The 144,179-nt window shown below is 42.7% G+C and overlaps 2 protein-coding genes across 6 annotated transcripts in view; both read right to left on the bottom strand.

Annotated features, from left to right (window-relative positions):
• The window catches only part of gsk3ba (glycogen synthase kinase 3 beta, genome duplicate a), a 190,243-nt gene extending 174,053 nt beyond the window's left edge, over positions 1 to 16,190 (bottom strand). For both annotated transcript variants that reach the window (XM_060928891.1, XM_060928893.1), the window contains exon 1: positions 16,089 to 16,190. In XM_060928891.1, coding sequence (XP_060784874.1) covers positions 16,089 to 16,176 — 88 coding nt within the window. In that variant the 5' untranslated portion in view covers positions 16,177 to 16,190. The remainder of the gene's footprint in view (positions 1 to 16,088) is intronic.
• Positions 16,191 to 23,565: 7,375 nt separating this feature from the next.
• Positions 23,566 to 139,106, bottom strand: gpr156 (G protein-coupled receptor 156). Of its 4 annotated transcripts, XR_009655393.1 has the most exons (11): positions 103,591 to 103,788; positions 68,568 to 68,690; positions 65,532 to 65,659; positions 64,456 to 64,591; positions 61,164 to 61,274; positions 55,526 to 55,651; positions 51,289 to 51,384; positions 43,414 to 43,650; positions 40,013 to 40,162; positions 30,487 to 32,019; positions 23,566 to 23,590 (listed from the first exon to the last, which is right to left on the bottom strand). XR_009655393.1 is itself a non-coding variant. In XM_060930414.1 (10 exons), exons 2-10 carry the CDS (start codon positions 68,682 to 68,684, stop codon positions 30,733 to 30,735), a joined length of 2,388 nt encoding a protein of 795 aa, XP_060786397.1. In that variant the 5' UTR covers positions 68,685 to 68,732; positions 138,865 to 139,106; the 3' UTR covers positions 29,111 to 30,732. The 4 variants fall into 4 exon arrangements, 3 of the variants coding, with proteins under 3 accessions (XP_060786397.1, XP_060786396.1, XP_060786395.1); XM_060930414.1 differs by lacking the exons at positions 23,566 to 23,590; positions 103,591 to 103,788 and adding an exon at positions 138,865 to 139,106 and having other exon boundaries at positions 29,111 to 32,019; positions 68,568 to 68,732; XM_060930413.1 differs by lacking the exon at positions 23,566 to 23,590 and having other exon boundaries at positions 29,111 to 32,019; positions 68,568 to 68,732.
• Between the last annotated feature and the right edge of the window lie 5,073 nt (positions 139,107 to 144,179).

The raw sequence follows: 144,179 nt of genomic DNA, 5'->3' as shown, positions 1-144,179 counted from the left end.
AACAGAGAGTGACACTGATGAACATATGCTGAATGTTTTCTCATAGAAATGAACTTTCTTTCAGAAACTAGTACTTTTCTGAGGTCTTCAGTTTTCCATTCCTGAACCGGTCTCTTCCATCGACGTCAAGGTCAGCTTCGAAAAGGCTTACTGGAACCTCGAGCCGAAACTGATCAGGGTGGCCCTAAATTCATTAACTGTTCCATTTAAAATATATATAAAAAATAAATTATTACTGGGTGTCGGGAATTTTTTCTTTTTTGACCTACATTTGAAAAATCTGAAAGGCAGTCCATCTTTAAAACCTGAATTAGTGTACTCTGTTGAAAAGGTGATGGTGGCATCAAGCAGAGTCAGATTAGATCCGGTTCTTCTCCCAGGCTACTTCTGGAGACGTCACCTTCATCAGAGGCTCAAAATCAGATCCGGGAGAGCGAGTGAGTGCGATACGACGCTCGGACTGATTACCAGCAGCGGCGTGTTAGTCTGCATTACGACGTCCGACAGCATCGTTTCAGAAACGCATCCCAACGCAAATCCAACCCTCTTTGAGCCACAGGATCGATCAGGTCAAATGTGATCGATAAGATCACGACAACAAGAGCTCGACCTCGCCCTGGAGATGAGACCCTCATTTAAAAAAAAAAGCTTCAGATTGGATACAGGCTTGAAGGTCCTTTTAAGCGCAGAGTAGACGCTATAATCCGATTACCATGCCAAGCGACCTCCGATAAAGCCTGTCCTTTGTAAAGATCACTGCTCCTGATCCAATCCCACAGCCTGAATCAAACGTGATTTAATTAAAACTGGACGTGAGCTGCTCAGAAATAAATACAAGAAAAGCCAGATGCGATACAAGCAGCGTCATCATCGGAGTCACATGATCAGCGGCGTGACGAGGTCCTGCTGGATCTCCAGGAACTGTTTAACATCGACCGGGCTGCTGATCAAATGCTTAGTCTTTTTTTTTTTTTTTAAGTTTGCACAATTCAGGGCAGTCAGGACGTCCTTTAGTGTGGTGCTTGAAAGTTTGTGAACCCTTTAGAAGTTTCTATTGCTGTGTCCGAAATCACTCACTCACTAGTGGACTATATAGAGTGAGTTCCCCATTTTGTAATGATGTCCGAGTGTACAGCAGGGTTTCTCAAACTTTATCCATTTTAAAAAGAGAAATAAATAAATAAAATCTTGCAGACCACCCGACCCCCCTAAATATCCCAAACAAAAAACAAACAACTTCAACAGTATATTACAAGATAATGAAATGACATTTTTATAAATCGTATCACCAGTTCACTCATCGCTGTCCTTCTCTTACTGGGAAGACTGGTGCTGCTGACTCTGATACATCACTGAAGCAATGTCTGGCTCCAAACTGGACAGTTTTAATCTCATACTGGGGGCCACAGTGATCCAGCTGCGCTGCTGTTTTCTCAATCAAAGAATCGCCACGTCTTTGCGCTTTGTCCTTGCGAGTGTCGGATGCTTCTCGTGCTTTTCTTTTGACCAACCCCGTCTCCAGCCACCAATCTGTTATCTTTGACAGTTTGATGCCGAGTCTGATTTGGTTACTAGTTTCTCCACATTCCCTCCCAGTCCTCAAAAAAAAAATAAAAAATCTCCCAGCCTTACTTGCCCAACGGGCGAGCAGCACCCAAAACATACTCGCCTGAAAAACCATTCCACTCGCCCAGAGCTTTATTTTATTTTGGAGAGGACAGAATGCAGTTCTTTTTTTTTTAAATAGGTGAAGCAGCAGCATCATTATGATAAATCCACAAACCCATAACACCAATATATGCAGAAACATTCAGAAAGAAAAGTTCTAGTAGCAGAGGAATGAATAATTTAGGGTATATTAAGCTGTGGAGAGTTTTGAATGAGTATAACAAGGATCGAAACGGGAATTTGGGAGCACTGGTCCATTTGGCCTCTCAGAGGTACTGGTCCGAATGGAGTAGCACTGGTCCGTATTTATAATTACAAATTTCAAGCTGATTTTATATATTTATTCATATAATACAACCATATTATACATGAGTGATCAATTTAAACTGTCTATAAACTTCTTCCTCAGTCATCTCATTAGGCCATTATTAAAAAATGTTCTGTTTCTGGTCCACCGGCCGGGTGAGTGCCGTTTGTGCGGTTGAAAATTTTTTTTTTAACGCCGTTTTTTTTTACATTTTTTTCGGGTTCGTAAATCTAAACTCGAACTTGACATTTGCGCATTCCCAGGGCTTTCCACTAAGGCTCATACTAGCCAGCCATGACAAATAAGCAGCCAGCCAGGGGGAGGAAACACAAAAACTCCTGTGCACGCAGTTCCCAGGATTAAATGTATTTTCCACAGACCATTTATTTATTCACTTTACTCAAATACAAAGTAAAATGGCAGTAAATCTTCTTTCTTTTCTTGCGTATTGCATCATGAGGCGTTCCTGGCGTGTAAATCTCTTATTTTCGGTGCATGACACATTCACGCAGCTGAGCATGCTATGAATTAACAACGACAACGGTCTGCAGTGGGGCGACACAATTACACACTCAGCCAACATTTCTCCATTTGTGTATGAAAATACACTCCAACCACTCAGTTTGGGTTCATTTACAACCAACGGTGTCTTTTGATGCCAGCACGTAATTGAACGAGAGAAGGCTGGTTTACCGGAGACAAAATAAGCATCATCTCTGCTTCTGTTCCCTCCGACACACTACTGCCTCCGCCGAGTGCACGCGCACTCTGAACTGAATCAGCTCTGCGCATGCGCCGTGCGGCACAAAAAAACGTCCGCCACCATGAAGGAAGGAGATCCGGAGTTTTCAAACATTTGCTTAAGTGCGAAATCGCAAAATGGTATTCTAGCGAACAACAAAATAGTAAAGATTCAGAAAAACAAATCATTCAGTGATCATTTTAATAGTGTAATTTCATCCAAACTCGGCCTAACGCTCGATTTAGAACTACAAAAAGCCCGTGTGTCCGACATTTTAAGTACCTTTGTAAAAGTTTTGCAAATGTTGCAGTCAGCGTTTAAAACGCTAACAAAGTTTTTGTACAAGTTTCAGTTGATTAAACTGTCATTTTATTAAATGTGTCTGCTTTTGGAATAAAAAAGTACTGAAAGAAAAAGCAAAACACAGCATTGCGATTTCTTATCCATCCATATATTTAAAAAAAATAATTAAAAAATAAATCCCTCCCTCCCGACTGAAAATTTTTTTGCTCACCCGGTGGACAGGAAACGGATTTTTTTTTAAGGATGGCCTTATCATCACAATCTTCGAAACCCTCATCCAGATCATCATCATCATCATCTATCGGGTCATACGCCACATCATGCTGCGCCTCCTCGTCATCTTCCACCTCCTCATTCTGTCTCTCCTGGGGCTCGACATCTCCTGCCACATACTCCCTCTCATCACCCGCAGGCTGCTCTGGCTCATCATACTTGTTGAGCGATATCCGTTTGTTTTGATGGCTGTCAGAAATGTCAAGCCAAGGACTTTTAAAATCTATCTGACCAATAGCAGTTCAAGTTACATTTGTCTTCACGGGCAGCAACGAAAATGAACGTGAAGAAACGAAACTTCGCGCAGCCATGCTGCATGTAGCGGTGTATACTGCGCACGTAAACAATATGACGGCGCCCGCGTCTATGCCAGCTTGACAAATGTCTCACAAAATCTATTGAAATTATTGTAAAAACGGTAAAAAAATACACCAAGTTCTGCTTAAAATGGGCGAGAATCGTTGATAGAAACCATCGAGGCAGTGAATAGTTTGATATATATAGCGTGGCGAGCCAGTCGCCCACTCGGTCGAGTACATGTCACTAGTCGCCCGTACCCTTTCCAATTCGCACTGGCAAGTGGGCGACTGCCCGTTTCGATCCCTGGTATTATAATAATAATAATAATAATAATAATAATAATAATAATAATAATTAATAATTAAATAAAATACTGGAGCTTTGTTTCCGTTATCAAAGGAACACAGATAAATCGCGCGTGCCTATTGGCTGTTCGGTGTCCGAGCCGAGTGTCCGAGCCAATAGCTTCGCCATGCCGAAGTGAACAAAGATGGTGACCGGACCAGCATTTAAACGCGTGAAGTGATCAGCGCCTGTACTGACAGTAAACACATCATCATGACGGAGTGACTCAATTTTCTGATGAACGATATGAAGACAACGGCAGTTTATTTTGCAAATACTGTCAACATCTGATAAAGGACCACTTGAACAACAATCCAAAGAATCCAAGTTCAAGTCGAGGCCTAACACTAGCAGTGGTACGGATTCCGGCGATGGACCAAGACAGGTGACGCTTAAAACGTTGCGTGTTCAGGGAACTGAATCCAACGAACTACAGGAACAACCTGTGCTCGATTTTGTAAAAATGTGTGTCCAGTTGCAGATGTTCGTCTGCAGAAGCTGAAAGCGTTTATTTAGGGCTGCACAATTAATTGAATTTAATCGAAAATCGCGATTTTGGCTGCCACGATTAAATTAAATGAAAATCGCGATTTATTTCCATTTAAAATGCGAGCTCTGCTGCGTATCTGATCAAGCACTTTTTGACCAGTACTCCGCCAAACCATTAGGGGGCGAACCGACGCATGTAAGGTTTCATTACTCCGCCTAAATAAGCAAGCAAGCCAGCCAAGTGCGCAGAGCTTCAGTGCAGCGGTATCTTCTTCAAGGGGTGATAGCGTGAGAGTAGGTAACAGATTGAGGTGAGAGAGAAAAGCTATCTATGTCGGAACAACAGAGTCCATCTGTGTCTGAAGAAGCAGGCGGAGGTGAGGAGGAGTTCGTTCCTCGAAAGGGCTCAAGTTCTGTTATTTGGACGTATTTTGGATTCCGCCTCAGTATAACGCTATGGAATTGTTGCAATTGAGTTTTCAGTTCCTTCATCCTTCGGTTAGCCTAGTAAACTAGACCCACCCGCCTAGCGGCCAAAAATATTTTTGCCTAGCGAGTGGGTCTAGCCTCGCACCATATAAACAAAAACACCCCGCCCGGGCATCAAATCGTGCCCGCCAATCACAACGCAAGGTTTTTGTTTGGATTCTTTGGGCGGGCTTTTGCAGGAGTGACGACAAAGCTGCGTGACGCTGGAGAAAGCGCAGCAGGAAAGATGGCTACGGCTAGTGAACAGCGCGCGTTTGACTCCGCTTTGGAATCAGTTTTAGAAGAATTAGACTTGGAGTTTTCGTTGAAACATGAGCAGGAAGAGGCTCTCCGCTCATTCCTTTTCAAGAAGGACGTTTTCGCTGTTTTGCCGACCGGCTATGGCAAAAGTCTGATCTACCAGCTGGCTCCGCTCGTAGCCAAAAGGATGGGGCTAGTTTGTGCAGTACGAAGAATTAATAAACAGCTTTGAAACATTACTTTTTGATTGTTTCTTATTTTCCCGTTATTTTAAATTTAAGGGAAATTATTTCACCAAACACCACTAAATAAAAACTCTCAAAAACAGTTTAAGCAAACCCTTGAAAAACACTTGGAAAAAAAAAATGTGTATGTGGTACAGACTCCAAACTTGTGGTCATTATCTCCAAACTTCTTAATATCTAGAACCTGTTTATTAATTAATACGCATTTTGAAAAATTATTTATTTCAAGGTCTCCCCCACTGCTTTCTGTCGCTCTGACTACGTCACAGTCACTGTTGCGCTGATTGGTCAGAGCGTTGGCCTATACGCACAGAGACAGTTTGAAAGACAGCGGTTTGTTCCTCCTACCCCCGTCGGAAATGTCTACGGATCGAGGCCAGACTAAATATTCACATTTAGTCTGGCTTGCCAGGCTATCCTTCGGTAATTTCTTTTATTTGTCATTTGGAAATCAGAATTTCTCTTTTAAATTTCATTCTGCACTGAAAGCTGTTCATATTGTTTGTTTGAATATAGTGAAATAAAATTTAAGTGATTTCCCTAACATCAAGAATAATCGTGATTACAATTTTGATCAAGATAATCGTGATTATCATTTTTCCATAATCGTGCAGCCCTACGTTTATTGTGAAACTTCACCACAGGTCCAGAGACTGCAGGAGATATACACGCTACATCTGCCTGAGGAACAGCTCACTGCTCTGAAATCAATCATCAGCAACAAGAAGGTCTGCGTAACATCCACTGAAAGAACAGATATCAGGGATAAAGAGTCTCATCTCATTATCTCTAGCCGCTTTATCCTGTTCTACAGGGTCGCAGGCGAGCTGGATCCTATCCCAGCTGACTACGGGCGAAAGGCGGGGTACACCCTGGACAAGTCGCCAGGTCATCACAGGGCTGACACATAGACACAGACAACCATTCACACTCACATTCACACCTACGCTCAATTTAGAGTCACCAGTTAACCTAACCTGCATGTCTTTGGACTGTGGGGGAAACCGGAGCACCCGGAGGAAACCCACGCGGACACGGGGAGAACATGCAAACTCCGCACAGAAAGGCCCTCGCCGGCCACGGGGCTCGAACCCGGACCTTCTTGCTGTGAGGCAACAGCGCTAACCACTACACCACCGTGCCGCCCGGGGATAAAGAGTGTCCTGAATATTCCACGTGACTGATGTGCAGTTTTTAGATTTATATTTTTATTTATTTCCTGTAACATTACTCTAAACCTCTAAAAGTTGAGTGACCTCAGTGAAGCTGAATCGAACACAGTTGGTGGCATCTCTAAAGGCGGATAACAGACAAGATGTTTTATAACTGTTAAAGTTTTAAAACTAACAAAAAACGCACAAATTTCCATATCGTGAAAAGTTCACTAAAATGACTGAAAATCAATAATTTTACAAAAATCTTTGTATTAAAAGCAGAAAATAAGTTCCGTTTGTTGAATTTCTGAACGTGCCAAATTAAGAATTGATCATTTTTATGAATTCAGCATTTATTAAACTTTACAAATATAAATCAAAATGCAATTTTCAAGTGTATTTCTGTTTTATGTCCACCAGTGTTTTTAAAGCAGTCCCAAGTCCTTAAAGGAGAACTGAAGGTAATTTTTTTTTATCATCATAATTCTATTTCTCTCATTTTATTAAATATCGGAATGCAGTTCTGATCGCTATTTTGTCGCTGCTATAGCAAATTATGTGTTTGAAATACAACCCCGATTCCAAAAAAGTTGGGACAAAGTACAAATTGTAAATAAAAACGGAATGCAATGATGTGGAAGTTTCAAAATTCCATATTTTATTCAGAATAGAACATAGATGACATATCAAATGTTTAAACTGAGAAAATGTATCATTTAAAGAGAAAAATTAGGTGATTTTAAATTTCATGACAACAACACATCTCAAAAAAGTTGGGACAAGGCCATGTTTCCCACTGTGAGACATCCCCTTTTCTCTTTACAACAGTCTGTAAACGTCTGGGGACTGAGGAGACAAGTTGCTCAAGTTTAGGGATAGGAATGTTAACCCATTCTTGTCTAATGTAGGATTCTAGTTGCTCAACTGTCTTAGGTCTTTTTTGTCGTATCTTCCGTTTTATGATGCACCAAATGTTTTCTATGGGTGAAAGATCTGGACTGCAGGCTGGCCAGTTCAGTACCCGGACCCTTCTTCTACGCAGCCATGATGCTGTAATTGATGCAGTATGTGGTTTGGCATTGTCATGTTGGAAAATGCAAGGTCTTCCCTGAAAGAGACGTCGTCTGGATGGGAGCATATGTTGCTCTAGAACCTGGATATACCTTTCAGCATTGATGGTGTCTTTCCAGATGTGTAAGCTGCCCATGCCACACGCACTAATGCAACCCCATACCATCAGAGATGCAGGCTTCTGAACTGAGCGCTGATAACAACTCGGGTCGTCCTTCTCCTCTTTAGTCCGAATGACACGGCGTCCCTGATTTCCATAAAGAACTTCAAATTTTGATTCGTCTGACCACAGAACAGTTTTCCACTTTGCCACAGTCCATTTTAAATGAGCCTTGGCCCAGAGAAGACGTCTGCGCTTCTGGATCGTGTTTAGATGCGGCTTCTTCTTTGAACTATAGAGTTTTAGCTGGCAACGGCGGATGGCACGGTGAATTGTGTTCACAGATAATGTTCTCTGGAAATATTCCTGAGCCCATTTTGTGATTTCCAATACAGAAGCATGCCTGTATGTGATGCAGTGCCGTCTAAGGGCCCGAAGATCACGGGCACCCAGTATGGTTTTCCGGCCTTGACCCTTACGCACAGAGATTCTTCCAGATTCTCTGAATCTTTTGATGATATTATGCACTGTAGATGATGATATGTTCAAACTCTTTGCAATTTTACACTGTCGAACTCCTTTCTGATATTGCTCCACTATTTGTCGGCGCAGAATTAGGGGGATTGGTGATCCTCTTCCCATCTTTACTTCTGAGAGCCGCTGCCACTCCAAGATGCTCTTTTTATACCCAGTCATGTTAATGACCTATTGCCAACTGACCTAATGAGTTGCAATTTGGTCCTCCAGCTGTTCCTTTTTTCTACCTTTAACTTTTCCAGCCTCTTATTGCCCCTGTCCCAACTTTTTGGAGATGTGTTGCTGTCATGAAATTTCAAATGAGCCAATATTTGGCATGAAATTTCAAAATGTCTCACTTTCGACATCTGATATGTTGTCTATGTTCTATTATGAATACAATATCAGTTTTTGAGATTTGTAAATTATTGCATTCCATTTTTATTTACAATTTGTACTTTGTCCCAACTTTTTTGGAATCAGGGTTGTATGCTCTGTAATATATCAGTCCATATGTCAAAGCAATGGCCGTAAACGAGATTCGTTGAGACCTGTGCGAGACATCGTAGGACAGAAGTAAAACGTACAGCGGAAATCAAAGTGACCGACGTCTGCCAACGTTGTCAAAAGCCGCGCGCCCTCTTTCGAACACTGACATAATCAAGCCGGAAGTTTTGTTTGTTTTGATAGCAATCAGGAAAGTTTGAAAAAAGTAGGCAGTAATCGTCATTTAAACTCGTTTTTGTGCAATACTTCGTTTGGAAAACAGTTTTCAAAATGGCGGCACTGACACCTGGCTGACGCTTCACGTTTCGAAGTCTCGCACAAGTCTCGTGAAGATCGCGCGGATAAGCGACGCCTGCCGTGGACCAAACGAACTAAATTCAACACGGCTAAAAACCGAACAGGCCGATAAGTATAATATTTAATTGCAGTTAGTTGCCAATACGAGTCACGATATAAGGTTACTAAAACCGAAAATGTAACTGAATAACACGTTAATTAAGAAATGAAGCAAGTTTAAAAATGACTTCAGTTCCTCTTTAAAATGTGCATCAAACAGGAAAACCTAAGACCGGTGTTGAAATGGAATTTAGTAAAACTGAAAGATCCTGAATTACAAAACAGAACATCATTGTCTCTGTCAGACAAATTCAAACAGGCTGCGATATGAACTTTATACGAATAGGACTTTATTCTTCAATACAGAAAACACCTCATCCGTGTGACTCAGAACTTCGCTTTTGGAGTCACAGGCGATTTGAGAAACACTGAAACTGTGATATTTTACGACATCAACTCTGAGACCACACTTTGAGAAACAGTGGTATAGTGAGGATTATTACACCCTATATAGTGCACTCATAGTATCCCACAATGCACTGTGAAAGGTAGTGTACAACCGATGGGCGCTAACCAAGCATCATGCGTTGCGGTCGCGCTGAAAGAAAAATAGCAGATGGACATAAACATTCAAATACAATTTTTAAAAATAGTAAGAGAATAAAAGATAAGCTAAAAAAGAATAAAATACAAGAATTAGAGTGCAGAGCGAGGAATTAATCAAAAGCCTCAAACGTGATTTAATAAAATTCAGCGGCAAAAAAGAAAGGATTCAGCCTTGATTTAAAAGAGCTGAAAGATGCAGCAGACACAAAGTGCTTTGTACTGATTAATGTAGGAAATACGCTCAGTAGCCTATAATATGGATTCATCACAAAAATACATGCACATGTTTATTATTCTGAATGAAAACCCACCAGCCGACTGATCCGGCACGTTTTAATCGTGCGACAGTAATGACATAAATAACGGCGTGGCAGAGTAGTGACTGAAAGGGTTTTGGAGGGTTTTTTTTGCCAGTGAGCTCACTATATAATCCTCTATATATATATAGAATTCCCTCGATAGGGAGTAGTGAACAAGTGAGTGAGCGATTTCAGACACGGCGTATATTTTTGCAGGAATGATCGAAACATCAGATTTTCAAACAAGTCTGAAAAGTAGATAAAGAAAACCCAGTTATATAAACGACAAAATCATCATCCTTGGTCGTTTATTTATTAACGGAACTGATCCAATTAGGGATGGCGAAAACTAAAAAAAAAATCTTGACCGACCACCGAGCCTCATTAGCCAGTTAAAGTCGGTTAACCTAGGAGTTTAAAATTCTAGAATTGGAATTATTACAGGGATGCAAACGGCGCGCCTTTTGGCAGATGCCGCCCTCTCCACGGCTGAATCGCGCAGATCCGACCTTCCTTTCCCAAGGGGGGGCGTTGGAGCGTCCGACCACAACTTCATCAAAGCAAATTCTGCATATAAGCAAATGCCACCACAGTCCACAAAATACAGGAAGTACAAGCATGAGAAGAAAACAGCAAATCAGAAAGCCGCGCACACCCGCGCCGAAGCCACGCAAATGTGCGCAGCTTTCTGATCTACTGATTGCGCAGCTTCCGCGCAAACGCGCGCAGCCCCCCGATCCACTGCCCTCCTCCCACACCCCCCACGCCTCACGGACTGCAACGGCACCCACCTATTTAGTAATTTTAATACAGAATCCACCTTGAAATTACAATCAGACACTCCAACGCCCCCCCCCCCAAAAAAAAAAAACCGGATCTGCGCGATTCAGCCGTGAAAAAGTTGGCATCTGCGCCTTTAGTTTGTGTGGAGAGATCTGATCTGCAATAACATGCATTCTTGGCTACAGACCGAAACATACTTTCAGAATGCACTGGCCAAGGCAGGACTAAACTCCATGTGCCTTCTAATAATAATTTAAAAAAAAAACCACAATAGTAACTTGTAAGCTAAAAAGCCTGTGTCTACACTTTTCTTTTGCCGAGTGGCAGCTGGGCCGGGACATGACTGAATGGGTGTTTCTGATTTGTCAGCTGTCGTCCTTACACCGCATGGCATGCCCCAAGCGTTTACAACACAGAATTCCAGGTTCTCCGCTCCAAAATCGGCAGCTTCAAAACGATTGTTCTTTTTTTTTTTAACCGACAACCAAAAAAAAAAAAATTAACCGGTTGACGTTGATTCGGTCAACCATCGGTCAAACGGTCATCGGTTAACATCCCTAGATCCAATATGACAGATCAGCGAGTGGGAACCTGTGTATGTAAACATTTGCTTTCAGTATCTGACGTGACCCCCCCCCCCTTTCCCCTTTGTGTAGCAATAACTGGAACTAAAGTTTCCTGTAACTGTTGATCGGATGGATCCTGTATGTCGGCTTGGAGGAGTTTTATCCCGTTCCTCGGTCCAGAACCGCTTCAACTCTGGGCTGTTGGTTGGTTTACTCTCCTGAACTGCTCTCACATTTCTATTCAATTACGGTCAGGAGTAAGGCTGTGACCATCCCAAAAACCATCGACTTCATTCTTCTTTAACCATTCTTTGGTAGAACGACTTGTGTGCTTGCGGCTGTCTTGCGGCATGACCGACTGAATCTTAAAGATTCAGTTCACGGAGGTCAGATGACATTCCAGCGAATTTAAAATTAAAATTCAGAACCGATCGTTCCATCAATGGTGGTAAGCCATCCTGGCCCAGCAAAACAGGTCTAAACCATGATACTACCACCACCATGTTTCACCTAAGGGTTCTTATGCTGGAATGCAGTGTTTAACTACTCATTTAACCCAAAAGTTCTAATTCGATCTCATCCATCTACAAATTTGTCAAACAGTCCATGTGATCTTCAGCAATCTACTGTATTGGATTGCAACATTAACCAATCTGAGAGAGGTCTTATGTTGCTTAGAAGTTATTCAAGGTTCCTTTGTGACCTTGCAGACTCCTACACACTCTGTCCTTGGAGTGATCTTTGTTGGTTATCCAGTCCAAGGCAGGGTAAGTGACCTTGAATTTCCTCCACATGTATGACTTTGCAGATGATGTGGTTCTGTTGGTGTCTTCAGTGTGTGACCTTCAGCAACCGCTGGGATGGTTTGCAGCCGGGATGAGAGTCAGCACCTCCAAGTCTGAGGCAACCAGGGTGGTTCTCTGCTGGAAAACGGTGGAGTGCTCCCTCCGGGTTGGGAGCAAGTTGCTGCCCCAAGTGAAGGAGTTCAAGTATCTTGGAGCCTTGTTCACGAGTGATGGTAAAATGGAGTGTGAGATGGACAGTCGGATTGGGGCGGCGTCAGCAGTAATGTGGGCGTTGTACCAGTCCGTCATGGTGAAGAGGGAGCCAAGCCAGAAAGCAAAGCTTTCGATTTACCAGTCAGTCAATCTATGTTCCAACCATGACCTATGATCATGAGCTTTGGGTAGTGACTGAAAGGATGAGATCACAGATACAGGGAGCTGAAATTAGCTTTCTCCGTAGGGTGGCTGGGCTCACCCTTAGAGATAAGGTGAGGAGCTCAGACATCCAGAGGGATCTTGGAGTTGAGCCGCTGCTCCTTCATGTCGAAAGGAGTCAACAGAGATGGGTCAGGCATCTGATTAGGATGCCTCCTGGGAGCCTTCCTTTGGAGGTTTTCTTCCAGGCACGTCCAACTGGGAGGAGACCTCAGGGTAGATCCAGAACATGCTGGAGAGATTATATAGCTCATTTGGCCTGGGAGCACCTTGGGATCCCTCAGGAGGAACTGGAAAGCGTTGCTGGGGAGAGGGATACCGGGAATACCCTGCTGCCACCGCAGCCCGACTTCAGATAAATGGGGGAGATGGGTGGCTGGATGGATGACTGGACCGTTGGAGTCCAAACTCTTTATAGATGTTTTTGTTGCCTTTTCCAGCCTGATGAGCATCAATGACATTTTTTTTTGAGGTCCTCAGAAATCTCCTTTATTAGTGCCATGATCCATTTCCACAATCGTATTGTGAAGATCAGACTTCGATACATCTCTGTTCTTTAAATAAAACAGGGACTAACTCACACCTGAGTGAAAACACCTGACTAATTTCACCTTCAAATTAACTGCTAATCCTCGAGGTTCACATATTTTTGCCACTCACTGATGCCTCATTTCTGGATCATTTTCCACAACAATTAAATGACCAACTATAAATATACGTCTCTTTTGTTTAATTGGGTTCTCTTTACTTTTAGGACTTTCCTTTCCTTTGGACTTAACACAGAACATTCTAAAGGGTTCACAAACTTTCAAGCACCACTGTAAATCAGGTATAATGTACACAGCTGGATTTTCAGAATCAAGTGTGAGCAATAAGATCTCCACAAACAGCGCTGCTCATGAGTGGATCTCTAAAAATGAAGCTATTAACATTGTTTTGTTTACCAGAAACATCACCTTCACATAACCGTGGTGTCTCTCACACACCTGAAGATCTCAGAGCCAAACCTGAATGAAGTGGTTGATCACACAGACCAAACACTTGCCAAAAAGGAACGTAAACTCGAGTGTTTTAAAGTGTCACAGTTGACCAGCATAAACTCTGAAGACGCCATCGTGTCGGCTCTCTACATCTTCACCGAGGAGTATCGGGACAATTTATCACATCATCGATATTAAATCATCATATTGCCCAGCTGTATACCCGACTCCTCTGAAGTGCCACAGCTCCTAATCTGTTTTCAATTACTCAAAAAGTTACAAATTTTAAAACATATCCATGATCTCAGTAAAACATACTGCAACACGATTTATCACAAGATCATGTACATCATCGTACGGCCCAAACTTAGTGTCCCAGAAAACCGTCAAGACATTTTCATGTCAAATGATGTCTCACTTCATTTTACCTTTAGAGAGGAAGACTCATGAAAGGAGTTTAAAGTGGTATATTATCATCAACAAAAACAACTCAACTCTTCTAGAAGAAAGCAAGTTAAAAACAAAAAAATAAATATAGGGAACTGGACCACAAATTATAGGCTCTAGATATGCTGTCGTGTTTTGTTTTTCTCGTCAAGCTTTCAATGATGAAATGAAATTGTTATTTGATGTTTAGGGTGCTGAGGTGATGGGGGGTGATGGGTAGGTAGGGTGCTGAAGTGATGGGTAGGTAGGGTGCTGAGGTGATGGGGGGTGATGGGTAGGTAGGGTGCTGAAGTGATGGGTACGTAGGGTGCTGAAGTGATGGGGGGTGATGGGTAGGTAGGGTGCTGAAGTGATGGGTAGGTAGGGTGCTGAGGTGATGGGGGGTGATGGGTAGGTAGGGTGCTGAAGTGATGGGTAGGTAGGGTGCTGAGGTGATGGGGGGTGATGGGTAGGTAGGGTGCTGAAGTGATGGGTAGGTAGGGTGCTGAGGTGATGGGTAGGTAGGGTGCTGAGGTGATGGGGGGTGATGGGTAGGTAGGGTGCTGAAGTGATGGGTAGGTAGGGTGCTGAGGTGATGGGGGGTGATGGGTAGGTAGGGTGCTGAAGTGATGGGTAGGTAGGGTGCTGAGGTGATGGGGGGTGATGGGTAGGTAGGGTGCTGAAGTGATGGGTAGGTAGGGTGCTGAGGTGATGGGGGGTGATGGGTAGGTAGGGTGCTGAAGTGATGGGTAGGTAGGGTGCTGAGGTGATGGGGGGTGATGGGTAGGTAGGGTGCTGAAGTGATGGGTAGGTAGGGTGCTGAGGTGATGGGGGTGATGGGTAGGTAGGGTGCTGAAGTGATGGGTAGGTAGGGTGCTGAGGTGATGGGGGGTGATGGGTAGGTAGGGTGCTGAAGTGATGGGTAGGTAGGGTGCTGAGGTGATGGGGGGTGATGGGTAGGTAGGGTGCTGAAGTGATGGGTAGGTAGGGTGCTGAGGTGATGGGGGTGATGGGTAGGGTCCTGATGTGATGGGGGGTGATGGGTAGGGTCCTGATGTGATGGTTAGGGTGCTGAGGTGATGTAGGGTGATGGGTAGGGTGCTGAGGGGAGGTGCAGGTGTGCTGAGGGGAGGTGCTGTGTGCAGGTGTGTTGAGGGGAGGTGCTGTGTGCAGGTGTGTTGAGGGGAGGTGGTGGTGTGCTGAGGGGAGGTGCTGTGTGCAGGTGTGCTGAGGGGAGGTGGTGGTGTGTTGAGGGGAGATGCTGGTGTGTTGAGGGGAGGTGCTGTGTACAGGTGTGTTGAGGGGAGGTGCTGTGTGCAGGTGTGCTGAGGGGAGGTGGTGGTGTGCTGAGGGGAGGTGCTGTGTGCAGGTGTGTTGAGGGGAGGTGGTGGTGTGTTGAGGGGAGGTGGTGGTGTGTTGAGGGGAGGTGCTGTGTGCAGGTGTGCTGAGGGGAGGTGGTGGTGTGCTGAGGGGAGGTGCTGTGTGCAGGTGTGCTGAGGGGAGGTGGTGGTGTGCTGAGGGGAGGTGCTGTGTGCAGGTGTGTTGAGGGGAGGTGGTGGTGTGTTGAGGGGAGGTGGTGGTGTGTTGAGGGGAGGTGCTGTGTGCAGGTGTGTTGAGGGGAGGTGCTGTGTGCAGGTGTGTTGAGGGGAGGTGCTGTGTGCAGGTGTGCTGAGGGGAGGTGGTGGTGTGCTGAGGGGAGGTGCTGTGTGCAGGTGTGTTGAGGGGAGGTGCTGTGTGCAGGTGTGCTGAGGGGAGGTGCTGTGTGCAGGTGTGTTGAGGGGAGGTGCTGTGTGCAGGTGTGTTGAGGGGAGGTGGTGGTGTGTTGAGGGGAGGTGGTGGTGTGTTGAGGGGAGGTGCTGTGTGCAGGTGTGCTGAGGGGAGGTGGTGGTGTGCTGAGGGGAGGTGCTGTGTGCAGGTGTGTTGAGGGGAGGTGGTGGTGTGTTGAGGGGAGGTGCTGTGTGCAGGTGTGTTGAGGGGAGGTGCTGTGTGCAGGTGTGCTGAGGGGAGGTGGTGGTGTGTTGAGGGGAGGTGCTGTGTGCAGGTGTGTTGAGGGGAGGTGCTGTGTGCAGGTGTGCTGAGGGGAGGTGGTGGTGTGTTGGTCTCCTCCCCCCTCAGATACTCACTGCTGACTTTCATGCTGCCGAAGGCTGAAGGCTGAGCCACGGGTTTGCAGCTCTCCGCGAACGACGTGGTCCTGGGCCGACCAGACATCCTCCTCCCCCACGCTCAGCCCGGAGAGCAAATACAGAGCCGCCGGGAGCCTCGACTTTTCACCTCCGAGCGGGATTACTGAGGAGGAGAAACAAACAACACAGCCCGGCTTTCCACCGCAAATCACTCCCCTTCCCCCCGCCGCAGGCTGGATTTCCGGTCTCCCCGGTTGTGTGTGTTGTATTTCCGGTCTCCCGGTTGTATTTCCGGTCTCCCCGCTTGTATTTCCGGTCTCCCCGGTTGTGTTGGTTGTATTTCCGGTCTCCCCGGTTGTGTTGGTTGTATTTCCGGTCTCCCCGGTTGTGTTGGCTGTATTTCCGGTCTCCCGGCTGTGTTTGGCGCTGATGGGGAAGCTGTAAGCCGGAGGAATGAATCAGAGCGCAGGCCGCAGCTCCGGCTCTCCTGCTGCCTCGGCGCGCTGGGAGATGAAGGCAGGGCTGTGAAAGCGGTGCTGCCGCTGTGTTTATGTGTGCGCGGTACAGAGCGGCGGAAGCGCGGCAGCTCCGGCCATGGCGGCTCCGCTTCACTCTCAGCCGAGGAGCGCGCGCTCCCCCTCTCTCTCTCCCTCTCTCTCCGCCGCGCTCCCTGCACGCGCAGGATTCTCCCTTAGAAACCTCCCGGCATGCACAGCGCCTCCCAGAGACCCGGACTCCTGCTCTCCTCTTCAGTGCCGTTCCTGCGCGCTGCTCGGGCTTTTCTTCGCTCTCGGGCTTTTTTTTCCCCCCTTTTTTTCGTTACTCCGACCTTACGCACTCAGCGCAGCTCCCAAACCGCCACGACGGGCCGCACGCAAAAAGCGTAGCAGCCGAGAATCGGAAAGGGCACACGCCCCAGCCAATCCGACGCCATTTCCTCGCGCCGCTCTCAACCAATCGGATTGCACGCCTTCTCAGAACACATGGCGCAATCCGCCAATCCTCTTCAGGAGTTTCAAGTGACGTAATGACGTTTCATTTGCAAGGGCTGGCTCCAGCTACCAAAAGAAGTGGTGGGCGGGCGCGGAAAGAAAGATTGACGGCAGAATAACCAATAGAATTCCACTGACGAAAAGACGCAGACCAATGGCACAGCCCCGTTGACAAGATACAAATTAAGTGTGAAAACATAGAACCTTTTTTTTTTAAATCTCTGAACAAATCCTGTGATTTTAATATTTTTTCGATTTTTTTCTCTAATTTTGACTTTTACTTATTTATATACTTTTATTAATTGTTTTTATATATTAATCATCATATTATTTATTTAATTATATTATTTATTTATTAATATGGGGACATTTTAAGGAACAAATTTGTCAAAATAAAAAAAATCATTAAATATATAAATGCGTACTGTACATATTTATTTGAGGATAAATTATTTTTTTAATTATGATGCTCTGTTTCCGTTTTCTATTTCTATTCTATTTCTATACAGACCCAGGATCAGTTTCCATTATTTGCGTGCTGGTGTGTGGTTGGGATTCAGCCAGTGACAGGAGATGAAGTGATATTCGCTCTCCAGCTTAGTGCCCGACTGCTCCAGGATTGAAGTGAATAGAATTACAAATAGAAATACCATTGAAATTACAATTTGACTGTTCAGAACAACAACTAACAGGCGTGTAACACTCGAGTCTGACTTGTGCCGTAATTTTAAGGACTCATGACTTGATTTGAATTTGATCACTGATGACTCGGACTTGGACTCAGACTCGTACATTAACTGCATTCGGACTCGTAAATTGGAGACAAGGACTCTGATTTTTTTTTTTTTTCTTAATTTTTTGTAATATGCCAAAATAATTGGGCATAAGATATCAAGTCAACTTTATTGTCAAATATGCTATACATGCTCGACATACAGCACAGATGAAATTTCAGTCCTCTCTGACCCACGGTGCAAACAGGCAATGCAATAAATAAAAATAGAATAATTGAAATAAACAGTATAAACACTCTAGATAAGAAATAGTCATAGACTAAACACTCACAGGTGTGTGTGTGTATGTGTATATATATATATATATATATATATATATATATATATATATATATATATATATATATATATAAAAATTGGAGCAAAAGGACATAAAATAAACAGTCAAGGGCACTTGAGGTATAGCAGGAAAACATGAAATAAGCAGTATAAACAATAAACTAATAGCTGTTAAGGTGAGGTAGTGCGGAATAGTGCAAATGAGTGAGGTAAAGTGAAATGTGCAGTCCCTGAGTTCAGTGTGTGTGTTGGGGGGGGACTGTGAGGGTGACATGATGTCAGATGCTGAAGGGGGGGCAGGGGTGTGTGTGGGCAGAATCTGTGATGGGGGCAGACGGCGGAGGAGGGGCAGAACAGGGAGGGAGTTGAGCCTCCTGACCGCCTGGTGAAAGAAACTGTCCTTGAGCCTGCTGGTTTTGGCCCGGAGACTACGCAGTCTCCTCCCCGACGGCAGCAGGCTGAAGAGGCTGTGAGATGGGTGGGGTCACCTGCAATCCTGATGGCTTTGCAGGTGAGGTGGGAGTTCTAGATATCCATAAGAGAAGGGAGAGAGACACCAATGATCCTCTCAGCTGCTCTCACGATGCGCTGCAGAGTCTTGTAGCAGGACACGGTGCAGGCGCCGTACCACACGGTGATGCAGCTGGTCAGGATGTTCTTGATGGTGCCTCTGTAGAATGTGTGCATGATGGGGGCCAGGACTCTTGCTCTTCTCAGTTTGCAGAGGAAGTACAGACGCTGTTGGGCTTTTTTGGCCAGTGATGCGGTGTTGTTGCTCCAGGACAGGTCTTCAGAGATGTGCACACCCAGAAACTTGGTGCTGCTCACCCTCTCCACTGCAGTACCGTCGATAGATAGTGGAGCATGCTGGGTGTGCGCTCTCCTGAAGTCCACAACAATCTCCTTCGTCTTCTCCACGTTCAGACGGAGATTGTTGTCCTTGCACCACATGGCCAAGCGGCTCACCTCACTCCTGTAGATTGTCTCATCGCCATTGTTGATGAGACCCACCACAGTCGTGTCGTCCACAAACTTAATGAAGAGGTTGGAGCTGGATGTTGGTGTGCAGTCGTGGGTCAGCAGAGTGAAGAGGAGGGGGCTCAGCACACATCCTTAAGGGGGCCCCGTGTTCAATGTGATGGTGCTGGAGGAGTTGCTGCTGACCCGTACAGCCTGTGGTCTCCCCGTCAGGAAGTCCAGCAGCCAGTTGCACAGGGAGGTGTTGAGTCCCAGCTGGTCCAGTTTATGAATGAGCTGCTGAGGAATGATTGTGTTGAATGCTGAGCTAAAGTCTATGAACAGCATTCTGACGTATGAGTCTTTTGTCTCCAGGTGGGTGAGGGCTAAGTGGAGGGCAGTGGCGATGGCGTCATCGGTCGAACGGTTGGACTGATGTGCAAACTGGAAAGGGTCCAGGGTGGGGAGGAGGGCAGACTTGATATGCCGCATGACTAGCCGCTCGAAGCACTTCATGAGGATGGGAGTGAGTGCGACCGGGCGGTAGTCATTGAAGCAGGAGGGAGACGGCTTCTTCAGGACCGGGATGATGGTGGTGGCTTTGAGGCACGTGGGGACCACAGCCTGGCTCAACAAGATGTTGAAGATGTCTGTAAAGACATCTGTGAGCTCCTCGGCACAGTCTCTCAGGACACGACCAGGAATGTTATCAGGACCCGGGGCTTTCCGTGCATTTGTCATCCTGAGAGCTCTCCTCACGCTATCTGGGGACAGTGTCAACACCTGGTCACATGGGGGTGGTGGGGTCTTCTGTGCTGTGGTGCTGTTGTCTGCCTCGAAGCGAGCGAAGAAATTGTTCAACTGATTCAGCAGAGAGGTGGAGTTATCACAGGTCTGCAGCGAGGGCTTGTAGTCTGTGATGGTCTGAATCCCCCGCCACAGGTTCCTGGTGTCTTTGCTGTTGTTGAAGTAGTCAGCAATGTTCCTGGAATACTGTCTCTTGGCCACCCTGATGCCTCGTGACAGGTTGGCCCTAGCTGTCCTCAGGCCCACCTCGTCCCCAGCTCTGAAGGCAGCGTTCCGAGCCCTCAGGAGCCTGTGGACTTCCCCTGTCAGCCATGGCTTCTGATTTGCCTGAATGGAGATGGTTCTGGTGACTGTAATGTCATCCATGCACTTCATGTAGGCAGTGATGGTCTCCGTGTACTCCTGGAGATCTGTGGTGGTGTTGTAGGTGGCCGCCTGTCTGAACATGCTCTAGTCAGTGGTGGAAAAACAGTCCTGGAGTGCCTCTGAGGACCCCTCTGGCCACACACGTACCTGCTTTGTAGCTGGTTTGGTGACTTTAACCAGTGGCCTGTATGCTGGCATTAGCATAACAGTGGAGTGATCTGAGGCCCCAAGGTGGGGGAGGGGGAGGGCTTTGTAGACGCCTCTATGCATGGTGTAAACATTGTCCAGAGTATTGTTTCCACGTGTGGGAAAGTTGATATGTCCATAGAGTTTTGGAAACACGTTCTTGGGGTTTGCATGGTTGAAATCCCCAGCCAGGATGAGGAAAGCATCTGGGTGGGCTGTCTGCTGCTCACTGATGTGCTGATAGAGTTCATTCAGTGCTTCACTCCTCTTGCTATTGGAGCTGGGAGGGATGTATATTGCTACCAGCAATATGGCTGTAAATTCCCTCGGCAGGTAGAATGGCCGGCACTTAATGATTATAAACTCCACCAGTGGTGAGCAGTGTTTGCAGAGCACAACATATTTATATCTACATTAATTTTATACTAATTTCATGCAAGAGAATGCACATTCACCTGTTCATACATCATGTTCAGGAACAAACTAACGTTAACGGCGCTAAAATGCCTGGAGAGACGCCGCTAGGATTGTCCACTTTGCTTCTACAGACTTCTCGTGCAGTGGGAAAAAATGCACTGCTGTGTGTTCCATATGTAGAAGAACTATCGAGGAGACGACGGGGACGACCTCGAACTTCAATCGTCATTTGGTAAGACTTCACCCAGAGAAGGAAGTGACGCACTATGTTCATTGCTCTGTTGATAGTGGGCGGGGCTTGCTGAGCGATGAACTCGCTAGTGTTGACCCTCTCTTTGTTATTTGCCCTGTTGATAGTGGGCGGGGCTTACTGAGCGATGAACAAGCTTTTTATCTGTAGCCTATTAACTAAAATGGGGCAGTCGAGCAGTAACGTTAGTCCAACACAGTAGCAGAGATGCTTTCACACAAAGGCAGCAACAGCCACCATCAAATGGTGCAGTTGGAGTCTTGTTCTCGGACTCGACTCAGTTTTCTTTCATGACTTGGACTTGAACACTGGGGACTCGAGACTGGACTCGGACTCGAGGTTTAGTGACTCAACTACAACGCAATACTGACGACTAAATATCTGAATTTGCAATCTTTATAATACATAGGACTAAATTACTCAATTCTGATTGGTCAATCAAGGACGGCTTTTTTCCTTAACACGGGGCCGTGTTTCTGAAGTGCTATTGGCTAATTCGTTGCTTGGTTACGGTTACAAAAATTAGCAAATTTTGTCAACAAAATGGCTTTTGTAAAGAAGTTCCAATAAAATTTTGTAAACCACTTTTTCAAAATCCCCGTGTCGTGTCGCCATGTCATCATGAAAGACGCTTTAGAAACTGATTCAAACGTGCAAGATAGTCTCGCGCCCTGATTGGTTCAGAAAACGTGAACGACAAATGTTGTGAACTTGAATGGCTTCCGAAGTATGAATTGAGTCCTATATATTATAAACAAGGGCGGCACGGTGGTGTAGTGGTTAGCGCTGTCGCCTCACAGCAAGAAGGTCCGGGTTCGAGCCCCGGGGCCGGCGAGGGCCTTTCTGTGCGGAGTTTGCATGTTCTCCCTGTGTCCGCGTGGGTTTCCTCCGGGTGCTCCGGTTTCCCCCACAGTCCAAAGACATGCAGGTTAGGTTAACTGGTGACTCTAAATTGACTGTAGGTGTGAATGTGAGTGTGAATGGTTGTCTGTGTCTATGTGTCAGCCCTGTGATGACCTGGCGACTTGTCCAGGGTGTACCCCGCCTTTCGCCCGTAGTCAGCTGGGATGGGCTCCAGCTTGCCTGCGACCCTGTAGAAGGATAAAGTGGCTAGAGATAATGAGATGAGATATTATAAACAAGTAATCGTATGGTTCCTTGTAAAATTAAGGATCAATTTCACCCGTGATTTCAAAGTTTTGAAATTTTCAAAACTTTGAAATCACTCGTGAAATTAATCCTTAATTTTACTCGGCCCCATACGATTACCTACACTAATCTTATTCTTGTAAGAATGACAATTCAAGATATCGACATTAACATTTCGAAAAGTCAAAATATCTTTGAAGACCTCCTCAATAATGTTAGTGGAACATATTTACAGTCAGCTTTAACTGGAATTATGACTCAGAAGATAAGTGGACATCACTCTAATTTGCTTTATGACTCATAATAATGTATAACTTGTGTTTCAGGGACGTCAGTAATTAATGGCAATTACCTTAAACTGGAGATTTGCATACAAACATGACAGTATTATCAATACTCAGTGTAATTAGATGTAATCTTAAATTAGCATTTTGTCTCAATGTAAATGAAATACACACAATAATAATAATAATAATAATAATAATAATACTTTGTATATTATGGCTTAATGGATGACCATTTCTTTTTTTTTTGTATGGAAATATGTATTTGTGGTCAAACAGGGCATAACATCTCTTTTTTTAGTTCAGAGGATATGTCAGTTTATGAAATTGTATAACGTTACAAGTCTGTCATCCCGATTAATTTTATAAATCGGTGCCTATGATTATAAAGCAAATTTTTTTTTTTTTATTAAAGATATTTTTTGGGGCTTTTTGCACCTTTATTGGATAGGACAGTGTAGAGACAGGAAATGAGCGGGAGAGAGAGATGGGGAGGGATCGGGAAATGACCTCGGGCCGGAATCAAACCCGGGTCCCCGGATTTATGGTATGGCGCCTTATCCACCTGAGCCATGACGCCCCCACAAAGCGTCCCTTTTAAATGATAATGAGCCAGTGTTTACCCCACCCCCTGCTTCTGCCGGCCAATCAGGTAGCACTTTTCATGAATATTTCATTCCCAAAAGCCATGAGTAGAGATACATAATTCTAATCTAATGAGCTCCCCTTGTGACATAGAAAGAGGAGCCAAATCTGGATGGCTTATTGTTGTTGTTGAAGCTCATGTTTTCTGAAACAGGAGCCCAAAAAGAACTGACTGGGCGTCTTATTTCAGAGTTTGTGGGTTGGTGGGCTCCATATACCCAAACGTATGTGCACAACAAACAATGAGTGAGTTTTTCATAATACGTTCTCTTTAAAACAAAAAAAAGCAACCAAAAAAGTGTGAAAGCAACAATTTCAGTTTAATGTAAACCAGCACAGCCAAACAGCAGTTGAGACAGTCACTGGTAACAATCTTTAAAAAAAAAAAAAAAGCATGTTAAGTTACATAAATAATAAACAAAAACTGTATCTAGGTATCAACACAAACATCTCCAAAACAATAACCTCAAATATAAATTTGAGGAATAAATAGAAATGCAAAACAAACGTTACAGTTTAAAATTTGACCTTTGTACAAACTGTATGACACGAACAAATATCAGCGAAGTGGTTTCATCGTTTCACCGTCCGCTCGGTCTCTTTTTAAAGACGGATATTCGGACACATCTACAGATTGAGACTTTACTGAGAACATGCGTTAAATCATGAGAATAACAGCTAAAATGGCTGAAAAGAGCTTTTGATTGGACGATTTAACCAAAAGGAAATTCTCTAAGCAGTTCAGAATATGTGCCTTGCTTCAGTCATAGTGCATTTCACCCAGTTTAACGCCACTGTGTGTACAGTACATGGATGTGAATGTTTTAAATATATCATACACGAAGGTGTCAGAATTGACACATGAAAAACTTTTAAGAGGAATAAAATGTAAACACGAGCCCTTCTTCCTGGCCAGTGCTTTACTCTTAGCTCTTTCTCCCTTTACGCAGCAGTGGGTTTCCCAAAAGCCTCAACGCTAAGAGCGTCTTAACTCAGAGAGAGAGAGAGAGCATTGATTGTGCTGCTCGCTCAACCATTTAACAATGATCTTTGTGCTGCGATGCTTTTGGGAAACTCAGGCCAGGCTTGAGGCTAAAACCAGTGTATTATCATTTTCTGTCCCTGTGGGTAATGAGAGTATTCAGGGGAATAGACGTCTTGCAGTCACGTGACCGGAATGTAAACAGCCGCCATCTTGTCGGTAAAAAACACAGCTGAATATTGTTGCACTCGTATACAAAATGGATCAATTTCAACCGACGGACTACACGGCTCATTTTTCTAATGAACAGAACTAGATATATGTCTAAAATAAACGACCTACAGATTAGTGACCCTTATCGATTACCGGACGTAGTTTTCACGACCGTGTCAGTGGATATTGAACTGCCAGAGGTGGAATACCCAGATGTGTATAATTACCTCATTAACTTTCCCTCACTGTTCAGTGGTGAAGCACTGCGTGCTTATAAATCTCTGGATAGTTATCTTTACAGAAATTCAGGATTTGTCAGCCGCCCTCAGATGTGGCATCTTGTAAACAAGAAAATAGCAATCCTCATTGGACGGGTAAGTCACTTAAGTATTGAGATATAAGTATATCCACTATTATGGTTGAATATTTTATATTATCAGTTAGATCAAGTATCAGTAGTCTATCACTATTACTGTATATATGGTATACCTGATAGCAGCAATCCATTTTGCACGCCTGTCAGGGTCCCGTGGCAGCCTACTGTCAAGTGTATGTGAGCATCATGGGTTTCCCACACTTGAAAGGGAAGGACTCCTTGGAACAGCCTTCCAAGTAGTGTTCGGGAATCAGACACAGTCTCAGCATTTAAGTCTAGGCTGAAAACATATCTGTTTAGTCAAGCCTTTTGTTAATGGTGTTTATGAGGTAAAGGAGTAGATCTGGAGGGTCCTCAGACATGGAGTGTTTTGGTAAACTGGGATGTATGGATGCTGTCAGTCCCCACTCGCTTGCTCACTCAAGTTTGTTGACGGTGTAGTGGCTGGCTGCTTTATGTCCCGGGGCTCCCTCATGCCTGTGTTACCTTCTGGCTCTCTCCTTTTAGTTATGCTGTCATAGTTAGTTGCCGGAGTCCCTGCTTGTACTCGGTGCAATATGTATACTGTTCCTACTTATTCAGGTGACATTGGGCATACCTAACAACCTGTGTTTTCTTTCCCTCCCCACCCACCCCAAATCTGTCCCTCTGAGTTACATGGAGTCAACAGGAAATCTTTTGGTGGAGAGGGTGGAGACCTCGACTGGCTATCGTAGCCTGCAGGGAATCGGCCGTCAGACATTCTGTCGCATGTCCCAGACCCGGTGAAATGTAACTGAATTGTCTTGGCCAGCCCTAAGGGTCCCATCTGCATCTCATCATTGCTGAGGAGTGTGCTCCCATCACCCAATCAAGCATCCAGCCAGAGCAGGTCATGATATATTTTACCATATTAACATGCCATTGTTGTGTGTTATGCCTGATGTAAAGACTCTTGTCTCTGCGAGTCTACCACACAGATTTAATACTTGTCATTTTTAGGGCATACCTAACAACCTGTGTTTTCTTTCTCTCTCTCTCCCCCCCCCCCCAATCTGTCCCTCTGAGTTACATGTTGATCCTAGGATTGAGATGCTGGCCTCTTCTGCCCCTCGGACCTGCTTGATCCATCCTGGTGCCCTGTGTCTGGTCGGAGTTTTATCGCCCCACTCCTGTGAAGGACGGCCCCATGAGGACAGTTGAGGGTTATACCTGTTAAAACTGTTAATATTATAGTCAGGCAGTCTGTTGTTGCCCAAATGAGGATGGGTTCCCTTTTGAGTCTGGTTCCTCTCAAGATTTCTTCCTCATGTCGTCTGAGGGAGTTTTTCCTTGCCACCGTCGCCACAGGCTTGCTCATTGGGGATAGATTAGGGATAAAATTAGCTCATGTTTTAAGTCGTTCAAATTCTGTAAAGCTGCTTTGCGACAATGTTTATTGTTAAAAGCGCTATACAAATAAACTTGATTTGATTTGACTCAGACACAGGATTCCACTCGTCTTATGTTTTATCGATTTTCAGTGGAGTTGACGTTGTAGTAGAATTGTATATAGTAGGGTTTTCCAGAAGAAAAGGTAGAAGTAGAAGGCGGAAATATGGCGTTTGACCGACAAGGTGGCGTCTGTTGACAATCTGGATCGGATGTGACGTCACATGCAAGTGCTCCATAGAGCACAAAACAAGAGCTAAATCAAATATAGACCAAATATACTGTATAACCGTATACACTCACTGGCCACTTTAATAGGAACTTGTTCTTGATTCTAAGATCCCTGTTCTTGGCTGCAGGAGTGGAACCCAATGTATTCTTCTGTTTTCTTTGCATGCTGAGGTGCTTTTCTGCTCACCACGGTTGTAAAGAGTGACTATACGAGTTACTATATCCTTCCTGGCAGCTCAGACCAATTTCGGGTGGGTTTCCCAAAAGCCTCTTAACGCTAAGAGCCTCTTAACTAGGAGAAAGAATGTTCATTGTGCTGCTCGCTCAACCATTTAACAATGATCTTTGTGCTACGATGTTTTTGGGAAGCTCGGCTGGCACTGGCCATTTTCCTCTGACCCTCTCTTATCAACAAGGACTTTATTCTTTCCCACCCACAGAACTGTCACTCACTCAATGTTTTTTGCATCTTTCTGTGTAGAGACTGTTGTGTGTGAAAACCCCAGAAGATCAGCAGTTTCTGGAAAACTCAAACCAAAAATATTCATCTGGCTCAAACTCAAACCGACACCCCTGCCACAGTGAAAGAAAGTCACACTTCACTGTGAGATCACAATTTTTCCCATTCTGACGTTTGAACATTGTGAACATTAACCGAAGTTCTTGATTTGTATCTGCGTGATTTGATGCGTCGTGCTGCTGTCGAGGGATCGGCTGATTAGAGAACCGCATCAAACAGAACAGCAGCTGGATGGGTGTTCCTAATAAAGTGGCTGGCGAGTGTATAATCTACTGTATACAGAAATACAATCATGTTACAATAAAGTATGTTGCAGTGAAACCCGGGAATGTACAGTATGAATCCACAGTTCTAAATCTTTCTTACATTTCAACATGCAAACGTGTGGAAATGAAACTCGTCACAAGGAAGACCTAAAGCAGAGCATTAGGGGAGAGAGAGAGGTCGGATTCGTCGGTGAAACTACACCGCAGGCTCGGTCTGAGGAAATTACGGGCAGCAGTCATCTGGTTTTGTTATTCCAATATGTCCTAATTCAGATAAAGTACAACCCCGATTCCAAAAAAGTTGGGACAAAGTACAAATTGTAAATAAAAACGGAATGCAATAATTTACAAATCTCAAAAACTGATATTGTATTCACAGTAGAACATAGACAACATATCAAATGTCGAAAGTGAGACATTTTGAAATTTCATGCCAAATATTGGCTCATTTGAAATTTCATGACAGCAACACATCTCAAAAAAGTTGGGACAGGGGCAATAAGAGGCTGGAAAAGTTAAAGGTACAAAAAAGGAACAGCTGGAGGACCAAATTGCAACTCATTAGGTCAATTGGCAATAGGTCATTAACATGACTGGGTATAAAAAGAGCATCTTGGAGTGGCAGCGGCTCTCAGAAGTAAAGATGGGAAGAGGATCACCAATCCCCCTAATTCTGCACCGACAAATAGTGGAGCAATATCAGAAAGGAGTTCGACAGTGTAAAATTGCAAAGAGTTTGAACATATCATCATCTACAGTGCATAATATCATCAAAAGATTCAGAGAATCTGGAAGAATCTCTGTGCGTAAGGGTCAAGGCCGGAAAACCATACTGGGTGCCCATGATCTTCGGGCCCTTAGATGGCACTGCATCACATACAGGCATGCTTCTGTATTGGAAATCACAAAATGGGCTCAGGAATATTTCCAGAGAACATTATCTGTGAACACAATTCACCGTGCCATCCGCCGTTGCCAGCTAAAACTCTATAGCTCAAAGAAGAAGCCGTATCTAAACACGATCCAGAAGCGCAGACGTCTTCTCTGGGCCAAGGCTCATTTAAAATGGACTGTGGCAAAGTGGAAAACTGTTCTGTGGTCAGACGAATCAAAATTTGAAGTTCTTTATGGAAATCAGGGACGCCGTATCATTCGGACTAAAGAGGAGAAGGACGACCCAAGTTGTTCTCAGCGCTCAGTTCAGAAGCCTGCATCTCTGATGGTATGGGGTTGCATTAGTGCGTGTGGCATGGGCAGCTTACACATCTGGAAAGACACCATCAATGCTGAAAGGTATATCCAGGTTCTAGAGCAACATATGCTCCCATCCAGACGACGTCTCTGTCAGGGAAGACCTTGCATTTTCCAACATGACAATGCCAAACCACATACTGCATCAATTACAGCATCATGGCTGCGTAGAAGAAGGGTCCGGGTACTGAACTGGCCAGCCTGCAGTCCAGATCTTTCACCCATAGAAAACATTTGGCGCATCATAAAACGGAAGATACGACAAAAAAGACCTAAGACAGTTGAGCAACTAGAATCCTACATTAGACAAGAATGGGTTAACATTCCTATCCCTAAACTTGAGCAACTTGTCTCCTCAGTCCCCAGACGTTTACAGACTGTTGTAAAGAGAAAAGGGGATGTCTCACAGTGGGGAAACATGGCCTTGTCCCAACTTTTTTGAGATGTGTTGTTGTCATGAAATTTAAAATCACCTAATTTTTCTCTTTAAATGATACATTTTCTCAGTTTAAACATTTGATATGTCATCTATGTTCTATTCTGAATAAAATATGGAATTTTGAAACTTCCACATCATTGCATTCCGTTTTTATTTACAATTTGTACTTTGTCCCAACTTTTTTGGAATCGGGGTTGTAAAAAAAAAAAAAAAGTTTCAATTCAAATATAGACCTAATAGTGACTTTGGATCGCATCGGAAATGAATACTTGACTGTCACTTTATCACAAGCTAGATTCGATCCTAAGAGTGTTAAATTTGGAGAGTATTTTCAAAAGTGGATCAAGATTCATATGTGCTTTGGTACTAGACAGAGTGATCAGAGTGGTCCTTGGTATACAGTACAAGTCAAAAGTTTGTATACCCCTTCTCTACTCATTCATAGGTTTTTCTGTATTTTGTATTTTCTACATTGTAGAACAATCCTTGGCCGATGGCTCATTTTTCCTCAAAATTTCATCAAAATTTGTTCACTACTTTTGGAGTTACATTGGGAACAAATCAGGCTTGTAGTATTCAAGTCCAGGACTCAAGTCCGACTCGTGCCCTAATTTTAAAGACTCGTGACTTGACTTGGACTTGAGCACTGATAACTCGGACTCGTGCATTAACTGCATTTGGACTCGTAAATTGGAGACGAGGACTTGGATTTTTTGTAACATGCCATAATAATTTGGCATAAGATATTTGTATCTACAATAATTTTTATACTAATTCCATGCAAGAGAATGCACATTCACCTGCTCATACGTCATGGTCAGGAACAAACTAAAGTTAACGGCGCTAAAATGCCTGGAGAGACGCCGCTAGGATTGTCCACTTTGCTTCTCCAGACTTCTCGTGTGGTGGGAAAAAATGCACTGCTGTGTGTTCCATATGTAGAAGAACTATCGAGGAGACGACGGGGACAACCTCGAACTTCAATCGTCATTTGGTAAGACTCCACCCAGAAAAGGAAGTGACGCACTATGTTCATTGCTCTGTTGATAGTGGGCGGGGCTTGCTTGCTGAGCGATGAACTAGCTAGCGTTAACCCTCTCTCATGTTATTTGCCCTCTTGATAGTGGGCGGGGCTTGCTGAGTGATGAACAAGCTATTTATCTGTAGCCTATTAACTAAAATGGAACAGTCGAGCAGTAACATTAGTCCGAGACAGCAGCAGAGACGCTTTCACGTAAAGGCAGCAACAGTCACCATCACATGGTGCGGATGGAGTCTTGTTCTCGGACTCGACTCGAAATTTTCTTTCATGACTTGGACTTGAACACTGGGGACTTGAGACTGAACTCGGACTCGAGGTTTAGTGACTCGAGGTAAAGAATGATGTGTCATTCATTAATACATTTTTAAAAATTGTACTGGCAATTTGTTGTAGTTTAAGATGAATAAAACACTTTGCGGTGTGCCGTTAGTGGAAACTAATCCACTTCAAGGTGGTAACAAACTTCCACTTCGCATCACACCACCACATGGTGGATTATTTTCTTAGAAGAGTGTGTCCTCACATGTTTTATTACTTACATAACTTTGCCACAAGTTGTTGAGATACAGCCTGTAGTTTTCAGGATCTATATTCACCACGTGAAATGTTTTCGCAGGCCATCTGAAGAAAGATTTACATGGACTTGCATTCGAGCATTCCAGCCACAAAATCTGTGCATTTATTTCTGAAATTCACTGCATGTTTGTGTGTGGTCTGTGTGTAGTGCCATGTTTTACTGCAATCTGATCTGTTCAGATCCCCACGTCTCATTCCTCCTTCTCTTTTCAAACAAATGTGGGTTTGAGGTCCTCTTTGAAGTTGACCACAGGATGTGACAAGCGATCCAGTTCTGTGTACTCGCTGTCGGACGTCTCTGAGCTGCTGCTGCTGTCGCTGGAGGCATAAGGACTGTGCATGCAGGTTTCACAGTAGGGCCGGTGGTAGTAGCAGTAATCCTCTGAGCTGCTGGACTCCGAGTCTGAATATCCATAAGAATCAGCAGCTCCGGTCCTCTCAAGTCCTACTAAAGAATCTGAGGGCTGTCTGACAGAAGAACAGTCTCGATGGGTGGGTCTCGATCTCCTCCTCCCTGGTCGTGATTGGGTATTTGAGTCACACCATGTCTTAGAGCTTTCGTCCTCTTTCTTTGCTTCATTTCTTTCACTTTCTCGATTATGGGATTCCTTGTGCGTCAAAGAAGTGCTAGAGCCTGTTTTTTGTTCACGTCCCCTCCTACAGCCAGGGGGTGCTGAGCCTGGGTAGTAGTATGGAGGAGGACCCTTTCTGCACGCGTGAAACGGAGGCCGGCGTTTTCGCATCATGTATGGTGAGATGCTGGGAAGGTACAACTGCAGATTTGATCGGGATGAGAAAATGTCCGGTGCAGGATTCGAGGGTCTTCTCACACCGTCTGGCGATCTGAGCGAGCTGCTTATGGCGTCCACGCTCAAATCGTGTAGAATCTCCTCCAGCTGTTCGCTGCTTACAAAACCCTGGCGACCCACCCCTGAAGGCACAAAGGACTCTAGTGCTGAACCTGCTGCACCTGGAGGTGGATCAGACCAAGCCGGAGATGTAGAATCATGCAACGTAATCAGGTTAGCAGGTGAATCTAAAGGCATGTTCATTACTACAGAAGGTTCGACACTGACAGATGTGCTCTTAAAGTTCAGTTTGGGCTGAGACTCTTTAGTCAAACTTGCATTTTCAAGTTTCAACTGGCTGACTTGGGAGTTCTGTGGAGCCCTGTCTGGACTGTGAGGAGAGAAAGATGGTAAGGACTCTCGGATCTGTGAAGAAGGTGGTGTTTCATAAGCTGAGAGTGTAGGAGGTGGAGGAGGCATATACAGTGAAGGGGAGAGAGCAGCCGTAGCAGTAACTTCTCTCATGGGGAGAGGAGAAGCAGGAGGCTCGGGAGGTACCACTGTAGTCTGGGTAGAGGAGGAATTCAGGTTGGTGGTGGAAGAGTCCATTTCTCTTTCATCCTGCAGGTGGCCCACAGACATCAGCTTCAGCAGTTTGTCCTTGGCGTTCTTCACTTGCTCCTGGAGGCTGTTTATTACTGCGTCTTTCTGGAGAACACATACAACCATAAATCACATTTCAGTTGGGAAAAGAACTTCATCCAAGTACACATATTAGTGCAGTCTTTAAAAAAGCATTCGTTGTGGGCTCTTTGGATTAATAGTTGATGATTGTAGCCTTCAAAAAGCTTTCTAGATGGATTTCTTTCTGAAAGGGAATGCCTCTAAGGTAGGGCTCTATATTAAACCATTAAAGAGGTCCCCCATAGTGACAAACTGAAGAATGCTGAAGTTGCACTCTTTAAAAAAAGGGTTCCTTCAGAGGTTAAGAGAGCTTTGGCTGGTTTTTCTACTTGGAAGCTTTTCTGAAGAAGAAAAAAAGTCTGTTGCTGGATGGCACATGGGACCAGGAGTTTGCATGTTCTCCCCGTGTCTGTGTGGGTTTCCTCTGGGTGCTCTGGTTTCCCCCACAGTCCAAAGACATGCAGGTTAGGTTAACTGGCTACTCTAAATTGCCCATAGGTGAAAGTGTGTGTGAGTGCGCAGAAAGGAACTGGCCACCCTACTGCTGCAATTCTGGCCAAGTCAACCAAACATGGTTCGCCTCAAGCACGGATCGGGTTTGGCAGTGACGACGATGACATGAGACCAACTCAAACTTTAAGAAGAACTTTCACATGTACATACCGGGTATAAGCAGAGTGAAATTCCTCTCTGTATTTAACCCATCTGAAGCAGTGAACACACACACACATACCCAGAGCTGTGGGCAGCCATGCTACAGCACCCCGGGAGTAGTTGGGGGTTAGGTTGGGAGTTAGGTGCCTCGCTCAAGGGCACCTCAGCCCAAGGCCATCCCATGTTAACCTAACCACATGTCTTTGAACTGTGAGGGAAACCAGAGCACCCAGAGGAAACCCACGCAGACACGGGGAGAACATGCAAACTCCACACAGAAAGGCCTCCATCAGTCGCTGGGCTCGAACCTATAACCTTCTTGCTGTGAGGCAACAGTGCTAACCACTGTATGGTTCTAAAGTTAACATTTTCCAGACTTTATTTAGTGTACAGCAATTCTGCTGAGAAAAACTGCTGATCTAACCTGTATATTACTCTCTGAGAAAGGGAGAGTAATATACAGTAACCTGTATATTACCTTCAGATGGGTAATAGTTCTAGCTTTCGAAAAGAGATCAACTTGGAATCTTTCTAAAACGGGAAACCCTCTGTTCTACATAGAACCTTTCCTCAAGAGTGACAAACAGAAGAACTCTGAGAAGAGGTACGCGCACTCTTAAAAAGTTCCTCATGGGTTCTTTGGATAGTAAAGAGTTAACATTTATAGCATTTTAAAGGAGTTCTACGGAAACCCTCTGTTATGGGGTTCTACAAAGAATCTTTGAGAATTCTTCAAGAGTGATAAACTGAAGAATCCTGGAGAGTGCTCGATGCACTCTTAGAAAAAAGGGTTCCTTAAGAGTACTTTGGATGGTTAACAGGTCTAGATTTCTACTTGGAGGCTTTCTCAAAAGAGAAACTGTTGCTAGGTGGTACATTAAACCTTCCCAGGAGGCTAAACCATAAATCCATATAGGGTTCGAAAGTTAACACTTTTTCTAAGAGCATGGAACTTCTTTTTGTTAAGTGTACAGCAATTCTGCTGAGTAACTCTATTGATCTAGCCCATGAATTAAAAAAAAAAGGGTTCATCACTGGTTCTTCAGGTGGTTAATGTTTCCAGTTTTATAAAAGGGATCAACTTGGAGTCTTTTCTAAAAGGGAAACCGTCTGATACAGGGTTCTACACAGAACGTTTGGGAGTTCCTCAAGAGTGGTTAACTGAGGTACTTTGGATGGTTATTGTTTCTAGATTTCTACTTGGAACATTTTCTGAAAGCCATGGCCTAATGGTTAGAGAAGCAGCTTTGGGACCAAAAAGTTGCCAGTTTGATTCCCTGGACCAGCAGGAATGGCTGAAGTGTCCTTGAACAAGGTGCTTAACCCCCAACTGCTCCCCAGGCTGGTCTGGGTGTGTTGCTCTGGATAAGAGCATCTGCTAAATGTCTCATCTCATCTCATCTCATTATCTCTAGCCGCTTTATCCTTCTACAGGGTCGCAGGCAAGCTGGAGCCTATCCTAGCTGACTACGGGTGAAAGGCGGGGTACACCCTGGACAAGTCGCCAGGTCATCACAGGGCTGACACATAGACACAGACAACCATTCACACTCACATTCACACCTACGGTCAATTTAGAGTCACCAGTTAACCTAACCTGCATGTCTTTGGACTGTGGGGGAAACCGGAGCACCCGGAGGAAACCCACGTGGACACGGGGAGAACATGCAAACTCCACACAGAAAGGCCCTCGCCGGCCACGGGGCTCGAACCCGGACCTTCTTGCTGTGAGGCGACAGCGCTAACCACTACACCACCACGCCGCCCCCATCTGCTAAATGTCATTAATGTAATGTAATGAAAGGGGAAACCCTCTGTCGTCGGGTTGTATATCGAACGAAAGGGTGCAAATATAAGAATGCCTTAGGGTTCTTTTTTCGAAAGGGTGTACAGCAACTCTGCGGAGTACAACTGCTGATCTAGCATACTAATTAAAAAAAAGTTTGTTCTTTAAGGGTTTTTTGGCTGCTTATCAGTTCTAGCTTTCTAAACTGATTCTGCAGGGAATCATTTGAAAACAAACCCCTCTGTTTTACCTTACAGGGCTTTCCTAGAGGTCCAAAGTGAACCCTTTGGAGCACTAAGTGGAATCTTTTTCCCCCCCCAAGAGTGTAAAAACTGTGATCTGTATCTCGATCAGTTCAAATTTCTACAGAACGTTTATACATACAATGGTTGGTCTCTGTAATCATGTGGGCCATGACAAACATCAACCGCACTCTGGACTGATAAAGATCTCTGCAAGTGAATGAATGGAGCAGGAAAAGCTTTCACAGGATGTGAGGTCTTAAAGTGGTGCCTTGGGGAAATGTAAAACAAAAGGGCTAGACCTCAGACATGGCTCAGTGACGCATGGCTTACAAGTTCCTCACGCCCAGCTCTGGAATCCTCAACAGGACCCGTCACAAAACCACAAATCTTACAGCTCACAGGATAACTGCCTTACAGTTTGGGCATCACAGAAAGGCCATACCTGTGCATCGACGATCCCAAAGTGCATTCACAAAGTGCAAATTGTGTTCATCTGCTATACAGTGCAGTGTATAAATAACTGGGTGGATTTTTTTTTTTTTTTACACTCTGTACTCCATCACACTGAAATTACAATAAAGTTAATGTTTACACTGGATTTAATTATACAAGACCAAACTGTGTCTAAACAGTCTCTCTAGTTCACAAGTAAGGAATCAGAAGTAATTGCACCAAAAGCTGAGGTGTCAAACTGAACAACGTAGACTCCAGCTGCAAGTAACACATCTGGAATTAACCCCAGAGCTTTTATTTTCTCTTGTGAACGAAGTGGACAGAGCAACACATTCTTGCGTGACTACAGCACGTCTCTCGGAGATCTCTCAAAGATATTATTGCCGCTACTGAGCCGTTTTCAGACACAAGTCCAGAATTAAGTGCTAAGAATGAACTGTGATTCAGAATTTACATGGAAGTTACTCATACAGGGTACTCGAGTCAAACAGAGCGTCTCGTTTATACACGATTCTGTACTTGGACTTAAGCACAACATCAGCTCGTGTGAAGAACAGGATTAAGTCCAGCTTCACTGTCTAATGGTTTGAAAGTGAGAAATTTATATTTTGGATGTAAATTTAAAAAAAAAAATCATACCATAGCAGCCAATATTAAATACATAAATATGACTATTTAATTACTATTAATAAAACCTAATTAAAGTCCATGAAACATTTTCTTTCTCTTCATGGATCACGTTGGAGGAGACACGTCTTAATCAGAGACATTGTTTGTTTTTTCAGTGGATAAAATTATAAGCTGTTCTTTCATGCTTAGCATATTCTTTCTAAGAGTGTATATCAAATTAACAAAAAAAGTAATAAATATGTGAGGTGAAAATGTGAATTTAACCACAATTAATCTAAACCTGAAAGCGATTAATCAGGAAATTTTGAAATTGCGGGGTTCTGAAATGTCATCATTATACATTAATACAAGATGTTCTAAATGAAAAAAATCAAGCGGACTTATCATTGGTCATTGTGATATCTGTTTATTTCTGTAACATCTCACAAAATATCAGGCCATTCTGTGGTTGGGAAGTTATTTAATTTGAGGGGATTAAAGCAAATAATGTGCATGAAATCGCTCGCTTGGCGCAGTCAAGCAGACAGAGGAAGTCCGTGTGTGTGTGTGTGTGTGTGCGTACGCGCCGGTTTCCCTTTGAGCGTGCACTGACAGTTCCATCATTCTGTCGCTAAACGAACAGCTGATCACACCGAGGTGCTCGCTGAGCACCGATATTTATTAGTTTGGTCCTGCGTTTCCTTTCCTTCGTATATAACATAACATCTTTTCAACTCGCTTTCTTTCCGTTACTGTAGTCGCTCTTTCACGTTTCATTCGCACACTCACGTCCTCCATTTTTCTCTCCTGTTTCAAATTTGTATCCCACAATGCCTTGCGTGAACGGGGAAAGCCCACCACGTGATGCATGACGTAGTATCTTGTATTGGGTCATGGTGAAGCAGGAAAAAATAGTGGAGAATTTAGGACCACGTGAAGATAAATTCATTAAATTGTTCTATTTTAAAAAACGAATAAAATTGGAAGTCTGTGATTCGAATTCAGTAGCTTTTGGTCCATTCAACAAAAATAATTGGGTGTCGGGGAAAATTATTTAAATGACCTGCACTTAAAATCTGAAAGGCAGGACAGCTTTAAAAAAGATGTTAAAGTTTAAAAACCATCAGTCCGTTGGGCCATTTCCCTAGGCGCGGTCATACTGGATTAGCCAAATATATTGGATGGATGTATTAGAAGACAAAAACAAGGGGCGATGCTGCGTGACGCAGGATTCCACACAACAGCATATAGTGTCACGCATCAAACAGATGGCAGATTAGCAGGCGAATATATTTTTAAAATAAAAACAGGCAATAAACTAGCCGCTACTTTATTTTGATTCCTTTTCTAATATTGCATTGGCATAATTTTTGTGGAGAAATACAAACAAATTGACCAAGAAGTCTCGCTAGACCATAATATTATACTATAGTCTAGTTGTCACAACAACAGGACTCTCAGGCACGCTCTGGACAACGCTCGCGCCGAACTGACTCACGCTCGCCGTGAATGACACACCCTGTACGGGATTAAGGTGTAATCAAGGCGCCTAAATAAGGACTCAGAATGCAGACTTACTTTGCGAAGTATTGTGTTGTTGTGACACATTCCTGAGCCTTGTTTGCTGACTGATTTCCTGGTTCTTGTTTCCTGTTCCTTGTTTTTGACCCTGCTTCTCTTTATGAAACTCTGTGCCTTGCTTCAACTTTTGTCTGTCTTACCGTTCACGATATCCGCCTGCCGATTTGGACCGTTTGCCTGTTTGTACTTTTCTTTATAATAAAGATCTGCACTTACATCCGTCTCCATCCATCCCTGACAGAATACTTCGCCCCGCTGACACGAGTACAGCATGCACTTGTACACCTCCTCTGTGCTCATGGAAAATGACATCATGCACGATGGAGTTATGGCGGCCTCCCTGACAAAAAATAGTCCCGTCTATTTTCATCACTTTAGTGGTTATATTGTTAAGAAAAAATTCAACATGTAGCTTTTTTATAAAGGACAGACATAAAGACCGAGTTTTAGCTCAGTTTGTTTCTTTGCAAGATATTTCCTTTAAATTTAGTCGTGTATTTAAGTTACCTTTCAGACCAACCCTTAAATTTAGGAGTAATTTTAAGTACCTTCAGTGAACTTTTTTAAATTCATTAAATACAGTGCCTTGCAAAAGTATTCCCCCCCCCCGGGTGTTTGTCCTGTTTTGTCGCATTACAAGCTGGAATTAAAATGGATTTTTGGACGGTTAGCGCCATTTGATTTACGCAACATGCCGACAACTTTAAAGGTGCACATTGTTGTTTTATTGTGACACAAACAATAATTAAGATGAAAAAAAACCCAGAAATCTGGAGTGTGCATAAGTATTCACCCCCTTTCGTGTGAAACCCCTAAGTAAGAGCCGGTCCAACCAATTCACTTCATAAGTCACATAATTAGTTGATTAAGATCCACCTGTGTGCAATCAAAGTGTCACATGATCTGTCACATGATGTCTGTATAAATCACCCTGTTCTGGAAGGACCCTGACTCTGCAACATAACTAAGCAAGCAACATGAAAACCAAGGAGCCTCCAAACAGGTCAGAGACAAAGTTGTGGAGAAGTGTAGATCAGGGTTGGGTTATAAAAAATATCCCAAACTTTGAATATCCCAGAGAGCTCCATTAAATCCATTATAGCAAAATGGAAAGAATATGGCACCACTACAAACCTGACAAGAGAAGGTCCCGCCCACCAAAACTCTCAGACCGGGCAAGGAGGGCATTAATCAGAGATGCAACAAAGACGCCAACAATAACATTGAAAGAGCTGCAAAGATCCACAGTGAAGATGGGCGTATCTGTCCATAGGACCACTTTAAGCTGTACACTCCACAGAGTGGGCGGGGCTTTATGGAAGAGTGGCCAGAAAAAAGCCATTGCTTAAGAAAACATGTTTGGAGTTTGCCCAACAGCATGTGGCAGACTCCCCAAACACATGGAAGAAGATTCTCTGGTCAAATGAGACAAAAATTGAACTTGTTGGCCATCATGTGAAATGCTATGTGTGATGCAAACCCAACACCCTGAGAACACCATTCCTACAGTGAAGCATGGTGGTGGCAGCATCATGCTGTGGGGATGGTTTTCATCTGCAGGGACAGGAAAGCTGGTCAGGACTGAAGGAAAGATGGATGGCACTAAATACAGGGCAATTCTGGAGGAAAACCTGTTTGAGTCAGCTAGAGGTTTGAGACTGGGACGAAGGTTCACGTTCCAGCAGGACAATGACCCTAAACATACTGCTAAAGCTACACTGAAGTGATTTAAAGGGAAACGTTTAAATGTCTTGGAATGGCCTAGTCAAAGCCCAGACCTCAATCCAATTGAGAGTCTGTGGCATAACTTGAAGATTGCTGTACACCAACGCAACCCATCTAACTTGAAGGAGTTGGAGCAGTTTTGCCTTGAGGAATGGGCAAAAATCCCAGTGGCTAGATGTGCTAAGCTAATAGAGACATACCCCAAGAGACTTGCAGCTGGAATTGCAGCAAAAGATGGCTCTACAAAGGATTGACTTTTTTGGGGGTGGGGGGTGGAATACTCCAGATTTCTGTTTTTTCATCTTAATTATTGTTTGTGTCACAATAAAAAAAAGTGCACCTTTAAAGTTGTCGGCATGTTGTGTAAATCAAATGGTGCTAACCGTCCAAAAATCCATTTTAATGTTTTTTTTTTCTTGCTTTTATGTTTCATGGTATTTCATTTAAATGACAGGAAAAAAAATCCACTTTCCTTCTTCAGTGTGCATTTTTAGAGGGGTTTAAAGGCAAGGGCTTTTTATTTTATTTTATTTTTTGAAAGTGATGATTTGGATGCTATTCAAAGCACAAGAGATGCAGGAAAAATCAGGCAACCTTGCAGATAATTTGTGCAATTTGAATGCAAGCCTGAAGCCTCTATTTTAAGCATCCTGTAGTCAGGGGTCCACGGTAAAGGCCTTTCCACACCATGGGTGTCTTTTTTTCTTTTTTCCGCGTGATGAATTCACATGTCGATATGTTTTATCAAACTGTTGTTTTAGTAATGAGTACTTTCACACAGAAGGTGAATAAAACGCAGCGTGAAAGCGGCATGCATTTTTCGCAACAAGGCTGAGTTTTCCGAGATTTCGCACCGTGAATAAACGCATCAACCAATCATGTTGTCTGGAACAAACATCCGCACACGTAGTGACCTCGAAAACAGCCGGCAAAGCAGCCTCGAATGTAGCAGCGAGCTTCGTACCTCACTGATTAACCTCTTCATGGAGTCGTATTCTCCGAGCAGGTAGTAGATGTCGTTCTCGCTGGAGCGCAGGCTCTTGCTGCTGAAGTACTTGGCCATATGGCTGGGGTGAGGGTTCACATCCTCTTCAAACTGCCTCCACTGGGTCAACTGGAGGAGGAAGAACAGACATACAAGATGGTTCTGGTGAATACAAGAGGTTGCATGTCTATTTCTTCCTGCTGTACGGTTTTCTTTATGATCGAAGTTCAGAGTTGGTTGTTTCGTTTTTTTTTTTTTTTAACAGATGTGCATGATTCATCATTCAGCCCTTTCTTTACCATCAATTCCAGTGAATCATGCTTGCATGTTCTCCTTTAAACCTGTCACAAATGTGACCGCTCCCTGGCCTTGAGGTGAAGTGCAGTGTGTGTGTGTGTGTGTGTGTGTGTGTGTGTGTGTGTGTAATTACCACAGAAAAGAATTTTACTCTAGATACTAAAGAGAAAACCATCGCAGGTTGGATGATGGACACGCTGTTAAATACAATGCTTCTGGAATTTGAGGAAGCAATTGAATATTTAGTATTTTGTAAATTTAATTCAAATGTCAGTCATAAATAAACCTACAGCCAACAGGCACTCTGGGAAAGAGCTGACATCCGCAACGTCGTCTCTACACTGATGATGTTCGCTGAGTCACCAAAGCCTGAGCTGACTTTGCTGATTGATGATGTCTCTATTTATTTATTTATAGAGCAAGTAAAAGTTTGACTTTGTGTAATGGGAGTAGAACGATCCCTTTGAGTATCGAACATTTTCTGTCCCCATGTGAAAGCTTGTCAGCCGTTCGATTTCATAAAACTGGTGAAATTTAGTTCCGTCTGAAATGTGGTGATTGTGATATCTGTTTATTTCTGTAATATCTCACAAAATATCAGGCCATTCTGTGGCTGGGAAGTTATTTAATTTGAGGGGATTAAAGCAAATAATGTGCATGAAATCGCTCGCTTGGCGCAGTCAAGCAGACAGAGGAAGTCCGTGTGCGCATGCGCAGGTTTACCTTCTTCTTTTGGGTTTTACGGCAGCTGGCATCCACAGTGTTGCATTACTGCCATCTACAGGTTTACCTTTGAGCGTGCACTGACAGTTCCATCATTCTGTCACTAAACGAACAGCTGATCACACCGAGGTGCTCGCTGAGCGCCCATATTTATTAGTTTGGTCCTGCGTTTCCTTTCCTTCATGCATAACATAACGTCTTTTCTTCTCGCTTTCTTTCCGTTACTGTAGTCAGTCTTTCACATTTCATTCGCACACTCACGTCCTCCATTTTGTTTCAAATTTTGCAAATCCCACAACGCCTTGCGTGAACGGGGAAAGCCCACCATGTGATGGATGACGTAGTATCTTGAATCGGGTCACGATGAAGCAGGAGAATTTAAGGCTACATGGAGATAAATTAATTAATTGTTCTATTTCAGGGGTTTTCAAAGTGTGGGACAGTCCGCCCCCCCTCAGAGAGCAAATAAACAACAGCGCCCCCCACACAATTTTTGTTGTTGCTATAGTTAAAGGTCCCATGGCATGAAACTTTCACTTTCTGAGGTTTTTTAACGTTAAAATGAGTTCCTCTGACCTTCTTAAGTCACCCCAGTGGCTAGAAATTTCATAATGTGTAAACCAAACTATGCCCAACATTTGAGAATGGCGCGTGAAAACGGCGCGTTGATAAACTCTTCCCTTTACTACGTCAGCAAGGGAGATGATCCCCACGCCCCCCCTCTGGATTCCCACCCACTGTATGGATTGCCCCACCCAGTTGTAGTGAGGAGACCATAGAGGACACAACAACATGGCACCACCTAAGCGAGCGAAACATGGAAGTTGCGCTGTACATGGATGTGACAACACAGAAAGGAGTCTGTTTTTACTGCCGACGGGAGAACCCCTGAAGACACAGTGGCTTAATTTTATTTACTTCAATAATACGCCGTCGAGTCTACCTAAGACGGTGTATGTTTGTCGGAAGCATTTTCCTGATGAATGTTTCCACAACTTGGGACAGTACAGGGCAGGTTTTGCACATCAACTGTCACTGAAGCCTGGGTTCATACCAAGCATCCCTGCCGCATCAGCCACAAACACCCAACAAGTAAGTGTATAACTGTTAAGTCGTTTTGCCGTGTTTTAAAATCGGTGCCACGTTAGCCTTGCAATGGCTACATTAGCTGTGCAGCTAACCGCTTCCTGCAGTTAGCCAGGTACTGTGCGCTACAAAACCAAAAAGCATGCAGCATGCTCTGTTATAATAGCCAATCAAAACAGTTTTTACAAAGACACCCACATTCTTTTTTTAAGTCATTCATTCATTTTATTTGTTTGTTTGTTCAGTAAAAACCCAAACATTTGTTGAATTTATTTTATTTCCTCGCGTCGCACCTTAATGACGTCAGCGCGCGGTATTTTTCCCTTCGCGGTTTGTTCCTTCTCTCTCGCCATAGTAAGACACCCACATCCGCTTGTTCTGACCCACTGGAGGTAGCGTCACAGTGCTGTTAGCCAATCAGAGGTAACACGTTTACATGTCATGAATATTAATGATAAGACCCGCCCCCACCCTCTACCCTTCCCCGCCTCCTGCTTCTCATTAGCAAAACGACGCACTGGGAAAAGCGCTGAAATGGGGCTTTCTCCCAGGAGGCTATATCTACGTGCCGAGGGTTCATTTCGAGAAAGGCTGCGGATATAACATCCGGAAACCTCCACGAGCCCGTTTAAAGCATCAACAAACCACCATGCCATGGGACCTTTTAAATGTTCCATTCGTATTTTTAAAAATGGTTGTTGTACACATTTTTATTTTTTTTCTTTTACACATTTTAAACATCTGTGCTTTTTTTTAAACATCTTGTTTTACACATTTTAAACATCTCATAGCATCGTTAGCTAGCACCTCTTGGCAGACAACACACTGTGGCAGTGGAGCATCTTCAGATCCAGTCCATGAAAATCCAAACTTTAAATAATCGTGGTCATACTTCCTTCTTTTTTTGCTTGGCCCAGACTCTGTCTCCTCACTCACTGGAGCTTTAGGTACTAAAAATCGATCCATTTTGTCTCTGGCAAAGGCTAGCTGAAGTTTGCTAAATGTCCGCAATAGTAACTTATTCTGGTTTATTTTTCCTCATGTTGCGCCCCCCCCGAAGAACTCTGGTGCCCCCTAGTGGAGGCATGCCCCACACTTTGAAAAGCCCTGTTCTATTTTAAAAAAATGAATAAAATTGGAAGTCTGGAACTCGAATTCAGTAGCTTTCGGTCCACTAAACAAAAATAACTGGGTGTCGGGGAAAATTCTTTTTATGACCTACACTTGAAAAATCTGAAAGGTGGTCTACCTTTACATGGCTGCTTGTTTCTCACCTGGGGCACAAATATAAGGCAGTTAATGGCAGTGGTGCAGATGAAGATGGTCCCTGAAAGCATGCCGTAGACCAGGTTGGGCCACGAGTGCAGGTAGAGAGAGACAGGGATGGCCAAAGTGGTGGATGCAGCGACCAGGTACACAGCAGTCATGATGGTCAGGGATTGGTTGACTGGAGGCAGGCTAACGCTACAGGTCAGTCCAGCTAGGTACGTGCCGTACACCAGTAGACCAGCCTACAGCACAGAACAGGAGTATCATGTTAAGTAAGGATTAAAACATCATGGTGCTGTTATAGGAAGGTAATCAGCGATCATGCTGGTGTAATGCAGTCTGATGTGAAGAACAGCTACAGTTACCATCCTGAAGCGGAATATTATCCTTATAACAACATATCTGGCATCGCAAGAGTTTTATTCCTCTTATAGCACAGCAACATTTTGAAAATTTAGTAAAGCATATCACATTGTGCTTTTTAACCGTTTATAGTAACATCTGATATTTGATGTTGATGGATCGTCCTCCACACAAGTTCATTCCTGTTATCAGCTACGTCTAGCTGTACAAACAGTTGTTCCCTCACCAGCCTCACTCACTTCTCTCTCGGAGTTAATATACAGAATTAGATTTGTGTCAAAAGTCTCATCTCATCTCATTATCTGTAGCCGCTTTATCCTGTTCTACAGGGTCGCAGGCAAGCTGGAGCCTATCCCAGCTGACTACGGGCGAAAGGCGGGGTACACCCTGGACAAGTCGCCAGGTCATCACAGGGCTGACACATAGACACAGACAACCATTCACACTCACATTCACACCTACGCTCAATTTAGAGTCACCAGTTAACCTAACCTGCATGTCTTTGGACTGTGGGGGAAACCGGAGCACCCGGAGGAAACCCACGCGGACACGGGGAGAACATGCAAACTCCACACAGAAAGGCCCTCGCCGGCCACGGGGCTCGAACCCAGGACCTTCTTGCTGTGAGGCGACAGCGCTAACCACTACACCACCATGCCGCCTGTGTCAAAAGTATCAAAAGAAAAAAAAAATCAGTTTGAAATTCTTCTGAGGAACCGAAACTGTCTTACAGCTTTAAAGCTGTGTTCTAAAGAACTTCTGTCCTGTTGGGTGGAAAACTTAGCGATTCTTACAAAACACTGACACGAAAGAATGTTTCACAAATATCTCCTTATACAAATGGGATATCACACTGTGGTCAGAAGTTTACATACAGTGACATGAACGTCATGGCAATATTTGGGCTTTCAGTAATTTCTTTGAACTGTTCTTTTTCTGTGGCAGAATGATTGTACAGCATACAGCTTTAATTAAAAAAACAAAACACTAGAATTTGGTGCACAAGTTTTAATTTTCTTTGGGTTTTCTGAAATCAACACAGGGTCAAAATTAACATTTTTGTTTACCATGAACAAGCTTCTGGCAGAATTCTGGTTGGATATTTCACGACTAGAATTGGTCGAGTTCAATTAAATTTTTTTTTTTTTTCTTGGCATGGACTTGACTTATAAGCACGGTCCATATATTTTCAATAGGGTTGAAGTCAGGACTTGTTTTAAGCTTAATGTTAGCCTGCTTTATCCTCCATGACCAGCTCTGATGCGTGTTTGGGTTCATTGTCCTGTTGTAACTCCCAAGTCCCAAGTCATGTTCAAGTTTCTGATGGTTTATGCTGAAGAATTCTGAGGTAGTCCTCCTTCTTCATTATTCCATCCACTTTGTGCAATGAACCAGTTCCACTGGCAGCAAAACAGCCCCAGAGCATGATGATCCTACCACCACCACCAGCTGGTACAGTGTTCCTCTGTACATGGTGGTCACTGTGGCCAAGCAACTCAATCTTTGTCTCATCTGACCATACAGCTTTCCTCCAGAAAGCGTTTTCTTTGTTAACTTTAGTTAAGCTTGAAGGTGACAATTTTGGAGCAGGGGGTTATTTCTTGGATAGCAGCCTCTTAGTCCATGGTGATCTGAACTGCAGACAGTGATCCATCAGCTTCCAGTTCATGGCAGGGCTGTGCCATGGTGGTTCCCAGGTTGTTCCTGACCATCCAACCCAATTTCCTTTCAGCTGAGGGTGACAATTTGGGTTTTCTTGAAGCAAAGTGGCTTGGCAAAGTGACTACACCTCACAATGACTTGGATACAATTGTTTAGAAATGGTTCCAAGAGACATTCCGGAGTTGTGTATATCTGCCATCCTCTTTTTCAGATCTGCACTGAGCTCCTTGGACTTTCCCATTTTACTCCGTGTTGGTCAATCCAGTGAGTGCTGTAAACAAACCCTTTTTATGAAGGCACAGAGAAGCTAAAAGCTGTAGTCAATCATGATCACTAACAGGAAGTTAAGAGACCTCGGCCTTGGCAAGATAAGAGACATTTTGGAAGTTTCAGCACCTCCGAATTAATAATCTAAGTGAGTGTATGTAAACTTTTAACCTTGTGTTGATTTCAGAAAACCCAAAGAAAATTAAAACTTGTGCACCAAATTCTAGTGTTTAGTTTTTTAATTAAAGCTGTATGCTGTACAATCATTCTGCCACAGAAAAAGATCAGTTCAAAGAAATTACTGAAAGCCCAAATATTGCCATGACATTCATGTAAACTTCTGACCACAACTGTAACAATAATATTTTGTATTCATTTATTATGAACTGGATTTTACTGTACAACATCTACCATAAAGACCCATATACATTTTACATTGCGGGCATTTAGCAGATGCTCTTATCCAGAGCAACGTACAACACACCCAGAGCAACCTGGGGAGCAGTTAGGGTTGGCTGCCTGGTTCAAGGGCACTTCAGCCATTCCTGCTGGTCCAGGGAATCAAACCAGCAACCTTTTGGTCCCAAAGCTGTTTCTCGAACCATTAGGCCAATGGCTTCCCCCCATTTGAATTACAGCCAGGACCACTGTCAGAGGTGCTGTTATAGAAAATTGATCAACACCTTCTGACCAATCCGATTAGAGAATTCAATAGCTCTGTGGTATCAAGGACAAATAAAACTAACACTAAACTCCAGACAGATGATTACTGATTATTGGTTCCAGTGATGTGTAAACAAACATCATCCTAAATGTTATATCTGAAATGTTTTCAGCATCTAAAATATTGCCATTGTTTTGCATGACCCTGTTACCCTGAAAGAGCAGAAGGATGAACTTCTGGAAAAGGGTCCAGGACTGTTTCAGTCAGCAACAGAGCAGCTTTAAACAACCAGAAGATCAGCACCTCGACCGCAGTCAGGCTGAACATTATTGAATGAACACTGCATATAATTTATAGTTACATTTATTTGAAAGTCAATACTGAGATTAAACACAGCCTGAAATGTTCATTCCATCGAGTTTGGGTCGTTATTACCGACATGATCTCAGATGAAATCTGGACAAATTCAAACAAATGAAGGTATTGTGATTGGATTTTATTCAGTTTCATATGAAACAGTAACTCATATCTAATCCTAACCTTAACTTCTGTATTTTTATACAGCTTGAGTTGTGAGAATATTCAGTCCATCTTTATTAGCGTGTCAGTTAGACAGAATGGAGCACAGCCCTGAGCGCACTGCCCCCCCCCCCCCGCATAACACTGCCTGCTTTTATTATCGTTCAAACCCAGCAGAGATTTCACTCAGACTCTAAACACACGGAGCGCAGACATCAATCAACAACACGGCTTTCACACTGTACATCACAAACCATAACGACCTTCACACTTATCACTCAGGTACAGACACACAGATAGATAGTGTACACACAGACAGACAGACAGACAGACAGGCAGAGTGTACACACATACAGGCAGACAGACAGATAGTGTACAGACAGACAGGCAGGCAGGCAGATATAGATAATGTACACACAGACAGACAGTGTACACACAGACAGACAGACAGACAGATACTGTACACACAGACAGGCATGCAGGCAGATATAGATACCGTACAGACAGACAGACAGGTAGACACACAAATATAGATACTGTACATAGACGGACAGGCAGGCAGATATAGATTCTGTGGACAGACAGACAGACAGACAGACAGAAATAATGTAGACAGACAGACATAGATACTGTACAAAGACAGACAGATATAGATAATGTAGACAGACAGATTTAGAGAGATAGACAGATACAGACAGACAGATAGATAGATAGATAGATAGATAGATAGATAGATACTGTCGACAGACAGACAGGCACATAGATAGATAGATAGATAGATAGATAGATAGATAGATAGATAGATAGATAGATACTGTAGACAGACAGAAAGATAGATAGATACTTTAGACAGACAGACAGAAAGACATAGATAGATAGATAGATAGATAGATAGATAGATAGATAGATAGATAGATACTGTGGGCAGACAGACAGATATATAGATATTGCAGGCAGACAGACAGACAGTTATAGATACTGTACATCGACAGATAGATAGATAGATAGATAGATAGATAGATAGATAGATAGATAGATAGATAGAGTGCTGAGCGTAAATGATTGCACCCCCTTTGAAAAGTAACATTTTAAACAATATCTCAATGAACACAAACAATTTCCAAAATGTTGACAAGACAAAGTTTAATATAACATCTGTTTAACTTATAACGTGAAAGTAAGGTTAATAATATAACTTAGATTACACATTTTTCAGTTTTACTCAAATTAGGGTGGTGCAAAAATGAGTACACCCCACAACAAAAACTACTACATCTAGTGCTTTGTATGGCCGCCATGATTTTTAATGACAGCACCAAGTCTTCTAGGCATGGAATGAACAAGTTGGCGACATTTTGCAACATCAATCTTTTTCCATTCTTCAACAACGACCTCTTTTAGTGACTGGATGCTGGATGGAGAGCGATGCTCAACTTGTCTCTTCAGAATTCCCCATAGGTGTTCAATTGGGTTCAGATCAGGAGACGTACTTGGCCACTGAATCACTTTCACCCTGTTCTTCTTCAGAAATCCAACAGTGGTCTTAGATGTGTGTTTAGTCATGTTGGAAAAGTGCATGACGACCAAGGGCACGGAGTGATGGTAGCATCTTCTCTTTCAGTATAGAGCAATACGTCTGTGAATTCATGATGCCATCAATGAAATGCAGCTCCCCGACACCAGCAGCACTCATGCAGCCCCACATAAGGACACTGCCACCACCATGTTTCACTGTAGGCACCAGGCAGTTTTCTTTGTATTCCTCACCTTTGCGATGCCATACAGTTTTGAAGCCATCAGTTCCAAAAACATTTATCTTGGTCTCATCACTCCAGAGTATAGAGTCCCAGTAGTCTTCATCTTTGTCAGCATGGGCCCTGAAAAACTCTAGGTGGGCTTTTTTGTGCCTGGGCTTTAGGAGAGGCTTCTTTCATGGACGGCATCCATGCATGCCGTTCCTCTGCAGTGTACGCCGTATTGTGTCACGGGAAATAGTCACCCCAGTTTGGCTTTCTACTTCTTTAGATAACTGCACTGAACTCGCATGCCGATTTTCTTCAACCCTTCTCATCAGAAGACGCTCCTGTCGAGGTGTTAACTTCCGTGGACGACCTGGACGTCTCTGTGAGATGGCTGCAGTTCCATCTTTCTTAAATTTTTGTACCACTTTTGCTACAGTATTCTGACTGATAATTAAAGCTTTGCTGATCTTCTTGTAGCCTTCACCTTTGTGGTGTAAAGAAATTATTTTCTTTGGGGAATTCTGAAGAGACAAGTTGAGCATCGCTCTCCATCCAGCATCCAGTCACTAAAAGATGTCATTGTTGAAGAATGGAAAAAGATTGATGTTGCAAAATGTCGCCAACTTGTTCATTCCATGCCTAGAAGACTTGGTGCGGTCATTAAAAATCATGGAGGCCATACAAAGTACTAGATGTAGTAGTTTTTGTTGTGGGGTGTACTTATTTTTGCACCACCCTAATTTAGGTAAAACTGAAAAATGTGTAATCTAAGTTATATTATTAACCTTACTTTCACTTTACAGCCCCGATTCCAAAAAAGTTGGGACAAAGTACAAATTGTAAATAAAAACGGAATGCAATGATGTGGAAGTTTCAAAATTCCATGTTTTATTCAGAATAGAACATAGATGACATATCAAATGTTTAAACTGAGAAAATGTATCATTTAAAGAGAAAAATTAGGTGATTTTAAATTTCATGACAACAACACATCTCAAAAAAGTTGGGACAAGGCCATGTTTCCCACTGTGAGACATCCCCTTTTCTCTTTACAACAGTCTGTAAACGTCTGGGGACTGAGGAGACAAGTTGCTCAAGTTTAGGGATAGGAATGTTAACCCATTCTTGTCTAATGTAGGATTCTAGTTGCTCAACTGTCTTAGGTCTTTTTTGTCGTATCTTCCGTTTTATGATGCGCCAAATGTTTTCTATGGGTGAAAGATCTGGACTGCAGGCTGGCCAGTTCAGTACCCGGACCCTTCTTCTACGCAGCCATGATGCTGTAATTGATGCAGTATGTGGTTTGGCATTGTCATGTTGGAAAATGCAAGGTCTTCCCTGAAAGAGACGTCGTCTGGATGGGAGCATATGTTGCTCTAGAACCTGGATATACCTTTCAGCATTGATGGTGTCTTTCCAGATGTGTAAGCTGCCCATGCCACACGCACTAATGCAACCCCATACCATCAGAGATGCAGGCTTCTGAACTGAGCGCCGATAACAACTTGGGTCGTCCTTCTCCTCTTTAGTCCGAATGACACGGCGTCCCTGATTTCCATAAAGAACTTCAAATTTTGATTCGTCTGACCACAGAACAGTTTTCCACTTTGCCACAGTCCATTTTAAATGAGCCTTGGCCCAGAGAAGACGTCTGCACTTCTGGATCATGTTTAGATACGGCTTCTTCTTTGAACTATAGAGTTTTAGCTGGCAACGGCGGATGGCACGGTGAATTGTGTTCACAGATAATGTTCTCTGGAAATATTCCTGAGCCCATTTTGTGATTTCCAATACACAATATAGGGGGATTGGTGATCCTCTTCCCATCTTTACTTCTGAGAGCCGCTGCCACTCCAAGATGCTCTTTTTATACCCAGTCATGTTAATGACCTATTGCCAATTGACCTAATGAGTTGCAATTTGGTCCTCCAGCTGTTCCTTTTTTGTACCTTTAACTTTTCCAGCCTCTTATTGCCCCTGTCCCAACTTTTTTGAGATGTGTTGCTGTCATGAAATTTCAAATGAGCCAATATTTGGCATGAAATTTCAAAATGTCTCACTTTCGACATTTGATATGTTGTCTATGTTCTATTGTGAATACAATATCAGTTTTTGAGATTTGTAGATTATTGCATTCCGTTTTTATTTACAATTTGTACTTTGTCCCAACTTTTTTGGAATCGGGGTTGTAGATAGATAGATAGAGAGTACTTTATTGATTTATAAAGTATTTCTTGTTGCAGTAATACAGTAAACCACAGGATTATTTGTAACAGTAAATTCGGTGCACTGGTGACGTTCTGACCTGAGAATCACGAGCTTCACCAAGCATTCGGAAGGAAAAACATGAAACTTTTTTCATCCGGTGAGCGAAATAGAATTAATTGCACAGTCTCAAATATTGTGTAAGTATGAGACTGTAATTATTTCCCGGACGAGTCCGATCCCTCTACCTGCTGAGAGTCACGGAGCGATCATTTACACACCGCGTTTTATTTTTAGCCTCATTACTCTTTCATCATTACATGCTCATTACTTAATTATGAAGACATTTATAATCTGAACTGGGTGCAGTAGAGGGGTGTGTGGGTAAAACCATTCCGCAGGAAAACTCCAGGACTATAAGCGAGGCATTCACAGGTCTGATGTGCGTGTGTTCTTACCTTGACTGCACAGAGGAGGAGAACCCACAGGTCAGAGTAGTGAGAGGAACAGGAGCCCATCTGAGACAAGGAGTAACGTACATCAAACTCCACCACCTAATGCAGACAGAGACAACAAAACCTCCTGACGTAAACATGAGCACTTTTACACACAATACAGAAGTCTGACTGTACAATTCTTCACACTGCTGGAGAACACAGACTTCAGTCCTGGACCGTTTCAGACAGGTGTGTGGAAATACACTGATTTTCTTTTAATCGGAATCACCTGTGTGTTACCAGCAGGGGGCAGTAATAACTATTCTATACTTCTGAAGAAAACCATGTTCAGCATCACCAGCACTTTTTTTTTAATGCAAAAGGACTAGTGATACAGTTTTTCTCAGTCGCTTTGGTGCATTTCCAAAATCAGAATTTAAATTTGCTGTTTGTTCAAACTCCACATCATCAGGTCAACCGTAAACACCATAAAAGCAATTTCTTATTATCCTGAACAAACAGCAAATGCTTTGGTACGTCCATGAAAATGATTGTGTACAATTATCTCCTGGGTTTTACATTATCAACTGCTCACGTCATGCCGGTTAAAATGCATCACCGTGGTTCTCTGTCCACCCAAAACATCTCGGCATTATTTCATTGCTTGAGTCTCATCTCATCTCATTATCTCTAGCCGCTTTATCCTTCTACAGGGTCGCAGGCAAGCTGGAGCCTATCCCAGCTGACTACGGGCGAAAGGCGGGGTACACCCTGGACAAGTCGCCAGGTCATCACAGGGCTGACACATAGACACAGACAACCATTCACACTCACATTCACACCTACGCTCAATTTAGAGTCACCAGTTAACCTAACCTGCATGTCTTTGGACTGTGGGGGAAACCGGAGCACCCGGAGGAAACCCACGCGGACACGGGGAGAACATGCAAACTCCACACAGAAAGGCCCTCGCCGGCCACGGGGCTCGAACCCGGACCTTCTTGCTGTGAGGCGACAGCGCTGTTCTGATAATCAGTCAATCATATTTCATACATTTAAATTACTTTTTTGGTAAATGTGTCCTAAATTGATTAAATGTTCTCAGGTGAATCTTAACTTTCACTTATAAAGGGGAATGTGTGAAGCATCAGACCAACCAGGGGAGCCGTGGCCTAATGGTTAGAGCTGCAGCTTTGAGCCCAAAAGGTCACCGGTTTGATTCCCCAGACCAGCAGGAGCAAAGCACCTAACCACCAGCTGTTATGTTGTATGTTGCTCTGGATAAGAGTGTCTACTAAATCAGGGCTTTTCAAAGTGTGGGGCGTGCCTCCCCTGGGGGGCGCCAGAGTTCTTCAGGGTGGGCACAACGTGAGGAAAAATAAACCAGAATAAGTTACTATTGCGGACATTTAGCGAACTTCAGCTAGCCTTTACCAGAGACAAAATGGATCGATTTTTAGTACCTAAAGCTACAGTGAGTGAGGAGACAGAGTCTGGGCCAAGCAAAAAAACAGAGCCTCCAGGATTTCGTGATGTTGCGATTTGCAACTTCAATGCAAATTCAACCAATCCCCGCGAATTCAGGGCGGTGTTGCAATTATATCCAATCACCACAACTTTCCCGCAAATTTGACCAATCGTTGGCATCGTCTTGAAGTGACGTCGACAAACTACCTTCCGCCTTACTTCCGTGTATACATTCAAGAGAAGCAGCATGTGCGCAGTGTTGCCAGATTGGGCGGTTTTAAGTGCATTTTGGCGGATTTTGAACATATTTTGGACTGGAAAATGTCAGCAGTATCTGGTAACACTGCATGTGCGAGTCAGTGTTTATGTAGGCTTAAATTCTGTTACTGAAAGTGTGTTATGTTTACAGTGAAGGACTGTGTGCACTTTACATTATTATTTTACTTAATACAAGAAATTAATGGATGCCAACATTTTTGCCAAAATGGTATTTTATTTTCCATTGTTTAGGCAGCTTCAGCATCATACTGTGAGATTCTGTTCAAATTGTTTTTTCTTCTATGAAGCCTGAGCCATTTATTTTATTAGTTTATAATTATTGTTTAATTTAGTCTTCAGGAGAGACTGCCTGCACACAGTACTAGTATTAATAGTTTTTTTTCTTACATGAAAGCTGAGGCATTTATATTATATTTTAAGGTAACTTCATGTTGTGCTGTGAGGTTCTCTGCACTTTAACTTTTGAACCAACAGGTGCATTTGGATAAGTAAAGCCTATTTTTCTGCATTTTTGTAGTCCTGGTCATCTTTTATATTGGTAAAGTTGTTTATAGGACCATTTCTCAGTGTCTTTGTTTTTTTAATCAATAGTTTTTCAGTAATAACTTAATATTTAACATATCACTCAATTTTAATCACAAAAAGAGAAAATCGCAACAATTTCTCGCAACTTTCACTTCCTCCCGCAATGTAATCGCAACAAAAACCTAAAAAACACTGCAACTTTCATCGCAATTTTTTGGAAAACCCCCGCAACATCAGACATTTTAGCCCGCAACAATCACAAAAAAGGCCTGCGGAATCCTGGGGGGACTGGAAAAAGAAGGAAGTATGACCACGATTATTTAAAGTTTGGATTTTCATGGACTGGATCTGAAGATGCTCCACTGCCACAGTGTGTTGTCTGCCAAGAGGTGCTAGCTAACGATGCTATGAGATGTTTAAAATGTGTAAAACAAGATGTTTTAAAAAGCACAGATGTTTAAAATGTGAAAAATAAAAAAATAAAAATGTGTACAACAACCATTTTTTAAAAATACGAATGGAACATTAAGTATAGCAACAACAAAAATTGTGGTGGGGGGGCGCTGTTGTTTATTTGCTCTCCGAGGGGGGCGGACTCTCCCACACTTTGAAAACCCCTGTACTAAATGATATTAATGTAACGTGATTAACCGGTTCTCTACAATAGCTCAGAGGTGAATCCCATGAACCTTCATTTGGCAAGCATTCTATTTATTTATTTATTCATTCATTCCACGAAATCGGGTCGTACATGAGCTGATGGCCGACGAGTCGCGTAGCACTGAGTTGTCTATAATCCGTGGACGATGAGATTAAGTGGAATAGCTGTTTTATTCTGTCCACATTCACTAGATTTTGAGAAACTGAGCATTTTTATTTTGATTTTTTGCAAATTCGATAAATAAAAACTTTATTTTTATTTCAGAATAGTCATAATCTGTCAGAATAGAATAATCTGACAAAATCATGTATGACTTCATTTCGTGGAATAACTGTTAATATATATATATATATATATATATATATATATATATATATATATATATATATATATATATATATATTACATAGAATAAAATAAAAATAAAAAAAAATTCTGTGTTTTATTCCCTTTGCTTTGAAATTGCAAGGAGTAAGATTTCAGATAAAACAACAACAACCCGGAAACCTGTCGTACAGTTTCCGGAGTGTCAAACAACATTTCTGCCATCTTTATATCCTCAAACATTACATCCTTTTATAGACTAAAAATCAATAAATTCTTAAAGTAAAGTTTCTCAAGTAAGTGCTCACTGCACAAAATACCCCAGAATCCGGAGAGGGTTTTGCCTGGATATCAAAGTATGACCCACGTACAGTATGATGAAATCCATGTTGGGTCCTTTCCAGTTACGGCATTGCCAAAAGATTTCCAGATATGCTCCAGATACAAATCTATGTTCTTGCAAGAGTTTAAAAAGATATGTCATCATTCTTGGGGGGCGGCACGGTGGTGTAGTGGTCAGCGCTGTCGCCTCACAGCAAGAAGGTCCGGGTTCGAGCCCCGTGGCCGGCGAGGGCCTTTCTGTGTGGAGTTTGCATGTTCTCCCCGTGTCCGCGTGGGTTTCCTCCGGGTGCTCCGGTTTCCCCCACAGTCCAAAGACATGCAGGTTAGGTTAACTGGTGACTCTAAATTGACCGTAGGTGTGAATGTGAGTGTGAATGGTTGTCTGTGTCTATGTGTCAGCCCTGTGATGACCTGGCGACTTGTCCAGGGTGTACCCCGCCTTTTGCCCGTAGTCAGCTGGGATAGGCTCCAGCTCGCCCGCGACCCTGTAGAACAGGATAAAGCGGCTACAGATAATGGATGGATCATTCTTGGGGTTTTGGGTGCAGTGGATGGGTTCCATATAAGATCAGATCTATGTTCAGTTTTGACAAAGAAACAAATAAATACTTTATACATCCAGTCAGCCTTACAGCTGCGTTCTGAGCTTTTGTGCTGTACCTTGACCACAGCGCTGACTGATTGGGAACATGTCACAGGGTCGGTGAGACTCCACACAGCCAGAATCAGCACATCCACCATGACCAACAGAGCCACCAAACCCATCAGCCGAATATCACGGATGATCTGAAAGACAGAAATCAGCAAAAGGCTCGTATACAAATTCTTAATGGTGATATATTATCCCCCTTTTTTCTACAACTTGTCACAGTTCCCTGAGGTCTTAATGAAATGTTTGTAACTGTACGGCTGGGGAAGAATTTTGTCGCGACCTTCATGCATATGGACTTTGTGAGGAGTGATGAGTAAACAAAGAAACAGCTGGGGACTTTAGTGCTTTGTGACTAAAAAAGTACCGTAAAATAACAACACATAGCAAGAAAAGTACTTGGAAAACACTAAGGCCAGAGCTGAGAGGGAAATACAAACCTTTCACCAAGCAATCACTGCAAACTCGAGCACGCTTCGACTCGGCTCCCTTTGATTTCAGTCAGAGGTTCGAAAGCCACCTTTCTCCACGTCGTTTTTGAAATCCTGTGTTCGTTCACCCTTTTTTATTACAACCCCGATTCCAAAAAAGTTGGGACAAAGTACAAATTGTAAATAAAAACGGAATGCAATGATGTGGAAGTTTCAAAATTTCATATTTTATTCAGAATAGAACATAGATGACATATCAAATGTTTAAACTGAGAAAATGTATCATTTAAAGAGAAAAATGAGGTGATTTTAAATTTCATGACAACACCACATCTCAAAAAAGTTGGGACAAGGCCATGTTTCCCACTGTGAGACATCCCCTTTTCTCTTTACAACAGTCTGTAAACGTCTGGGGACTGAGGAGACAAGTTGCTCAAGTTTAGGGATAGGAATGTTAACCCATTCTTGTCTAATGTAGGATTCTAGTTGCTCAACTGTCTTACGTCTTTTTTGTCGTGTCTTCCGTTTTATGATGCGCCAAATGTTTTCTATGGGTGAAAGATCTGGACTGCAGGTTGGCCAGTTCAGTACCCGGACCCTTCTTCTACGCAGCCATGATGCTGTAATTGATGCAGTATGTGGTTTGGCATTGTCATGTTGGAAAATGCAAGGTCTTCCCTGAAAGAGACGTCGTCTGGATGGGAGCATATGTTGCTCTAGAACCTGGATATACCTTTCAGCATTGATGGTGTCTTTCCAGATGTGTAAGCTGCCCATGCCACATGTCCCTGATTTCCATAAAGAACTTCAAATTTTGATTCGTCTGACCACAGAACAGTTTTCCACTTTGCCACAGTCCATTTTAAATGAGCCTTGGCCCAGAGAAGACGTCTGCGCTTCTGGATCATGTTTAGATACGGCTTCTTCTTTGAACTATAGAGTTTTAGTTGGCAACGGCGGATGGCACGGTGAATTGTGTTCACAGATAATGTTGTCTGGAAATATTCCTGAGCCCATTTTGTGATTTCCAATACAGAAGCATGCCTGTATGTGATGCAGTGCCGTCTAAGGGCCCGAAGATCATGGGCACCCAGTATGGTTTTCCGGCCTTGACCCTTACGCACAGAGATTCTTCCAGATTCTCTGAATCTTTTGATGATATTATGCACTGTAGATGATGATATGTTCAAACTCTTTGCAATTTTACACTGTCGAACTCCTTTCTGATATTGCTCCACTATTTGTCGGCGCAGAATTAGGGGGATTGGTGATCCTCTTCCCATCTTTACTTCTGAGAGCCGCTGCCACTCCAAGATGCTCTTTTTATACCCAGTCATGTTAATGACCTATTGCCAATTGACCTAATGAGTTGCAATTTGGTCCTCCAGCTGTTCCTTTTTTGTACCTTTAACTTTTCCAGCCTCTTATTGCCCCTGTCCCAACTTTTTGGAGATGTGTTGCTGTCATGAAATTTCAAATGAGCCAATATTTGGCATGAAATTTCAAAATGTCTCACTTTCGACATTTGATATGTTGTCTATGTTCTATTGTGAATACAATATCAGTTTTTGAGATTTGTAAATTATTGCATTCCGTTTTTATTTACAATTTGTTCTTTGTCCCAACTTTTTTGGAATCGGGGTTGTAGTTCACGGGGAACCCTGAAGAAACTTTTATCAGTTTCACAGTTTAATTGATTTGAACAACCTAAAACAACGCAAGTGTAAGGCATTTTTCATGCGAGCAATGCACCTTCTCTGTACAAATGCTTTGTCAGCTGAGCTTTGGTAGACCACCAGCTAAAGTTTTGAATAACTAATGAGGCGGATGTGACATCACGTGAAACCAAAGATAGATACTCCGATCAGAGGCCGGATTATTCTAATGAGTTCCACTTGTGACATTGAAAGAAGATCCAAATCTGAACAGCTTGTTGAAGCTCATGCTTTCTGAAGCAGGAAGAACAAGAGAAACTGACTGTGTTTGTGGGTTGATCAGCTCTAGAGACCCAAATGTTTGTACACAAGCAATGAAAAAGTCTCCTTTAATATTTAAGTTATTCCTCAAAATCGAGTCGTACATGAGCTGATAGCTGACGAGGCGCATAGCACCGAGTTGTCTATAATCCATGTACGACGAGATTGAGTGGAATAACTGTTTTATTCTCTCCACATTCACTGGATTTTGAGAAACAGAGCATTTTTATTTTTATCTTTTGAAAATTCGATAAATAAAAACTTTATGCAAAACATCCGACAAAATCATTTCTGCTTGGAATCTAAACAAACCGGTGAAATGACAGGAGCAATTTGTGAAAAATGCGATAATGATAATAATAATAATAATAATAATAATAATAATAATAATAATTCTTGAAAAATAAAAAGATACGTTCTTACCATCAAATACTTTTATTCCATTTTTTTTTTGTATTTTGGGGGGGTTTGTTTATGAGTTGAGTTTTTATTTTGTCCTCGGTTGGTTCAGTAACACAGTCCGCCATTTTCTTCTTCTTCTTTAGGGTTTTTGGCAGTTTGGCGCCACCAACTGGGCTGGAGTGTGGAACAGGAGATATTGGGGGAAAAATAGATTCTTTTCGCTATTTCTGTTCCTTTTAAATACTTGATAACGAAGTGATATATCTGACTTGATGTGCTCTGCCATTTTGTTTTTCCTCTACTCATGGTATATGAGCTAATAGCCTAGTAGTAGAGTAGCCAATCAGAGCACATGATTGCTCATATCCAGTGAATGTGGATAGAATAAATGAGGATATCTTTCTATCCTGATACATTACTTATAAATATACTTGTTTGAGTATCAGTTCTCATCTGTACATATTGCAGACCACAAGCCAACTGAATATTAAAAAAAATACACTAGTTACAGAGCACCTTAACAACCAACAGCATCAGTATGTCTCGTTAAAGCTGATTGGATATTACCTCATTAACTTATTTTATTATTTTATGTTAATATTTTAGTATATTATCTCGAAGTGGCCACTTGAATTGTGTGTATTGTTGGAAAAACAAAAAAATTATTCAGTGGAAAAATCACACACACACACACACACACACACACACACACACACACATATATATATATATATATATATATATATATATATGTAAGAGAGTGAGTGAGAGAGAGGATATTACATGGTCGCACAAAGATATGAAGTTTATCTTCAAGTGGTGAATATATTTATAAGTGAGCAAAGTGAAAGAGTTTTTCAACACAAGAAGATAAACTTCGTATCTTCACACCACTCTGTAATGTTCTTTATATTATTTGGACACATCCACAAAAAAATACACAAGTTAATCAAAAGAATTTTAATTTTGAACCGGTTTGCTATTTTGACAACGCGCGTCTCGTCAGCGGGAAAACACTGGGAGTGACGTCATCAGAGTGAAATATCAGGAATTATTATACACACAGGACACTTTTTCCATGGAATAAAACCATGTGTTCTGTTCCCTTCTCATGGGTTTCATTCATTTGGTTTGATAGCATGCAATATTGTTAGCATATCGCTTATCCTACATGCATTACGTCACTCTATCCAGTGGAGAATGAGCCTTGAATATGGTTTACGATATTGCACGGTTGTCAAGACAATATGACGTCACACGTCGGAGACATAAAACGTCTGCTCTAGCGAGTGACTGTGAAAGTTTGTAAACAAACATGGCCACCAGGTTTGCTTTGTTAAATACGGAAGATTTTGAGAGAATTTTGAATGAGAAAGACACGTTGAACACTCGAAAGGAATGTATAATAATAATAATAATAATAATGGCTTTTTTCATGGTATATCAGATATGTTCCATTCGGTCTTTGACTCATTCAGTGTCATGCGAGCTGAATGGAACATATCTGATATGCCATGAAAAAATGTCAGCCAATATTATTGAAATATGTCACTCAGATCTGCGATCTCCAGAGCACCCCAGGGCACGGTGCTGGCCCCTCTTCTCTTCACCCTGTACACCGCGGACTTCTGATACAACTCGGAGCTGTGTCACATTCAGAAGTTCACCGATGACACAGCCATCGTTGGGTGTATCAGTGATGACAGAGAGGAGGAGTAGAGGAGCCTGGTGAGGGACTTTGCCATGTGGTGCAACAGGAACCATCTGCAGCTCAACACCTCGAAGACCAAGGAGCTGGTCATTGACTTTGGGAGGTCCAGACCAAGGTCACGACCAGTTCTGATCGAGGGAGTCGAGGTGGAGGCTGTGGATTCCTACAAGTACCTCAGGCTGTGGCTGGACAGCAAGCTGGACTGGACTTGCAACACCAATCACTTATACAGGAAGGGACAGAGCAGGCTGTACTTCCTTAGGAGGCTGCGGTCCTTTAACATCTGCAGGAAACTCCTGTGGATGTTCTATCAGTCTGTGGTCGCCAGTGTCCTGTTTTACACCGTGGTGTGCTGGGGGGGGGGCAGCACATCCAAGGAGGACACATCCAGGCTGGACAAACTGATCAGGCGGGCCGGCTCTGTGGTCGGCATGAAGCTGGACTCTCTGGTGACGGTGGCAGAGAAGACGACTATGGACAAAATACTGAACATCATGGACGATGCCAGTCACCCTCTGCACTCCGTCATCAGCAACCAGAGGAGCCTGTTCAGTGACAGAATGCTCCTTCCCAAGTGCAGGACAAACAGACTCAAAAACTCCTTTGTCCCTCACGCCATCAGACTGTACAACTCCTCTCTGGGGAGGGGTAACAGGAGGACAGAGGACGGGAAGGAGCAGTAGCCTATATCTTATTCTTTTATATTTGTATATGTAAATACTTAATTTATGTTGAAGTTTTCTCTATTTATTTTCTCTGTTTATCTGTAATGATGCTGCTGGAATCTTAATTTCCCCGAGGGAACCCGCCCAAAGGGATCAATAAAGTTTTATCCAATCCAATCTAATCTAATCTCCTGATTTTGGTTCTCCATGTCCCGGATGGAGCTCAGATGAAAAATACGAGTGGCGTATTTCCCAGTAAAACACTGGCGTCTACATTTTATATATTTGTGTGTATTGTGCATCATGCACATACCATAAAACACTGATGATGCTGTCCTGATATCTAGAGTTATTCTTTCAAGGTACACAAATAGACATTTCAGCTTCAACATTCTACTTAAATAATTTCAAACAGTATAAAAACACTGCTCAGTGCTAGTGACGTGTCCTGAGACTGAACTCACCACTCTCCTGTCAGGTACACGCTGGGTAAAGACCCTGTACAGACGCCATGTTTTCCCCAGGATGGGTCCAAACACCAAAGAGCTGCCGATACACAGTGTCCAGACCCAGGGCTGAAACCAGCAGACAACAGAAACGAAAGCAAATGGAGAAACAAAATGTTAAACATGGAAATCCTTAAGGGTTTTTAGCTTGTCTCTCTGTTTGAACCTTTAGAGAAGAGCGAGTGGAGCACACACTGCTGAAAAAGTTCATGCTGATAGCTTTCTGTTTTAGCCAGCATTAACTTTTTCAGTAGTTTGTGCTGCAGTAGCTCTTCTGTTCTTCTGGATTGGACCGTATGGGCTAGCCTTCATGCCCCATGCGAATCAATGAGCCTGTTGCCAGTTCACCGGTTGTCTTTTGGATCCTTGGACCACTTTTGGTAGGAGCTAACCACTGTATACCGTGCCATTTTGGAGATGCTCATACCCAGTTATCTCACCATCACAATTTGGCCCTTGTCAAAGTCGCTCAGATCCTTACACTCGCCCATTTTTCCTGCTTCCAACACATCAACTTCGAGAACTGACTGTTCTCTTTCTTGCTGCCTAATAAACCCCACCCCTTGACAAGTACCATTGTAATGAGATAATCAGTGTTATTCACTTCTTCACCTGTCAGTGGGTTTAATGTTATGGCTGATCGATGTACAGTAGAATTTATTTCGAGATAAGACGTGCTCCTGTGTTTACTGTTCATTCATGCTGTGAGCAGCCATGTTGATTGGACTAAACTTGGAGTTGAGGAGACGGTCCCTACTTTCAGGGAGTTGACGGGAAATCAGAAGTTGGAAAAATTATGAGTTACGACCTTTTATATATAGAATACAGAATACATCCTGGATAGGACACCAGTCCACTGCAGTGCACCATGTACACACATACACACCTCTGAGCAATTTAGCAAAGGAGAAAACATTGCTTATATTTAACAGTTATTCCACAAAATCGAGTCGTACATGAGCTGATAGCCGACGAGGCGCGTAGCACCGAGTTGTCTATAATCCATGTACGGTGAGATTGAGTGGAATAACTGTTTTATTCTATCCACATTCACTAGAATTTGAGAAACGGAGCATTTTTATTTTGTGCAAATTTGATAAAGAAAAACTTTATACTAGGGGTGGGACATTAACATGTTAATTAAGATTAATTAATTTCAAACAAATTAATTCGTTAAAAATATTAACGCATTTTATCGCAGTTTGCATGCCAAACAACCCGGAACCGTTGTTAGTGCACCGTGTTATGGTGCGACAAATATACTGATGCACACAGTTCCAGTTACAGCAATGGAGCTTGAAAGCGTGCCGGGTCTGCTGGACGGTAAATTTATATTCAAAAAAACGACCCGATGGAACTGTTGATAAAACCACAGTTTATTGCAAACTGTGCAGAAAGGAGTTTGCTTATCACAGAAGCTCGTCAACTTTACGGTACCATTTAAATGCCAAGCATGTCACCGCGATTACTGAAACAGCTGCAGCTCGAGGTAGCAGTTCTGGTCAGCAGTGCAAACTCGAAGAAATGGCTGGATTCCAGAAGAAAACGAGCAGGGCAATGTTGGAAAATTTAACGAACACGCTGGCCAAGTGGATTGCCCTGGACTGCAGACCGCTATCGGTGGTAGAAGACAAGGGTCTACGAGATGTATTGCAGATTGCGGCGTGTGATCCATCGTTTCAAATGCCGTGCAGAAGAACAATTTCCAACAAAATATTGTTTACAGCCATTAAATGAGCTTGAATCTAAAAATCATGTCTGTGTATTATTTGAACTCTTCACGTATTATTTAGTTACATAAAATAAATGTTGCTTTTGGGGCAAATACGGTAGTGCGATTAATTGAGATTAATTAAGATTAATTAATTACAAAGCCTGTAATTAATTAGATTTTTTTTAATCTAGTCCCACCCCTACTTTATACAGAACGTCCAACAAAATAATTTCCGCTTAGAATGTAAACAAACCGGCGAAATGACAGGAGCAATTTGTGAAAAATGCGATAATAATAATAATAATAATAATAATAATAATAATAATTCTTGAAAAGTAAAAAAAGATATGTTCTTACCATCAAATACTTTTATTCCATATTTTTGTTGCTTTTTTTAATATATTTTTTGGGTTTTGTTGTTCCTCTTCTTTCGGGTTTTTTTGGCGGTTGGCAAACCAACTTAACGTGACGCAGGTTGATGCATTAAAAAGATGAACAGTACCCTGTGGAGCTCGAATAACCCCTAAGTACTTGAATACTTGAAACACATGCTGTATTTCCCGCTGCCTCATTCCTGTGAAGGAGAGCGAGCTGGAAAAACATCGCGCGCTAATGTTTACACTTGGGTACGGAAACGGTCGAAGTTTATCCTCATTATAATATTATAATGAGCGAGGTCACTTGAAAACATGGCGGAACTGCCGGCCTGTGTGTTTCTCCTCTCTGTTTTCTGGTGTGTTTTGCCTCTGACGATGTCAGATACTTTCTTAAAATCATTATTTTTTTGTCTCGATTGAGGAGTCGTCGTTTGATCTGGGTGCGGTCACGACCTTTGGCCCACGCTTGACTTTTCCGAACTGGCTGCTGAGTGAGTGGTTTGTAAACAGACTAACACGTGGTTAGGACGCCTCGCATTAGTACTGAAACAAGATGATGGGGATGGGTATCAGCTCAAACAATTCAGAAAGGGGAGTGGATTAAATGATTCCTGAACCAGCACATCAACACACCTGTGCCACTTTAAAAATGCATTACTGCCACCGACTGGGCTGGAGTGTGGAACAGGAGATATTGGGCGGGGGGACTATATTCTTTTCTCTATTTCTGTTTTTTTAAATACTTGCTGACAAAATGATATATCTGACATGATGCATTCCACCATTTTGTTTTTCTCTACTCATGGTATATGAGCTGATATCCTAGTAGTAGAGTAGCCAATCAGAGCGTACGATTGTTCATATCCAGTGAATGTGGATAGAATAATTATTTAAGATTTCCTTTACAGATTCTACATTGCTCCTAGGTGTGAGTATATGAGTGTGTGTGTGTATATATATGTATGGTGCTCTGTGATGGACTGCCATCGAATCAGGGTGTATGTCCAGTGTTCTTGGGATATGCTCCGGATTCACCACCACAGTGTCCAGGAAAAAGTGTTTACTAAATCTGAAAGGATGAATGTTTCCTTTATAAATCCTTGCAACATAAGAAGGCCAAGGTGTGTGTGTGTGTGTGCGTGCGTGAGTGTATGCATACCTGCAAGACAATTTTTGGGCCTGCTTCCTGTCCAGATGATCTGTCCTCTAGAGCAAACAGGAAGCTGCTGGTGTACGTTAGGACACTCCCTAACAGAGTCAGCATGTTCAGGTTGGGGCTCGACATCTTCACAATCCTGAACATTCAATTATACACAACCACATACAGTATTAGACACAGTTAGGGCAAATAACTACAGCAGCCTGCATACCGATTTAATTTTCATTTTTTATTCCCACTTAGGCCATGTACACACGTAGCTGGGTATTTTTAAAACCGAACATTTTCCCCCCCTCCGTTTATAAAAATGTTTTATCCACACCACCTCGTCTTCGAAAAAAATCCCTTCCACACATAACCGAACATCTGCGTTTTCAATCACATTCATAAGCATTCCAAACCTGTAGATGGCATTATTTCCCCAAATCCTACCCCCTAATCACATCAGAATAGCCCTCTGTTGGCGTCACTTCCGCCTAAACATAAAACATGGCGCCAAGCTCGTTCGTCTGGACAGACTCGGAGACAGAATTTCTTCTAAACACAATTTTGGAGTATAAACTTCAAAAGACACAAGAAAACGTTGATTGGGAATCTTGTCAAAGCAAAGATTAGTTGGGCTTCTAAAATTAAACATTTAAATAGCACCTGCACAATAATTAACGGTTTCAAGGCACTACTCCGATCCATTACTCTTTTGTCCATGCTTAATCTGGCTTCTGCAGTAAACAAAGGTCGCATGTTTGACGTCAGGGCAGATTTGTTGTCATTTTTTTGGCGCAGATTGTGACGTTCTAAAACGCAAAACTCCGGTTATCTCTGTCTACACGAAAAGGCATACACGGAGTTTTCAAAAATCTTCACTTTGCCCGGAGTTTTTTTAAATATTCGTTTTTGATGTGTTTTCATGTGGATGACAGGCCAAAACGTAGAAAAATATCTTCGATTTAGCAGATACCCGGCTACGTGTGGACGGGGTCTCTGTTGAACAGTTTCAGATTGCAACACTACACAATATGAAGAAGTTCAAGGGGGTGAATACTTATGACTAGAGCTCGAGAGCTTGAAGTGTCAACCTGTTGTTTTTGTAGCGGATGGTGAAGATGAGGAAGAGGCAGGACAGCAGGATCCCACAGGAGAGCAGCGTCCAAACTACAGCGCAGAGAACCGGAGACAGAGATCTGCTCTGCACCTCCACCATCCTCTACACACACACACACACGGAATTAGGATCTCGAACTTACAAATTTAACAACACAGGCATATTGTCTTCAAAGCAATAATTTTGTTCTTTTAATCTGAGACAAAAATATGATTTTAGTTGTGCTCCATTTGACACACACACACACACACACACACACACACACACACACACACACACACACACACACACACACGTCTTACTATCCTTTTGAGCACCATCCATGGACATAATTAATTTACTTAATTAATGCTATGCTACACCTAAATCTACCCCTAACCTTAACCTCAGTAACCAAAAGAACATCTTTCACCTCTTTTAGTTAAACAAACAAAAAAAATTAAAAATCAAAGTAGTTTTGCCCATGAGGACCAGCTGAATATCCCCATAAAGCCAAAACTGCAGATTTTCATATCCTTGTTGGAAGATTTGATCCATGTCAAGGTATAAAAAAAAATATACACAACATTACATTTTGTAAAAGCAATAAAAGCTATGAAATCAACAAATTGGAAAATTTAAAAAATTAAACTGGTAACTGTAGGGATCCGAAGTGAATCGTTACTATTAGAGCTGGGACTTGAGCTCAAACAAACCTTAGCAAGATACCAAAAAAGCAACAGGGCAAAGGATTTTGCAAGGGATTAGTGGCAGGCTGCCAGGTCGCTCCGTTGTGTGTACTAGCTGTTTCGATTTCATAAAATCAGTGAAATTTAGTTCCGTCTGAAATGTGGTGATTGTGATATCTGTTTATTTCTGTAATGTCTCACAAAATATCAGGCCATTCTGTGGCTGGGAAGTTATTTAATTTGAGGGGATTAAAGCAAATAATGTGCATGAAATCGCTCGCTTCATGCAGTCAAGCAGACAGAGGAAGTCCGTGTGCGCATGCGCAGGTTTACGTTCTTCTTCTTCTTTTGGGTTTTACGGCAGCTGGCATCCACAGTGTTGCATTACTGCCATCTACAGGTTTACCTTTGAGCGTGCACTGACAGTTCCATCATTCTGTCGCTAAACGAACAGCTGATCACACCGAGGTGCTCGCTGAGCGCCCATATTTATTAGTTTGGTCCTGCGTTTCCTTTCCTTCGTATATAACATAACATCTTTTCTTCTCGCTTTCTTTCCGTTACTGTAGTCAGTCTTTCACGTTTCATTCGCACACTCACGTCCTCCATTTTTCTCTCCTGTTTCAAATTTGTATCCCACAATGCCTTGCGTGAACCAGGAAAGCCCACCACGGGATGTGATGCATGATGTAGGATCTTGTATTGGGTAATGGTGAAGCAGGAAAAAATAGCAGAGAATTTAGGGCCACGTGGAGATAAATTCATTAATTGTTCTATTTTTAAAAAATAATAAAATTGGAAGTCTGTGATTCAAATTCAAATTCAGTAGCTTTCGGTCATGAAACAAAAATAATTGGGTGTCGGGAAAATTCTTTTTATAACCTACACTTGAAAAATCTGAAAGGCAGTCTATCTTTATAAAAGTAACTCTGTAAATTCCACAGGGAAATGAATCCTTAAGTCTGAGTGAAAAATACTGTAGTGAGCGAGCAGCGTGGAAGAAGAGTCTGGAGACAGAAATCTTAGTTTCTCAGTCGTTAGCCTGTGCTACTTGTTCCCCGACTCGCGGTTAAACTAACATTGGCATTCAAGGAGGCTGAGGGTGATACATTTTTGGTCCTTCCCACTATAAATCAAAATCTGATTGGTTAATTAATTCATCTGTCACTTCCTACATAAACATACACTGCCATGGCCTTCTGTCCTGGCAATGAAGTCCAAACCAATGAGTGAGCAGCTCTGAACTCTTCTCAGCCTAGACACAACAATCTCATTGGATAACTCATGTTTAATGTTCATACATGTCAACCTTTGGTCAATAATTTACCTAAAATTTGAATGATAATTAACAATGATATATCCCAGTTACTTTTTATTCAATATTAATAACAATAAACCTTCAGAATGAATACAAAGCTCCAATGTTTGACAAAAACACAAAGTGTTATCAGCGTAGTTACGAAGGAAATACTTCGTTGTTTGGAGACAGGTTTCACCGAGCGGCTATTATGCGCGAGACTTCATATTAGCCACAAAGTCAGGAAAATCTGTTCGTAAAATTACGTTATAATGACCAAATACAATGAAAAGTATTTTTCCAGTCTCACCTGTGAAAGGTAATCCCATGTGATCTCGTTTGGACGGTAAACCTGTTGGTACAGTTAAACGCAGCACATGAATGAGGCATCTTTATTCTCGGCTACTGTCTAGACGCTATACCAGAGACGGGTGAAGAATCACTTTGCCACATCCAATATGGCGGCGAGGATGACATATGATTCTACGCAGAAGGCGGCGTCTATGTTATGTCTATGACTTCACGGCTGGCGGGATTCTCGCAATGCGGTGTGCGCATGATCAAAAGTGGAACGAAGTCTCGCTACCACAAGATAACGCGCGATTTCATAAGACTCTTTACTGGCTGTCTGTGGTGTACAGTACGTTTGTAAATGTTATGCGCTCTTTTATCATCGTGGGAATTGATTATAGCTCTAAATAAATATTGAAGTTTTTTTAAAGAATCCGTATAACTTTATTTATACGCCCGTATACTACGTTTATTGAATCAAATCTGTATAAAATACGGACATTCCGTATAGGTTGACATGTATGAATGTTTTTAGGACAGTAACCCTTTCATTCCTGAAGCACCTTTGATAGAAAATGAGGCCGAATTAGAATTAGAAGAGAATAATTATAATGAAATTATGAAAGAAATTAAATATAACATAACATATGAAATGCTGAAGGCCTAGAAAGCCCTGACGGTTCTCCTCCGGTAGGGATGCGTATGAAATAATTATACTCTGATGTTTTGTAGAGTTGTGAACGAGTGTGTGTACCGTAAAGAGAGTGCAGAGTCTCAGCAGGATGTCCAAACTCTGCTGCTTGTTGACTGCAGGATGGATGAAGCAGGACGCAGAGTCGCAGTAAGTGCTGCAGTTTGGCCTGATCTCCATCACTGCCTACAGCTTACACACACACACACACACAGGCACACACACATCCTGAGGAGCAAAATCAGCACTGTGAGACAGCATGCCACCTGAGATGAGACAGCCTCAATTAAACACACTACGAAGAAAATCAGTGAATACTTAATCTCAGGCAAAACATCATTTTTATTCTATATTTTCTTGATATTGTGGCTCCACAAGCACATTTTCACAAGAAATTCAGATTCAGTGAATGCGGTGATTGTAAGCAACAACAACTATACATGCCCCGCCCCCTTTCCCATGGTAAACCAGTGTTTCATACCCATGTTCGATCATGACTGACTCTTCTGCTTTTGATGCAATTACACTCTAATTATTCACTCAGTACGCTGTTTATTCATATAATACTGTAAAACTGCTGCGGTGACATTTTTCTGCACTTTCAGGCATCTGAAAACTAATTTCTCTGCAAGAATTTAATCATAAAAAGCTTTAAAAGATTAGGGTAACTTTAATATCCAACAAGGATTTTGTTCGGAGCACAAGCAGGTGTACAATCAGGTTAACACACACACACACACACACACACACACACACACACACACACACACACACACACACAGAGCTGAATTTCTCTGGTGTTCAGCATCACTGTGTAACGTCTGTCCAATTTCAGATTTTCATTCTTATTGAAATACTCTTGTGTGTTTCAACTTAATCTTCATCTCCAGCTTCTGTGCGTGTGGACGTGTGATTATCACTGGCGCTTTATTAGGAACACATGTGTCTCATTATGCCTTGTTTAGCAATGCTCAATGCGTTTACATGCACATCCAAATCGAGCTACTGTTGGTAATCGAGCTAAGGGTCCCAGCAGGGGTGCCAGAGAAATCCAATCCTACATGCACACAAGGAAATCGAGCTATTGTGTGAGGTACATTGTGCACCCGAGCCACAGGTGGCGCTACACGCCCCATCGTGTTGGTACACTTCCGGTTGTCGTCATGAAGAAGAGCTATTCAAGAGTATAAACAAAGTTATCAGTTTTGGAAGGGGCAGTGCTGAAGTAAGTAGCTCGACTACGTAGCTCGATAGGGTTTACATGCACTAAGTAGCTCAGCTACAATCACATAATCTAGGTCGCGTAGCTCGATTACGAGAAATCCAGTTCGGTTCGATTTCAGCCAAGCTAAGGTGTTTCTATGGCATTTAGAACTTCGATTTCAGTCAAGCTATGGCAGAAATTCGATTTTCTCTATGTGCATGTAAACGCACTGAGTGTTTAAAGGTGACATATCATCCCCCTTTTCCACAAGTTAACACAGTTCCCTGAGGTCTTAATGAAATGTCTATGACATTATTTGGTCAAAATACCACAAGGATACAACACCACAGCTCCCTTCTCATCCTGCCGAAACAGCCCTGTTCAGAACAGCTGATTTAAGGAACAGCCTGTTCCTTTAAATGATAATAGGTCCCCTAGTTCACCCTGTAGCCAGTATCCTGTTCAGAACAGGATAAGTAGCTACAGATAATGGATGGATGGAGTTTTGTCTGTGAAGATTCTCAGTCATCCAGGTCATGGTAAACTGTGGGTGGTAAAAGAGAGCAACTGGACTTGCTTGAAGGTTCTTGAAGACGTTTCACCTCTCATCCGAAAGGCTTCTTCAGTTCTGTCTGACTAATAGGGAGTATCAGGTGTTTATCCTCTCATGGATGAAAAGCTCATCTAAGGTGTCATTGAGGCCCTGTCCAAACGGCAACGGATTCAGGTTAATCTGATAAAATTGTTGATTGTTTCGGCCTGGCGTCCACACGGCACTGGCGTTTTGGGTGCCCCAAAGTGAAATCTTTTGAGAACGGGTTCCAGAGTGAAAAAATCTGGCAACGGCACCGTTGCGAAGTCGTCTGGATGAGTAGAACGAATTTGTTTACGATGACGTCACAACCACATGACTATCAGTGCTTCACGCCGGGTAGAAGTGTAACGAACTCGATGCAAGTTGTCAACAAATCCTATAACTTGGTTCATGAAACGCGCTTACAAAATATTTTCACTGTGAATATTTATTGTGTAATGGTGCAAAGTGAGAGAGAGAGAGAGAGAGAGAGAGAGAATGAGAGAATAGCCCTTAGGGCAGAGTCTTTAGTCCAAACACTGCGGAAGCAGTACGAAACCGCACACCGCCCGTGCGCTTTCCAAAAACAAAAACAATCCCGCCAGCAAAAATAGGAAAAAAAAGGAGCGATCTCACCTCTTCAGATGTTGGTTTAAGTCCGACAATACATTCCTCAAAAAGGGCGTAGAAGAACAAAGTAATCCATCAACGTGTAGCATTCAATTTATTCCAGACCATTAAAGAATTCTGGAGGATATCAGAATGTTGGCGTACCGGCTTCCATCTACCCCCGTTCATTCCTCTTTCCGCGTCTTTCGTTTTATGCTACTGATTAATAATCAAAACCTTATGTTGCTGATGCTACAGAAGAAGGGGTTTATGCGCATGCGTCTACTTCTTCTATTGTTCTGGTGTCTCCGATGGGACCGTCTTACAGCGCACGTAGAGGTGTGGCATGTGTATTGCATCGTCTTCAGCAAGCGTTGTGTTGCCATATGGACCTGATATTTTACTGATCCGTTGCCCATGTGGACGCAATATTTAAAAAAAAAAATCTCGTTGCCGTTGTCGTGTGGATGTAGCCTCAGGCTACATCCACACGACAACGGCAACGAGATGTTATTAAAAAAATATCACGTCCACATGGGCAACGGATCAGTAAAATATCAGGTCCATATGGCAACACAACGCTTGCTGAAGACGATGCAATACACATGCCACACCTCTAGGGGCGCTGTAAGACGGTCCCTTTGGAGACACCAGAACAATAGAAGAAGTAAGGACGCATGCGCATAAACTATTATGCGCGAGACTTCATATTAGCCACAAAGTCAGAAAAATCTGTTCGTAAAATTACATTATAATGACCAAATACAATGAAAAGTATTTTTCCAGTGTCACCTGTGAAAGGTAATCCCATGTGATCTCGTTTGGACGGTAAACCTGTTGGTACAGCTAAACGCAGCACATGAATGAGGCATCTTTATTCTCCGCTTTGACCTATCCAATATGGCAGCAAGGATGATGTATGATTCTACGTGGAAGGCGGCATCTTTAATGGTCCGGAATACATTGAATGCTACACGTTGAGGGATTAATTTGTTCTTCTATGCCCTTTTTGAGGAATGTATTGTAGGACTTAAACCAACATCTGAAGAGGTGAGATCGCTCCTTTTTTTCCCTATTTTTGCTGGCGGGATTGACTCTCACTCTCTCTCTCTCTCACTTTGCACCATTACACAATAAATATTCACAGTGAAAATATTTTGTAAGCGCGTTTCATGAACCAAGTTATAGGATTTGTTGACAACTCGCATCGAGTTCGTTACACTTCTACCTGGCGTGAAGCACATGTGGTTGTGACGTCATCGTAAACAAATCCGTTCTACTCATCCAGACGATTTCGCAACGGCGGCGTTGCCAGATCTTTCCACTCTGGATCCCGTTCTCAAAAGATTTTGTTTTGGGGCACCCAAAACGCCGGTGCCGTGTGGACGCCAGGCCGAAACGATAAACAATTTTATCGGATTCACCTGAATCTGTTGCCGTGTGGACAGGGCCTGAGTCATCCTGTTGGTGTGGGTCACTGGGGGCTGGTTGTGAACGGCCTCAAGAGTCGTTAGGATGATCAATGGATTGCCCGTTAGGGTGATCAATGGAATGCTGGTTCTCTCTGTCCTCCTGTGAGTCACTGAAAACAGCTGGGTTTTGGTGTGCATTCAGTTGTCTGGGAAGTGTGCCAAGGACTGCATTGTAGGTGGCTGATAAATGATGTCTTAGACCCCCACCTCTGTTCAGTGATGGCCGTTCCAGGTTGACAAAAATGGCTATTTTAACTCCTCGCTCATACCAACGATCCTCTCTGGCTAAAATGCGTACGTTGCAATCCTGAAATTAGTGTCCTTTGTTGTTAAGATGAAGGTAGACAGCAGAGTCCTGGCCTGAGGAACTGAGGAAGTCTTCAGGAATCTTCAAGCAGGTCCAGTTGCTCTCTTTTACCACCCATGGATGGAGTTCTGTCTGTGTAGCTGTTTTTCTTTGAGTGTACAGTGTTCTTAGTTTTTGTGTATTGTTGTGTAGTGTATATTGTTGTTCTGGAATTTGAAATTTTGAATTTTAAACTGATAGTGTCCTTGGGTACCTTGAAAGGTGCTTATAAATAAAATGTATTATTATTACTATTATTATTCCATCCATCCATTATCTGTAACCACTTATCCTGTACAGGGTTGCAGGCAAGCTGAAGCCTATCCCAGCTGACTATGGGCGAGAGGCAGGGTACACCCTGGACAAGTCACCAGGTCATCACAGGGCTTATTATTATTATTATTATGAGCCACTGTTTACCCCACCCCCCTCTCCTGCCAGCCAATCAGGCAGTACTTTCCTCATGAATATTTAGTGGCAAAGGCAGTTCTCAAGCTATGGTCAGAACAATGACGCGATCGGAAAACAATACGAGTTACCAGGGATGAACAGTGAGGACAAAATGACTATCAATAACTTGCAACTACTGGCACAAACATTTCAGAAAGCTCACAGCTCAGATAATCTTACAGAGGAGGCCAGGCAGTGCAGAAACAGAATCTTAATAAGTCAAAGTCCCTCCCGCGCCAGGACCTGGTCTTCCCAGGCAGTCTCCTGTCCCAGTACTAACAAGCTCTTGAGGTGTGGCACCAATCTCCATTTCAGTAGCCCTTGGCCTCTCGCCTATTATCTAGCTAGGGTTACAGTGGAGGTCCAGTCCCCTGGTAAGAGTTTGACTCCCCACTCGCATCTGTATTGCAGTGTGCCTTCGCAGAAGGTACCATTTTTATGATAGTCTTTGGTCTGACCCAGCCACAAGTCGAACTTGTGATCTCCCGATCAAGAAGCGGACATGCTAACCACTAGGCTGGTTATGAACGGTGAAGCAGCATAGAGGGTCGTTAGGGTGATCTGTGGGTTGCTGGCTTTCTCTGCCATCATGTGAATACACATCCACACCAACACTCAGCTGACTTCAATGACTCACATGATGGCAGAGAGAGAGCCAACGACCCACAGATCACCCTAACGACCCTCTAGACTGCTAACACCATTCACACCTGGCCCCCAGTGACCCTAACAACCTACAGGATGACTGAGGCCCTGTCCACATGGCAACAGATTCAGGTGACTCCGATACAATTGCTTATCGTTTCGGCCTGGCGTCCACACGGCACCGGCGTTTTGGGTGCCCAAAACGCAATCTTTTTGAGAACGGGTTCCAGAGTGGAAAGATCTGGCAACGTTGCCGTTGTGAAGTCGTCTGGATGAGTAGAACGGATTTGTTTACGATGACGTCACAACCACATGTGCTTCACGCCGGGTAGAAGTGTAACAAACTCGATGCAAGTTGTCAACAAATCCTATAACTTGGTTCATGAAACGCGCTTACAAAATATTTTCACTGTGAATATTTATTGTGTAATGGTGCAAAGTGAGAGAGAGAGAGAGAGAGAGAGAGACTCTGCCCTTAGGGCAGAGTCAATCCCGCCAGCAAAAATAGGGAAAAAAAGGAGCGATCTCACCTCTTCAGTTGTTGGTTTAAGTCCGACAATACATTCCTCAAAAAGGGCGTAGAAGAACAAATTAATCCATCAACGTGTAGCATTCAATTTATTCCGGACCATTAAAGACGCCGCCTTCCGCGTAGAATCATACGTCATCCTCGCCGCCATATTGGATAGGTCAAAGCGGAGAATAAAGATTAGCTGCGTTTAACTGTACCAACAGGTTTGCCATCCAAACGAGATCACATGGGATTACCTTTCACAGGTGAGACTGGAAAAATACTTTTCATTGTATTTGGTCATTATAATGTAATTTTACGAACAGATTTTCCTGACTTTGTGGCTAATATGAAGTCTCGCGCATAATAGTTTATGCGCATGCGTCCTTACTTCTTCTATTGTTCTGGTGTCTCCGAAGGGACCGTCTTACAGCGCCCAAAGAGGTGTGGCATGTGTATTGCATCGTTTTCAGCAAGCGTTGCGTTGCCATATGGACCTGATATTTTACTGATTGTTGCCCATTTGGACGCGATATATTTTTAAATAACATCTCGTTGCCGTTGTCGTGTGGATGTAGCCTGAGGCCAAGTTTACATTAGACCGTATCTGTCTCGTTTTCTTCGCGGATGCACTGTCCGTTTACATTAAAACGCTGGGAAACGCCGGGAAACAGGAATCCGCCAGGGCCGACGTATTCAATCCAGTTCGTATGTGATCCGGTGCTGTGTAAACATTGAGAATACGCGGATACGCTGTGCTGAGCTCTAGCTGACGTCGTCATTGGACAACGTCACTGTGACATCCACCTTCCTGATTTGCTGGCATTGGTCATGTGACGCGACTGCTGAAAAACGGTGCGGACTTCCGCCTTGTATCACCTTTCATTAAAGAGTATAAAAGTATGAAAATACTGCAAATACTGATGCAAATACTGCCCATTGTGTAGTTATGATTGTCTTTAGGCTTGCCATCCTTCCACTTGCAAGTGGTAAGTGACGCGCATGCCCGATATGCACTGGGATCACACACACAGCGGCTCAGTCCCGAATCACTGCTCGTGCACTTCACTCGTGTGCTCTGTGAGCTGCGCAGGGCCGGAGTGCGCACCCTCCAGAGGGCACTCGCTGTTCAGGGCGGAGTGATTTGGAGCGCAGGATGCCTACGGAGCCGAGCCGCTGAGGAGAACACATTTCAACTTACGTGCCGTCTAATTAGTCATGTGATTAGCGTATCCGTGTATTGGTGTTGCTGTGTGCACGCGAATCGTGTATTGGTGTTGTTGTGTGCACGCTAATCGTTTTTAAAAACGTTAATCTGATGATCCGCTGATACGGTCTAATGTAAACCCCACCTGAGGCTACATCCACACAACAACGGCAACGAGATGTTATTTAAAAAAATATCGCGTCCAAATGGGCAACGATCAGTAAAATATCAGGTCCATATGGCAACGCAACGATTGCTGAAAACGATGCAATACACATGCCACACCTCTAGGGGCGCTGTAAGACGGTCCCTTCTGAGACACCAGAACAATAGAAGAAGTAAGGACGCATGCGCATAAACTATTATGTGCGAGACTTCATATTAGCCACAAAGTCAGAAAAATCTGTTTGTAAAATTACATTATAATGACCAAATACAATGAAAAGTATTTTTCCAGTCTCACCTGTGAAAGGTAATCCCATGTGATCTCGTTTGGACGGTAAACCTGTTGGTACAGTTAAACGCAGCACATGAATGAGGCATCTTTATTCTCCACTTTGACCTATCCAATATGGCGGCGAGGATGACGTATGATTCTACGCGGAAGGCGGCGTCTTTAATGGTCCGGAATAAATTGAATGCTACACGTTGATGGATTAATTTGTTCTTCTATGCCCTTTTTGAGGAATGTATTGTAGGACTTAAACCAACATCTGAAGAGGTGAGATCGCTCCTTTTTTTCCCTATTTTTGCTGGCGGGATTAACTCTCTCTCTCTCTCTCTCTCTCTCTCTCTCACTTTGCACCATTACACAATAAATATTCACAGTGAAAATATTTTGTAAGCGCGTTTCATGAACCAAGTTATAGGATTTGTTGACAACTTGCATTGAGTTCGTTACACTTCTACCCGGCTTGAAGCACTCACAGTCATGTGGTTGTGACGTCATCATAAACAAATCCGTTCTACTCATCCAGACGACTTCGCAACGGCAACATTGCCAGATCTTTCCACTCTGGAACCCGTTCTCAAAAGATTTCGTTTTGGGGCACCCAAAATGCCGGTGCCGTGTGGACGCCAGGCCAAAACGATAAACAATTGTATCGGAGTCACCTGAATCCGTTGCTGTGTGGACAGGACCTGAGAGGGTCAACGACCCATGTGACCTCAATGATTCTCCTTAGGGTTGCTTTTGGTCCACTGACTAGAGGATAAATACCTGGAACTCCGCACTAGTCAGACAGAACTGAAGAAGCCTTTTGGATGAGAGGTGGAATGTCTTCAAGAATTTCAAGCAAGTCCATCTGCCTTCTTTAGCACCTACGGTATGGTGTTTACTATTTTTCTTTTTTTTACATGACAGTTCCAGGGGAAAAAATGCAATTAAAAGACAGAAAAAACACGCCTATATATGCACTGCAAGTTTGTACTTGTTTAGAAATAATCTGGTCTTTATGAATAACGTATTAGTATTAGGTTACTATACACCTTTTTATATACTATATACCTTACATTTAGATGTAATTTTCATCAAAACTGGGCCGATATACTCCACAAACTCACCACCAGGGGGCAGTGTAATATTCATTCATGTAAGAGAAGTCCTGTAAATGTGACTGAAATCTCCTAAAGTGCTGTTTTAAAGCATTCATCAAATTGTGTTATCACTTGAAACATTCACATAGAAATTCACAGACCTGAGAAACGAAGCGGAGTGAAGAGGAGTAATTATTGGGAACCCACCCTTTTACATAATAGCACCTCTGCTCAAAAATACATAAACACTCCTGAACACGCCACTCCTGGATCCTAAATAAGAGAGCAGAGTAGGGGGAAAAGCACAGGCCTGTCTCTAGTACACTGTGTTAAATCTTACAAACATTGCTTCATCACATGCACGCATGCAGCGTACACTTCAAACTGGGAAAAGAATCCTGGAGAAATCATGATCCCTGAACACGTCTGCAGAGCCGGTGGGTGTTGGATTCACGAGCAGTTTGCGTGATGGATTTAGTAGAGTTTGTATGTTGTACGGACTTGTTGTGGAGATGACGGCGCCATGTTTCTATAGACTGCAAAATCCTCTGAGCTTAGCTGTACATATTTGTGTGTGTGTGTGTGTGTGTGTGTGTGTGTGTGTGTGTGTGTGTGTGTGTGTGTGTGATCACATTACTGAACATGTCAAGGGTAAAAATGAAAATGGTGGATATATACTGGATAGTGGCTTTTTGTTTGTACGCCCTTGAAAGATCTGTTATAAACTTTGAGTGATCTTGAGGGAGTAGACTGTCCTGGAATGCACTACAATAGTTTGAGGATTTAATCGTCCCGTCTATGTTTTTTTAATTTGCACTAGTAGCACTGGCGCAAATTGTTACTCTCACTCAGGATCTTTCTACTTTCTTCTTCTTCTTCTTCTCCTAACATATTTTAGGACACTATTTCTCCCTCAGTTTTCAAGCAATAATCACTAAGTTTCACATGAAGAATCCCTCTGAGCTGAATTATGTTGCTATACTTTTGGTGCTGATCTGGATCACTGATCCGGAATGGTCCATGAAAAACAGGCTTTTTTTCAATCACTTATAACTCTGTCAATTTTCATGATTTTTTTTCCAATCTTTTTTTTTTTGTTCAATTGTTCCTCACTAAGCATCATTCTTTATCTCTTACCATTCCGGATCTATAGGGTACGGTGACCAGACGTCCCAGTTTGTAAGCGCTAGCGCAAATTACTGTGACTTTAGGTACAGTCTCTATCTGGTTCTTCTTCTTCTCATCTCATCTCATTATCTGTAGCCGCTTTATGCTGTTCTACAGGGTTGCAGGCAAGCTGGAGCCTATCCCAGCTGACTACGGGCGAAAGGCGGGGTACACCCTGGACAAGTCGCCAGGTCATCACAGGGCTGACACATAGACACAGACAACCATTCACACTCACATTCACACCTACGGTCAATTTAGAGTCGCCAGTTAACCTAACCTGCATGTCTTTGGACTGTGGGGGAAACCGGAGCACCTGGAGGAAACCCACGCGGACACGGGGAGAACATGCAAACTCCACACAGAAAGGCCCTCGCCGGCCACGGGGCTTGAACCCGGACCTTCTTGCTGTGAGGCGACAGCACTAACCACTACACCACCGTGCTGCCTGGTTGTTCTTCTTCCTCTTATTATTATTATTCCCATAACGTTTGTTAGGACTCTATTTCTCCCTCAGTTTTTCAATGAATCATCACCAAATTTCACATGAAGAATATGTCTGGGCTGAATCACGTTGCTATGACTTTTGGTGCTGATCTGGATCATTGATCCAGAATGATCCATGAAAACCAGGATTTTTTTTTCAATCACTTATAACTGTCAATTTTCATGACTTTTTCAATCTTTTTTTTTGTTCAGGGCGGCAGGTCGCAACTTTTCCTCACTAAGCGTCAATCTCTATCTCTTACTGTTCTGGATCTATAGGGTACGGTCACCAGACGTCCCGGTGTGTAAAAGCTACTGCAAATTACTGTGACTTTCTCCACAGTCACTATCTAGTTTTTTTTTAAAGGCCCGGTCCCACTGCACTTATGGATGCAAAGAGGATGTAAAACGTAAAAAAATCTTTGCCATCCGTTGGAAAACGCTATGCATCCGTTGTGTACTCATTGCATACGTGCTTCATACGCTCTATCCATCGAACATCCGTCCACTGTGATTTCATCCGCGCAAAAAGTTTTGAGCTGCACAAAACTTTTAGAACGGATGAACTTTCCGCCGTGTACGATGTAAATCCGCGACATATACGAGCAACAAACGTTCTATGTCCGTTATCATCCGTTAAACGTCTGCTGTATCCTCTCTGCATCCTCTGGGCATCCTCGCAACTCACATCCGCTGCAGCTGAAAACGGAAAGAGGGAGGAAAGATAAGGTACATGAAACGTCTATTCATCGTTAGTAGCACGGAAATAGAAAGGATGTAAGCGTATGCATCTCGTATATAAAGTATTCAAAACGGACAAAGCGTTTATATCTGGGATGTATCTCGTATATTTAGGATGTCTGGAGTATGTCTAGAGTATGTAGAAGGACACCTAGCGGACAATCGGTCTGCATCCGATATACATCCGCGCAACATCCCCTTTGTTTCCGTTAGGCGTACGTGATGCAGCCCCTTCACCCGCTATGCATCCGCTCTTTCTGCTATGCGTCCGCTTCTCAGTTATCACCGGTAACCCCTTCGGAGCTGTCATCCACTTCCATCCGCTTTCATCCGCTAGGCTTCCTATGAACATGCGTTTAACATCCCCGCTATATACTACCCACGTCCGTTCTTTTCCGTTCTGTTTTCGCAAATTTTGTCCATTTCTGGAGCGGATGAAAACGGATAGAGCCACCCCCGAAATTTTGCTCGTCCGCTGTGTCCTTTTTGCATACGTTTTGTGTCCATCGGCCAGTGGGACCGGGCCTTAAGTTAACAAAAAATAAAAACCCTCTATTTTACAAAGTACAATTCCAAGAAGAATCAGTTATATCCAGTGTTGCCATGTGTGAACTTTTCACATGTAATTGCCTCCTTTTGAATCACTGTAAACCTCAAGCATGCTCTTAAAGAACGCTTGCTAATGGAATAAGATTATTTAACAAAAAGTCCCAGAATAAAAAAGAATCAATCAGTACAGATTAACCAGTTGTGCAATCGTTACTCTTATAGAATACAAAAAGCTGTTTCCATTCAACACTTACAATAGTGTAACAGCGGAAGAGGTTAATTACACACTTCCATAAGAAATACGGTAATGCATTCTTTACACAGCAGTCTTTTCATTGGGGTTAAGTCAATTAATTCAGAAATCTAATGGTACATTATCCACATTAATACCTTAAACACAGCTAAATGTACTTTTGTATCCTTTTATAGCACAGTTTTTTTTGAAAACTTGAGTCTGAAGGTGTTGTTCAGAAGTGTTGATTCATTTTCTATAACAGCAGCTCCTGCAGTAGAGCCAGCTGTAACTCGAATACTAGATTTATATTCATGTGCTTGTACAGTATTGGTTCTATATTAACAGCTATACGTGCAACAAAGCAACCAAAAAAAATCTAACATTTATTTTCCAATTCTTTATCAACTTAAATATTCCTTTTGTTAAATAAAAAAACCAAAACAAAATTAATTTTCTTAATAACCAAGAATAATTATGTACCCACATTTGTAAAGGTTGGAGTAAAATATATATATATGTTATTTACCAGCTGGGAGGTCCGTATGGTGAAATACCGTGACCGAGGTCTTGAAAGTACTGAGCGAGGCCCTCTGGGCTGAGGTCAGTATTCAAGGCCGAGGTCACGCTATTTCACCATACGGACCGACCTTAAGCTGGTAAATAATATATTTATTTTTTCCTTTACCAAATTCTAACAGAAAACGAGAGCGCCCGAAAGGGAAAACCGATCCAAGCCGCTATTTTGAATCCTCATTCACGGCTGTAATGCAAATGGCTTCCTCCTCGGTATACGAGTGCACTTCCATGGCAGGAAAAAAACTACATTTTGCCACCTATGTAGTCCCCTATTTATACAAATAGGAGTCATTCAGGATTCAGCCATGTTTTTGCTCGGGGTTAGCAGCAGTTCCAGGTTTTTAGCTTTCTCCTGAAATGTTTTCTTTTATTTCTTCTTCCTCAGGGTAGTAAAACTCGCTTTCGCTGTGAACACTGTCGTTATCGCTATCCATACTGTAAAATTAATGCTGTTCTCCTGAGAAATGCGAAAATAAATGTTGACAAAAATTGCTACTACGTTTGTTGTTGTTGCGAACGAGCGAGTCGCCAGAGGTCCGTAACCAGGGTCCGTAACTGGGGTCCGTATCGTAGGATACGGACCCGCTCGCCAGCCAATCAGAGTGCAGGATTTGATGGAAACCAGACCGCGAAAAAAATAAAATAGCCTATTAACTCAAATATTCCTTTTATTAAAAATGAAAAAAGGTTAATAACAAACTCCCTCTACTACTCCCTCCATTTGCATCTCTTTTCTTTATCTTTCAGCAGTCCGTAAAAAGAGAGCTACGGTTTCTTGTTAAATCTACACTCGTCGGCCACTTTATTAGGAACACCCATACATCTACCTCCTGTTTTGCTTTTTTATGCAGTTCTCTAATCAGCCAGTCGCTTGCGTGACAGCAGCACGATGCATTAAATCACGCAGATACAAATCAAGAGCTTCAGCTAACGTTCACAGTGTTCAAACATCAGAATGGGAAAAACTGTGATCTCACAGTGAAGTGTGACTTTCTTTCACTGTGGTATGGGTGTCGGTTTGAGCCAGATGGATTTGGTTTGAGTATTTCAGAAGCTGCTGATCTCCTGCTGGGGTTTTCACACACAACGGTCTCTAGAGTTTATACAGAATGGTGCAATAAACAAAAAACATCGAGTGAGTGAGTGAGCGACAGTTCTGTGGGTGGAAACAAATGCCTCGTTGATAAGAGAGGGTCAGAGGAAAATGGACAGATTGGTTCAAGCTTTTTTTGCCAGGAAGGATATAGTAACTCATAGCAAGTCTTTACAACCGTGGTGAGCAGAAAAGCATCTCAGCATGCAACAGAAGACAGAAGAGCACATTGGGTTCCACTCCTGCAGCCAAGAACAGGAATCTTCGAATCAACAACAAGTTCCTATTAAAGTGGCCAGTGAGTGTATTTGTACAGTCAATCACACAACAGCTCTTTCCTATTTTAGATCAGGGGTTTTTTTGTGTGTTTTTGTGGCACTAGAGCTGTGTTACTTCTCACTACAGTGAAGTCACATATATTCCCACCGTCTTCTATCTAAACAATGCAATTACAGATCAGTAAAACTAAGAGATTACAAAGCCTGATAATTGTGCTTCATTTTTAAAAATTTAATCGAGTCGATTCATCATAAATTTGTAATATGATTAATCATTGAACAATATATCGCTACATGCCAAGTAACAGCTCATACAGGGACTTGTATGGTGAACACAACATAATCTGAGTCAAAATATAATCAAGAGATTTGCAAAAACTGTTGTTGTTTAAGAAATAAAACTGTACAGTCACGGATATGGTGTAGCGGTTAGCACTACACCATATCAGCGTCTGCTTACAGCAAGAAGGTTCTGGATTCGAGCCCTGTGGCCTTTCTGTGTGGAGTTTTCATGTTCTGCTCGTGCCTGCATGGGTTTCCTCTGGGTTCTCCGATTTCCCCCACAGCCCAAAGACATGCAGGTTAAGCTAATTGGTGGCTCTAAATTGCCCGTGAGTGGGAATGGCTGTCTGTCTCCCTGTGATAGACTGGTGACCCACCCAGGATAAACCCTGCCTCTCGCCTGGTGTCAGCTGGGATTGGCTCCAGCTTCCCTGTGACCCAATGGATAAGTGGTATAGAAAATGATTGAAAGAATGCATATGGGAAACTTTTTTCTATGGAGTTTATTGAACATTTGTGAAAGGAGTCTCCAGTGTTATACATTTTATATAGAATATATAGAGTAGCCAACTCTCTATATAAACTGTAGTACAACACCATCAGCTACGCTTATTCCAGATGCAGACTTATGGTCAATGCCCATAAGACTGTGGTCTTGCCCCATATAAACACCATCTCAGAGGATCCAGACCTCTTACCAACATTCCAAACTGGCAACTTCGAATTACAAAGCATTCCTTCAGAGAGGTACCTAGGAGGCATACTTTCATCCGACTGCAGCTTGGAAGACGAAGTCCAGAACCGCATCCGCCTAGCCTCCTCTAGCTTTGGCAGCCTGAGTGGCAGGGTGTTCTTAAACAGAGACCTGTCCACCACCACCACCAAAGTCAAGGTATACAAACCCATTACCTTCTCCATCTTACTATATGGCGCAGAGACTTGGACCACCTACAGGCATCAGATAAAGAGACTGGAAGCTTTCCACATTCAATCCCTCACATCACATGGAAAGACAAAATCCCACACATCACCATCCTGGAAAGAACCCAGACAACCAGCATTGAAGCCATGCTGATCACCAAACAACTCCGCTGGGTGGGCCACATCATACGCATGCCAGAAAACTGACTCCCGAGGCGTCTGCTGTATGGAGAACTGGGGGACGGATGTCATTCCATTGGAGGACAGAAGAAGAGGTATAAGGACAACCTCAAAAGAAATCTAAACACATGTAATATATGACCAGACGGTCATACAACTTGAACACCTTGCAACAGACTGCTCTCTATGGCGCTCTACCACACATCAAGGTGTCTTGCACTTTGAAGAGGAAAGGACTATTGCCAGAACTCTGAGACGAACTGCAAGACATGCCAGATTACAAAGAGCACCTCTAGGCCTGGGGCGGCATGGTGGTGTAGTGGTTAGCGCTGTTGCCTCACAGCAAGAAGGTCCAGGTTCGAGCCCCATGGCCAGCGAGGGCCTTTCTGTGCAGAGTTTGCATGTTGTCCCCGTGTCCGCGTGGGTTTCCTCTGGGTGCTCCGGTTTCCCCCACAGTCCAAAGACATGCAGGTTAGGTTAACTGGTGACTCTAAATTGACCGTAGGTGTGAATGTGAGTGTGAATGGTTGTCTGTGTCTATGTGTCAGCCCTGTGATGACCTGGCGACTTGTCCAGGGTGTACCCTGCCTTTCGCCCATAGTCAGCTGGGATAGGCTCCAGCTTGCCTGCGACCCTGTAGAACAGGATAAAGCGGCTACAGATAATGAGATGAGATGAGACCTCTAGGCCCTGGTGATGGCATACCCTGCCCCACATGTGGCAAAAAATGAGCATCTGAATTTGGACTTCGGAGCCATCAGAGGTCTTACCAACCCCGACACTGACACAAGTAGCAAACGTCATCGTCGAACACGACGGACCACCATAAGCAATATAGGGTAGTATACGCTTTGCGGTTTCTCTAAAACATGACACGCAGTACTGTTTTTGTTGTTAACTTCAAGAGGCTGATGACGAAACTGTTACATTAAAGCTGCCAGAATGCAACTGATAACAGCAGCTAACCTGCTTCACAGATATTCGTTGATGTTCGCAGACAACATTAATTGTAACAATAACTGGATAAAAAGTGTGATGTGTTATTCTTTAAGCAATAACAAATGTAACTGTTGGCGAACGGCTGTGCTATAAGAGGAATAAAATACTTTGAAATGTGCTGCTACTGAAAAGTAGCCAACTTCAGGCTATTGACTCCATCGTTGATTATTAGCTCATCCGGCCGACAGGTGATGAGTTTATGCCATTGTGTTGTCCATCATCCGTCCTTCCGTCGTCGTCCACATTTCACGAAAATTGCTTCTTCTCTCTCAATTCTTCACTGATTTTTATTCTTTTTTGCAGGAAGGCAGGTCTGCCTGGGGTGCATATATGTAGCTTCTACCCAAATTTGCATAATTGCAATTAATAATTAATCTATGGAGTAATTAATCCATCAATCAATCCCTAACGAGCAGTTTCCACACAAATCGCTTCTTCTCTGTCAATTCTTCACCGATTTTGATTCTTTCTGGCATGAAGGTAGGGGTCCCTAGGGTGCTTATAACTTCTACCCAGATTTGCTTCATTACAATTATTAATGAAGTTATGGACTAATTAAGCCTTAACGCCTTAAGCAGTTCAACAAAAATCACTTCTTCTCCGTCAATTCCTCGCCGTTTTGGATTCTTTCTGGTAAATAGGTCGGGATTCCTAGGGTGGATATCGCCTCTATATATACAGTAGCTTGTATATAGTGTATATAGCTTGCAACATTTATTGCGCCCATAAGGTGGCCCACTTTAGATCGTTCCTTCTGGACTAGACGGGGCCGGAGTGAGTCACCTTCACCCTTTACATACTATATGACACTGTGTATGAGTTGTTTTGGATCATTCGATGCGTGCACATCACAAATTTAATGTCTCAGTTTTGTATGTGGAAAAATATGTCTCAGAAAGTGTTAATATGATGAAATGAATAACTGCGTCTGACAGCCAGGAGTTGTAAACAGTCTGAACAAATGTCACCTCTGTGCATGACTCAGCACTTCTGGTTGAATATTTTACTGTTTAAAAGCCTCAGGCACTCTTTTGCTCTGTTACATCACACACACACACACACACACACACACACACACACACACACACACACACACACATACCCACGATCACCCCACACACACACCCACGACCACCCCACACACACACCCACGACCACCACACACACACACACACACACACACACACACACACACACACACGACCACCCCACACACACACCCACGACCACCACACACACACACACACACACCCACAACCACCCCCCCACACACCCACGACCACCCCCCCACGACCACGACCACCCCCCCACACACACACACCCACGACCACCCCACACACACACCCACGACCACCACACACACACACACCCACGACCCCCCACACACACCCACGACCCCCCACACATACCCACGACCCCCCCCACACATACCCACGACCACCCCCCACACATACCCACGACCACCCTCCACACACACCCACGACCACCCTCCACACACACCCACGACCACCCCCCACCCACCCGCGACCACCCCACACACACCCGCGACCACCCCCCACACACACCCACGACCACCGCACACACACACCCGTGACCACCGCACACACACACCCGCGACCACCCCACACACACACCCGCGACCACCCCACACACACACCCGCAGCCACCCCACACACACACCCGCGACCACCCCACACACACACCCGCAGCCACCCCACACACACACACACACACACACACGACCCCCCCCCACACACACCCACGACCACCCCCACACACCTACGACCACCCCCCACACACACACCCGCGACCACCCCACACACACACCCGGGACCACACACACACACACACACACACACACACACACACCCACGACCCCCCACACACACCCACACACACACAGAGTCACATAAACTTCTGTGAAACAACTATCAAAGAAACATTGCATATATATAATAAATATAATCTACTGTGTATTATTATTATTATTATTATTATTATTATTATTATTATCCATACACATTCCTTTCAGGTGTTCAACACGTCTTTCTCTTTCAAAATTCTTTCAAAATCTTCTGTACTTAATGAAGCAATTCCTGGCGGCCATGTTTGTTTACAAGTTATCACAGTCACTCATTCGCTAGCATGGAAGTTTTACATCTCCAACGTGTGACATCATGTTGTCTTGACAACCGTGCAATATCGTAAACCATATTCAACACTCATTCTGCATTGGGTAGAGTGATGTAATACACGTAGGATAAGCGATACGCTAAGAATATTGCATGCTATCAAATCAAATGAATGAAACCCGTTAGAAGGGAATAGAACACGTGTTCTTATTCCATCGAAAAAATGTCCTGTATGTCTAATCATTCCTGATATTTCACTCTGATGACGTCACGCCCAGTGTTTTCCCGTTGACTAGACATGCGTTGTCAAAAATGGCGAACCGGTTCAAAATCAAAATTCTTTTGATCAACTTCTGTATTTTTTTTTGTGGATGTGTCCAAATAATATCAAAAACATTACACGGTGGGGCGAAGAAATTAAATTTATCTTCTCGGGTTGAAAAGTATATAAAACTTTCCCTTGGCCCACTTGTCAATATGTTCACCAGTCGAAGATAAACTTCATAACTTCACGCAACCGTGTAATATCCTCTGTGTATGAAGTTCAATAAATCATGACGTTGTCTAAGACAGTGGTTTTCAAAGTGGGGGCCGCGGCCCCCTGGGGGGCCGCCAGGGGGCGCTAGGGGGGCCTCAGAAAGTTGGAGGGACGATAAAAATTGCGAAATTTTTTTAAAAAATAATTATTAAATATATTGTAATTAGTTTTTTAATCATTATTATAAAATATAATTATTAATAATATTATATCGAACGATACATTATATCGAAACGTTGTTTGCCATGCTTATCCCTCCGATCGCCTGTGACGTTGCGGTTTGTGCCATTTATCAAGCTGCTTTGCTCCTCAAGCTAGCGTATTGCTAGCGCAAAATGGACAGGTTTTTGAAGAGACCGAAGGAACAAACCAACAGCCCTGCTGTTGAGGACGCTGCTGCGAAAAAAACTAAGAAGTCCTGGCCAACTAAAATCCGAAAATATGAGGCAGCGTACATTAAGTATGGCTTTACAGCCATGCAGAAAAATGGCCAAGATTGCCCGAAATGCGTCCTCTGTCTGGAGACCCTGTCAAACGAGTGCTTAAAACCTTCGAAACTTCAGCGTCACTTGGTACAAAAACATCCGACAGATGCCAAAAAAACAGTAGATTTCTTCAGACGCAAAGAAGAGCATTTGGTCAGGCAATCTGCTGCATTCACCCAGCAAGCTACTGTCCCCGAGCGGGCCCTGAAGGCATCATTTTTAGCCTCGTACCACATTGCTCGTGCTAAAAAACCTCACTCAATTGGAGAAGATTTGATTTTACCAGCCACCAAAGACATCATCCGAGAATTGCTTGGTGAGGATGCTGCCCAAAAAAAAAAAAATCGATGCTGTCCTACTCGCTGATAACACCGTGAGCCGACGGATTGGTGACGTGGCTCAAGACGTATCTGCTCAGCTGTTGGAGCAGGTGAGAGCCAGCGAATACTTCGCACTTCAGCTGGATGAGAGCACAGATTTATCCAATGAGGCCCAACTGCTTGTGTACATCAGATTTATTTCACAGGAAAGATTTGTGGAGGAAATACTATTTTGTAAAGCACTTGAAAGAAGAACTACTGGGAAAGACATTTTTCAAGTTTTGGACGATTACATCGAGTCTAACGGATTGGACCGGACCCGTTGTGTGGGGGTGTGTTCGGATGGAGCCGCGGTAATGACCGGGAAGATCAGTGGAGTGACCGCGCTCATTAAGCAGAAGGCCCCGCATGTAGCGGCCACACACTGCATGCTCCATCGCGAGGCACTGGTCGCAAAAAGGATGGATAACGAGTTGAATCAGGTACTACAGGAGGTTATACAGTTTATTGTTCAGTGCGAAAATATTTGTGTTGAAAACATGTTAGTTAATAATATTCTTATGCTAAACAAATGTAGGGCGGCACGGTGGTGTAGTGGTTAGCGCTGTCGCCTCACAGCAAGAAGGTCCGGGTTCGAGCCCCGTGGCCGGCGAGGGCCTTTCTGTGTGGAGTTTGCATGTTCTCCCCGTGTCCGCGTGGGTTTCCTCTGGGTGCTCCGGTTTCCCCCACAGTCCAAAGACATGCAGGTTAGGTTAACTGGTGACTCTAAATTGAGCGTAGGTGTGAATGTGAGTGTGAATGGTTGTCTGTGTCTATGTGTCAGCCCTGTGATGACCTGGCGACTTGTCCAGGGTGTACCCCGCCTTTCGCCCGTAGTCAGCTGGGATAGGATCCAGCTTGCCTGCGACCCTGTAGAAGGATAAAGCGGCTACAGATAATGAATGAATGAATGAATGAATAAAAGTAAGAGAAAACATTCTAAAAGTTGATGTTTCTTTACATATTTTGTAGCATTGTCTGTGGGTTTGCAAAGGGGTCCCCGGCCAGAAGCTAATGCTGTTTGGGGGGCCTTGGCATGGAAAAGTTTGGGAACCCCTGGTCTAAGACAAAGAAAGGCTCTGAATGTTATGCGAAACACAGGAACGCAGAAAAGCAGCATATCTATGCATTTTATGACGCTTTTTTTTTCCAGACCTGTTCGTTCAGACTCGTTCAGTGAAATGAATACTTGTGCTTGTTGTTTTATTTGGTCCCATGTGATTAAAAAGACAAAAGAACAACAACAAAAATAAATCGCTGGTTGAGGGTGTGTGTGGGAGCAGTGGGGATGGAAACATCCTCGCAAAAAGTTTTCCATTCATTAGAAAACTGTGAAATGTGATAATGAGATGGGAATAAACCTCATAGCCAGCTTGTATATCAAAAAAAATGTAACAACAAAGCAATACACAGTTGGGTTCTTTTCCAGCACTTGGTTTCAGTCGCTGTAATCGAACCGCACTCAAGTTCTTTTCCTGATCTCATTCTGGTGGCTTTGGTCTCTGCACCAAGATGAGAAAACACACCGAGGATGGATGTGTGAAACCGGTCGAACAATTTTAACACAAGAATTTGAGGTAGCTAACATTACTGACGCTGGCTGACGTGAACAACAGAACAGACAGTGTTGTTTAGGTGATAGGTCACGTGTACAGTAAAAGAACCGTTTCCCTTATGGCTGATTCAGGAAATACAGTACAGTAATAAAACACTCGTTATAGGAAATGTAGTCTGATGCACTGCTACAACTCATCTCATCTCATTATCTCTAGCCGCTTTATCCTTCTACAGGGTCGCAGGCGAGCTGGAGCCTATCCCAGCTGACTACGGGTGAAAGGCGGGGTACACCCTGGACAAGTCGCCAGGTCATCACAGGGCTGACACATAGACACAGACAACCATTCACACTCACATTCACACCTACGCTCAATTTAGAGTCACCAGTTAACCTAACCTGCATGTCTTTGGACTGTGGGGGAAACCGGAGCACCCGGAGGAAACCCACGCGGACACGAGGAGAACATGCAAACTCCGCACAGAAAGGCCCTCGCTGGCCACGGGGCTCGAACCTGGACCTTCTTGCTGTGAGACGACAGCGCTGACCACTACACCACCGTGCCGCCCTGCTACAACTCTGAAATGGATTATTTTAAAAAACAGCAAAGTGCTTTATTCTTCTTCTACACTGATTTTTAAACACTAATGATTTGTTAATAATCCTAAAAATAAGCTGTAGATTTAATCCATTGGTAGCTGCACTGTTCTGTTGTGGAATGTCTGTGAAACATAGTCCCCCCCCCCCCCCCCCCCCCCGGGGCCCCCCTGGCCCCCACATGAAACCCCACTCCAAATTTTCCTAAGTTGAATGGTTGCCATGGAAATGCGGAAAAACATAAAAATCGCCAAAATCCCAGAATGTTAAAAGTCACAATTCTTCTAGTCACTTAACATGACTGTCAGGTTTCATGAAAAAATTCCTCATAGTTTTTGAGTTTTGCTCCGGAAACTAAAATGCTTACAGATGGACAGACAGACGGACAGATGGATAGAGCGATAGCTACATCCCCCCACATTATACGCCAGGGAGATAATAGCATATTAGAACAAGCACATGACTATAAAACTGTGAATTGCCTTGCAGACAGAATTACTATAATAATAATAATAATAATAATAATTTTAATTTATATAGCACCTTTCTCACACCCAAGGTTGCTTTACAATTAGAAAAAGAAGTCCACCAATAGAGGGTCAGCATGTAATTCCAGTGGCATAACTGCCCACAGTCCCATCAAAAGGCGCACGGAGGCATGTCCCACACTGCCTGTACAGCCGCCGGGCAACATCGCCCGGATCACCGCGCCAAGCACAGAAGCATCACTGCACAGAGCGCTGGACAAGCACGATGTTAAAAAGAGCAATGAGCTCTCTGCAGTCTATAGCGAGGAGCACAAGCATCGCCCATGGCGGACCAAGGCCTGGAGGGAACCGACACCCAAAACTGGGTCACGACCAGCGAACAAAACACCCAAACAAAGAACAAACATCAAACTATACAAAACACAAAAAGAAAAACAAATGGGGCAACAGCCAAAATGCGCACAGCGTACTCTCAACCGGAAACGGAAACAACTCATCATAGCTTTTGCGATGGAAAATTAATCAACGCCTTTTGACCAATCAGATTTGAGAACTCAAAAGCGTTGTGGAATAAAACATATTACTCATTAACTACTATGAATTACTATGAATACAGTAACTACAGCGAAATTAATAGGATACGCGTGTAATCTGAGAATTTAAAGGGATAACTTTGAGACCATGTGTGAAACAAATCGCATATAGACACTGAGCATGGACTGAATATTTTCACCTCATTATTTCACAAACCAGTGATAATCATAACGTGCAGGAACGAGGGACAAATGAAAGGAGAAAGCAGGTGCTTTGTGTGGGCCAGACATCTGCAGTCGAGCTGTACAATGAGCTTATTTTAAGAAAGATGGATCAAATTTTAACTGACCCAACACATCCTCTGTTCCCAAAGTTTTTAAGAAGCACCAGGTCTAATAACAGATTTCTGCAGAGGCCAATTAGGACAGCGAGGTACCACAAATCATTTGTACCCACAGCAATAAGACTACAATAACAAACCAAAAACATCTGTTGCACTTTAGTTCACTCATCTGTACAAATGTCCTTTTATGCATTTTATTTATTTTATGTAGCGCACAGTTTTTATCTTTTGTTTTTATCTCTTATTGTTTTTATCTTACATCACACCTTTTATCACAGATTTATTTTAATGTGGTATGTCTGTCTATATGTCTTTGGTATGTTTTGAGGAGATGTGCAATATGGACCACTTGAGTTTCCCCCTGGGGATAATAAAGTTTACCTTGACCTGGACCTTTGTTAGAAGAAGCCTTTATTTTTCATGTACACAAGCACAGTGAAATTCATCCTCTGCATTTAACCCAGCTGAAGCAGTGAACACACAACTCCGGAAACGAAAATGCTTACAGATGGACAGACAGACGGACAGATGGATAGACCACAGGATGGACCTGCTTGATCCATCCTGGTGCCCTGTGTCTGGTCGGAGTTTTATCGCATCGCTCCTGTAGAGGACGGCCCCATGAGGACAGTTGAAAGTTATACCTGGAGGACGCTCTGGACTCTTACAGTAATGCTTTTATGGCTGAGGACGACAGTTGACTTGCTAACTTTAGGACTGCAGTTGTCATGAACAGTTTTGCACTCAAGTTTCCATCAATGAAGAGTTTATAACATCAACAAAACTGACTTCATGTTAAAACTGTTAATGTTATAGTCATGTTGTCTGTTGTTGCCCAAATGAGGATGGGTTCCCTTTTGAGTCTGGTTCCTCTCGAGGTTTCTTCCTCATGTCGTCTGAGGGAGTTTTTCCTTGCCACCGTCGCCACAGGCTTGCTCATTGGGGATAGATTAGGGATAAAATTAGCTCATGTTTTAAGTCGTTCAAATTCTGTAAAGTTGGTTTGTGACAATTTTTATTGTTAAAAGTGCTATACAAACAAACTTGACTTGACAAGTGAGCAATCAGTGCGCGTACACACACACACACACACACACACACACACACACACACACACACACACACACACACCCAGCGCTGTGGGTAGCTATGCTACAGCACCTGGGGAGCAGTTGGGGGTTAGGTGCCCTTGCTCAAGGGCACTTCAGCCATGATACAGATGGAGGGGAAAGTGCTGTTCATTCACTCAACTCCCCTCACATTTTTCCTGCTGAGCTTGGGAATCGAACCTTTGGGTCCAAGTCTGCTTCTCGAACCATGTTATACTGTGGGGGGCATTTATTTATTTTCGCTTGCGTGGTTTGGCTCTACTTGTCTCCATACAGGGCGGAGTCACTGCGACTCATTCCAACATTTTTCTGACTGAGCTCCTTAAACCTATAAAGAAACATTTCTATCCTGATAGGAGTGGTCTCTTCCAGGATGACTCCGCCCCCATGCACAGGAGGCGGAGTCACAAGGGCTCTTTGAATGTTTTGGCGAAGATGAAAACGCTGTTCATCACTCCGGTGGCGTTCCAGAGACTCTGTGCCAAGGTTTACGGAAGTGGTTCTGCCAGTTTGTGATGGCCCAATACCTTAATAAGACATGTGAACACATGACATGACAGTATTATGAACGAAATAAAACCACCAAGAAATTAAGATCGCCAAACAGCACTGGGGGTTTTTTTTGGGGGGAGGGGGTGTTTCTCGATGGAATGCATTCTTGGAATAGACTGAAACAGTGAAGTATGACGTTCAACTGAACACCATTTATCCGAATACATTCGTCAGCCACGCTCAGTCACCTGACTCAACTCGTAAAACATCTGTGAAGCCGAAGCAGGTGTGCCGGAGTCAAGGAAACTCTAAAAGTGAGCGATGAAAGAGTCATAACGACAGCATTACTCACCAAATGACTAAGGTTTCTGTCTCAAATATATTTAGTCTGTTCCAGTACTTGCACTTTCCTTATGTGATACGAGTAAACAGTCTTTATACAAACACACAAACTAATTCCAACAAAGATTTCCAGAAGCGATGTAAACTCAAAGACTTCAACACAAAAATGTACAAAATACTAACTAACACGCACCTCTTCATATGATCATGTAGTAGGTATGTAACAATATATCGTGCGATGATAAATCGTGATACAAATTTATAACGATTTGAATCGATGAAACAAAACATGAATTGTGATTATTATCAGGCTGTAATCTCTTTGTTTTTCCTAGCCGTAATCACATTGTTTAGACAATAACATACAATAGCGGGAATGCACGTGACGTCACCGCAGGTGTCAGAAATGCCAGAAAAACACACAAAAACAGATCTAAAATGGGAAAGAGCTGTTGTGTGATTGACTGTACAAATAGATTTAACAAGAAATCAGAGCTCTCGTTTTACAGACTGCTGAAAGATAAAGAAAAGAGAAGAAAAATGGAGGGAGTGCAAATGCTCATAAAAGTTTATTAAGAAAAGGCGCGTTTGTTATTAATTTTTTCATTTTTAATAAAATGAATATTTTAGTTCATTGGTTATTATATTTGACTCCAACCTTTACAAATGTGTGTCGATAATTGTTGCTGGTTATGAAGAAAATAAAACAAAAGCATTTTTATTGAACGAAAATGAATATTTATATTGATAATTGATAAAGAACAGGAGAATAAATGTTGCATTTGTTTCGGTGACAAAATTTTCTTCATTTAAAGCTAGACGGTCTTTCGATTTCATAAAATTGGTGAAATTTAGTTCCGTCTGAAATGTGGTGATTGTGATATCTGTTTATTTCTGTAATATCTCACAAAATATCAGGCCATTCTGTGGCTGGGAAGTTATTTAATTTGAGGGGATTAAAGCAAATAATGTGCATGAAATCGCTCGCTTGGCGCAGTCAAGCAGACAGAGGAAGTCCGTGTGCGCATGCGCAGGTTTACCTTCTTCTTCTTCTTTTGGGTTTTACAGCAGCTGGCATCCACAGTGTTGCATTACTGCCATCTACAGGTTTCCCTTTGAGCGTGCACTGACAGTTCCATCATTCTGTCGCTAAACGAACAGCTGATCACACCGAGGTGCTCGCTGAGCGCCCATATTTATTAGTTTGGTCCTGCGTTTCCTTTCCTTCATATATAACATAACATCTTTTCTTCTCGCTTTCTTTCCGTTACTGTAGTCGCTCTGTCATGTTTCATTCGCACACTCACGCCCTCCATTTTTCTCTCCTGTTTCAAATCTGTATCCCACAATGCCTTGCGTGAACGGGGAAAGCCCACCACGTGATGCATGACGTAGTATCTTGTATTGGGTCATGGTGAAGCAGGAAAAAATAGCAGAGAATTTAGGGACATATGGCCTGAATTCATTGATTGTTCTGTTAAAAAAAATAATAAAATTGGAAGTCTGTGATTCGAATTCAGTAGCTTTCAGTCCATTAAACAAAAATAACTGGGTGTCGGGGAAAATAATTTTTATGACCTACACTTGAAAAATCTGAACGGCAGTATACTTTTAATTTATTTTTTTCAAAATATTATGTGAAAATCAAATCATGAACCCAATATCGTGAATCAAATCGAATTGAATCATGAATTTGGTGAATCGTTACATGCCTATTATGTTGCATTCTTTAGTATATTTTTAAAGTGTACGGTACGACACAGGTGGCATAGTAGTTATCACTGTCGCCTCACAGCAAGAAGGTTCTGGGTTTGAGCCCAGCAGAGTTTGCATGTTGTCCCCATGTCTGTATGTGCCAAAATCGCTATCCAGGCCGAACAGCCTGAAAATGACCAATCCAAGATGGCCGCCAGTATTACGGTATTATTATTGTGTTACTCTTCATGTTCCTGACCCTGGTTTATGTGACACAAACAGGAATAACGTGATGTTAAAAGTTGTATCGTTGGCTGTTGAACATTTTGTCTCTCGAGATATTGCTGCCTACTAAAGTAATACATTTTGTTTTGTACTTTTCACTTTAAGTTAACATTCAATTGATCATAATAGTATGATTGAAAATACAGTTTCTTTATATTAATCAAATGCTTGCTTTCTTATACTCTCCTAAATTATGTGCAATAGGTCTCCCAATTCCATGAGTTCATGTCTGAGCTAGGGTTATTCTGTTTTCCTCATGTTTTTTTCTCATGGCCAATTTTTGGTGTTTTTTTAAATTTATTTTTAATTTTTTTTAATCTTGCCCTTGACCATAGCTTGTTCCCTTTTCCTTCAATCATGAAAATTACGTCACTAACGGATTCCCCATACCAAAAACCCATAAAGTACTTTTGTGTTGAGTGGTTCAAAAATTGATGTTTTCAATATGGCTACCGGCAGCCATCTTGGATTGGTAATTTTCGGCCTGTTCGCCCCGGATAGCGATTTTGGCGCACATCCCAAGTTCCTTGGGTTCAAATTAGCCTATAACATTTGAGTTATCCTCTCCTAAATTATGTGCATACATATCTAACCCAGGTCCTTTACTATTCAGAATCATATCTCTAAAAATTAGCTAATTGGTTAACTATGACCTAGTGTATTCATTTTTAATGACTCTTAACCATGCTGGTATAGCAAATTAGACACTTAGCAAATTAGGCTACATCCACACGACAACGGCAACGAGATTTTTTTTTTTAAATATCGTGTCCACATGGGCAACGGATCAGTAAAATATCAGGTACATATGGCAACGCAACGCTTGCTGAAAACGATGCAATACACATGCCACACCTCTACGTGCGCTGTAAGACGGTCCCTTCGGAGACACCAGAACAATAGAAGAAGTAGACGCATGCACATAAACCCCTTCTTCTGTAGCATCAGCCACATAAAGTTTTGATTATTAATCAGTAGCGTAAAACGAAAGACGCGGAAAGAGGAATGAATGGGGGTAGATGGAAGCCGGTACGCCAACATTCTGATATCCTCCAGAATTCTTTAATGGTCCGGAATAAATTGAATGCTACACGTTGATGGATTACTTTGTTCTTCTATGCCCTTTTTGAGGAATGTATTGTCGGACTTAAACCAACATCTGAAGAGGTGAGATCGCTCCTTTTTTTTCCCTATGTTTGCTGGCGGGATTGTTTTTGTTTTTGGAAAGTGCACGGGCGGTGCGCAGTTTGGTACTGCTTCCGCAGTGTTTGGACTAAAGACTCTGCCCTAAGGGCTATTCTCTCTCTCTCTCTCTCACTTTGCACCATTACACAATAAATATTCACAGTGAAAATATTTTGTAAGCGCGTTTCATGAACCAAGTTATAGGATTTGTTGACAACTCGCATCGAGTTCGTTACACTTCTACCCAGCGCGAAGCACTGACAGTCATGTGGTTGTGACGTCATCGTAAACAAATCCGTTCTACTCATCCAGACGACTTCGCAACGGCACCGTTGCCAGATTCTTTCACTCTGGAACCCGTTCTCAAAAGATTTCGTTTTGGGGCACCCAAAACGCCGGTGCCGTGTGGACGCCAGGCCGAAATGATAAACAATTTTATCAGATTCACCTGAATCCGTTGCCGTGTGGACAGGGCCTTAGACACCAGACACTTTATTTAATGTACATGAAATAAAGTGTCTGGTTGACTCTAAGCTCTTAAACCTATCAGCTTGCTCCAGTATTCTGAAAATACAGGAAAGTCTCCGCCCCATAACTGATATCTTACTCCTAAAAAAAAAAGCACAGAAGAGTACCTACACCCTAACTTCCTTATCCTGCAATCACTCACAGCCACTCATGTTCACATGTCCGGTCCATTAGGAATGGAAACGAAAGTCAGTCTGAGATCACGTTTGAAATAATTCAACTCACAACCCGACAGTTTTATCACGGTAAATTATGTGATGTAGCCATGCATCGACACAGTGCTAAACCGTTAGCCCTATACTTCCCTTACTTGTGATCTGCATAGCCTCAAAAGTAAACACGCTAAACAATTTCTCATCTGATCGACTACATTTGTGATCACAGGAGCAAACTCTGTGAGCTTTGCTCACACTCGTCATTCAGATGAGGTCCGTTAAAATCAACACTAAATTCTGTTGCCTTTCGGTTCTAAATGCAATGTGACGCGAAGCTAATCATAGCTCTCTGCAGGTACATTTTAATTGCAGGGGTTTCGGGTGATCTTGAGTGTAAAATAGTAGACAAGAACGTTTACAAAGGCTTCACAGTAAACCTGTATTTAGCTTAAATACTGCAAGCAATTTAACCACAAAAAAGGTCGTTTTAACATCACTGCTGGACATTCCACAGCCTGGTATTTGAGACTAGCTTTGGTATTTGATATGCTTCTACTGTTACCTGTTTACATTTGAGTTGTTTATAGCGTAGGTTAACATCCGATCTGTTGTTTATTCATTCTGCTGTAAAAAAATATATCGTGTCATATAGACACGACGGTCTATATTAGACACTGTCTAATGATCCATAAAACATCTGATTTCTCTGGTCTGGGTGGTTTAGAAATTCCGACGCTTCCTTTTAGAAAATGCTGTCGTCACTTTCCCAAATTTAGAGCCACAGTTTATGGTTTCCTGCTGAGAAAGGCATTTCCGACCATTTTTCACCAGCACTCAGGCCATCCAACATGCCATGTGCTCAGCTACGCAGTGGAGAGGAAAGGGTCTCCAAAGGTCATTCATCAACTGCCTCGAGCAGTGTCTCCCAACCCAGTCCTCAGAGATAAATTTGCCATCCCAAAGCAAATGTATCATGATTCCATATTGAAAGCTGAGGTAGAGGAAAATCCTTGGATTAAGGCCCGGTCCCACAATACCGATCACTATAAATAAATTGGTTCCTTGTGGTTTATGTGGTCGGTGCTCACACCAGACTGATATTGATCCCTATAGCCCAGGCCTGGGTTTATCTGTATCGCTGAGATTGCTTCTGGAGCCATTTTTCCAAACCTGGACCTGATCCGATAAAACATCTGACCAATCAGGTAATTGTTTACATGTGACATTGTCTGAGCACATGTTATTTTTCCTGAACATCTCTGTACATCCTCGTTACATCATGAAGTCATGGAATACGGATTCACAGAAAATAAAAAATATAATACAAAGCACAAATCTTTTATTAACAGAGATGTGATTATTTTCCGTGAAATAGCAATAATAAAATAAACATATAAATGCAGGTAAGATATTTTAATTATGAACTTTGGCAGTCCAAACATTTAATTGTTTTAGATTTCTGAATTTTTTTTTTTAATCCATGATGCATCATCCGTATGAAATCGGTAACCAATCCGTAATATCCTGAAACGTCCGTGACCGATCCGTAAATTATCAGCATCCATATTAAAATCCGTAGCCACTCCATATTCTGTATCCTTTTCCGTAATCTGTGACCTATCTGTATTATATCAACCACCGGAGTGTGTACATGGGTTGTTTTGGAGTCCAAGCTGTACAGTATGACCCGGAATAATGTGCTACTACTTGGAAAAAACTTCCATGATTATTCCTAAGATGCATGTGTTTATTTCCCTGAGTGTCAGGACCAAGCGATATTATAGTCGGAATTATAGTTGTGGTGTTTCTGCTCCAGACTGGAACTAAATTCAGGCAGAGGGAGAGTCAGAGTTGGAGTTATAGGTATAGTTATAGTTATCCGTGTTGTGGGACTGGGGCCGTAATCCAGGATTGCACTTGGAAACACTGACCTAGACGTAACTGTATCCTATCAAACAGGTACCATAGTTTCATAACCATATTACTACTAGTACATTGAAAGCTAAACTAATACCTAGTGTAGTTCTTTCAATTGACTCTTATTAAATGTGTAGACACTTAGTGTAGTTTAGGATCCTTGTAGTAAGCTTGGATAAATGTATAGTATGCTTTAACGTATACTTTTTTCGCTAAGGGTCCTCTGGACAAACCTGATCGAGTCAAAGTTCCAAGAGTCAGGAACTTAAGTCCAAAAGTTAAAAGTCAAAGTCCCTCCCGTGCCAGGATCTGGTCTTCCCGGGCAGTCTCCTGTCCCAGTACTAACCAGCTCTTGAAGTGCATGGGTGTAGCACCAATCTCCTTTTCCATTATACTCTTGCCTATTATACAGCTAGGGTTACAGTGGGGGGGCGGGGGGGGGTCCTCTGGTAACCGTGAGAGTTTGACTCCCCACTCACATCTGTATTACAGCGTGCTTCGCCAGATGGCAGTAGGTACCATTTTTACGATGGTCTTTGGTATGACCCGACCACGAGTAGAACTCCCAGTTGAGATCTCCCAGTTGAGTGGCTAAAGTACACGCTAACCACAAGGCCAGCTCGTGGTCGGTTATGTGCATGCTTAAGCCAATTTTCTGAGTGCATTGGAAAATGTTCGGGTTTCAGTCCCAGTACAAATATACCAGTGTGGAAAGCAGAGGAAGCAAAAGTCTAGGGGTAATGGAGGATTAGACTGGGAAACATCGGACTTGATGTGACATCTTCCTAATCTAATGCAACAGAAAAAAATAGCCTCAATGAGGCTGTAGCTCATACCGGCCAAGACGCCCATAAAATCGTAAATATGACTGGTGGCGCCACCATCTTGACAACTTTTATGCACACCCACCTGGGGAACATTGTATGCGAGTTTGATTGAAATCTGATCAATCCTGTAGGAGGACGAGTCATGATTTTTGTAAATTGTGGATAGACGACGACAGACAATGGACGGACGACACGTGATCGCATAAGATCATCCAGTCTAGCCTGCGGCCGGATGAGCTAATAATGTTCCATATCAAAGAGATATGATATAAAATAAAGCTGCAACAACTAATTAACAAAACTAATCAAATATGGTTCTAAATAGTTGCCAATGAATTTCATTATTGATTAGTCTATGTTATGAACCATTGCATCACTTTATTTAGTGAGGTTTGATGGAACATGGTGGAAAGTGAACAACAAACATTATGACAACAGCAGACATGACCAATGTCGCAAACTTTACATTTCACTCCATGACTTAACTTGTGTTATAATGTGTGGAACAATTCACATCATTCATGTGTAGTCACTGTGAGAAACAGCCAAAGTGTGATGTGAATGTTCTGGTATTCTGTTGAGTTGTCTTACCTTATCCGATTGTCCATTTTATGGTCATATTTACTGATTTTTCCAGCAAAATGGTCAAATTCTCTTGTGCTATTTTGGCAAAAATGTCAGTAACAAGCACTTAAATCATCATCTTCTCCATTGTCCAGCATTGTTGTCAGATTGGGGTCCATGTGAACCCTATTAAGCCACATGTTTTAGTCATTGGAGCATGGTTTTACGCCGGATGCCCTTCCTGCCGCAACCCTCCCATTTCAAGGCTTGGGAAATAACCACTTGCACCTATGGACAATTTAGAGTAGCCAGTTAATCTAACTGCATGTCTTTGGACTGTGGGGGAAACCAGAACAAACCCACGCAGACACGGGGAGAACATGCAAACTCCATACAGAAAGGCCCTTGTTGGCCACTGGGCTTGAACCCAAAACCTTCTTGCTGTGAGGCGACAGGGTTAAACACTACACCACTGTCGTCGGAGGTGGCGGCTGTCCATCGCTAGCGATGATGACTGCTTCATTAGGATGCGCAGAAATGCAGATGGGCCGCGAGGCCTACAGTACACCACAGCGACAGAGTCGCCCGCAGTGGCGGCATGAATGGCCCAGCCCGGCTGAACTGCCACGGAATGTCTGGCCTTGTGAGCTCTCGCATGCTATTCTCTTCTCCTAACGAAGCACCTTGCACAGTAAGGTAAGACAAACGATGTCGTGCCCCCATCGTGTTGTCTCTCTGGACCTCCAGACCTGATGCCAAGTGGTGCACAAACGTGCCACAGACCTGACGAGTATGGAAGTTGCCCAGCAGTGACAACTGACTTGCCAAATGATGCCATCTGTTGGCCATTTGAGTGGCTCTTCCACACGCTATCTGGTGGTGTACCATTGACCCTGTTGGAATCATCTGCCACACTGCACCGAAAAGCACCCTGCTGCCAGCACCTTATTGGTCATGTACTATTTAACCCATAGCTGGAACCCAGGCAGGTGCTACCACCGCGGGTCAGAGCGGACCTGGGAGCAATGGTGATTAAGGGGTAACTCCAATTTCCCCAATACTCAAGTCCTCCTGGACCTGAAACTCACCACCGGTTGCAGTTTAGTCATACTCAGGACTAGTACTGCACCACTGTGCCGCCCCTAACAAGCACTTAAATGTTGGGTACAACTTGTGAAGCTTGCTGTAGTAGGAGGTATTGGTGCACCTGCACCTACACAATGGTATTGATGGAATCTGATTATGATGACAGAGGTATGTCTTTTTGTTTTGAAACGGATTTAACTGTCATTAAAGAGCAATGCTACAAATGTAGCCTTGGGCAGAGAGCACACACACATCTGAGGAAAAAGCAATGCTAACGTTAACTGCTTTCAAAACCAAAATGTGACAAGTCGCATGAAAATGTTTAGGTACAGAAAATTTACCGTGTTGCCAATTCAAGCTACCTGCCACAAGCATAATCTGTTAGTGGACTCTTCTGACCCGTCTAAACGTTCTGAAATCTGGAGGAATGAACAGAGACAAAGCAGAGCTATATTGAAACATTCCTTTTCACCTTGTAATCCCTTCAGCACTTGAGCTGATTTCAGTAAAGAATTCGGTTACTGGTAAACCCCTACCAAGCGTCTAAAGTGGATCAATCCACAAAATGAAAAAGAACGGTGACGGATGCCCATGGTAGGCTTATTGCATGCAACCTACCATGTATGCTTTGACTGGCAGTTCATATTGTGCAAAAATATATCCTATTATTTAGGGGCTTATTAATAAACTGAATAGAAGTTCCAGTGATTAAATAAGGAAGATCTTCAAAACAAGTCTTATGTATACACTGAATGAACTCATATAATCGTGCAAGAATATCACAACACAGCTGACTAGGCTACAGTTTGAGTAAATAAAAGAAGTGACAGTGATACTAAATAGCATGAAATAAACCAGTTCATAATGGTCAGAGTATATTTCACCAATAATACACACAATCAGAGTGAGCAGAGAGTAAAGAGTGGCACCATTTAGAATAGTGGATCTTTAAAACGGGTTTGTTACGCGTAGTCATGCAAGGGAATGTCATCTTATCATATTTACAATATATGTTATTTATGCTTTATGTTTATTAGCCAGCCAGGTCACTTATGTGTTTAAGCCAAATCTCAAAAATAAATACTCCAACATGGACCGCAATGTGTTCTCTCAGTCAATAATATGGCTCTCATAAACAGCCCTAAAAATAACTGTGCACACTGAAATATTTAAATAGTGAAATTATGTTTATTAAAAAGAAATGGAGCAGTGGGGGCTGAACGGGTTAATGCCCCACTGTGTTCAAGCCCCAGCACCGCCAAGCTGCCACTGTTGGGCTCCTGGGCAAGGCTCTCAGCTCAACCTATCCATTTTGACTTCACATAGAAGTAGGAACAAGACGTAAAATGAAGATATTCGTTTAAAAAATGTGTCCTAAGCGCTCTGTGGATTGGGTTTTATAGTTAATATACAAGTCTAGCTGCAGGTTTGAGAACACATTTTAGTTGTATCTTTTATAAGGTAATGTATAGACTGGTGTGTACAACCAAAAAAAAAAGAAGATTTAAGGTACATTAGGAACCAGTCTTGAACCAGTAGAGCAATGCAGCACTTTAAAGGTGCACTTCTGCTACCAGGTAACACTAAAGGTACAAAAATGATCTTGAGTTGCTGCCATTGTAGAAACAATGTACAGTGTAAGAGGTTAATTAAACAGAGTAAGCTTTTATTAACATTGTAATTTGTGATTTTTTTTTTTAAAGTAATGCATTTGCGTAAAAGACAGGTTATGGGTTTAACGCGCTTTAGGCAAACGTCAGGAACGTGACTTCATTGAGCTGAAACTGACATGAAAGACAAAGTACAAACCTGTGCCAGAGGCATGAACAGTGTCAGCTAATCCCAATTCCTTCTCTGTTTTTCCTTCCTCCATCCTCGGAGAGTTAAACGAGCGTCCAGTTTACGCGCGTCCATGAGCACAAAACGCAGGTAACACTCAGGATCGTCTTGAAATTAAAGTAAGTGCATGTACACTTTTGTAGAGCGTGAGAGCAGAGCGGATAACTAAAGACTGAGAGAGAGAGAGAGAGAGAGAGAGAGAGAGAGAGGGAGGGACGGACAGAGCGCGTGGAGGTGATTAGTAGGCAGTAAGAGCTCGAGCGCTCTTTAGTTTACTTTTCCCCTTAAATCTGACAACTGATACAAGACTTATCCTGCTCAGCTCGTCTCGTCTCGTCTCATCTCATCTCATCTCATTCTCACTGACTTCTTTTGTTGAGTCGCTAAACTACATTCACAATGAAAACAAATCCGACCGAAATCACTTTTTCCACTTGTGACACTGTTCTTTTCCTAACACTATGAACAAAGAACAAAACAAAACCCAAAACCGTTAGTTGTGTTTACACAGCAGGATTAATCTGGATTATTTTTTAAACCTGATATTTTGTAGACTGTTAGCACTGTCGTCTCACTCACATCAATCAGGTGGATGGTTCTGGGTTCAACCCTGCTGGTCGACTGTTACCCCTTTTCAACCAACAGGGAAAGGGTTCTGTTCTTGTTCTCACACCAAATTTTGACTGTTTAGAGCATTTCAAACTAAAATTAATTGGTTCAGGACCTGGCGGCACGGTGGTGTAGTGGTTAGCGCTATCGCCTCACAGCAAGAAGGTCCGGGTTCGAGCCCCGTGGCCGGCGAGGGCCTTTCTGTGTGGAGTTTGCATGTTCTCCCCGTGTCCGCGTGGGTTTCCTCCGGGTGCTCCGGTTTCCCCCACAGTCCAAAGACATGCAGGTTAGGTTAACTGGTGACTCTAAATTGACCGTAGGTGTGAATGTGAGTGTGAATGGTTGTCTGTGTCTATGTGTCAGCCCTGTGATGACCTGGCGACTTGTCCAGGGTGTACCCCGCCTTTCGCCCGTAGTCAGCTGGGATAGGCTCCAGCTCGCCTGCGACCCTGTAGAACAGGATAAAGCGGCTACAGATAATGAGATGAGATGAGATGAGGTTCAGGACCTGAAAAGTTGGTTCCCAGCTGGAACCGAAGTATCACTGGTTTATCCAGCGTGAAACGTCATGACATGACATCATTGAGTGTGTCATTAGTTTGGAGAGGAAGCAGAGCGCAGCAATGGAGAACACAATGGAAAAGGATACATCTACATCTACAGAAAAAAATGGACCGAAAACAAATTTCTGCAATAACAGAACAAAAGTGTTGCAGGCAATCAATGCGCACTCCGCCATTACTACTGTTTACTCCGGTTGTGTCTTGTAGAACACCCTCCGTTCATGACGCATCCTTGATTACAATGGTTCCGCTCAAAACTGGTGAAAACGTGGGCTGGTTCGCTAACTAGCACCAAGATTCAAAGATCCTGAACGGAACCAGTTCAAGAACCCATTCTCTGTTGGTTGAAAAGGGGTATGTGTGGAGGATGCATGTTCTCCTTCCAGGTGATCTGGTTTCCTCACCAAGTCCAAAGACATGCTGATTAGATCGGCTGGCTAATCTAAATTGCCCATAGGTGTGAATGGTTGTCGGTCAGTCTTCTGTGTTAGCCTTGGGATAGATTTGCAACCTGTCCAGGGTGGACCCCGCCTCTCGACTGAAGTCAGTAGGGATTGGCTCCAGCTCACCCATGGCCCTCAATGGATAAGGAGCATACAGTCTCAGAAAATAAAGCACATTGTTGTACCTTTAGCGGTACAACAGCTCGTCACTGGGGCAGTACCCTCTAAGGCAGTGTTTCTCCACCAATGGGCCACTTAGAAGTGCCATCTAGTGGGCCGCAAATTGTTTTTCAAGTTGAAGCTAATTTTTAATTGTAGTAGGGCGCAAGTGCTGGGTTGCATCCGACATCACATCCGCCTCATTAAGCTACGGTCACTACAGCTCGCGATGCTTTGCGATGGGTTATCGATGAAAATGAGGCATTTTGGTGTCGACGCATGGCGATATACACGTGAGCTAAAAGTTGTGGTTACGCAGCAGGTGAACACTTGAGTGTGGCGCAGCTTGAGCGGCCGTGCTTGCTCACCGAGCGTGTTGTGTATGTTCTTGGATCCCAGTCGTTATGGGAAACACCTGATACTGATTTGAGGACAATCAACTTGTGCATATACAGATGCTGTTTTCACGGAGGCTTTGCGAAGTATCATCATTATTACTGTTCCGTTTGTTTCTAGCCATGTTTATAACGCTGTTTAAATACTCTGCTTTATGATTCTGCTTTCGTTTGTGTTTTGTTTTTGTAAATATCACGCCTGCTCATAAACACTCTTTCTGCACTTAGATCCATCTACCACTCTATCTTGTAGTGTCCTGATCCCCAGATCTTTAACCCAGCCACATATAAAAAGTTGTTCTCCTCCATGCTCTTCCAGGTTTTCATCTGTGTGTCTGTGTAGAACGATGTCTGCAGCACCAGGGAGTCTGAGATGTCGGGGAACTCAATGGCTGGATGATTTTCCAACTCATAGGAAAAATCCTTCTTTGTTAGCGTGTAAGGATCTAATCCCACTGAGTGGTTTCTATATCCATTTCTTTTGAGTGAACTTCTTGGTTTTAATAACTTGCTTGTTTGCTGAACACAAACATGGCAATAAGTTCTTGTGCTAATGGACCAGACTCCACCTTTGGATCATTAATCCCTTTTGACTGAGAATGACCTGCATGCATGGGTTTGGCTTCTGGCACATCCAGACAGTTTTAAATACAATACCGACAGTTCAAAACAGTTTGTTTTTTATTGCATTTATTTAATTCCTGGGCTCCCATCTGTAACAGGAAGTGAAGTTGCATCCCATTAAGACTGAGAAATTGCAATTATTTTTTTCTTCAGATAGTTATATCGGAGATCCATACTTAAATGGTACCGGTACAGCATTTAAAGTACTGATGACACGTTTTTGACATCTTTGGCGATGTTTTATAACACAAAAAGTAATTCCCGATGATCCATATATTAATTCACGAAGGCGCCTATTTTACAAGTTATGATAAAAAATGCGGCTATTTGGGCAAATTTGACAGGGCTGCAGCACCCAGGAGACGAAAGAGGAGGAGGAGCTATATGACATCAGCGAAAGAACCTTCCTCCTAACTTACCAGTTTGTTGTTGATGCGACAGGTGTTCAGTTTGTCATTATTAGTACTATTATTATACATATATATATATATATATATATATATATATATATATATATATATATATATATATACACACAGTGGTGCTTGAAAGTTTGTGAACCCTTTAGAATTTTCTATATTTCTGCATAAATATGACCTAAAACATCATCAGACTTTCACACAAGTCCTAAAAGTAGATAAAGAGAACCCAGTTAAACAAATGAGACAAAAATATTATACTTGGTCATTTATTTATTGAGGAAAATGATCCAATATTACATATCCGTGAGTGGCAAAAGTATGTGAACCTCTAGGATCAGCAGTTAATTTGAAGGTGAAATTAGAGTCAGGTGTTTTCAATCAATGGGGAGACAATCAGGTGTGAGTGCGCACCCTGTTTTATTTAAAGAACAGGGATCTATCAAAGTCTGATCTTCATAACACATGATTGTGGAAGTGTATCATGGCACGAACAAAGGAGATTTCTGAGGACCTCAGAAAAAGCGTTGTTGATGCTCATCAGGCTGGAAAAGGTTAAAAAACTATCTCTAAAGAGTTTGGACTCCACCAATCCACAGTCAGACAGATTGTGTACAAATGGAGGAAATTCAAGACCATTGTTACCCTCCCCAAAAGTGGTCGACCAACAAAGATCACTCCAAGAGCAAGGTGTGTAATAGTCGGTGAGGTCACAAAGGACCTCAGGGTAACTTCTAAGCAACTGAAGGCCTCTCTCGCATTGGCTAATGTTAATGTTCATGAGTCCACCATCAGGAGAACACTGAACAACAATGGTGTGCATGGCAGGGTTGCAAGGAGAAAGCCACTGCTCTTCAAAAAGAACATTGCTGCTCGTCTGCAGTTTGCTAAAGATCACGTGGACAAGCCAGAAGGCTATTCAAAAAATGTTTTGTGGACGGTGAGACCAAAATAGAACTTTTTGGTTTAAATAAGAAGCATTATATCTGGAGAAAGGAAAACACTGCATTCCAGCATAAAAACCTTATCCCATCTGTGAAACATGGTGATGGTAGTATCATGGTTTGGGCCTGTTTTGCTGCATCTGGGCCAGGACAGCTTGCCATCATTGATGGAACAATGAATTCTGAATTATACCAGCAAATTCTAAAGGAAAATGTCAGGACATCTGTCCATGAACTGAATCTCAAGAGAAGGTGGGTCATGCAGCAAGACAACGACCCTAAACACACAAGTCGTTCTACCAGAGAATGGTTAAAGAAGAATAAAGTTAATGTTTTGGAATGGCCAAGTCAAAGTCCTGACCTTAATCCAATCAAAATGTTGTGGAAGGACTTGAAGCGAGCAGTTCATGTGAGGAAACCCACCAACATCCCAGAGTTGAAGCTGTTCTGTACGGAGGAATGGGCTAAAATTCCTCCAAGCCGGTGTGCAGGACTGATCAACAGTTACCGGAAACGTTTAGTTGCAGTTATTGCTGCACAAGTGGGTCACACCAGATACTGAAAGCAAAGGTTCACATACTTTTGCCACTCAAAGGTATGTAATATTGGGTCATTTTCCTCAATAAATAAATGACTAAGTATATTACTTTTGTCTCATTTGTTTAACTGGGTTCTCTTTATCTACTTTTAGGACTTGTGTGAAAATCTGATGATGTTTTAGGTCATATTTATGCAGAAATATGGAAAATTCTAAAGGGTTCACAAACTTTCAAGCACCACTGTATGTATATATATATATATATATATATATATATATATATATATATATATATATATATATATATATATATATATATATTAGTTATTATGCCTTCGCGTTGTGTTGCCGGCTTTTGCTCCAAAACCTACAAGGATGGGGTAAGTTTATTCAAGTTTCCCAGAGATCCCGAGCTGCATGCGAAGTGGGTGAAGCAAGTCAGGCGCACTCGTGACAAATGGGAGCCCTCACCAACATCCGTCCTGTGCTCTGAACACTTCGATTTGGATTGTTTTGACACCCTACCCAGCTTAAAAGAATCTCTTGGGTGTTCAGTTCATCACAAACGTGTGTTACTACCATCAGCAGTGCCTACACAGTGTTGCCAGATTGGGAGGTTTCCCGCCCAGTTGAGCAGTTTCAAGTGCATTTTGGTGGGTTTTGAACATATTTTGGGCTGGAAAACATCAGCAGTATCTGTTGCCAGATACTGTTGAAGTTTTCCTGCCCAAAATATGTTCAAAACCCACCAAAATGCACTTGAAACCGCCCAACTGGGTGGGATTCCTCCCAATCTGGCAACACTGCCAGTATTCTGGAGGGGGTCTACTAGTAGCTATGCCGGATCCAAAGACAGTCCTCCTGTCAGAACACGTGTTGTGAAACGACATAAGATAAAGGTACGTAGAGCTATAGATTCTACATGATAATCATAAATGTAATCATAAAGTCGGCGTGATATCAGTCATGTATTTGCTTGCGAAAGCTTGCGGCTTATATGTAACTGCCGCCTAGCAACGAGAGGCAAAGGGTAAAGAGGGTAGACTATCATAGATTCTATTCGGAAGAGATCAACACAATTCTAGACTCCCAGAAGAGGAAGAGCTAGCACTAGAGAGTTCACCGGCGTTTTCATGCGCCATTTCCATTGAGTAGAACCAGAGTAGAACAGCCAGTGAACCGCAGCGTGTTCTCCCGCTGATGTCACAACATGGCCGCGAGCCACGGACCCAGTTTTCTTGCGCTGTGCAATTAAAAGTTGGATATTCGCATAACAACAGCTTCTTTTCACGTAATTATAACAGAAATCTAACATGTTTGCCATGTTGTATAGTTTATTTAAGAAATTGCATAGAGTCATGTTCGTGTCATCAGCCCTTTAAACATGATCGATATCGATAATACAAGCCCAAAATATAATAATGCGCACAAGTGCAGCCACTGGATTAGATTTCATAAGCTTAAAAAGTCCAAATGGACATGAAGTTTTATTGCACATGGGCAACTAATATGGCGTCAAGGATCTCATCTCATCCCATTATCTGTAGCCGCTTTATCCTGTTCTACAGGGTCGCAGGCAAGCTGGAGCCTATCCCAGCTGACTACGGGCGAAAGGCGGGGTACACCCTGGACAAGTCGCCAGGTCATCACAGGGCTGACACATAGACACAGACAACCATTCACACTCACATTCACACCTACGCTCAATTTAGAGTCACCAGTTAACCTAACCTGCATGTCTTTGGACTGTGGGGGAAACCGGAGCACCCGGAGAAAACCCACGCGGACACGGGGAGAACATGCAAACTCTGCACAGAAAGGCCCTCGCCAGCCACGGGGCTCGAACCCGGACCTTCTTGCTGTGAGGCGACAGCGCTAACCACTACACCACCGTGCCACCCAGCGTCAAGGATGTGATATAAATTCGTTGATAGCCAGGTACTGGAAGTTAAGTGTAGCCGATATGTAAACATATGTGTTAGCCTGGATTTAGTCAGATGAAAAAGAGCTGACAGCGGAAAACACGGATATCTGTATGAAGCTCGGAACAAGGACTATCCGCATCTGGTAAATGATTTCAGCAGTGAGCCATCAGATGATTCTAATGATGAAATCAGTGGCGCTTTGTAAACACAAAGTAGGGAAGGCAGGAAACAGGGCTTGGCAGCTATCTATTGCAAACATGGAAAGTGTGCCAAGTGGAAAACCGACATTGAATGTGTTTGTTGTAAAGAGCACAAACTTTTGTGAGATATAATACAGGCACAGTCATTAAATTGTTTTACGGATAAACCCAGTTTGGAAACGTATGTCAGACACAAGCCTGCGTTGGAAATAGACTATATATACAGACCAGTGGTGAACTGTTACTATTAGAGCTGGGACTTGAGCTCAGCCAAACCTTAGCCAGACACCAAAAAAGCAACAGGGCAAAGGATTCTGTAAGGGATTAGCGTCAGGCTGCCAGGTCGCTCCGTTGTGTGTAGCTGTCGATGTTGATTTTAAAAGTAACTCAGTAAATTACACAGGGAAATGAATCCTTAAGTCTGAGTGAAAAATACTGTAGTGAGCGTGCAGCGTGGAAGAAGAGTCTGGAGACAGAAATCAGTTTCTCGGTCGTTAGTCTGTAGCTCTCGTTAGATAGCACTGGCTTGACCGCTTTATGAGCATTCACGAACACTACTGATGAACGCTACACCAGCTGGAAGGTGACTTCACTGCTGCGCTGATTCGGGTTAAGCTTGCGTTGACCTTCAAGGAGGCCTCGGGTGATAAATTTTTGGTCCCTCCCACTATAAATCAAAATCTGATTGGTTAATCAGTCATCTGTCATGTCCTACATAAACACACACTGCCATGGCCTTTTGTCCCGGCAATGAAGTCCTAACCAATGACTGAGCAGCTCTAAACTCTGCTCAGCCTAGAGACAACAAACGAAACAATCTCATTGGATAACTCGATTTTAATGTTTTCAGGACAGTAACCCTTTCATTTCAGAAGCACCTTTGATAGAAAATGAGGCCAAATTAGAATCAAAACAATAATTATAATGAAATTATGAAACAATGAATGCAATTAATGAATGAAAGAAATTAAATATGACATTTGAAATGCTGATACGTTTGGGCTTTCTCTGAAGGCCTAGAAGTCCCTGACAATTTGCCTCTGATACAGATCACGATAGCCTGTGTGTAGCATTTAGCATAGTAGCCTGATGTGAGAAGGCCATCACCAGATGGAGAACTCAAAATTCGGTAAGCAGCCTATTATACGTACTAGAAACTCAGCGTGTTTATGTATGTGTGTGTCCATACAAGCTATAAAGCCTATGTATTTATTTATTGCATGTGTGGATACAGGTATAGACATGCAATGTGCCACAATAGTTTATATCAGTGATTCTCAAACTGTGGTACGCGGGCTCCATTCTAGTGGTACGCCAAAGGATCACTTAATTAAATATAAATAAAATTTAAAAAATAAAATAAAATGTGAAATACTATCCATAATATCCGAATGGATGAAAATATCTTATCAACCGATGACAAGAAAATGAAAGGAGATACAAATTAAGTTAATAATTTTAAAAAGTTTGCAAGTGCTTCTGGGTAGCCATACGTAGCGTACGTACGCATTCCCGCCGGTTCCACTGACAGACGGTTATCCGCCATTGGTAGACTAGGCTGTGATGGGAAAAGGTGGAGGTGGCTTTGTTAATTATGACGAGTACGACAAAATTACTGTCGTGGCTTAAATCCGCGAATGGGAGCGTGGATCAGGAGAGAGGGAGAACTGAAGAGGACGTGTGTGAGCCGAGCGCAGATGCTAACGACAGTGGCAAAACCAGCCCCAGAACTGCTAGCAAACGGCAGAAACCAGTGAGGAGGAAGTATGACGAAAAATACATAAAACTGGGATTAATCTGGAGTGGGACGGAGGAGCTGCCCAGGCCGCAGTGTGTTGTATGCGGGGACGTTCTGAGCAATGAGTCCATGAAACCATCGCATCTCAAACGGCATCTTACAACCAAACACACAGCACTAAAGGACAAACCAATGGATTATTTTTTTACGAAAACGTGATGAACTGAAGCAGTCCAAGTCCACCGTTCTGTCCTATGGTACACCCGTAGCCAAAGCACAGGAAGCTTCATATCGTGCCAGCCTCCTGATCGCCAGAGCCGGTAAGCCGCACACAATCGGGGAACTGCTGTGTTTGCCATTAGCCAAAGAGATGACACGTATCATGTGTGGAGAGAAAGCTGCCAGAGAGTTAAACTTGGTGCCGCTTTCAAATGACACCGTGTCAAGGAGAATAAACGACATGGCTGACGATGTTAAAAAGACACTGATTGAGCGCATTAAGAACAGTAGATATTTTACCATACAGCTTGATGAGAATACAGATGTTGCAGATTTGGCCAATTTATTTGATTCATTATTTAAGGACAGTGTTTTATTTTCCTATATTTAAACACAGTGTTACTGTTCAAAGTACTGTGTGTAATGTTACAGTGGCCAACAATATTAAATATACTTGTTAAATAAAACCTCCGCCTTGTTTTTAATGAACACTTAGACCTACTACGCTACTGTATTTTAATGTTGGTCATTATGGTGGTACTTGGAGAGCCAAGTATTTTCTGAGGTGGTACTTGGTGAAAAAGAACCACTGGTTTATATGATCTAAATATAGACTAGTGACAGCTCGAAGCCAAGCGTGAGTTTATAGCGGAGCAAAGTGCGGCGCACCGGAAAACGAAATTTGAATCTTTATTTATATAAACTAGATGGGTTTTTATCCAGCACTTATTTTTAATTTGCTTTTTAAAAAATTATGTGGAATTATTTACTAACACATTTTACACTCATCGGGAGCTCAGCTTTTAGGCAGTGCCTAAATACAGTATATAATAATAATAATAATAATAATAATAATAATAATAATAATAAGTTAAATTTATATAGCGCCTTTCAAAAAACCCAAGGATGCTTTACAATTATAAGCAAAAGAAAAAAAATAGATAATAAATAAATAAATAAAAAGTAAAAAGTCCACCAAGTAGGGGTCAGGATGTAATTCCCGTGGTGTAGCAGCCACAGTCCTACCAAAAGGCGCACGAAAACAAGTCCCACATCTTCAGCACTGCTGCCGTGACGCCGCCAGCAACACCGCTCAACACCACGCCGTGGATCCACAAAGCGAGCAGAGAAGCTCCGCCACGCAGAGTGCTGGTGTGTCCCAAACCGCCTGCACAGCCGCCGCGACACCACCGAGCAACATCGCTCAGAACATCACGTCGAGCGTCAAAGTGCAGAGCGCTCGACAACCACGATGTAAAATGAGCAACGAGCTCACTGCAGTCCACAGCTGGGAGCGCAGGCATTGCCCATGGCGAACCAAGGCCTGGAGGGAACCGACGCCCAAATTTAGGTCCGGAGCTACACCACCACCGGCGGACAAAACACCCAAACAAACATCAAACTACACAAACACACAGAAAAAAAAATAGAAAAAGAAATAAAATAAAATAAAGAAGCTCCGGTGAGAAGCGGCAGCCAGAACGCGCACGACGTACTCTCAACCGGAAACAGAAAATATATTAGCTTTGAATGTCTATACTATTCTAGTTCATCAGTTTATGTGATCTGAATCCCTTTTCCATGGACAGTGTTGGAATATTGTTGGCACAGCATCGGGATGGAGTCTAACGCGACCTGTGTAGCCCAAGAGCTCGGCCTGTGAATTCCTTTCAAAGCAATCAGGCTCAAAATGGTCCTCGCAAACAACAGAATTTCTACCAAAGAAGAATTTTTCTAAAGTGTGACCTGTTCCCAAGTTGTGTCAACACTGTTTAGCAAGTTGTTTACGCCACTCAGGTGTCGGCAATGGAACAGAGAAACAATGCTTTCCCTTATCTCATCTCATCTCATTATCTGTAGCCGCTTTATCCTGTTCTACAGGGTCGCAGGCAAGCTGGAGCCTATCCCAGCTGACTACGGGCGAAAGGCGGGGTACACCCTGGACAAGTCGCCAGGTCCTTTCCCTTATTATCATGTTTATTATTTCTGCAGCCATAGGCTTTGCACGCCGCTATTTTTCAATAATGTTTTGTACATCTGGCTAGAGGCGGCACGGTGGTGTAGTGGTTAGCGCTGTCGCCTCACAGCAAGAAGGTCCTGGGTTCGAGCCCCGGGGTCGGCGAGGGCCTTTCTGTGTGGAGTTTGCATGTTCTCCCCGTGTCCGCGTGGGTTTCCTCCGGGTGCTCCGGTTTCCCCCACAGTCCAAAGACATGCAGGTTAGGTTAACTGGTGACTCTAAATTGACCGTAGGTGTGAATGTGAGTGTGAATGGTTGTCTGTGTCTATGTGTCAGCCCTGTGATGACCTGGCGACTTGTCCAGGGTGTACCCCGCCTTTCGCCCGTAGTCAGCTGGGATAGGCTCCAGCTTGCCTGTGACCCTGTAGAAGGATAAAGCGGCTAGAGATAATGAGATGAGATGAGATGAGACATCTGGCTAGATTGTGGTGTCAGGAGCAGCGAGCCAATCAAAATACAGGAACCCTATCAATCAACGATACTACGTCAGACACCGCCCACAAAATGGCAATATGGCTGTGCCCCGAATGAGCGGGAATGCAAAATAAATTTAAAGCACAGCTTTATGCAACACAGTGTGACAGTACAGGGTCGTCGAAACGTATTTGTGGCGAAATATGTAATATTTCTAGCCGTTGTTTATTTTTTGGTGCGGGTTCCCTTTAACGTTGATGTGTTTTTGGTTTTGCTGTTGTGTTTTGGTTTGTTAATGTGTTCTGCACACTAGAGAAACTGGTGGTGTAAACCTCAGGCTTCCACATATGACATGATATGATTTCAATTCTTAAAGCAATGATCTGATATTCAATGAAACCCTGAATCTGCCACGTCACTATGAGTTTTCCATTCATAAGGCAACGGTTCAATATTTGACGATACCACTGAAAATGCTAAGATATGATACAGTATGACACTATACGAGACGATTCAGTTTAATAACTTTTGATCGATATCATGGTGACTTTGCTCAGAATTTGAGGTAGGCCTACTGTTAATTTGTGAATGATGACATAGAAAAGGATTATTTTAAAAGTATCCAAGTTACAAATAAATCACCTTGCTAGCCTATTATTATGTACACATCAATTTACATTACAGGCATTTAGCAGACGCTCTTATCCAGAGCGACATACAATGTACCCAGAGCAGCCTGGGGAGCAGTTAGGGGTTTGGTGCCTTCCTCAAGGGCACTTCAGCCAAAGGCCACCCCATGTTAACCTAACCACATGTCTTTGGACTGTGGGGGAAACCGGAGCACCCGGAGGAAACCCACACAGACACGGGGAGAACATGCAAACTCCACACAGAAAGGCCCTCGCCGGCCACAGGGCTCAAACCCGGAACCTTCTTGCTGTGAGGCGACCGTGCTAACAACTATGTCACCCGTGTCGTGCCATACGCTTTAAAAATATACTAAAGAAGGCTATAGAGTAAGCATGCAACAATTCACCAAATTCGTGATTCGAGTCATGATATTGGGTTCACGATTTGATTCTCACGATTTGAAAAAAAATTAAACTGAGAACATTTTATTACCAAAACAAATGCAACAGCCATTCCTGCTGGTCCAAGGAATTGAACTGATAACTTTTTGGTCCCAAAGCTGCTTCTCTAACCTTAAGGCCACAGCGTCCGTCCTAATTTTAAATTTTAAATTAGATTAGATTAGATTAGATCAGATAAAACTTTATTGATCCCTTTGGGAGGGTTCCCTCAGGGAAATTAAGATTCCAGCAGCATCATTACAGATAAACAGAGAAAAGAAATAGAGAAAACTTCTAGATAAATTAAAATAAATTAAGTATTTACATATACAAACATAAAAGAATAAGATATGGGGAAGAGAGGAAGGGGGAGGGGGGAAGGGGGGAGAAGTGGGGTTAGGGTAAGTGTGCGTGTGTGTAAGCAGGAAAGATATTGCACTTTATATTGCACATTATATTGCACATTGTAGGAGGCGAAGTGGCCAAGTGGTTAGAGCGCTTGACCACTAAGCGAATGGTCCCCGGTTCGAGCCTCGGCTCGACGGGGATCTGGGGCTCGCTCCCTGTCCACCCAGCAGTGAATGGGGACCTGGTGGAAACACTGGGGGAAGTAAGGCGGTGAGGAAAGGAACTGGCCACCCTACCTCACTATGCCGATGGCCCAGGACAAGTGCGCTCTCTAACAGGCACTCCCCCTATGTATGAATCGTAGATGAGATGAGATGAGATTGCACATTGTCCAGTATTGCTTTTTGTCAGGCTAGGCTACTGCTCCTTCCCGTTCTCTGTCCTCCTGTTACCCCGCCTCCCCCCCAGAGAGGAGTTGTACAGTCTGATGGCGTGAGGGACAAAGGAGTTTTTGAGTCTGTTTGTCCTGCACTTGGGAAGGAGCATTCTGTCACTGAACAGGCTCCTCTGGTTGCTGATGACGGTGTGCAGAGGGTGACTGGCATCGTCCATGATGTTCAATAGTTTGTCCATAGTCCTCTTCTCTGCCACCGTCACCAGAGAGTCCAGCTTCATGCCGACCACAGAACCGGCCTGCCTGATCAGTTTGTCCAGCCTGGATGTGTCCTTCTTGGATGCGCTGCCCCCCCAGCACACCACGGTGTAAAACAGGACACTGGCGACCACAGACTGATAGAACATCCACAGGAGTTTCCTGCAGATGTTAAAGGACCGCAGCCTCCTAAGGAAGTACAGCCTGCTCTGTCCCTTCCTGTATAAGTGATTGGTGTTGCAAGTCCAGTCCAGCTTGCTGTCCAGCCACAGCCTGAGGTACTTGTAGGAATCCACAGCCTCCACCTCGACTCCCTCGATCAGAACTGGTCATGACCTTGGTCTGGACCTCCCAAAGTCAATGACCAGCTCCTTGGTCTTCGAGGTGTTGAGCTGCAGATGGTTCCCTGGGGTGCTCCGATGCTGCTAATTACAGTGTCAGACATGATGTCCTTCAGCCTGATGTACTGTGGCCTGTCAGTGAGGTAGCTGGAGATCCAGGTGACCAGGCAGGGTTCCACTCGCATCCTGTTCAGTTTGTCCTGAAGCATAAGGGGCTGGATGGTGTTGAAGGCACTCGAGAAGTCCAAGAAGAGGATCCTCACTGTGTCATTTCCCTTATCCAGATGCAAGTGGGCTCGGTGTAGCAGGTAGAGGATAGCGTCTTCCACACCAACACCTGCCCGGTAGGCAAACTGCAGACAGTCCTGGGCATGTTGCACCTGGGGTCTGAGGAAGCTAAGGAAGAGCCGCTCCAATGTCTTCATCAGATGTGAAGTGAGTGCCACCAGTTGGAAGTCGATCAGCTCGCTGGGCCGATTCTTTTTGGGAACTGGAACGATACATGATGTCTTCCAGAGGGTGGGCACTCTCCCCAGCTGCAGGCTGAGGTTGAAGATGCCTTGGAGTGGTTCACCCAGTTCAGCAGCGCAGGTCTTCAGTAGTCGTGGACACACCTTGTCCGGGCCTGCTGCTTTCCCGGGGTGAAGCTTCCTCAGTTGACCTCTGACCTGGTCTGCAGTAATGCATGGAGGAGTCTGTGTTGAGGTGGGGGAGGAGGGGGCTGCTGCGATAACTGGGGGAGGTGTGTTGAGGGAAGAAGGAGAGATGGCTGCAGTGAGGGAGAGGGTGGGGGGGACGTGGGCTGGTTGAACCGATTGAAGAAGTCATTCAACTCGTTCACCCTCTCCACTGTCCCCTCAATGACTCTGGTCTTTGTATTGTGGCCTGTGATGGTTTTCACACATTAAATTCTCATCTCATCTCATTATCTCTAGCCGCTTTATCCTGTTCTACAGGGTCGCAGGCAAGCTGGAGCCTATCCCAGCTGACTACGGGCGAAAGGCGGGGTACACCCTGGACAAGTCGCCAGGTCATCACAGGGCTGACACATAGACACAGACAACCATTCACACTCACATTCACACCTACGGTCAATTTAGAGTCACCAGTTAACCTAACCTGCATGTCTTTGGACTGTGGGGGAAACCGGAGCACCCAGAGGAAACCCACGTGGACACGGGGAGAACATGCAAACTCCACACAGAAAGGCCCTCACCGGCCCCGGGGCTCGAACCCAGGACCTTCTTGCTGTGAGGCGACAGCGCTAACCACTACACCACCGTGCCGCCCACCATGGAATACTTTCATTCCATATTCTGTTGCTTTTGGGGGGGGGTTCGAAGTGTTTTTATTTCTTCCTCAGTTGGTTCAGCAACACGCTCCACCATTTTGTTTTTCTCTACTCATGGTATATGAGCTGATATCCTCGTAGTAGAGTAGCCAATTGGAGCGTGCGATTGCTCATATCCAGTGAATGTGGATAGAATAATATAAGCTAGTTACTGACGTTAATGATAGCTAAGTAATTCGTTTAAGTTCATGACCAAAAAAACAAACAGATTACATTTTTATGTTGTTAAAGTTGACTCGCCTGGTTTTGTTTCTTTACTGGACAAAACAGACGCCGGTTCTGTCACGTCATGAGCATGACTGTTATTCTGTTTTACAGTCTCTCAGATGGTTTCGATGTTATTTCATGATGTATTTATTTCGGCGTATGAGTTCTGTGATGGGAGAGCGTTCCCATGGAGAGGTGCATTATGGGACAGGGTGTGGGTCACTGAGTGACTAATGGTTTTAGGATCACTGTTCAAATAAATAGCTTCCTATCAGAATACACAGCTGGGCTCACAGCTGGAAAGAAATACATGTTTGTGACACTGGCTCCATTACGAGCAGGTGTGTGTGTGTGTGTGTGTGTGCACGCTATTGTGCATGAACATGAGTGCGTCAACTTGCACCAGCCTAATTATCCCATATAAAGTCTCATAGTTCTCTGGAAGAGCCACCTTTTCTCCCACTGATCTTGCGTATTTCAGCTTTTGTCTGTTGCAACACTGCGAGATTAAACATACAACCCCGATTCCAAAAAAGTTGGGACAAAGTACAAATTGTAAATAAAAACGGAATGCAATGATGTGGAAGTTTCAAAATTCCATATTTTATTCAGAATAGAACATAGATGACATATCAAATGTTTCAACTGAGAAAATGTATCATTTAAAGAGAAAAATTAGGTGATTTTAAATTTCATGACAACAACACATCTCAAAAAAGTTGGGACAAGGCCATGTTTCCCACTGTGAGACATCCCCTTTTCTCTTTACAACAGTCTGTAAACGTCTGGGGACTGAGGAGACAAGTTGCTCAAGTTTAGGGATAGGAATGTTAACCCATTCTTGTCTAATGTAGGATTCTAGTTGCTCAACTGTCTTAGGTCTTTTTTGTCGTATCTTCCGTTTTATGATGCGCCAAATGTTTTCTATGGGTGAAAGATCTGGACTGCAGGCTGGCCAGTTCAGTACCCGGACCCTTCTTCTACGCAGCCATGATGCTGTAATTGATGCAGTATGTGGTTTGGCATTGTCATATTGGAAAATGCAAGGTCTTCCCTGAAAGAGACGTCGTCTGGATGGGAGCATATGTTGCTCTAGAACCTGGATATACCTTTCAGCATTGATGGTGTCTTTCCAGATGTGTAAGCTGCCCATGCCACACGCACTAATGCAACCCCATACCATCAGAGATGCAGGCTTCTGAACTGAGCGCTGAGAACAACTCGGGTCGTCCTTCTCCTCTTTAGTCCGAATGACACGGCGTCCCTGATTTCCATAAAGAACTTCAAATTTTGATTCGTCTGACCACAGAACAGTTTTCCACTTTGCCACAGTCCATTTTAAACGAGCCTTGGCCCAGAGAAGACGTCTGCGCTTCTGGATCGTGTTTAGATACGGCTTCTTCTTTGAACTATAGAGTTTTAGCTGGCAATGGTGGATGGCACGGTGAATTGTGTTCACAGATAATGTTCTCTGGAAATATTCCTGAGCCCATTTTGTGATTTCCAATACAGAAGCATGCCTGTATGTGATGCAGTGCCGTCTAAGGGCCCGAAGATCACGGGCACCCAGTATGGTTTTCCGGCCTTGACCCTTACACACAGAGATTCTTCCAGATTCTCTGAATCTTTTAATGATATTATGCACTGTAGATGATGATATGTTCAAACTCTTTGCAATTTTACACTGTCGAACTCCTTTCTGATATTGCTCCACTATTTGTCGGCGCAGAATTAGGGGGATTGGTGATCCTCTTCCCATCTTTACTTCTGAGAGCCGCTGCCACTCCAAGATGCTCTTTTTATACCCAGTCATGTTAATGGCCTATTGCCAATTGACCTAATGAGTTGCAATTTGGTCCTCCAGCTGTTCCTTTTTTGTACCTTTAACTTTTCCAGCCTCTTATTGCCCCTGTCCCAACTTTTTTGAGATGTGTTGCTGTCATGAAATTTCAAATGAGCCAATATTTGGCATGAAATTTCAAAATGTCTCACTTTCGACATTTGATATGTTGTCTATGTTCTATTGTGAATACAATATCAGTTTTTGAGGTTTGTAAATTGTTGCATTCTGTTTTTATTTACAATTTGTACTTTGTCCCAACTTTTTTGGAATCGGGGTTGTATTATTAACACTTCACAAGAAGGAAAGGTTTCTTCTTCTGTCATCCTATTCCCTTACGGGTTTTATGAGTCATCAAACAAATGAATGCAATAAAATACAGGAATCATTCAGTAATTCAGGTCTTGGAAGAAACACTGACGGAGTTTGTCATCGATACACTGTGGATATAACGCCATGCCGTAAACGTGCCCTGCCGAGCCGGTAGCTGGGATCAGGTGAGACCCTGAGCAGGTGGAACGCTTGAAGAGTCGAATTGCAAAGACATCTTAAATATTTGATTGTGACTAGCCGTCAGCAGGTACTTGTCAGTGACAACAGGAGAAAAAACATTATCTGACAAATGTGTCCAGGCTAAAAGAAGTGCTTCGTATATTTTTAATCATCTTTTGGTCTGTAATTCACGTCACTAGCCTGTCTTTCCAAATTCAGGCTTTATTTATGCATATTATCGATATATTGCCACTGTTACAGGCCTCTAATTATAAAAGCTCCATACTGCATTTAGGTACTTGTGTATTCTTTCTATCAAAGCTGACACATTCATATATTACGACTTACACCAGTCTCCATCAAATTACATTTACATAAACTGACTGCCCGAGTCTGATGCTGCTCTCTTGTTCCACAGAGCAGTGTGAATTATCTTTTGTCTACTCACTGACTCCATTTCATCTTATCCTGTATTACAGTATGCAAAACAAAGAACGTTTATGATAGAAATCATCAAAAAATAACATTTAAAATAACTATAGATGTAAAATTGAAAATAATACAATGAAAATAATTTTTATTACTTTTTAAAATATATTATATAATGTCCCGATAATCTCATCTCATTATCTGTAGCCGCTTTATCCTTCTACAGGGTCGCAGGCAAGCTGGAGCCTATCCCAGCTGACTACGGGCGAAAGGCGGGGTACACCCTGGACAAGTCGCCAGGTCATCACAGGGCTGACACATAGACACAGACAACCATTCACACTCACATTCACACCTACGCTCAATTTAGAGTCACCAGTTAACCTAACCTGCATGTCTTTGGACTGTGGGGGAAACCGGAGCACCCGGAGGAAACCCACGCGGACACGGGGAGAACATGCAAACTCCGCGCAGAAAGGCCCTCGCCGGCCCCGGGGCTCGAACCCAGGACCTTCTTGCTGTGAGGCGACAGCGCTAACCACTACACCACCGTGCCGCCCTGTCCCGATAATATATTTATATAATTCAGATCATTCAGACACACACACTTGTGCCACTTGTACTTTTCAAGCTCGCTCAGATGCTCAGATGCTTGAAAGCTAAGCTACAACCTGAAACACATAAAGTTCTCCTCATAATAGCTTCTGGGGACGTTCACAAGTGCAATCGCTGTCCTTTTGTCGTTGTAATGGAAAAAAGCCAACTTGATTTTATTTGTAAAGCTGTTCAGTCGAACAATTCAAAGCTTTATCGCCAGAGACGTGTTGCTAATTCCATGTACGGCTTCATCTCCTTCACCAGAAATAAATTACTCCATCCTGGAAAAGCACTGAATACTGGTGTATTCTGATTTTACTGTGTTTCTTTTCATTGATTTCATTTAATTCGAAGTATTGAGTGAATTTTTGCTCACAGATGAATTATCTGGCTGCACTGGGCACTTGCCGATTTCAGACTGAGATGAGGGCGGAGTGAAGGGGCATTGGGGTGTGTCTATAAAATGATACAAGAAGCCCATCCGAAGGCAAACAGACCAGAAGACAGTTTTCCAAAATGTTTTCCAAGTTTTCTGGTACAAACAGAAAACTATTGTATTTTTAACCCTTTCACCACCATTTATTATAAACATGAGTGTTTTACTGGGAAATACACCACTCGTATTTTTCATACGAGCTCCATCTCTATATGTCACTTGTGAAGAAATCGATAAATTGTTTTGATAAATTTGGGGACTTCTTGTTTGCGAATGTGTCGATATAATAAAAAGAAAATCACACCTTGGCTTGAAGATATGAAGTTTATCTTCTTGTGTTGAAAAACTTGCATTTTTCATATAAAATACATCACGGATCTGAGCGATATATTTCCCGATATTTTACTCTGATGACGTCATTCCCAGTGTTTTACTGCTGACTAGATGCACATTGTCAAAATAGTGAACCAGTTCAAAATCAAAGCTGTCCTGCCTTTCAGGTTTTTCAAGTGTAGGTCATAAAAATAATTTTCCCTACACCCAGTTATTTTTGTTTAGTGACCGAAAGCTACTGAATTCAAATCACAGACTTCCAATTTTATTAGTTTGTTAAAATAGAACAATTAATGAATTTATCTCCACGTGGCCCGAAATTCTCCGCTATTTTTTCCTGCTTCACCATGACCCAATACAAGATACTACGTCATGCATCACGTGGTGGGCTTTCCCCGTTCACGCAAGGCATTGTGGGATACAAATTTGAAACAGGAGAGAAAAATGGAGGACGTGAGTGTGCAAATGAAGCGTGAAAGTCCGACTACAGTACCGGAAAGAAAGTGAGAAGAAAAGACGTTATGTTATATACGAAAGAAAGGAAACACAGGACCAAACTAATAAATATGGGCGCTCAGCGAGCACCTCGGTGTGATCAGCTGTTCGTTTAGCGACAGAATGATGGAACCGTCAGTGCACGCTCAAAGGTAAACCTGTAGATGGCAGTAATGCAACACTGTGGATGCCAGCTGCTGTAAAACCCAAAAGAAGAAGAAGAAGGTAAACCTGCGCATGCGCACACGGACTTCCTCTGTCTGTGTGACTGCGTGAAGTGAGCGATTTCATGCACATTATTTGCTTTAATCCCCTCAAATTAAATAACTTCCCAGCCACAGAATGGCCTGATATTTTGTGAAATATTACAGAAATAAACAGATATCACAATCACCACATTTCATACGGAACTAAATTTCACCGATTTTATGAAATCGAAAGGCCGTCTCGCTATAAAATTCTTTTGATTAACTTGCATATTTTTTTGTGGATGTGTCCATATAATATAAAGAACATTACACAGTGGCACAAAGACATGAAGTGGATCATCTATTTCCCATATATTACAATTTATATGTGTAAATATATTAACATATAACACATAGGTATGATGCACGTATATGTGCCTTTTAGGTCGACATTGTTTTCCTGTAATGATTATGATTCTGCGGAATTTTAAAATAGAACACAAAAATCGATTAATATATACAGATGATACATTAATTAAAGGTAAAACCAGTTACTGCAAATCAGTAAATATGTATCTTATGATGCAACATTTCTCTCCTGATGGGCGTGGTCTCTTCCAGGATGTCTCCGCCCTCATCTATTTCACTGAAAATTTTCATGAGCATGAAAATTATTGTAATAATATGCGATGACGGTAAGAAAAGCGCTATCGAGCAGGCCATGGAGTAAGCCACGTTTTGGGAAGCTCTGCCAACTTTAAACTTAAAATGTGTATTTAGAGCGCTTACTACAGATGAATAGTGGTCAGATAGACTTTTGAAGTCACGTATATGACCTAGGTAAAAATTTTGTCGAGATTTTGCCAATGTCGAAGACGAGCCTGCGAAAGTTTTCCTACACTCCTGGACGAAGTACGGCTAACAGCAAGCAAGCTAGCATGGCTGACGTTAAAGCCGAACTCCTTGCCTCTCTAAAAGATGACATCTCGACATTAATCAGGTCGGAAATGAAAGATCTTCTTGCTAGTGAATTCGACGCTGTGAAAAGTGAAATTCAGTCGGTTAAAACTGAGGTTGTGAGCAGTGTTTCGCGACTTCGCACTGATCTAGACTCGATATCAACCAAGGTAGCTGATATGGAGCACAGCCTGATGACATGCTCAGATGATGTGACAGATCTCCAAACCACAGTTGGAAAACTTCAATCAGAAGTGTCGGCTTTGCAGCAAAAATGTACGGACATGGAGGGGAGAATGAGGAGGTCAAATATCCGAATAATGAATGTTCCTGAGGAGGCCGGAGCGGGCGCTCCATCTTTTGTCACGCAGCTACTAAAGGAAGTGTTCAACTTGGATAAAGATGTGATAGTCGACAGATCTCACCGCACCCCACAACCAGCGAAAGCTAAGGGCAAACCCCGTGCCATTATCGCGAAATTGCACTATCACCAGGACTGTGTGGATATACTGCGCAGGGCGAGGCAAGCGGGTGATGGCTTGAGATACGGAGCACTGCCTATTTCTATTTTTCCGGATTATCCTCCCTCTGTAGCAAGGGCAAGATCTGTGTTTAACGACGTTAAACAACTGCTGAAAGGTCGAGCTGATGTTCGCTATGGAGTCATGCACCCTGCCAAGCTCCGCATCACCTTCAATGGAGTCAAGAGAGACTTTCTGGATCCAAACCAAGCAATGTCATATGTGAAGTCAGACATCATTGGAGAGAGACCCACATCTAATGACTGACAATTTGTTGTGACTATTCTGTCTCATTAAGGTATTGATGAATGTAGTCTATTGAAAGTAGCCACGAACTGAATATTGCCTACAGTTATAACAGGTAGGCTGTTCGCCTCCAATTTTTCATTGACTTTCATAATATAATTTGTTAGCATATTCCTTTTTAGTGCTGTAATTTCGCCACAAGTTTTTTAAGGCTAATGTCACTCGCCCAGACAACATCTTAAGTTTAGCTATGGAGAGCGCCTTTTTCTTTGCTACAGCAGCCTATTTGGCAGAGCGCCCTGCTCGAGTTAGAGTTTTCTATAACAAACACTATGTGTGGATTACGCTGTAAGGGGTTTAGCGTTCACCTCGTTCTAGGTGACAGGGGGAGGGTTTCAATCGCACCAGATGTTTATCTTTTCTGTTTTATGGAGGACATGTTTTTGTTTGACTTACCGGTATTCAATATAGATTATGGTTTTGTACATGATGTCTCATCTCATTATCTGTAGCCGCTTTATCCTGTTCTACAGGGTCGCAGGCGAGCTGGAGCCTATCCCAGCTGACTACGGGCGAAAGGCGGGGTACACCCTGGACAAGTCGCCAGGTCATCACAGGGCTGACACATAGACACAGACAACCATTCACACTCACATTCACACCTACGGTCAATTTAGAGTCACCAGTTAACCTAACCTGCATGTCTTTGGACTGTGGGGGAAACCGGAGCACCCGGAGGAAACCCACGCGGACACGGGGAGAACATGCAAACTCCACACAGAAAGGCCCTCGCCGGCCACGGGGCTCGAACCCGGACCTTCTTGCTGTGAGGCGACAGCGCTGACCACTACACCACCGTGCCGCCTGTACATGATGTCAAATGGTTAATTCACAATTAAGAGGAGATACAGGTTGTCCAGTAAATTTTATTAGCTGGAATGTCAAATCTTTAAATCACCCTGTTAAACGTAAGAAAGTACTTTCACATCTCAGCCAGCTTAATGTTGGAATAACTTTTCTTCAAGAAACACATTTACGTATATGTGACCAGTCCAGATTGAGAGGGACCTGGATAGGCCAATTATATCATTCCAACTTTAATAGTAAATCAAGGGGCACAGCTATTCTGATAAATAAAAATGTTCCATTCGTAATGTCAAAGGTGGAGGCAGATACCTCTGGAAGATATGTTATAGTTACAGGCAGATTGTATGAAACTCCAGTTATTCTAGCTAACGTATACGCTCCCAATTGGGATGACGAGTCCTTTTTCTCAACACTTTTTTCTTGTTTACCAGATATAAATTCTCATTATCTGATTTTGGCAGGAGATTTGAACTCTACTTTTTCCCCTTTAGACCATAGTTCACCAAGAGTGATTCCTCAGACCAGGGCAGTCCAAACCATTGAGCTATTTCTCCAAACATATGGTGTTACAGATGTTTGGCGTTTTCAGAACCCCACTTCTAGATGTTATTCCTTTTTTTCTCATAAGACCTTTTCTCGTATAGATTATTTTTTAATTGACAACCGTTTTCTTCCCATTGTTAGTAAGTGTGAATATCAAACAATTGTAATATCTGATCATGCCCCATTGCTGATGAGATTGGACATGCCAACCTCACAAGATACTTACCGCCCATGGCGTTTAAACAGTTTATGGCTCAGTGATGAATGCTTTGTTCAGTTTATTTCATCTGAAATATCAGCGTTTCTAGAATATAATAAAACACCAGGCATGTCATCCTCAACTATATGGGAATCTATGAAAGCATATTTAAGGGGACAGATTATTTCTTACTGTGCCAAACAGAAAAAGGAGGAAACTGCGCATCTCAAGAAATTAATAGATCATATCTCACAGGTAGATAGGTCGCTTGCTCAGACTCCCTCTCCTGATTTGTATAAGCAGAGGCTGATGTTACAGACAGAATTTAACCTTCTGTCGACTAAACATACTACAAACCTGCTCAATAAAACACGTCACAAAATATATGAACATGGAGAGAAAATAGGGAGGATTCTTGCCCACCAGTTGCGCCAAAGGTCTGCAGCTCAGTGTATATCTGAAATAACTGATGAATCAGGCACTAAACACGTCAACCACTCTCAAATAAACCAGACCTTTTATAGGTTTTACTCTAGGTTATACACTTCAGAGTCTCACAAAGATGACAATTTGTTCAGGTCCTTTTTTGATACCTTAAATATCCCATCAGTTAAGCAGCAAACAGCATCTGAACTCGACCAGCCATTTACAGAAGAAGAATTTTATTCTGCAGTAAAGGTTATGCAAAATGGTAAATGCCCAGGGCCAGATGGGTTCCCCACCGAATTTTTTAGAAAGTTTGCCAAAGAGCTTGCCCCCCTTTTACTTTCTGTATTTCAGGAATCATTTACAGCTGGATCATTGCCCCCAACTACGCGTCAGGCTGTTATATCTCTTATTCTTAAAAAGGAGAAGGACCCTCTGTCATGTGGCTCGTATCACCCAATTTCTCTGCTAAATGTTGATAGTAAAATACTGGCAAAGATGTTAGCCCTACGATTGGAAAGAGTACTCCCATTATTGATATCAGAGGACCAGACAGGGTTCATTAAAAATAGGCAACTACAGTGGTGCTTGAAAGTTTGTGAACCCTTTAGAATTTTCTACATTTCTGCATAAATATAACTAAAACATCATCAGATTTTCACACAAGTCCTAAAAGTAGATAAAGAGAACCCAGTTAAATAACTCAGACAAAAATATTATACTTGGTTATTTATTTATTGAGGAAAGTGATCCAATATTACATATCTGTGAGTGGCAAAAGTATGTGAACCTTTGCTTTCAGTATCTGGTGTGACCCCCTTGTGCAGCAATAACTGCAACTAAACATTTCCGGTAACTGTTGATCAGTCCTGCACACCGGCTTGGAGGAATTTTAGCCCATTCCTCCATACAGAACAGCTTCAACTCTGGGATGTTGGTGGGTTTCCTGACATGAACTGCTCGCTTCAGGTCCTTGCACAGCATTTCGATTGGATTAAGGTCAGGACTTTGACTTGGCCATTCCAAAACATTAGCTTTATTCTTCTTTAACCATTCTCTGGTAGAACGACTTGTGTGCTTAGGGTCGTTGTCTTGCTGCATGACCCACCTTCTCTTGAGATTCAGTTCATGGACAGATGTCCTGACATTTTCCTTTAGAATTTGCTGGTATAATTCAGAATTCATTGTTCCATCAATGATGACAAACCGTCCTGGCCCAGATGCAGCAAAACAGACCCAAACCATGATACTACCACCACCATGTTTCACAGATGGGATAAGGTTCTTATGCTGGAATGCAGTGTTTTCCTTTCTCCAAACATAACACTTCTCATTTAAACCAAAAAGTTCTATTTTGGTCTCATCCGTCCACAAAAGATTTTTCCAATAGCCTTCTGGCTTGTCCACGTGATCTTTAGAAAACTGCAGATGAGCAGCAATGTTCTTTTTGGAGAGCAGTGGCTTTCTCCTTGCAACCCTGCCATGCACACCATTGTTGTTCAGTGTTCTCCTGATGGTGGACTCATGAACATTAGCCAATGTGAGAGAGGCCTTCAGTTGCTTTGAAGTTACCCTGGGGTCCTTTGTGACCTTGCTGACTATTACACGCCTTGCTCTTGGAGTGATCTTTGTTGGTTGACCACTCCTGGGGAGTGTAATAATGGTCCTGAATTTCCTTCATTTGTACACAATCTGTCTGACTGTGGATTGGTGGAGTCCAAACTCTTTAGAGATGGTTTTGTAACCTTTTCCAGCCTGATGAGCATCATCAATGTTTTTTCTGAGGTCCTCAGAAATCTCCTTTGCTCGTGCCATGATACACTTCCACAAACGTGTGTTGTGAAGATCAGACTTTGATAGATCCCTGTTCTTTAAATAAAACAGGGCGCCCACTCACACCTGATTGTCATCCCATTGATTGAAAACACCTGACTCTAATTTCACCTTCAAATTAACTGCTAATCCTAGAGGTTCACATACTTTTGCCACTCACAGATATGTAATATTGGATCATTTTCCTCGATAAATAAATGACCAAGTATAATATTTTTGTCTCATTTGTTTAACTGGGTTCTCTTTATCTACTTTTAGGACTTGTGTGGAAAATCTGATGATGTTTTAGGTCATATTTATGCAGAAATATAGAAAATTCTAAAGGGTTCACAAACTTTCAAGCACCACTGTATCTTCTAATATACGCAGATTGCTTAATATCCTTTATGATCCCACTCCACCCAAAGGCACTGAGGTTTTGATATCACTGGATGCCGAAAAAGCCTTTGATCGGGTGGAGTGGGATTATCTTTTTTATACTTTGAAGCGTTTTGGTTTTGGAGACAAATTTATACATTGGATTAAGATGTTGTACTCTCTACCTATGGCAGCTGTCCGAACCAATAATAACCTGTCACCTTTTTTCAATTTGCAACGTGGCACTAGACAGGGTTGTCCCCTGTCACCTCTTTTATTCGCCTTAACTATTGAGCTGCTAGCAATAGCATTATGTAACAGTATTGAAATTAAAGGCATAATGAGAGGTGGGACAGAACACAAGGTCTCACTGTATGCAGACGATATGCTAGTATATATGTCTGACCCTGAGATAAGTCTGCCAAAGATGCTAGAGCTATTAAGTTCCTTTGGTAAGATTTCAGGTTATAAGGTTAATGTGCAGAAAAGTGAACTTATGCCTATTGACCCCTCTTGCCAGTTTATAAGCCAACCCCTGCCAATTAAAATTTGCACACACAAATTTAAGTATTTAGGAATTTGGATAACCAATAGGTTTAAGGATTTATATGAAGCCAATTTCCCTCCACTCCTTAAATGCTTGAAAACAGACTTAGACCGTTGGAACCTTCTTCCTCTGTCTCTGGGGGGGAGAATTAATGTTATCAAAATGAATGTCATGCCCCGATTTTTGTTTGTTTTTCAATGCACTCCTATTTTCTTAACAAGGTCATTCTTCTTAAATATAGACAAACTCTTATCTGGTTTTATTTGGAATGGGAAAATCCCACGTATACGTAAAGAAGTGCTGCAACGACACAAATTGCATGGCGGGCTCTCCTTGCCCAATTTTCAGTATTATTACTGGTCTGCTAACATTAAAAATATACTGTTTTGGATTCGTTGTCCTAGCCACGAAAAAGGCCCTAAATGGCTACTGCTTGAGAGAGCGTCCTGCAAACAAGTTTCCCTACATGCAATAGCCTGTTCTAAAGTACCCCTCAAAGAGCCTCTATCAACATTTTGCAGTAATCCCATTGTGAGGCATTCCCTCAAAATATGGACACAGTTTAGACGAGCCTTCTCTTTATGTGAGATGTCCAGGAGTGCACCTTTAGTTGGAAACAATATGTTCACTCCCTCTATAACTGACAATGCATTTAGGATCTGGACTGAAAAGGGACTGAGTACAGTTAAAGATTTAGATGTTGGTGGGACCTTTGCTTCCTTTGAACATTTGAAAACACATTTTGACATTCCCGACTCACATTTTTTTTAGATATCTGCAACTCCGTAGTTTTGTCTCCATGCACCATCCCATCATTACCAACAGATTGTCTTCTAGATAAACTGATTAAGATTCCTCCTTACATTAAGGAGACAATAGGAACAGTGTACTCTCTACTGAATATGGATAATTTGAAACCTTTAACAGCATTAAAACACAAATGGGAGGAGGAACTTAACACAGATATATCAGACACACAATGGCAGATTACTCTTAAAAATATACACTCATCGTCAATCTGTCTACACTGTAAAATATAATAAGTTGACTTTACTTAAAAAAATATGCAAAGTCGTTGCCTCAAAAAAAGTCATTTATGTTGATTTAGATAAATTAGATTGGGTTAACTTATTTTTTGTGAGTTTGCAGTACTCAAATTAACTTAGATTAGTTTGATTACATTAACTTATTTATTGTGAGTTTGCAGTACTCATCTTATATAATTTTGATTACATTAACTTATTTATTTTAAGTTTACAGTACTCAAATCAATGGCTTTCAGATATCTTTTTTCATAAATTTAACTTAATATTCATGAATTGTGAAAGCTTAATTCTCTAGTTTTACTCATCCTTCATATTGAGGCCAATTTAACTTTAATTTTCTTGACCAAAGAGTTTTGCGAAAGACAATAGGACACATGCTAATTTAATAAAAAAACAAACAAACACACAATACAAGGTAATGAGCCCCCAAACAAAATGAATGGTGAACACATTGGATTTACTTTGCAATTAACATTTATTTTAAATGCTAAACAACGCATCATTTAAGGCTCTGGAAACATGTTCCACTTTTGTTAATCCTGGTGCATGTGCTGAAAAGACCGCGCGTAGATGGGGCAGGTCTGCGCATGTCTAAACACAACGCCCAAAGGACTCTGGGACAATAAATTATATTTTCTAATTTAACTGAAGTGGAGTACACTAAGTTAAGCGTGTTCTCCAACTTGAAATTAGCAGTTATTTATTTAATATTAGTGTTGACAACAGGTTGATGATTTCTAAGTTTGATTCACTAATCATTTCTAATTAATTTGAATATTTGCATTTACAGTGTAAGACATACTGTCACTCAATTCAAAGTGGTTCATCGGTTACATTGGTCAAAAGCAAGGCTGGCGAGGATCAGATCGGACATTGACCCAATGTGTGACAGATGTAATACCGAGTCAGCTACACTATTCCATATGTTTTGGAGCTGCCCTAAGCTAATTGAGTTTTGGGATTCAGTATTTGCTTTCTTGTCCAGAGCTTTAGAAATTAATATTGAACCATCTCCAGTTGTTAGTATTTTTGGAGTAACACCTGAAGAACTTAGTATAGGCAACTGGGGCAAAACAGTTGTAGCATTTGCAACACTACTTGCCAGACGCATTATATTAAGGAAATGGAAAGACAAATCCCCACCTACTTTTCAACACTGGATTAATGATGTCATGTACTATCTGATACTTGAAGAAATTCGGTATCATATACAGGGTAATAACCTTAAATTCTGTCACATCTGGCAACCTGTCCTTACATTAGTTGAAAAGACAGATTCTAATGACATTGTAATGATATAAATCCTACTGTGAATGTGGTCCTCCTTTTAATTTACTCTTTATTTGCTTCTAGTTATCCCCTTTTTTTTCTCTTTTCCCTATTTGAATGTCTATTTATAGCAGTGGGAAGTATCACTCTGTACGATATAATATGCACCACGTAAACCGCTGTGAACCTGCTGTATGTTGTATGAATGCTTTGTTTTGTGTTGTCTTGCTGGTTTTGTTTTACTTTTAAAGTGGTGGTGCGATAGGGCTGGGTGGGTCGGGGTTTGTTGTTGTATGTTTGTTTGTCTTATGTCAAAATACAATAAAAAGACTTCAGATAAAAAATAATATGCGATGACTTTGACAGTCATGTGCAAGTGTGTAAATATATTAGAAAAATCTATAAACTCACATATTTTGGAAAATATACCGTACAGTGAGGTCCAAAGGTCTGAGAACACTAGTGAAAATGCTTCGATTGTGCACTTCCTTGTAATTTAGTACAACAGTGTTCATTACAAATTATATTACTGACAACAACTTGAGTGAAAAGTAGAATCTTTCAAATATTCATGTGAAATTTCTGAATATTTGTTTTGTTCCTTTTTTTTTGCTTGAATGACAGTGTGCACTCGAGCTGCATGGACTCACAAATTCATGCAAAACTTTATGATCCATTTTAGACCAAATCCGTTGGCATGTCGTCTGATCACGTGCTTCAGTAGAAGAGATTAGACATGAGGAAAATCAGATTTTTTTTTTTGTAAAAAGTAGTTAACATGGTCAGTATCACACATTTGCTTCCATTTAAATAGAGACCTAGAAATGGTGCATTAAATCCTCAAGACAGTGAACATTTACTTTCTTTGTTTTAAACATTTTTAAATTCTGTTTATTTAGAAATAAATAAACTTTTGTACCTCACTGTATGTAACACTGGCTCTAATTTTGCAGTGTCTTGTACAATATAGCCTGTATTTCTATTTCGTATGTGATGCCGTTTTTATTGCTCCTGTAGGCAGGTATTTGATTTGTTTATTTAATATTAAAATGTTTGTGGAAATAACATCTCATCTCATCTCATTATCTCTAGCCGCTTTATCCTGTTCTACAGGGTTGCAGGCGAGCTGGAGCCTATCCCAGCTGACTACGGGCGAAAGGCGGGGTACACCCTGGACAAGTCGCCAGGTCATCACAGGGCTGACACATAGACACAGACAACCATTCACACTCACACCTACGGTCAATTTAGAGTCACCAGTTAACCTAACCTGCATGTCTTTGGACTGTGGGGGAAACCGGAGCACCCGGAGGAAACCCACACGGACACGGGGCTCGAACCCGGACCTTCTTGCTGTGAGGCGACAGCACTAACCACTACACCACCGTGCCGCCCCTGCAAATAACATAATAATAATATATCAATGACACAAGAAAGTACATGCACTTATTTCCATTGTAGTCCATTGTAAAAAATACACGTGACTTAGTTCAATAGCACCAGTAAAAATAGTTAAAGGAGATACGCAGAGCCATGGCCTCACTTTCGTTTATAAATGTCTTGAGACCTCAAGAACGGCACAGGAATAGTTAAGCGTTAACAATAAATCTAATATAGTAATTTTTACGATTAAAATGATTCATATAAGTAGCGGTATGAGTGAATGACCTTGACATCTATGACGTCACAGCAGGAAGTCTATTGGTCTCATCGCCATTTCTGCTATACTAAAACACAGAGCTGACTGCAACTCCGATCCTCCATTTTGAGCTAATTTATCACCATGCCACGTACATGTGCTGCTGGCCGGTGCAGCAACATGACAGAAGGTGGATTTACGTTGCATTCATGGCCCAAGAATGTTCAAACTGCAAAGATTTGGACGCGTTTTGCGAGAAGTTCACGGGCACATTGGGCGCCTACAAAGTGGTCTCTCCTCTACTTTGCACATTTTACTGAAGACTTGTATGAGACCTCTGATCTGTTGAGGAGCGTTGGCTATAAGCCCGTATTGAAAGAGGGTGCAGTATCAACAATGAAAGGAAAAGAAAACTACAAGGAAAGGAAAGTAAGCTCAGTTGCACCAGTTCTCCCGGAGTGTGAGCTGAGGGTTGTTGCTAAAACCCGGGATGGAACGGGACGTGACATATTATCGCTTGGGCAGTGACCTCCCCGTGGTTGTTGCTAAAACCGGTGACATCCTGTCCCATCCCGGGTTTTAGTAATTTCCTGAGCAGAGCAGTAATGGCGGAGTACACAGTATGGAGAAAATGGAGAATGAGTAGAACAGGATAAAGCGGCTAGAGATGATGAGATGAGATGAGATGAGATGAGATGAGATGAGATGAGATGAGTGGACCAGCCGTCTGATTTCTCCGCTGGATATGCTCGCCTCAGCAGCAATATCTCGCCCTTACATTGAAGAAGCGAATGAACGGGAGAACTGAACGAAGAACTGAAAGTCAGATTGTTTCAAAACAGTTGGCCACAAGGTCTGCCTTCAAGAAGCGAGAACACAGATGGGTAAGCTCCGACTCTCATTTGGATTCAAAACAACAAAAACAACATGTTCACTTGCATTTAGATGAATACATGTAACTTGTATTGTGTGTTTAAGTTAGCGGTATAAGATTATTTAATTTGCTTCAGAATGTGATTGTCTAAGTTTATCTGATTATTTAATTAGCCTTTTACATTTTATCAGTGAAAATGCATGCATGTACATGTATGTTGCATAAGTTATAGCACCCATCCTGTTTTAATGAGAGTCAACCCACAATCAGTGAAGTCAAATCAGTCTTAGTTGAGCAAGTCAGTAACGGTATTTCTTACTTTCACCATAAATTTTTATTTATATGACTTTGGTCTATAGCTGTCAAAGGCCTCGGCCTTAAAACCGGTTACCGCTGTGACGTCACACACTCAGGACTGGCTGGCTCAGCGGCGCAGCTCCAATGCCAACTTTGCGGTCGATTTTAACTCTCAAAAATATATATTTTTTTATTCCCATTTATGCAGCATACAAGAGTCAAGGATGGAGATACTATCCACTCAGAAATGTATTTAAAAATAAAGCCTCTGCGTATCTCCTTTAACAATAGGTACTGTAAGTAGAGAGATATATTAAAAGTGGAAAATTTACATTAATAAAATGCAAAATGACTAGATTCTTGACTGTTAAGACTTTCAAATAAAAACTTTTTTCACTAAAAATTTGAACTGAGCTTTACTCCCAGCACCTTTGACATTTGATGGTAAACCATTCCATAATAAAATACTAGAATAAAAGAATGATGTTTTACCAAGAGAATTTACTCTCGGGATCTGGTACAGTGTTTTGACTCACTCAGTAGATGGATGGCAATAAAAATGGACTTCACTCGAATTTGCACTGACTGATACATCTGTACGTGTTTAAACCCTGACAGAGGAAGCCAGAACATTTCACGGTTTCCTGTATAGTTCAGGGTCTAAGGAAGCCCACTATTTCCTACTCTATTGTATTTTAGGAACAGGACTGAATTGTTGTCCAAAAGCTACACTGCGTAACTCTGATAGACAATTTTTCACTAGATACAAAAGACCTGTATGGAAACTATTACAGATATGACGCCATTAAAAAGCCATTAAAAGCACTAAATCTCTTGGTGTGAAGGTATTTAGGGATCTGCACAAACAAAATTACAAAAAAAAACAGTATGCGCAGCACCGTTTTGGGATCATGCATACACTATTTTCCGATCTGTTCAAGCAAACAAACTACATAAGATACCATTTCTAAATCCCAGAGCTGTTGTGATGATCAGATGTGAACTAACGCAGTATTAAATACCTGCAGCAAAAGGAACAACGACATCTTTCATGTACAGACCTGTTTAAGGAGGAACAGCTTTCTGAACCTGGCTTCGTTTAATTTAAGTCTTTGTTCAGGTCTAATGAGGAATTAGACACACTCTGTGTTATTGAGGCCAATCGTTTTGTTCCTTATTAAGCTGTCAAAGGTCAGTTTGGAATAAAGCAGACATGAGTGACAGGACAATAGCAGTAGGATAATAGCAGTTATGGCTTTGAGATAATCAAAATGTTGCGAGTTTAATATTTGTGTCCGTGGGATTATCTTTACACTTGAATGTCAGTTTTACAACACGCCGTTGCGCCACCATTTTACACCACTGGCTACAATTTAATTCGACATTGTGTTTAGTGCCATGTGTACGGTATAAGATGCCATGGCCATGACTCAATGGTTAGAGAAGCAGCTTTGGGATCAAAAGGTTGCTGGATTGAGTCCCTGGACCAGCAGGAATGGCTGAAGTGCCCTTGAGCAAGGCACCTAACCCCCACCTACCGTACTCCCCAGGCTGCTCTGGGTATGTTGCTCTGGATAAGAATGTCTGTAATGTAATGTTTACTCTTTACGTTTTAACTCACTGAAACAAAAAAAATATTTATCACAAAATAAAGCTCATTTAATTTAATTTTTCATTCATTCATTCATATTTAGTCGTTGCTTTATTCTGGTTCGGATCGCAGCAGATCCACAACCAATCCCGGGAATGCCGGGTGCCAGGTGAGAGGATCTAGGTACCATTTATCATAGCCAAGTTGCCTACCTGCATTTTTTGGAAGCTGGGATCCAAGAATCCACAGGAAACCCACGCAGACAAGCATGTAAAACCACAGAGACAGTAACCCGAGCTCGGGATCGACCCAGGAAACTCAGAGCTGTGAGTCAGCAATGATACCCATATGCTTAATGATAATAAAGCTGGCTTTGACGTCCCAGGACTAACAGAGTCCTTGAGCAAGTCCTCCATCACTGCTGAAAACACTTCCCAGTGGGAATAAGCCTAGTGGTTTCCATTTACAATTCAAACCATGAGTGTAAATTTCCGTGACACTTTTCCATTATACGGTACTTTATATTTCCATTATGGTATCTTACCAAATGAAGATATCTTGAATAAAGGAAAAGTTATCAAATATTTAAATAATACTGACCGGTGTTGAGTGGTATATCAGATACAGGTATATTCCATTCAGCTAGCATGATAGTGAACGAGTCAAAGACGAGTAGCTGAATGGAATATATCTGATACACCATGAAAAAAATCCATTATTATTATTATAATAATAATAATAATTATTATTATTATTATACATACACATTCCTTTCAGGTGTTCAACGCGTCTTTCTCTTTCAAAATTCTCTCAAAATCTTCTGTATTTAACAAAGCAAACCTGGCGGCCATGTTTGTTCACAAACTGTCACAGTCACTCCCTAGTGCAGACATTTTACATCTCTGACATGTACCTTTTCCAGTTTTTCGATGTCCGTTGGTGTGTTTTTCTCTCGTAAAAATGTGTGAAGAATATCTAATGAAGTTTTGATAGCCTTTCAGGTATTCAGTGCATCTTTCTCTTTCCCAGTGAACAAAGAAATACTTCTGCACATACGCAGCAGAAAACTCTCATATTAGAGATTCGCAACAGCTCCGACGTGTGACGTCATGATGTCTTGACAACCATGCAATATCGTAAACCATATTCAACGCTCATTCTCCATTGGGTAGAGTGACGTAATACACGTAGGATAAGTGATATGCTAATAATATTGTATAATGAGACCGTCAGTGACGGCATAGCTCACTCCGGCCCCGTCTAGTCCAGAAGGAACGATCTAAAGTGGGCCACCTTATGGGCGCAATAAATGTTGCAAGCTATATACACTATATACAAGCTATATATAGACGCTATATCAACCCTAGGAATACCGACCTATGTACCAGAAAGAATCCAAAACGGCGAGGAATTGACCGAGAAGAAACGATTTGTGTGGAAACTGCTCGTTAGGGATTGATTGATTAATTACTCCATATCTTCATTATTAATTGCAATTGTGCAAATTTGGGTAGAAGTTATATGCACCCCAGGCAGACCTACCTTCCTGCCAAAAAGAATAAAAATCAGTGAAGAACTGAGAGAGAATAAGTGATTTTCATGAAATGTGGACGACACCGGACGGACAACGGACAACACAGGATGGCATAAGATGTCGGCCAGATGAGCTAATAATAATAAAACCTATTTCTAGATATACTTACAAACTTTAAGCTTAAAATGGTCTAGAATTTTTTTTTTACTTTGTAGAAAGTAACTTATTGAAATTACCAATAGAATAATACAATTTTAAGCTTGAAATGAGTCAAAAATATCTAGAAATAGACTTACTGACCTTATATTTCTCAAAAAAAAAAACCCAATCTAATAAAAGAGAAACACTACTTGAATTTTCCCATTTTGAAGGTATTTTACTTGTTATTTTAGGGCCCCCCGGATTTTAAGTCACTCTGGATTCAAGCATCTACCAAAAAGAATAAATTGAGTTTAAAAAGTGATCTACTTTTTATTTTTTTTATGCAGCGAAGCGAGTTATGTCTGACTTACAAAGTGTAACATCAGCATGAGGAAGTCCTAAAAGACTTTCAAATTCTTCAGCTGCACATCATCCAGGATGTACTCCATCCTCCCAAGCGTGCAGGTTAATTCCTCTTCCAGATTCGGGGTTTTAAACAATTCTCCTGCTGGTGGAACTGTCACTTCACTGCACACTTCACTTGCTTGATCGCTCTCCTCTGTCTGCTGTTTAAATGCAAAAGATTCAGTTTCATCCTGGCATCTTCCACGTGTTTCCCTGGCTCAGGTTGCAACTGATAGCAAGCTCACACACACACACACACCAACGTGTATAATGCTTACACACACACACACACACACACACACACACACACACACACACACACACACTCCTAGCTGTCGCTTAGTGGTTTTCATTCTGCACCGAGGCCCACAGCACCTCAGCTGCTGAGCTCAGACACACCCTTCTCCCCTGTAGAGCTGGGTGTGTCCAATAACAGCATTCACAGAAAAAGGTGACATTAAGGACCGGGGGGGAAAAAAACAGGTACAACAGCTCTTAAACACATTAAGTATGTGAATATAATTGTAAACCCAATTGAAAAGGAACCATCGTTGCCTCTGCTTGCTCCTCTTTTCTTCCAAGTGTACAGCTTCCTAAAACAATGAAAAGAGCAGCTCGTGTTTATCCACGTTGCTGTCTAGCTGTGCATTCCTGCGGTCAGGCTTTCAGACTGCTGTGTACAGGTAGTTGCATGCACAGCATAACGATAATGTGTGAATATGAATGAATTAAAACATCTTAGAATGAGAAAGTCATTTCGCTTTGCCCCAGACATGACCCATATCAATAACTCGAGAAACAAACAAAAAAAAAATCATGGTGTGGAGTTCATATCATCCACACAGAGCTTTGAATGATGCATTTGTTCAGCTGATGACAGTAATGGTGAGTGATGTAATGTTTGTTTTGGGAAGCTGGGCACCTACCTGGTGCTGAGAAACTCCCACATCAGCGTATGGACCAGCTCTGCCATCCATATACTGATACCCCATGGGGAAGCCATGGCCTAATGGTTAGAGAAGCAGCTTTGGGACGAAAAGGTTGCCAGCTCAAGTCCCTGGATCAGCAGAAATACAGTGGTGCTTGAAAGTTTGTGAACCCTTTAGAATTTTCTATATTTCTGCATAAACATGACCTAAAACATCATCAGATTTTCACCCAAGTCCTAAAAGTAGATAAAGAGAACCCAGTTAAACAAATGAGACAAAGATATTATACTTGGTCATTTATTTATTGAGGAAAATGATCCAATATTACATATCTGTGAGTGGCAAAAGTATGTGAGCCTCTAGGATTAGCAGTTAATTTGAAGGTGAAATTAGAGTCAGGTGTTTTCAATCAGTGGGATGACAATCAGGTGTGAGTGGGCACCCTGTTTTATTTAAAGAACAGGGATCTATCAAAGTCTGATCTTCACAACACGTTTGTGGAAGTGTATCATGGCACGAGCAAAGGAGATTTCTGAGGACCTCAGAAAAAGCGCTGTTGATGCTCATCAGGCTGGAAAAGGTTACAAAACCATCTCTAAAGAGTTTGGACTCCACCAATCCACAGTCAGACAGATTGTGTACAAATGGAGGAAATTCAAGACCATTGTTACCCTCCCCAGGAGTGGTCGACCAACAAAGATCACTCCAAGAGCAAGGTGTGGAATAGTCGGCGAGGTCACAAAGGACCCCAGGGTAACTTCTAAGCAACTGAAGGCCTCTCTCACATTGGCTAAAGTTAATGTTCATGAGTCCACCATCAGGAGAACACTGAACAACAATGGTGTGCATGGCAGGGTTGCAAGGAGAAAGCCACTGCTCTCCAAAAAGAGCATTGCTGCTCGTCTGCAGTTTGCTAAAAATCATGTGGACAAGCCAGAAGGCTATTGGAAAAATTTTTTGTGGATGGATGAGTCCAAAATAGAACTTTTTGGTTTAAATGAGAAGTGTTATGTTTGGAGAAAGGAAAACACTGCATTCCAGCATAAGAACCTTATCCCATCTGTGAAACATGGTGGTGGTAGTATCATGGTTTGGGCCTGTTTTGCTGCAACTGGGCCAGGACGGCTTGCCATCATTGATGGAACAATGAATTCTGAATTATACCAGCGAATTCTAAAGGAAAATGTCAGGACATCTGTCCAGGAACTGAATCTCAAGTGAAGGTGGGTCATGCAGCAAGACAACAACCCTAAGCACACAAGTCGTTCTACCAAAGAATGGTTAAAGAAGAATAAAGTTAATGTTTTGGAATGGCCAAGTCAAAGTCCTGACCTTAATCCAAACGAAATGTTGTGGAAGGACCTGAAGCGAGCAGTTCATGTGAGGAAACCCACCAACATCCCAGAGTTGAAGCTGTTCTGTACAGAGGAATGGGCTAAAATTCCTCCAGGCCGGTGTGCAGGACTGATCAACAGTTACCGCAAACGTTTAGTTGCAGTTATTGCTGCACAAGGGGCTCACACCAGATACTGAAAGCAAAGGTTCACATACTTTTGCCACTCACAGATATGTAATATTGGATCATTTTCCTCAATAAATAAATGACCAAGTATATTAGTTTTGTCTCATTTGTTTCACTGGGTTCTCTTTATCTACTTTTAGGACTTGTGTGAAAAATCTGATGATGTTTTAGTTATATTTATGCAGAAATATAGAAAATTCTAAAGGCTTCACAAACTTTCAAGCACCACTGTAGCTGATGTACCCTTGAGCAAGGCACTTAACCCCCAACTGCTCTGGGTATGCTGTATGTTGCTCTGGATAACAGTGTCTGCTAAATGCTGTAATGGAATAACAATGCGACTATAAAAGAGCAAAAACTGATGCAGCATCACGAGTACTGAATCGTGTTTGAGACATTAAGTCACTACTTAATTACACAGGAATCCATTATTCACAAAACAAACTATGAACCTGTGAACTATTTCCAGCTCTGTTTCACATGCTATTATTATCTCAGCTAGAGCTGACACCAATTATCTCATTAAGAGGTGGATCAGATAATAAGCAGTTAACTTAGATGGGAAAGCCATGGCCTAATGGTTTGAGAAGCAGCTTTGGGACCAAAAGGTTGTTGGTTCGATTCCTTAGACCAGCAGAAATGGCTGAAGTGCCCTTGAGCAAGCCACCTAACCCCCTACTGCTCCCCAGGCTGCTCTGGGTATGTTGTGTGTTATTAATGTAAGGTAACTTGGAGAATGAGCAGCACAATGGTGCAGTGGTTAGCACTGTCACCTCACAGCCAGAAGGTTCTGGGTTCAAGCAAAGTGGCCGATGGAGGCCTTTCTGTGTGGAGTCTGCATGTTCTCTGGGTGCACCGATTTCCCCCAAAGACATGCAGTTAGGATAACTGGCTACTCTAAATTGTCCATTGATCAAGCTTGTTGAGGGATGGCCTCCACCAAGTTTAAATGCCCTAGACACACTAATGAGGTGTGTCATCAGTGGTGCCCCATGGCCCTTGCTGGCTATGGGATGAAGAAGAACTTGGAGGACAAGATGTAAATAATAACATACTTGCCTTAAAAATGTCAATGCCTAAAAATAACCTTGCACACTCCCAACTTAATAGATTACCTCAAGGGCTTTAATTTGTTTTACAGACACGAGTTACCTCAAGGGCGGCATGGTGGTGTAGTGGTTAGCGCTGTCGCCTCACAGCAAGAAGGTCAGGGTTCGAGCCCCGTGGTCGACGAGGGCCTTTCTGTGCGGAGTTTGCATGTTCTCCCCGTGTCCGCGTGGGTTTCCTCCGGGTGCTCCGGTTTCCCCCACAGTCCAAAGACATGCAGGTTAGGTTAACTGGTGACTCTAAATTGACCGTAGGTGTGAATGTGAGTGTGAATGGTTGTCTGTGTCTATGTGTCAGCCCTGTGATGACCTGGCGACTTGTCCAGGGTGTACCCCGCCTTTCGCCCGTAGTCAGCTGGGATAGGATCCAGCTTGCCTGCGACCCTGTAGAACAGGATAAAGCGGCTAGAGATAATGAGATGATGAGATGAGTTACCTCAAGACATAACACCAGCGTATTGCTAATTTGGTTGGATGTTACCATGTTCGTGGTCATAAATGGTTGTGGGTGGAGCAGCACAACAGGGGGAGTGACGTTCAAAATCCAGTGCAAAAACAGACTTTAAGTTCAGCCCGTTTTCATGGATGTAGAACACTCATTCAATTCTATCGCATTTGTAAAGCACTGTTAACCATAGACATGATCACAAAGCAGCTTGAGAGAAATCCAGATGTAGATTCAAGCCAAAGGCAACAGGTACAGTGGTGAGGAAAATCTCCCTGAGGAAGAAACCTTGAGAGGAACCAGACTCAAGAAGGAACACATCCTCTTCTGGGTGACACCAGATAGTGTGATTGTAAGTCATTACTCTTCCACAATTGTATACTATAAAATCAAACAGGACCTGGCGACTTGTCCAGGGTGTACCCCGCCTTTCGCCCGTAGTCAGCTGGGATAGGCTCCAGCTTGCCTGCGACCCTGTAGAACAGGATAAAGCAGCTAGAGATAATGAGATGAGATGAGATGAGATGAGATGAGAAAGTCAAACAGCACAAAGTGTGTTGAAAGAAAGTATGACCATTTTGTGAATAAAGGACGACACGGTGGTGCTGTGGTTAGCACTGTCGCTTCACAGCAAGAAGGTTCGCGGGCTTCCTGTATGGAGTTTGCATGTTCTCTCTGTTCCTGTATGGGTTTCCTCTGGGTGCTCTGGTTTCCTCCCACAGTCCAAAGACATTAGCAGATTCTCTCTCTCTCTGGCACATCACTGCAGTGACATGGCTGCTCTGACAGCTCCAGACATTAAAGTTTCTAGGGAAGGATTACATTAGTGGTTTCTAGTGGCAAACCATTACTATTAGAGCTGGGACTTGAGCTCAGCCAAAACTGAGCCAGACACACCAAAAATGCAACAGGGCAAAGGATTTTGCAAGGGGTTAGCGGCAAGGTGCCAGGTAGCTCAGTTGCCAAAGCTGTCGATGTTGATTTTAAAAGTAACTCAGTAAATTACAAAGGGAAATTAATACTCAAGTCTGAGTGAAAAATACTGTAGCGAGCGTGCAGCACGGACGAAGAGTCTGGAGACAGAAATCTTAGTTTCTTAGTCGTTAGCCTGTGCTACTTGCTCTTGATAGCACTGGCTTGACTGCTTTATTAACATTTGCTAACACTACTGATGAACAACTCGCGGTTAAACTAGCGTTGGCCTTCGAGGAGGCTGAGGGCAATACATTTTTGGTCCCTCCCACTATCAAAATCTGATTGGTTAATTCATCTGTCACTT

This window comes from Neoarius graeffei, chromosome 9 (genome assembly GCF_027579695.1).
Source record: "Neoarius graeffei isolate fNeoGra1 chromosome 9, fNeoGra1.pri, whole genome shotgun sequence".
In the NCBI taxonomy this organism is placed as follows: domain Eukaryota; kingdom Metazoa; phylum Chordata; class Actinopteri; order Siluriformes; family Ariidae; genus Neoarius; species Neoarius graeffei.
The sequence above is the reverse complement of the archived record's forward strand: the minus strand, read 5'-3'. Positions and strand labels throughout refer to the sequence as shown.

Excerpts from the sequence above, each read along its gene's own strand:
- gpr156 (XM_060930412.1), bottom strand. Across the intron at positions 55,652-61,163 it reads GTGTACCTGACAGGAGAGTG|ATCATCCGTGATATTCGGCT; the intron begins GTGAGTTCAGTC and ends TCTGTCTTTCAG. Across the intron at positions 43,651-51,288 it reads TCCTCCTCTGTGCAGTCAAG|GCTGGTCTACTGGTGTACGG; the intron begins GTAAGAACACAC and ends TCTGTGCTGTAG.